At 44.3% G+C, this 144,179-nt stretch overlaps 6 protein-coding genes across 12 annotated transcripts in view; 3 read left to right on the top strand and 3 right to left on the bottom strand.

Annotated features, from left to right (window-relative positions):
- LOC119389382 (coiled-coil domain-containing protein 50) overlaps positions 1-21,110 on the top strand; it is a 67,554-nt gene extending 46,444 nt beyond the window's left edge. Inside the window, exons 6-12 of one of the 2 annotated variants that reach the window (XM_037656613.2) lie at positions 2,145-2,177; positions 2,644-2,813; positions 5,895-5,930; positions 7,494-7,649; positions 8,845-8,918; positions 10,666-10,913; positions 17,057-21,110. In XM_037656613.2, the coding sequence (XP_037512541.1) occupies positions 2,145-2,177; positions 2,644-2,813; positions 5,895-5,930; positions 7,494-7,649; positions 8,845-8,918; positions 10,666-10,913; positions 17,057-17,223 (884 nt within the window). In that variant the 3' untranslated portion in view covers positions 17,224-21,110. The remainder of the gene's footprint in view (positions 1-2,144; positions 2,178-2,643; positions 2,814-5,894; positions 5,931-7,493; positions 7,650-8,844; positions 8,919-10,665; positions 10,914-17,056) is intronic. The other variant, XM_037656614.2, reaches the window with a different exon arrangement.
- A 516-nt stretch (positions 21,111-21,626) lies between these two features.
- Positions 21,627-27,322, bottom strand: LOC119389386 (uncharacterized protein C1orf50 homolog). The gene is made up of 4 exons (XM_037656617.2): positions 27,225-27,322; positions 25,373-25,491; positions 23,778-23,996; positions 21,627-22,427 (listed from the first exon to the last, which is right to left on the bottom strand). The coding sequence occupies exons 1-4, from the start codon at positions 27,247-27,249 to the stop codon at positions 22,242-22,244; spliced, it is 549 nt and encodes a 182-aa protein (XP_037512545.1). The 5' UTR covers positions 27,250-27,322; the 3' UTR covers positions 21,627-22,241.
- LOC119389385 (RNA-binding protein 48) lies at positions 26,184-27,230 on the bottom strand. Its single transcript, XM_037656616.2, has one exon. It carries the CDS (start codon positions 27,146-27,148, stop codon positions 26,324-26,326), a length of 825 nt encoding a protein of 274 aa, XP_037512544.1. The 5' UTR covers positions 27,149-27,230; the 3' UTR covers positions 26,184-26,323.
- A 13,669-nt stretch (positions 27,323-40,991) lies between the features above and the next one.
- Positions 40,992-65,887, top strand: LOC119389378 (uncharacterized). Its single transcript, XM_037656603.2, has 4 exons — positions 40,992-41,472; positions 42,612-46,725; positions 62,412-62,533; positions 64,043-65,887. The coding sequence occupies exons 2-4, from the start codon at positions 42,637-42,639 to the stop codon at positions 65,190-65,192; spliced, it is 5,361 nt and encodes a 1,786-aa protein (XP_037512531.2). The 5' UTR covers positions 40,992-41,472; positions 42,612-42,636; the 3' UTR covers positions 65,193-65,887.
- Positions 65,888-72,275: 6,388 nt separating this feature from the next.
- LOC119389379 (Golgi integral membrane protein 4) lies at positions 72,276-126,452 on the top strand. 4 transcript variants are annotated; one of them, XM_037656604.2, is made up of 14 exons: positions 72,276-72,490; positions 73,003-73,198; positions 74,437-74,511; positions 75,921-75,958; positions 78,400-78,453; positions 84,091-84,229; positions 88,005-88,066; positions 92,622-92,834; positions 104,293-104,361; positions 112,681-113,310; positions 113,625-113,684; positions 116,297-116,624; positions 121,230-121,336; positions 125,778-126,452. In XM_037656604.2, exons 2-14 carry the CDS (start codon positions 73,018-73,020, stop codon positions 125,853-125,855), a joined length of 2,034 nt encoding a protein of 677 aa, XP_037512532.1. In that variant the 5' UTR covers positions 72,276-72,490; positions 73,003-73,017; the 3' UTR covers positions 125,856-126,452. The 4 variants fall into 4 exon arrangements, with proteins under 4 accessions (XP_037512532.1, XP_037512537.1, XP_037512536.1 ...); XM_037656609.2 differs by lacking the exon at positions 104,293-104,361; XM_037656608.2 differs by lacking the exon at positions 113,625-113,684.
- A 6,225-nt stretch (positions 126,453-132,677) lies between these two features.
- The window catches only part of LOC119389376 (receptor-transporting protein 3), a 68,898-nt gene continuing 57,396 nt past the window's right edge, over positions 132,678-144,179 (bottom strand). For all 3 annotated transcript variants that reach the window (XM_037656600.2, XM_037656601.2, XM_037656602.2), the window contains one exon: positions 132,678-136,543. In XM_037656600.2, coding sequence (XP_037512528.1) covers positions 136,388-136,543 — 156 coding nt within the window. In that variant the 3' untranslated portion in view covers positions 132,678-136,387. The remainder of the gene's footprint in view (positions 136,544-144,179) is intronic.

Here is a 144,179-nt window from a genome sequence, read left to right as displayed (position 1 = left end):
TGTGCAAGTTAGGGGCTTAATACGATATTTCAACCATATACTGGCTGCAGAAGCACTGGCCTGATGCCAAGATGTTAGCAGGATGATTTCCTGTTCAAGAGCTTTGTTTCTGTTCAGTGACATCTGCATGTTTTATATGTACCATTAATTTTGGAGCATATTGGAGTCATGAAATTTGCTGCTTTTACTGCCAATGCATTCACCTTTAACACATCAGACTTCACACATGGCCTTGCTATCTGACACACTTTTGTAACACTACAAGGGCAGTTTGTTATAGTTACTGGTGAGAGATTTGGGGTGTAGTACCCGCTTTTACCTAGGGAAAGGTACTCTGGAATTGCTGGCAAACTGTGAACACATGTGCCAAGGCACAGCGCTAAAGATGGAGGCTGGCTGTGATGACCCTTACTATGTTTTTTAGGTGTTTTGTTTCAAGCTACAAAAGATCTTGTTTGAAAGCAGTATTATCCAGGAAACGAGACATGTGGGAACTTGGATACAAGAATTTTTAAGCTTTGAAGCTTTTGTTACTGAATATTAGTGCAGATCTGTGACATGAATGGGCTACAGTTGCTTCAACTTTTTATTGGGTATTTCAGCCATAACAATTAAAGGGCCCCTGCAGCACCTTTCTAAATTGTCATAGACTCCACTGTTTCATTAATGTCCTGCCGTAAAATTTTTTGAAAATTGTGAAGTATAAGCAGAATGGTCGCATGAGACTAGCGCTTTCTCTCGCACCTTTTGATACCTCGAGCACTGGAAGTTCCTCAGGGGAAGATGGCAAGTGCTCCATCAGTTAAACAGGTGTGCATCATGGCCTCCAGCATTCTTCCTTCTTTCTTTTTTTTTCTTTTTACGTATTGTCCACTCCTTCTGGTCGAGGCGTGTGCTGTGCTGGAACATGATGGCACACCATAGAAGCCGCAGTAGCTACACAACGTGGCACATGGATTCCAAGACCGTTCGCTGGTGTGCTGTTTCATGAAATCACGCAATCCCTGTCACGCCTGCTTACTGCTTAGTTGGTGATAACATTGTGGAGGAGAGAACAAGTGATTTTTCAAGCGATGTTTGTATTGACTGACCTGTGAAGCTGGTGATGTAGGTGTTCCGAAAAACCCTCCTCACCCACAGCTGATGTGCACCAAAGAAATAATAAATAAAACTGAATAAATTTTCTTTCCGGGGCTGGGATTTCAACCAGAGTCCCCCCAGTCTGAAAGCGAGTGCCCCAGCCACTAGGACACGCACCCATGCTTGCTCATTGTGAACTGAACTGCAGCATACGAATACGTTCTACCGGCAATGCGAAAATCTATTGGGAAGCTGTACACTTGATATGGGTGCTTCATCGAAATGTTTCGTGTTGGCGGACTATTTTTCAGAAAAAATTATGACTTCAAGAAAATTAAATTCCTAGCCCGCATTTCCATGATTGCATGATGGTCCTTTCATTGGGCTGTTCTAGAGGCTGACAAATGCTGGAAAAAATGTGAAAGACGCCATGCCAATTCAGCCCAAAAACAGCGTACTGGGGACGGCCACTACCTATAATAAAACAGAACACTTACATTCGGACGGAGCATTGCACAGGGTGAAAGAAAGAAGGGAACAAAAGCAGTATGTCAGGCATGCCCACACCAAGCTTTGCTTGCCCCCATTTCCCCGACAGGGGAAGGGCTCCTGAATTTTTTTTTTACTCATGCGAATACCACAAGACAAAGCGAATGCGCAGCTCATGCACTTCATGTCACGCTTGAGAGAAACGCCACTTTTGGTATATTTTCTGGGTTTGTACCGGGAGGAGTAAAGCAATGCTCGAGTAATCTTCCGAAGCTAAAATTTGGACTGAAATTTGGACTGAAGAGCGAGTTATTTCATATGCTCATAAAATAAGAAGTCAAATATTAAAAGCAACAGATAACTACTATTTCATTAAGCAACACTGATTGCTTACTTTACACTTCACTCTTTCAGTCTTGTTTCTCCATATTTGCATCCCTGTCCTTATGTTCTGGAACAATAATGAGGAGCATCACAAACTAGCTCAAGCATTGTTTAAACTAGTAGGCAACTGAGTAGGACACAGCAGGCGTTGTTTCGCTAAATCTGAATTGCATTTGGCTCATTGTCTACAGACATTTTCTCACTGAAGACACTTTTATGGGCATGTAAGTAGTTCTCGTTTTTCCTATTGGTTCTCTGTGCTTAGTTTCTTTCCTATGTTGCCCTTTTTTTTTTCTTGGAGGGCAGCTCTATGCGTTGTAGAGGCGCTTGATCTAAAGTCAAAAATCAAAACCAGAGACACTCCTGGTCATCATTTCTTTCTCAACGTACATGTGGTTTCAATTTTAGCATTGTCTGCTTTGACCTGCATAATGATAATTTTGCGCATGCAACACGAAGACACAGACAAAAAGTTCACGTGTTGCGTGCGCAAAAGTATCATTATGCAGCCAAACCAACTAGCCCGCCTTTTCGTTTTATTGCTGCTTTGGCCTACCCAGTCTCACATGTATTGCACAACAAGCACGTGACAAGGGGTCAACTTTTGTGAAACGTGAGCACAAGTTGAATTTTTCTTTTTGCTTTTCAATGCAGCCTTATTCTACCAGTGTTCTTGAATCATGTCTGCAGATGATGCACTACCTTCAGTGCTGAAGAGGCTTTCCATTGGCGAGGACCCTTCTGGTGCCTTTTTTGACGACAGTGATGGCAGGGATGAGGACTTCTCGGACTTCTGTCTGCAGCCACCCCCCGGACTCAGTGGGGAGGAGCTCAGAAAGTTCCAAGAGGAACAGGATGCGGTATGTGTAATAAATGAGGCTTCAGTGACATTTTCTTTGCCATGTTTATTACTTGCTCTTATAGCTGTTCGTGCATTATAGAAATGCAGGGGTAAAGTAAGAGCTTCGACGTCTAAGATCATTCATAGACTCAGAGTGGTTTCAAAAAACCATAGTTTGGTCATTCACAAACAGCCATTCTCCACTGCATCATGCGTATGCTTTCAACAACATAACAGTTCCCCGGGCACAGACGTACAAATACATTGGCGTTGTGTTCACGCACAACATGCAGTGGTCGCATCATATAGATTACATTACATCTAAAGCACTAAAAATTAGGTTATTTAAGATGTACTTCATCTACATCTCCAAAATACACCAAATTGCTAATGTACAATACGCTAGGGATGGGTGAATAATAAGTTTGACGTTCAAAGCGAATTCGAAGTGAATAGTGATTTGGCCGAATAATTTTGAATCGAATAGTTCAAATAGTATATATCACATATTATTAAGAAAAGTTGGAATTTTTGTCATGACCCAACTAACTTGCACAATATTTTTAAGAATTGGAACTAGGCGTGCGTTAATGTCACTTTTTTGGTTCGAAGCAACTTTGAATAGTAGCAAGCTTTGTATAGCAGTAGGGTGCAAATTACAACTGGTACAATACGTTATGTTTTAAAGGTTACTATGCTTAATGCATATAAGCCTGTATAACACGCTTTTAAACTTAAAAGATAATTAATTTAGGTTAAGGTAATATGTGCATTGAAGTGTGACTTCGCAGCAGTGCAGATTTCCCCTGAATGGCTGCTTTCACGGCATAGCGCCCCTACGCTGCAGCGAAACCACCTTTACAGGGGGATTATACGAGCTCAAATATACATATATTCGTTCATTTCGAATACTTCGGAATTTCGAATAATTTAATTCGTGTCGAAGCGAATTCGAGTAGCGTAATAATTGTTCGAATATTCGAAGCACCTGAATATTCGCCCATCCCTACTAAACGCTCATTGGCCCTATATTAGAGTGTGGTTCATGCGTATGGAATCCATACAAAGTGTGTGACATGAATAAAATTGAGTCTGTCCAAAGGAAGGCTGTTTGTTTCATTTTTCATTGCTATGACCGTGATTTTCTACCCTGATCTGCAATTACATCTTTAACGTTACATCCATTATGCACCAGACATGATATCGACTCTTCGAAACTTTTTCATTCATTTGTTCACTCGTCATGCCGGCTGTCTAATGACAACTACATCGTGTATGCTAGTGCTCTGCCAACTAGACATGGTCACAACTTTAACTTAATGCCACTTTTTGCGTGCACTAACATGTTCAAGTACAGTTTTTTTCTGAGAGTTATAGAATACTGGAACGATCTACCTGGTTCAGTTCGTGAAATGGATGTATCCGATTTTTAGAGGCACTAGTTGTGTTATTAGTGTTTCAATTCTTTCCTTTTGTATTTATGTACTCCCACTCCTGCAATAGCGCCCTGCATTGGGCTTCAGTATTTGAAAATAAATCTGCCTACTGAAGTAATGAACATTAACATACAGCAGCGAATGTAGATTTGTTAGCGTTTTAAAGCAATGAAATTGTTCCCTTGCACTCCACATTGTGGGAACATGTCGAATTTGCACTTGTGTCAGAGGGCCATAGTGCATTCTCAAAGGTAAGAACAAGTATGTTTCCAGGTGGCAGACTTGTATGTAATCGATCACATGTTACTGATTACTTGTAATCAGTTATACTATTTGGTACTCTTGTGACTGATGGGTTACTTTTTTTATTTGGTAATAGTAATGTTTTTTTTCGGTACCCTTATTCTCAACACAAGCTTGTAACAGGAGATGCCACTCCTAGCACTTGTATTTGGTGCAGACAATATTAACATGCCCGCAGCCATAAAACGCAGTATCCGTATGGATCCGCATGTTTCGACAGACAGACCTGAGCACTCTGTGTTTGTTTTCTTATCTTACCAGCAGGTCATGTGGCTTGTATTGTTGGCATCCCATTTTGCTTTATTGTTTTCATTTTATAGCTCCGAACCTTTGTTCTAAGATTGTACAATTTGTTCTACAGTTGCCCCAAATGTTCTATTATTTCACCATCCATGCCCAGCCGTTTGCTACATCATTGAAAGTTTGTTGTGTCATAGAAGGATGTGGCACAATGACTACGTGCATGCAACTCCTAATGCCACCCAAGTGTGCCTGCACATTTTATGACACTCTGCTAAGTGGCGTTATATACATCCAGCTCTCCAAATTTGTCTTTTTCTGACGTTTTATGAGCGCCTCATGCATATATTTGAAGTTTATTCGTTCACTTTAAAGGCTTGCACAAGTAGTGCAATTGTTAAGGTTCTGTTCTTGGTCACGAGGTCTCTGCTTTGATACGTGGCACTACCAAATTGCAGGATTTTTCTATGTGTGAGCCGTTCCGTTTCAGGCAAGACCACGTCATAAATTAATTTTCTGGTGAGAGCAGGGAAAGAAGTGCTTGACACAGAAAACTGGAAGGAAAGTAACGTAAAAGTAATCCATTACTATTATATAATGTATCAGTCACTTTTGTGAGACAGTAATTTGTAACTGAAGTCAATTACATTATGACTGAAGTAATTTAATCGGTAACTTTTTTTTTTCTGTAGCATGTACAAGTTTGCCAGGTAGGCAGATATTTGCTATGCTGCAAAGCTGTGAAGACTACAGCAAAGTTGCCTTGCGAGATCTGCCGCATCACCATGTTGCACATACATATTTTTAGCACACCATTCCAAAAAGCTCAGGCACTGTGCTAAACCTTACTACATATTGCTGTTAATGTTTCATTCTCGGGACAAAACCAGCAACTTTTTTTCAGCGGGTGTCATGCCAGCTATGGCCTTTCCTGGAAAAGCCACTTGCTCTATGTGGTTTTTCAATAACCTTCGTTGTTATAAATATGTTTGTGAGTTGTTTTTAGAGACAACTCTGGAAACGCATAAAAATGATGTTTTTCTTGAAGTTTGTTGAGAAAATTGTGTGGCTACACATGTGTCCACAGTAGCTCAATATTAGTTTTTTTCTTTGAATTGCAGGAGCTAGCACGGCTTCTTCAGGAACAGGAAACAAAAGTGAGCAATTTTTTCACTTATTTTTACTTCCATTCTCGCGAATAGAACAGTGCCGCGATAAGAATGGGTTGGCAATTGTGCATTGCCCAAGTTTTTGCAGGGAAGGCGAGTGTCCGACATTAACATTTTAAGATTTTTGCTTTTGGTATTTCGATTTGGTACAATGCCTTGCACTTGTCAATAACATCATGTAGGTGAAAATATGGTTATGTGTATGGTTTGTACAATGTATACATATTTTTACAGATGCATTATTCACCAGTGGTAAGTTTGCGTGGTAGGTTTGTTTGCTGCCATGCATGCCATGGTGGATACATCCTGCGATACCAGGTCTTACTTATGTTTTCAAGTAGTTTGTCATATACTGCTCTAAAACTTGCAGTGCATTGCTTACAAGAAGAGATGTACTTATTATGTTTTACTCGGTATTTCATTATAATAGAGGCTGGATACTGATTCTTCCTTGAGCCAAAGTGCTGAGTTTTCAAGATTAAATTTCACTTGGGAGGAACTTCAGAAGTACATTTGTATAATGTTGTGTGATGGCACAGTACTCGGCTGTTACATTTCAAATAAATTGCGACTGTGTACTTCTGGTGGCAGTGCAGTACACTGCATTTCATTGTAGCTCTTTCAACTGGCGCCACTGTTCTGTTGCTGAAAAGAAAAGTGCCTTTTTCATTCACAATTGCTGCACATTACTCACACTGCCGATGTGCTCTTAGCTACAACAAAAACTAGCACTATTGTTGCAAGCAGTTCGACATTTTCGGAATATGTGGGCTGCTTCTTGTATTCGAAAGAGCCGCCACACAAGGGTCAAGTTAAATGCCCCAATACCACATGTGCTGAAAGACTGGTGGCTTGTGGGCACAGAGCAAGAAACTTTCATGAAGTGAGGTCACAAGCCCACATAGCAACCACCGTGCTGGTGGCCGAGAAAGAAATTGCCACCGTTTCATTTGTCGAGGCAACTGGTCACGTGTGTTGTTCCCATGTGCCATGGCCATGGAGCAAAAAGCACTTTACCGCAAGGTGGCACCACTTCATGTGCCCCCGTCAGTGCACACTATTTTTTCTGACATTATTTGGTCACCCTGTGCTGATAAAGAGTTTCACCTGAATGCTCCATGCTCGTGGGCAACAATGTGACAGGACGTGACAGGAGGTGGCGAGCAGACTACGACAAGGTTTGAAGAAGCTGAGCACAGGTTACAGTTTCTGTTTCATGTCGGGAATTCAGCTGATGGGCACAAGTTCACCCAAAATAAATTAGTTTTTATGGAAACGTTTGCTGCATTTGTTGGTTACAATATGCAGCTGAACAGGGGCACTGGAGCTGCCCTTGTGCACCAATATACATTCGAACTTAAAAAGAAACACACACATTTGCTTTCGTCTTTAACACCGCATTTCCTCAGTGCCTATCATCTTTTATTTCACGTGCTGATGTGTGCTGCCGACAAGGCTCCTGTTTGTCGGGTTCCTCTGCTGCACCCTAAGGCAGGGGTGCTTCTCGGCCCATGCCACGTGTGAGTATTGTCTTGGTCACTCTTTGTCCAGAGGCGGGGCGCCAGTGCCAACGATCGCCAGATTGCTATGGAGGCCCAAGACAGAGAGCTGGCCAAGATGCTGCAGGACCAGGAAAAGGCACGACTGCGTAGGGCACGCGAAAGGGCCCGCCAAAAGGCCTTGCTCCAACAGCAGCAACAGCACATGGTGCGTATACAGTGCAGGCGTGCAACAGATAGTCTTTCTTGCATAATTGCAGATTCCACTAACAGAGGGCAATGGTGCGGATCAGACACACAAAATGAGTTTGAAATGTTCTCTTTTATAGCTTATCTACACATAGAGTATAGTCCGGCAGGATTATATAGAATTCAGTTTTAATCACCGGAGACTGCACAAGGTGACCAAGCTGATGTGCATGCCGAACTGACTTTATCTTATGAAGTGAAATTCAGGCAGGTTAGCTCCTTGACCATGCAGGACTTGTGCAGTGGCCTAGCGAGTGACATTCAACAATACAGCCTTTAATTCATGTGCCTTTAGCACTGCAAGCTCCTGCTGTCAAGTATTAATAATGATGTGTAAAGTATCCCTTGGGTAATACAAGAATGAAAAGTATTACATCGACTGAGGAGAAGAAGAAGAAGAGAATGGATTTTGCCTTCGAGTCGTCATAGGCAAATGCATAACGGTACCCTGTGAGTTTTTTGCCTCACAAATTGATTGTCACAAAAGTGTTTTGAATCTGTCAAGTTTAAACAGAGGTACAGGTATTCATCGCATGCGTTGAGTGCTTTTCCTCTTCTTTTGTCCTGACAAGCGCACTGGAAGCCACACAGGCCGAGCGACGTCAGCATTCGTCGTGACGTTAAGCATATTCTTGCGATCATGAAATCAGCCAATGGCAGTGTCCTTCCTTATGATGACCTAGTGGTACCCGCCGATGACGTAATTTGCTTAGAAAAGAGCGAGCGATTGCTAGCTATCTTTAAAGCATGACTGTAAATTTTGTGCTGCATGCAATGCTATAATTTTGGCTCACATGTTCACAGCAGTCTCAACTACTGATCGGCAGTGTTTTCTGACCATGTTTGAAAAGTGTTGCAGGGTCCATTTAAACGCCAAAACCCCGTGCGTGAAAAGCATGCAAACCTGGTGTTGCTCTGCTGCTTTATGTTGCAGTTATTTGTAGCATGAAACAAAAAATTAAGTGAGCTCACTGCGGGCACTCCTGCGAAATGCATTTACTAAAGTACTATTTCACCAGATTACCCTGGTTTTCACGTTCACATTAACTTCTAGAACTCACCGGTTATATTCAAATATTTAAGTCCTGAATACCCTGTAGCTCTATGTGAGGGCACTTTATGTATATCCCATATTAAATGTGGTTACCTTACAGAATCCTCCTGAAGAACCAAACTCTAGTGGCCATCATGAACCTTCAGGTGATTTGAGTGGAGAGCCCCTCGAAAAGTGAGTCCCACATCAGTCACAGTCTGTGCATCTCTCCACTGATATGACCTGTGATAGTATTTTGTTATAAATTTGCATGGGTCACACGTGCCTGTTTCTTAAAATCGAAAGTGAGATTAGAAAGAAGTGTGACGTTCTCAGAGTTTCGTAACGCTATATGCTTCTTGATTGGCATGCATTAATCCACACTGGTTGAGGCATGCACACTGGTCGCTGTGCCTTAAAAGGACAGACAACCACTCAGAGAATAAATTTAGATAACCCCACTAATGGAAAGCTTTTATATTGTATTGTCTAAAACGCACCCTGTTTTTCTCGTTAAACGCAGATTTATACTTTTATTTCTTCACTCAAAATTACTTTTGGTGCCTCGCGCGGCAGAAAAGTGAAGATGCACTTGTTGATGATCACGTGACGTTCTACTGGTGTACGCTATTAATTGTCTCTATATTAGAGTTGAAATGCAACACTCTTTTTATTAGAATCTTTTCTGAGTTAAAAGATGCAGATATGCCTTTGTTTGTTCTGAGCAGAACAGTGGCGCTGCCTTTACTTGACGTATGATCCGGTGCTCATGAGTGGCAGCATAAACGTTGTTAGCTGAGGGCCTAGCGGCACCTCCCGATGAGTTGGAGAAGTATGAGGATTGCCTTGTGGCCTCAGTGATTAGCTCCGGCAATGCATTGCCGGAGCTAATTGCGGAGGCTGTGAGCGCCTGGCTCACGAGGCAGTAAAAGGTCCTCACGTGACGATGAGCGCTCGGAAGACTTATTTTACTTGCTTTTTATATTCATAAATGGTTGAAAATATCAATATGAAGGTGATTAACCACAGTTCCACTCACTTCTGTGAAAGTAAAACCTTGAGCGTAATGCGACGAAGGCTGTCGGCATCGCTATCGCTTCACAGTGTTGCTGGAGGACGCCTATGTATGTTTCAGAGGCTTTTCATTTCGAAAAATACTGCTTATAAAATAACCATGTGCTTTTGGGATCAACCGCTGCAGCTACAAACACTACGAAGGGTGAGCTTTCTGTTGCGCTGTAAAAATCTGGGTCGAGAAAAATCGGTTGTCGGTCCCTTTAACACACAGTGACCGACATTTTTGTTCAAGAACTTAACAGAATTTCATACTTTGTGCTTATTCGCTTTCAGTAAAGTTTTGCTTCTAGGTTGCACTTTGTGGTCTGCATCATCCAGGGAAACACTTGAAAGCGTTATTTGCTTGTCTGATTTGGACATCTATAGCCGGGTACAACTTCAGAAGGCAGCGGCATTTCCTCCTGAAAAGGCAGATGCTGCACCAATGGGCGCGCTCTCTAGACTGCCGTCATGAGCTCGACGGCCGGTGACTGCCATCCGCCTCACAAACGGCACTATTTCTTTAGTCATGGAGGTACTCGGCGATCGTGCTTCGGTCATCTGGACGGGGTCTCACCTGCCTTCTTAAGTTGTATCCGTCTATGGTTGCCTGCACTCCGTAAAGCAGGTTGCTTCTGTGATAACTAGGTGCTCTTAGGGTGATGCTTTCCGCTCACTTCATTCAATCTTAACATTGGGTGGTGCTTACGGTGGTGCTTTCTGCATCAGTTCATCCAATTTTAACAGTAGGTACCAAGCAGGATTACAGACAGATTGAGGACTTGAGCTAGTCAGTGCATACTTGTAATGGGAACAGTGCACAAAGACAAGGGACGGAGAAGATAGTGCTATTATGTACTCTCACCACTCGGTTTTCTGCATGCAGTACCTCGGCAGCCAAGGCCGATGGAGAGCCGGTGGGTGCCGCGGCCTTCCTGGTCGGTCCAAGTGGGGTGAAGAACATTGCCACCGAAATTGACCCCACGTTCAGCCGTCGAAAGCCGTCTCTGGAGCGTCAGGGCAGTGGACGACGCAGCAGCTCACGTTCTCCTCACGACACGCTGGACCCTCTTGGGGCTACAGCCGACGCCATTACACCTCCCGGAACCGTCGCAAGTGCCACAAGCACCATAGGTGGGCCAATGTTTTGAACTTGGAGTAGCCACTTGACAGTTGTATTGCTCAGTCACGGGAGGAGATTACATAAGGTGACATTAGGTTTGGAATTTGCAAGACCAGCTAGGTGAAGCACAAGATACACACATTACGCAGTTATTTTCCTTGCTCTTCATCTTAGTGCTCACCGTACGAGACCTGAAGTATGCTACACCAACCAGCCTGAGTTTGTCTTATTGAAAAGCATTAGGTTCGATTCAGTGTAATCCGCTTGTACTTACATTGTAGCAATACCAGCTCAGGTTTGTGCTTCTCTGTTAGAACGTTATTGTTATTGTTATTCCTCATATATATCCTAAAGATTTCGCGAACTGTCTCACTTCCACAGAATGCCTTCCATGTAGGCTTGTGCGAATACTAGTAAATTTTAGGTCCGAAGCGAATTCGAAGCGAATAGTGATTTGGTCGAAGCGAATTCGAATAGTTTATGTCACATATTATAAAGAAAAATGAGCATATCTGTCATGACCCAACTAGCCAGTGCAATATTTTTAAAGTTGACACAAGGCATATGCATATGCCATTCTTTTTGGTTCAAAGGGAAGTGGAAGCAACTTTGAGTAGTAGTAGGATTTGAATTTCGGTAGAATGCAAGTGATAACCTGTAAAATATGTTACGTTTTAAAATTTACTATACTTAGAGCATATAAGCCTGTATGTGTAACAAGCTTCTAAACTTAAAAAATGATGAATTGATGTGAGGGTAATACAGTAAAGCCTCGTTAATTCGCACTCTGTTATTTTGAAATCCCGCATAATTTTTCTGCGGATATTTCTGCAGGATTTCTTCGGCCCCGTATTTTGCAATGTAAATTTGAGTGGATAATTTGAAGCTGCGGTCAGTACCAGCTCGGTTAATTCAAAAAGTTTGGGTGCCATGTGCCAATTCCCCGATCCCGATTTAGCCGCAAATCTGCAGAAACGATGGCCCTTAGGAGCCACAAGGCAATGCAGTGTAGCGATACTAATGAGTGACAAGTGAAGCATCCCAGCCTCGCTGCTGCCAGCGCAAGAAAAAAACAAAACAAAAGGCGGTCTCGTGGTCAGCCGAAATGTGCGCCTGCAGAAAAGAAGACGTGCTTCACTGCAACACAGCGGTGACACGCGGGCAGCATGACGCATGCTTCTCTCAACGTCAGCGCGTCATGATTTACCCATTCTTTCTGGGAAAATAGAGAAATTAGTAAAGGTCGGGTCTGACGAAATTCGCGATGTATGCGAACCTCCGATTGGCGGTTGTTCCGGCAATTCGCGCACTTGCACTGCTGGCAAAGTACTTGCCTACAACACCTACTTCGAAAACTCAGTTTGAAAACTTCAATGATCATCTTTTCCACCCAGAACACATCGCGAATTCCGTCACACTAGTCATTATGAAATTCTTTATTTTGCCAGAAAGAATGGGCCAATGGTCGCATCAAGACGCGCTGACGCTACGAGGAGCAGGTGACATGCTGCTTGCGTGTCACTACTGTATTGCAGTGAAGCACGTTTTTTCCGCAGGCGCGCATTTCAGTTGACCACGAGACTGTTTTTTTTTCTCTTTTTTTTTCTTGCGCTGGCAGCAGCGAGGCCCACCGTTTCCCCGGTTTAGCGGCAAACTAGCAGTCACAGCAAACGACCACCTCTGATTACTTTCAGTAATTAAAAGTTCTTTGCATCCCGCTTTTTGTATGTTTGGTTCATTCAAAAACCCGCATAATTAGATTTTTCACAGTCCCAGTGACTTTGAATTTACGAGGTTTTACTGTATGTTCATTTAACCTTGAAGCGGGGCTTCGCGGCAGTGCGGATTTCTCGTGGAAAGGTGTATTCACGGTATAGCACACCTCCACTACAGTAAAACCACCTTTACAGGGGGTTACATGTGGTTTATATATATGTCTATTCGTTCATTTCGAATACTTCGAAATTTCCTAGAATTTAAATTCGTTTCGAAGCGAATTCGAATACTGTAATATTCGTTCGAATATTCGAAATGCTCAAATATTCGCACAAGCCTACTTCTGTATGCGAATGATGCCACTGTTTAAAGGGTACCAGGCCACGTAGCAAATTTTAGTTAGACGCTGGAAGTTGTTGCGTGGCGAATAAAGAGCAGTAAGCCGCAAGAATTTTTCAAACCAGTTCATTACGAGCTGAGAAAAACAATAATTTGTTGCGGCGCGAAACCATGATGCGAGGAGGCGAGTTTCAAACCCTTGCCACTCGCCCCGTGTAGCCTTCGCAAGCCAAATCCCTTCCCTGCCCTCTTCACTTGACACATTCGCGTGAACACGTCATGCGCATGCATGGTCACGTGCGCATGACGTGCCCGAGCCAGCCCGAGCATTCGAGCGGCGTTGCATGGCCGCTACCATTTTTTTTTTTATGAAACGGCCGTGAGCGTTTTGTTGGCGTTCTCTGTGGTGTACTGCCTGTTTCTGCGGTACGGGCATGAAAGCTGCAACATTTGTACGGGCACGAGAGTGGCGGTATCATGAGCCAGTGCCGCATTAACGTTTACTTGGACGCGGTAGAATAAATTAGCATAACGAGTGCTCGAACGCGCCAGAACATTACTTTCGTTTCCAGGGCTGGCGTCTGCTCGATGCGCTAACTGCGGGGACACGAACGCATGGGAAAGGGAGGCACATTAGCCTCGCATCTCGCTGCAATTCCCCCCAAAAAATGAAAAAGACGCACACATTCCCTTTGTGTGTCGCATTATTTCTCTCAAGTTTTATTAATCTATTCAAGCAATAAATTACACAGACTACACATGTTGTGTCAAATAATTATCGCAGTGTCACGTGCTACTGTTGGCGATGGCAGAGCACAGTCGTCTACGTAGAGGAGTGACATCACAGCACTATCATCTACGTAGGGCCATTTTCTCATGTACGTGATCCCCTCATTCTCTAAAGCGCGCTCCCGCGAGAGGAAGGGCAGGCAGCGTTCACCTTGAAATTTGACCCATTTCCGCGGCGCGTAGGGTTGCAAATTTCGGCAGACGTGATCGTGAACGCCCAGTGTATGCATTGCGCTCGTTAGCTCAAAATTGTCAAACCTGGTGGGGGGCCCTTTAAGATTGTGGAAATCGAGCGCGCCCTCCCCTTTGGCGCCTCGTTCCCCAGCTAGCGCGTGTGTCGGCCCCGCGCGGCTCGAGCGCCGGGGACCGCCGTTAATCGGCAGTATGGCAACCATGGCGGCAGCGCCAGGCCTCTTTGTCTGGTGCGAGCCATGCGTCGGCTTCCCGGCGTGCGGGCACACGTCCGGGCATGCCTCGACATGCTCACATGCTCACGCCACCAAGCTAGCTTACGTCACTGTGCAACGCCTGTCCTCATTGGCCGCCAGTGACAACCCCCTTCCCCCTTGAGCTCGCTTCTGTCTGGCGCGGGCTTGCCTGCGTCAGATGCTCTCAGGCGTACTACAGCAGCGCGTCAACCTCTCGTGCCAAAACAGTGGCTGGTTTGCCGTACCGTGCACTGCCATTGTAAATGGAGGCTGGGTGAGGCAAACAGTGGACATGTTAACATGTGATGAAACATGGCAGCACACATGAAATGGTCTATGCACTCCAACATGGCTATATTCGATGGACTGCTTTGACAATATGCGACATATTTCTGTTGTCCAATGTTCTGCCCATACTTTCTTGCGCTCACATTTCAGAGTACGGCTTCAACTGCATTATTCCACTACTGCTTTTACCCAGAGAAGCAACAACATTTAGAATGAGTGAAAGCCCTACTTTCATTTAGCTGCTTTATTTGGTTGCCAGGAGAAAAGCGATGATTGTAGTAGCTTGGAGGGGCTCATCTGCTAGAATCATTTCCAGTGTGGAGTACTCATTGCTGCTGTCATAATGGGCCTCTTGCTTTTCACTCACCCTGGGCTTCACATGAACTTAAGGGCTGATTAAAGGAAATGCCCTGGTGATCAGTGCCCAACTTATTATGTTCCTGAAAAGTTTAAATGGTAGTTGATGGAGATGAAGGCAACACATCTTATAGTATTTCTTCTAAGGCTTGTAGTAGTTGTACCAACACAAGTGGCAAAGAAGAAATTCTATGGTAGTGCTCTTGAGATAGCAGTGCTGCGGTATAAATTGGAACACACATGAGTACTACACGATATATTCTAGTTGAGGAGCAAGTGCAGTGGAGCAGGCCATGTAGTTTGCAGTAGCCAGTGGTCTGCTACAAGCAGTAACATAATGAGCGCTAAATAGGGGTGTGCGAATATTCGAAATTTCGAATATTTTTCGAATAGTGTTTGCTATTCGATTCGATTCGCACTGAAATTTTACTATTCGAACTATTCGAACTTCCCAAAAACAAATGCAGTCATCGTCCGGTTGAAAGTGACCCCTTCAGATTTTCAATATGCTTCCCCTCATTACATTCTCGTATTGCGGCAAAGCTGCCTTTCAAGCTCCGTTACGGTCGAACTTAGCCAAGAGACAAAGTCCGGTTGGAAGTGGTCCCTAGATTTTCAATATGCTTCACCTCATTACACCCCCGTATTGCGGCAAAGCTGCCTTTCAAGCTCCGTTACGGTCGAACTTGGGCAAGAGACAGTCAACGTCTGATTGGAAGTGGTGCCTAGATTTTCAATATGCTTCACCTCATCACACCCCCGTATTGCGGCAAAGCTGCCTTTCACGCTCCGCTACGATTGCAAATGTATTAACTCAAGAAAACGCTGGTTCCAATATGGAGATTAAAGATGTGGCAGAGTTGGGGGCTCATTTAATGCTGTTTTAGACCTGAAATTTGGGCAGGAAGTCCGAAAAATCGGACGCAGAAGCTTTTTAGCATCCAAAATTTCAGATGTTCTTATATATCGACGTCTACGAGGCAGATTTGGAACTCCGGACTTGAAGGGAGCACACCCTTGTCCGCCACATCAGTTGGCCTTCCACAGCAGTTGAAAGAGGAGGAGAGGCTGAGGAAATGGCATCTCTGCCTATCACGTGTAAAGTGTTGTCGGCAGCACTTTGGTTGCACCAAATCATGTACATAAATACAATTCGGCCTCTACATTGCCTCACTCTTGATAAGAAAGACAACTATGAAATATGACCCCACCAGCGCTTCATCAACCTAGCGAAAAGAAACACTTTCATGTTGCTATCTCACAAGAACATACTTAGGGATTCTCTGCAACTTTTTCTGTAATTTGACTTCGAATTATTCGAAAAATGTTTGAGAAATATTCGAAAATTATTCGAAATTATTCGATTCGATTCGCACTCAATCTTTATTATTCGAATTCGCTTCGCACCCAAAGCTTTTCTATTCGCACAGCTCTAGCGCTAAGAAAAGGAAGCGATGAAGTATTGGCATAAGGAAATTTACTGCCATAAGGCGAGTTTACCTGGAAGGAATTGTTTCAGTTCTGTGGTGAACTTTTAAGTATACCATGATTAATTATAAGGACTGTGGGGGGTTGGGAAAGAACAGGGTCAGCTGTATTTACTCAAACAGTTCGCACAATACAAGGGGCAGTCAAAAAGTTCTCGGAATGGTGGTTCAGTGTGCTAATGTTACAATATCTTCAAAGTAGGATCTTTGCATGCAAACGAACTTGCTTCTGCCATTGTTGCAAGCAGCGGTAGAAGGCTTCTTTTGGAATCTGTCGCATTTGCTTTGATTTCCTTCATGTTTGCAACACGTGTCCCCATCAGGTCCGTTTTCAGTGTAGAGAACAGCCAAAAGTCACTTGGAGCGAGATCCGGAGAGTGTGATGGTTGAGAGATGGTCAGAATGTTATTCTCAGCAAGGAATTGCCACAAAAGTGATGCGTGGCCTGGCGAATTAAAGCGAATGCAACGGCCAAGCTCTTACAAATTCTGAAACCAGCCTTCTGCTGCTTCCAACAATGGCAGAAGCGATGGAGCAGGTGTGTGTGCATGCAAGGGCCCTACTTCGAAGACGATTAGGCAAGCATTGCCATAGGTCATAACATTAGCACGCTGAACCAGCATTTGGGAACTTTTTCACTGCCCCTCGCATTTGTGCCTGTGGTAGCTTTCACTTGTGACAAAGAGTCACGCATGCTGCCTGTTGATTAGATGAAAGTGACAGTGCAAGGTGTACGTTTTTATTTTGAAGGTGGATCAACGTCCAGTCCAGCGCTAGCAAATGCCTGTTATGTTGACCTGGATGATGGTGAAGGGGCCGTGCCTCCATACATGCCAATCCAGGGCCAGCGGAGGTCAAGTTCTTTCGAGAAGGGCAAGAAGGGCAAGAAAGCGAGGGACGCTTGCAAAACACAGTAGCTGCTCAACGAGATCCTCGCTGCACACTAGTTGACTCAGAAAGTTGACCCGTCCTGCGATTCCTGCCAGGTCTGCTGTCTAAGGGGAACCAGTGATGAATGCATCATCTTCTGGGGACTTCTGTACCGTGCAAGTGTGCTTTTGTAAAATTGCTTCTCATTGATGAGCTAAATTTATCATTACACTTGAGCAAAAGCAAAAACTTGAGGTAGTCTCTGCAGAGGTAGGGATACTGCTGCCACCATATGGATTGTGACACAACCACTGGCAAGATTTCATGCTCCTGTGTATGAGAAATTGAACGGCACAGATAACTCTTGTTGCCTCATTCCTTTCCCTGTGACATCTACTATTGTATTTAATTTAATCGCACCTTCAGGCTGTAGGCCGGTCACAGTGCAAGGAAGTTGAGAAGTCTTTTCAGTGCCTATTGCTGTTTTATGATTTTTAAAAGCGGGCACTTTTATAAAGGACAAAAGTTCTCTGCTGTCATAAAGTTTAGCTAGCTGTCATTTTTTTTTGTTTTGAACATTTGACTCATATTTGGCTTTTTCTACTTGCGTGTATGAATTACAAAGAACAAGTCTTTCTGTCCCCCCCCCCCTCCCCCCTTTTCTTTTTTACAATCTTAAGTTTTAGCTAGCAGAAAAGAAGTAACACTGGAGCCACTGATGTGATTCAATATTACAAACTCGAGTATTTTTTTTTTTCAGTGTAAGTAGGAGCACTGTACTGATGTTTTTCATGGCAGCTGCAAAACTTGAACTCATCAGTAGTATTGCATGCATATCTTCTCAATCCATCATATCCAAATATAGACAGTATCATGGCACGTTTGACAAAGCTCAGAGGCAGCTCCTTTTACTGTTGTGCCTGGGCTGGGAGTGAGCAGTACAAAGGGTATCAGCTGGTTGAACAGTGCTCCTTTAGCATTTTTTTTATGAGCGCTTCTTGGGGAGTGGTGAGATACCGCTCATCAGTCTAGGCCCAACTCAAGCATACACATAACCCATGTTTCTAAACTGAGCTAGTTTAGTACAGTTTACTGCTAGTCCCACAGTTACAGAAAAAAAGAGAATTACAGATATATACATATATATAGATATATACATGCCTCTAGTAACTGTTATGTAGTCCCAACATATAGAGAAATCGAAGATGCCAGTGGGTGCTCTTGGAGAGAGTGGCCCTCCCAAGGCTAGAGTGGTGCAAAGCAAAATGCACTGATCATCAAGACACAAGTTGTATTACCCTCCATAAATGCTACAGCACTTCAGAACAGAGTCAAGTATTTTGTTCAAACCTCAACGAGACAGCTGAAAAAGAAGGCACGTTGTTACGGTGAGCATGTGCACTATGAAAAGTGTTGTCATTTGACTTTCTCGCGCAACGGTGACTGTCGTCATTGACAGGTGCACTTGTCTCCTTTGTAATGTTACGACTAGTGCTTTCCTGGTGGCTTCCAGAGATGAAAAATTCGTGAACACAGGGAGCCTCCATCTTCCCCTGAACTTCTGCCTTTTCCTGGTGGCTACATTTACATGTGTACAGTGCAGCTTGCATTCCAAGCACATACCTCAAGAAGTAGCAGCAAGTTATTTGGTAGTGTTACTCTCAACAAGTTTATGGTACATTCAACTGGTAGCTTTAGAGCACTCTTGCAGTGTAGCTTGCACTTAGCTGGTCGAAAGCTCAGCACACATCCACCTGATTTATTCTGAACACCATGCTTCAGATAAGAGAACCGAAGCTGCTGAAGGGTACACATGTGGGTGGTTGGTTCATGATTATGAGCAGAAGACAGCGCTAAAAGATGGGACAAAAGAAAGAGCGCTCCCATTCTTTCAGGCAGCATATATATTGCGCACTTTTGCCAGTGGAAAAGTATATGTGTGGTGGAGTAGATATGCTGCTGCGTGAACGAATGACTACTTGGTTCTTTCTTTTTTTCCCGTCTCTTAGCACTGTTTTTTGTTTGGCGTGGGCAGCCTTTGTTCAGCAACAATGTCACTCTGCATTGCTGCAGACCAAGTGAGAGGGTGGTAGGAACCAATCAGACGTACTGTTGATATTCCGCACACTGGCCAGGGCATGTTGTGTAGTGCCACGTAGTCCAAGGGACACTCCAGTAGCACTGATCTCAGTCGCTAGACAGAGCATTTTATAAGACTCACTGCTATTATACTGTCATGCTAAAGATACTCCTAGTGTTTTCAGCCATTTCTGCTGCATCTTGCACCCATGTTACGTGCAACCTTTCTTGGTACAACCAGTATGCTGGGTATGCCCCTTTGCTGGAAACCTTGCGGCTGTCCTTTGGAACCTTTAGTGTAAAATACAGCTAATGTGTCACTGTGTCCATGCAAACTGTGTTCACTTGTGTGCACAAGAAAGAGTTTAAGACAATCAGACTGCAATAAGTCTACTCTGCTGGTGTGGCACATCATTTAAACGAAACATAACTGATACTTGCAATGCTTGTAGATACCCCTGCTGCTAAAAGGTTGTTGGTTACCAGTTGCATGTGAAACTGGCACAAGGAAAATGCTACCTTTCTTAAGCTTTAGTGACATTAATAATGCTGTGGACTAAACCGTTGTTACATTTTTAGGACAGAATTTTTCTTGCTTTGCTATGTTGCAATTGCATATACAGGGTGTTTTCAGCTAAAAAGCACCAAGTATTAAAAATATTAAACATAGGTGCTACGCATCTCCAATTAATGCAGTATTGTTCTGAGCCATATAGAGCACGTCAGAATATTTTTTCTAATCCACGAAGCTCAGTAATTAACAAAAATTGCTTAATGAACTTTTTAAATAATAACTCTAGAAAGAACTGTGGTATTTTTTAAAATTAGCGCGCTTTAAAGAAAGCCCGGAAAAAAATTAAGCAGGGGAGTTATCTCAACAAAGATAGAAAAACTCGATGTTCCTGAACAAGCGCTACAACTTTTGTATTGAAACCTTTTCTCTAGAGTTACTATTTAAAAAGTTCATTAAGCAACCTTTCTTAATTGCCGAGCTTGGCGGATTCAAAAAAAATATTCTGACATGCTCTATATGGCTCAGAACAATACTGCACTAATTGTAGACGTGTAACGCCTATGCTTAATTTTTTATTACTTGGTGCTTTTTAGCTGAAACACCCTGTATATTAAAGAACCTCACACAGATGTTTTGTTATAGTTTTGTGCATTGAATTATTCATTGTTGATCAAGTATTTGCTTCTGTACAGATAAGTTGTGAATAGTGCCTCTAAGAGAAAACTCATCAAGAGACAAGTGATTTACGTTTCTCTTCATGCATTTTGCATCACTACGCCGTTCACAGTATGTAGCAGCTAGACCCTTAAAAAGTCCCTGCAAATGAAGTTGTGTAATCTCACTAAAAAAAACCATTGAACATATATAATGCGACTCAATTATCACAGCTGTGCGATTTTCTAGCATTGAGATGCCACATCATTGCAGTGCATAATTTTCTTTTTTGGGCTACATTTTGTCTACATTTCTTTCTTTCTTCTATATTTAAAGTCATCAAAAGTATGTGATTTATTGCTTGAGTAAATATATATATACTTATTCTGCCCAGAACATTTTGTGTTGTCAGGTTGAACATTTGTGGCCTGTTTTACTGCCATACGACTCTTTTTTATATTTGTGTTCTTTTTGCAAAGAGACAAGTGTCACAATATCCCTTGAAAGATCTGTATTTTGTTCTTGAATTCTCATGACAGCTTGCAGGAGTGACTGACTTTAAGCAGCTTTGTTAAAGCTGTTGATTCCTTTATTTTTCTTCCTGAAAACATCTGCTGGGCTTTCTGAAAGAAGGGCCCAATGTGAAGACTGCCCAAAATAAATTGTATTTCTGAACCAAAACAAGAAGTGTCCTTTGTTTGTTTTATAACATACTTGCAACACTGAAGTGGCACCTAAGCATTGTTAAAACTGAAAGTGCAAAAGACACAGTCACGTAGATGAACGCTACAGCTGCAACGTCATCGTCCACAGTGTAGCCAAACCCAGGCACATTGCTGCCACCCACCACCAGGTTGTGTATCCTGTGCCCTCAGCCATGGCTGCAGGTGTTTCAGGACATTGTATATGTTTGCGAGTCAGGCCCAGTAACATTACCACATTCCACTCTTAAAGGCGAAGCATAAGTGTTCTCAAAGTTTTTGTTCTTTTCCTTTTTGTTTTATAAATGCAGTATTAAGAAGCATCTGCATATTAACATCCTGTAATCTTTTGTCATCACAATAAAACTGTTTCTGATCCACTTTTGTGATCTAGGCAACATTGCTAAAGCAATGAATTTCATCATGTGAATTATATAATACACAAAAGGAACATGGACACACTCCCAGGTAAGTGGATTTAAACAATTTTCGCGTAGTGAACTTGAGTGAATGACTTACATAAATTTTTTTTATTGCAGACTAGTGTAGCAAGCTATTACAGTATCATAGCATTGCATAAGACAAGGCATGTTGTTGTTCATCTTTGGGTTTCCATTATGGAGTAGCTGGTGCACGATGGTTTACCATTGGCATGTTAGGAGTGAACCTTTTCACACTGCAGATGGCAGGAAGAAATGTTCTCCTTATGGCACAGCACAAAGGTTGGGAGATACTTTGCAGAGGTAACACAAACTGTGTATATTTGAACTGTGTATATCTGTTTTAGCAATGCATTCTCTACCTATGAGGAAGTTGTATCTCGTTGAAGCTCATGTCTGTAAGCTTCCACTGGCGTAATTAAAGCCGTCTGCAACATCTTATTTGAACCATTGTTGTCAACCAATAGCAACTCAAAGTACAATGTGCACATGTTGCTTTGTCATTCAGGTGCTTACATACCACCTCAGCAGTTGGTTGTAAATAATGAATGCACTGAACAGCACCAAAATTGTTTTGTCTTAGCAAGCCTCAAGAACTAATTTTTTTAGTGAACTGCAAGTTTCACATTAAGTATGACACGCAGAATCATTGTCCGGACAGGGTCCTGTGACTTGTGCTACTTTTGCACAAATGCATCTGCGATAGCCATGGGCTCTTGCTTCCAGCACGAAAACTGGGCAATGCGGCTGATGGCGTCCAGTTGCCGGTTTTTCTTCTCGATGGCTTCGGTGGGTGTCCAAGTGAGATCCGACTCCAATCTGTAACCCCCTAGGAACTCGTGTGGACACTGGGGACCCCACTCCTGGCATAAACGGACAGAATAGACAAAGATTGCTCCTTGGTCTGAGTGGCGGCAATATAAAATCGTGGATTATTAAAGCAAATCTTAGCATTTCAGCCAACATGTTGTTTCCAATGCTGATTGCTCACTTACCTAAATTGTATGCTTCTCAAAGTTATTGTAGTCTCACCTAGCACATTTGGAGCAGCTAAGGTTCAGAGCAAGGCTTAAAACTTGAAGAATTTGCCTTTTTAACAGCCCAGCTGCTTTTAAATGTGTTATAGATGATGAGACTGGGTCTTTTTTTTCTCAGCAATTGTGTGCATTGCTTTTTTTGTTTTGTTTTTTAACTTAGCTTTATGTGCATTTGTTCCTATGACAATGACAACAAGAAAGAGTTTATGTTAAATGAGTGGCACACTGGACAAGTGAAAAATCTGATTAATTCTTGTCGAAGCTTGTCACCAGAAATGTAGAGAGGCTTTCTTCCTTAGTCCTCCCTGTCTATTCAATGGACAAATGAAGAAACCAAATAAATGTGTGCACTTATTAAGCATTAGTAAGCTCATCGTGTAATATTGTAAGTGCCTAACTCGCTGTAGAAATTATTGCAAACTAATTAAAATGACCATTGAAGCCATTACCACTGTAGCTTTTATTTCTCTGTAGCAGCCGTGCACTTTCCAGCCTACAATCCTATCGACACATGTGCTGATGAGTTTTATATTTCTGAAAGAGTTAAATGCTGGCTACACAGTCATACCAGTTGTAGCTCAGTTGCTAATGACACTCGGAAGTTATAAAAGAGGCCTAGGAGTTTTAACATCCCATATCATGAAAACACAAGTGATGAATGATGGCAAACATTAGTGTACCCTGCACTTTGAACAGGTTTCAGTGAAAGGCTTTTAACATTTCAGAGCAGCACAGTGGCTGGGAGGCACCACAATGGACTCCTCCAGTCTAGTTTAGACCATTCCACAATGCACACTGAAAGTTTGGTAGACAAGTGTTTCTGTCATCACCATGAAATACTTTCATGGTGATGACACTAAGAACCAAATTCGAAGCTTCTAAAATTGATGCAGAAGGACTGGTCGATGGGCAAGTTAGTAATCCATGACTACGAAGAACTGCGCGAAAAAACTGAGACAAGACACACGCACAAATGCAGACTAACACGCTTATGCGTGTGTCTTACTTGTCCAAGTTTTTTCATGCAGTTCTTCGTAGTCATAAAACTGATTCACTGGCACTCGCGTTAACCTATCAAACACACAGACATATAAAATTGCAATGGCTGCTTTCTTGCAGGTTTAAATTCGTTACGATGCAAGATGGTGCGCCCTGCACTCATTCCAGTGGTCTTACCTCTGGTTTGATCATGCTGAAGTACTCTTGACCATTTGGCCTTTTGTAGAGGTAGTACACTGATCCAGGTACTTTCTTAAAGTTACACGCAGCATGGTGAAGCCTGGTGTTAAGCTGAGCCTCCTCGAGGATACGGTGGGCCTGCTTTTGGAGAAATTGTACTTGCTCGGCTATCACAGTGAGCTTGTTGGAGACATTAGCCTTGATGAAGTCATCTGCCTGCCAGATAAATAGAAATGATGATTACAATAATTTTATAAGTTCTAAAAGATGTCATATCAAGATGCCAAAGCTATACAAGATAGAACCTTACAAAGCACATAAAATTCAAATAAGTGAACAAACGTCATGTATAAGCACTTGATCAAGATACATTTAATTTTCTGCAACTTTTGAGACTTGCACCAATAAGTTGATGGTCCAAGACCGCTTTTTTAGGACATATGTGATGCACTGACTTCCAGTTCACGACGACATGAACAGCGCGTGAAACACACAAGGATGAGTAACCGACGAGGACTAGCGCTGTCGAGGACAGTGCTAGTCGTCGTCGGTTACTCGTCCTTGTGTATTTCACGCGCTGTTCACGTCGTCGTGGAATACCAACTAGCCCAGTCACACACCTTGTTCCAGTTCACATCCTCCTCCGTTTGTGGTCAGCAACCGTACATGAAAATGAGCTACATTGGGCTGCAGTTTCCAACTGACAGCTTGCATGTAAGAACACCTCAACCATTCACAGTATCTACAGAGCTGCTGAGCGAGAGGTAAGCAGGTCACATTAATGTGCATGTTTTCAACATGCCTGTAGCTTACCAGTAAAATCTCATACATGTGTAGCTGATAGTAGCACTTGGGAGCACAAGCACCAACTATATCGTATTTGAAATTTTATGAATATGCTTCTTCTGCATATTGGACAACGATGCACACTACAGAGAAGACAGCCTGACACTTTTTATAATGAAGCAATTTTATGCCCTGTTTTTTTTTTATTTCCAAAGAATATTTATGTGCACATGCAAGAAAATTTTATGTGTGCAACTCTTAGTGAAATGCAGCATAAGTAAAACAATGACAGTGACAAAACAAAGCACAAGCCCAAGCATTACCAATATAACTCCAATGTTGTCTCGATCAATTTTTGACCTGTGATCAAGTTTAAGCAACGTAAGGGCTGCATTATGCAAAACTGAAGGGACATTTACTATAACACATAATGATGGGAATCAATATAGCTGAAGTCACTAAAAGTCATTTTAGTTATGAAGACTACCAAGCATGATTTTCCCCATAGATGTAAAAGATTTATTAGGCTCAAGAAAGTTGGAAAGAACATTAAGAAATTAGCTACCTCTCCTGCCATTAAACAGAAAGGAAAGAATAAAAATATATATGCTAAGATATACAGCATGTGCAATATGTGAGTGCAAAATGAAGCGAAGACTACGACAGAAATAAACAACAAACAATACAGACATGTTTAACCTGTCTACGTATTTTTACAGCTATGCTTGTCTTGATTTCACACTCTTCCTTATGATGACAAAACAAGGCACACAGATTCAATTAGTTTGCCGATTGTTACAACTTACTGTTTCAATTTGACGAGCCAGTTCGATGAGATCAGTACGAGGCATCTTTCTAGGAGGCATGCCAGGATGTTGACATACTTGCTGTTCCAGTGTATCTACACTGCATTCCATTGCTGTTCCTAGAAAAACCAGTGGCAATTCATCAAGGATGATGACGATCACAGGCTACCCTAGCTTAACTTGGCATGGTCATCTGGTACATTTTATGCAAGCTCTGTCAGAAGAACTGCTTGTATGGCATTCAACTGCCAATATTGCACATGGCTTTTTTTGAATAACTGGATGATGGCGATATAGGCAGCAGCTCATAAGTGCGACACTGTACCCAATATTGCATATTTTTTGTGCCAAATACAGTGCTACTTGGTGGAAAGCTATGGTTGGTAAGAGTTGCTGAAATAATATATTCGTTTATGTATATATCAATATATACCTAAAGATAGCATGCAATCAACACTGTGCATAAACATCCATCATCCTATCATTGGCTGTAACTGAACCAGCTTACATTCATACTGAGCAATTACAAGTAAACTAACACCCATCAGTTGAAGATGTTGTGCAGTTAAAATAGACTATGGTTAGAGGTTGCTGAAAAAGGAGTGTTGCTTGAGCCAACATTTGGACAAGGGGTGCCCAGATGAAGCCAAGTTCCCTTGTCAAAGTGCTGACAAGGGAACAAAAACGTTTAATTCACAAAAGTTCCCTTGTCATCACTCCTTTCCAATCAAGCTATCATCAAGCCTCCATCTTCCCCTGAACTTCCGTCTTGTTAAAATTAAAATAACAAGTGAACCGATTGAATGCAAACTGACATTTTGAAAACAATATTTATATCAGAAAATAACTTCACAACAATGAATTCCAGCTTCGTAGCTTGACATAAAGAGCGTCGCAAATTGTCTTCTACGGGCACTAAGCTGTCGCAAAGTACACAGGTGTAGGAAACAGTCACGGCTTTCGTTTTCTTAGGAGTACGTCCGTGTTCGGAACCGCCACTCCTTTAACCTTGTCTCGAATCAACGAGATGGTTCTCTCGTAAGCGTCTGTGACGAGCTGAGAACTTGAGCAACTCGGCTCGTTCTTGGGTGCCGAAGACCTTTCGCTGCTGGTGGCGTTCTGGCGCGGGGCGTCATTGAAGCTCAGTGGTTGATCGTTGTACAACGGATTCACGCATAAAGGCGATGACGAGACAGGCACGGTGCTTGACTGAGTCCACGAGTACTCTTGGCCGGCCCAAATATAAGAGGTCGGTGCGGAAGCGCGCTTTTCGGGAGGAAAGCCCACGGATTCACTGCGTCTTTTGCGACCTCGAGATGTAATCGGCCTGAAATGTTGCCCAGTTTTGAATGCGACGTACTTGCAACGGTCGATTATTTTGTGGCGAGTCTCGTCAAGCGTCTCGAACTCGGGCGCGTAGCAGACGTGCAACACAGTGCCGAAGAAAGATCTCTCGTCGAGTTTCTTCTTGGCTATCCTGGCCGACTGTACGCGGGCGAACTTCACCAGGTAGGTCTCGGTGAATTCTTCAGTGTCGTAGCCATCGACGGCATGAAAGTCATCGATGTCGCCATACTCCAGGCAAGCGTCCTTCAGGTCCTCGCCGGCACCAACAGCACTGACGTTGCTTATCAGCAGATAGCAGGACTCTTGGTTGATTGTGAACACTTTCACGGCAGTGGCTTTCCTACCTTGACGGTAAGCAGGCCTCGAACCACAAACATCTCTTCGAGCATGATGAGGACGCGGCCTTACGTCGCTTATGTGGCTTGTCATGTTCACTTATAACGACTTACAAAGCCGCGCGATCAATTGACATCAATACTATAAAACAAACAGAATTATACCGAACCTGTGACATCCATGCATTCGTCCATATTTGTGTGTGTTCGTTGTACTTTTGTGGATTGGATCGGCCACAGGCTCAGGTTGGCATGGATGTTCTTTGGCTTGGCTTTGTTCTAGCTTTGTTCACTTTTGTTTGTTTTTTGGTGTCGATGTCACTGAAGGTTCTGATAAGCAGCAAGCAGAGAGAGGAGAGATATGTGTTGCATATCTATCGTATTCTGTAGCAGTCTTTGGTATATTTTAACTATTGCTAATCAATTCATATTCAGACTCTTGTAAATAAGGCCTCTTCCAAATAAGACTCATCTAAATATAGCCATTTAAAAAAAGCGAGGCCGCCCATGCACACAATGGTGTTGCTTGACAGGGAAACAGATATCCTGAGGAGCTTGAATAACTTGTAGCAGCGGTAGTCATACACTCGTGGTATCGTCAGGAGCGGCCATCGACTCGACGGCATACATCACTGAGCAACGACAAAAGCCACGTGACGTATCGCGTCCCCGAACTTCAACGCCACTATGTAATAAAGATAACCGACTTACGGACGTTAAATTGTTTTGGTAACATGAATTTACCCATGAAGTTGACTTTACGAGTACGAATCACCATTCACTTCGTCGGCACGACGTGTGTGCATGCAGTTTCGTTTGCGAAATGTCAGTACTGGCAGAGGTTGGGCTTCGCCTTGCAACTTTAATGCGATGTGTGAAGCACTCTTACGGAAGCAGTTGTTTAATTTGTTTGTTTGCATTGGTGTTACAAAGGCAGGGTAAAAATACACGCAATTTGGTATGCGACTTCAGCCAAAGGTATGACGCAACAGCAAAGAACGTTTTTGACGTGAATGCACTTACCAAATATGTAGATGCTTAGACTTTTGGCACCCTGGCCAGGGGGATTGGCCAAGAATCGGCCGATAAAAATAAAATATAAAATGAAACTATAGAAAAAAATGATTTTCCTTTTGTCTAATAAGAATATATTTCATTAGAATTATTATTTAGGAATAAATAAAAATAAAGTAGGGGCGAATGTTAGCTTATTGAAAACAATAAATAGTTTAGGAATACATATACACGGTGCTTCACTTAAAGAAAAGTGGTGAACCGTAAATGAATGAAACCGACATATATTTTGCCGTCATGTGGCGCTCATTAGTTTTTTTTTTTTTTTAAATTGCGCGTATGTAGTTATTAACTAAGATCAATTATGCAAAATGTTTATTATCCACTTTAAGGCCAAGTGCGTTCCGTTCGGTTGTAGAGGACATTCCGAAGAGACCGATCCCATTTTTTTTAGCAATTAACGTACACGCTGCTTGGTGTTTTTTTTTTTTCGGCGTTTAAAGAAAGCCTGCGAAATATGAAAGAAAACCACGTGCGCTTTCAACCACGCTTCGAGCGAAACAACCAGTAACGTAACCAGAATTTTTTTTTTTCGGGTGGGGTGAGGTGGGGGTGCGTTTAAACCATACTTCTTGCGTGCGTTTGTATGTGTGCGTGTATTTATTTTATTTATTTACAGGTACTGCAATCACCATTCAGTTATTTTAGCAGGGTGATACATAAGGTTAATCTATATAGAACAAGTGGCGCACGTACATGGACATATAACATATACAGGTTATTCAATGTGTAGCGCAGATACTGTTACGACCGAGTATTCGGCTCCATCCCACCGCTGCCACCAGTTGTTACGAGCGGCGACGTTGGCCGACGCGGACTCGTGGGGTAGCGTGGAGCTGATCGGCGACGGTCGTACCGCAGGCCCAGGGACGTCCGGAACAGCAGGAAGCCGAGGCAGAGAGACCGACGTAGAGGAAACTTAACAGAGGTTTATTTACAACATCATAGAGGACAGGATCGTCAGAACGACATCTAGTCCGATCGATCCGTCCCGAGCAGACGCTCTGCTGCTCCTTAAATACGCTTCAATACAAAGACAGGGAAACTCCTTATGCGGCAAATGTCCAATCACAAACGTGCATGCCTTTGAAGCTGCACAACTATAGCTCCTTATGCGGCAAATGTCCACGTGCATGCCTCTGGAGTTGCATAACTATAGCTCCTTATGCGGCAAATGTCCAATCACAAACGTGCATGCCTTTGGAGGGTCCGTCTCTTCGGCACATAGGTCACCGCCCCCAGGATGGCACTCCAGAGACCACTGTCCTCTCACTCTTCACGTCCGACCAGTCGGAAGGGGGGGGGGAGACAATGCCACCTCGGGGAACTGGTAATCCTTTTACGAACAAAGGCACCAGCCTAGCCAAAAGCGCACTCGATGCAAATACGCGTCCCACGGAGGGTGTCCCGCGGTGTAGCAGCCAGCTCCCCACCGAAGCGCTCAGTTCAGGGAAAGACAGCAGGTGTAGGTGTCTAATCCGTTCTCCGAACTGGGGGGGGGGAGTCCAAGAAGCAGGAAAACTCGTTTGGAGACAGCTGGCCCAGGACCCTCGCATTTGCTTTGTAACAATACAAACTTCCACGGGCAAGAAAGATACATGGGTCATTCCACACCAACTGTCCCAGCCTTGGCGCTTAACCATCTGCGATTTGAATGAAAAAAAAAAATCGAGGTCTATCTATCCAAAGCAAGAACTCTTCCGTCAAAATATTATTGGCAAAAACAATTTGCAGCACCGCAAACCGCACGTGAAGTTTTTCGGAAAGCTCGAAGCTATGGCTCATAAAACGCGTTTTCAAAAAATCTCTTCTTCCTAAATTAGGCTAAGACGAAATTTTCCCTACCGAACGATCGTATGCTATTCACTTAAAATAAGTTTCACGAACGTTTACGCTTTCGTGGGTTTTTTTTTTTTTATGCGGCCTTAAATATAGACAATATGGCCCATATTGGGGATTTTTTCTTAGAAAGGCGACATTAAGTGAAATGTAATGTTTTGTATGATAACTGATCGTCAGGAAGTTGTACTGTAGCCAAAAATAGTTTGAGACGTATATGACGTGAAATGGTGTGTAGAGCTGGCGACAAATTTGCAAAAAAAGTTCATTTTCGCACATGTTTAGTCGTAAATTTGCGCAAAGATTTAAAAGTGGGAAGAGCACTACAATTAAGAAAAATGTCTGTTGCTGTAAGATGAAATACATGTTTTACTTTTGCACGAATTCACGGTCACTGGTCAAACATCATCACTTACATACGATTCACTTATAAATATACGGTTCATAAGTGCAGCTTATCCGCTGTGTTAAAGCAACTAATCGACTCCTTTTACGTTTGACACCGTTTTCATTCATGTGATGCACTAGAGAGCCGATTCGACGCACCACTTGCTGCAGTATTATTGAAGAACGCTAAAAAGTTTGATTAGAGGAATGAGGATAGTTTTCCTCGACACAGTGACGACTGCTGATCGATATACCTGAACGGCCAGCAAATGCGGTTCGATACTACAAGTCTTGGCTCGGGACACGTGCTTGGCGTGCTGCTCGCAAGACATATCATGGCGCACACACCACATGTCATCATGCATATGGAAGGGCATTTGCATTGCCTACATCTGTAATCATGGAATGGGTCAGTGTGGCACACAACCAACTGCCACAACCTCCGAGGTGCATACGCTGATGTCTGTCATACACAGCATTCATTTAATCGCACCTGAAGGGTCTCAGAGGGATATTAGGTGATGGATGGGCAGAAAGAAAGAAAGGACGCGGTTCGCATTTATCATAATAAGTAATATCTCTCTTAAATGTGGTCTCTCTCTTTTTTCCTTTTTTTTTTTTTGAACATGACGATGTGGGCGGGAAAGTCGTTCCACTCTTGTGCGGGAAAAAAGAAAAGGAGTCCTGGAAGGTATTTCTAAGAGTACGCTCTGGATATACGGTGTGACGACATCGGAGGCCGCGCGAGGGAGAGAGGGCGTTAAAGGAGGTACGTGACGAATCGAAGAGTTCCCCAAAGGGAACAAAGAGCGACTGCAGCGGTAGTCGAGCGTCCGCCGGCAACGCAAAAGACGCTGGGTTCGAGTGCCGCCGGTAACCCACCGGTGCTTTTTTTTTTTCTGCTTCTCTTGATGCCGTTACGCGTTCGCATAAATTGTCATCACCATGAATCTACATTTCTAGCGCGTGCAACGCAATAACTCAGCCGGCGCGCGTTCTCTTCCTCGTCTTCTTCTGATTCGCTCCCCGAACATGTGCGCCCGGCGAGCGCTCTCCCGCTGCGCGGATTCGTCCGGCGTGGGATGCAATAACTCGGATGGGCGAGAGAACGAGTACAGAGAGAGAAAAAGAAATAGAAAAAGACAAAAATTCTTGGCGAAGCGGGATTCGAACCCGCGTACCCACAATCTGAAGGCCAGCATCGTAACCACTCGGCTATCCAGGCACGCTAGCATAGCAGAACATAGCTAAGCAAGGGAGGTGGGGAAGGGGAGCGAGGGATAAAGTAAAGCATAGCAGAAAGAAAGAGAGAGAGGAAGAGAAAATCAAAGAAAGAGAGATGAAGACATAGACAGTCTCTCGCGGAGGAATGAGCAACATGAGAGAGGAGGATCCCGAAAGGGCGCGCAGCGACAACATTCCGCTCAAGTAATAAGTGGCTACTTACTATACGCAAATGGAGGGAAGAGAGGAAACGTTCAATGAAGAAAGACGGCTAACTGCCTAGCCGTAGCAGCTGAATGGCGGCTTTCAGCGAATGAGGCAGGGGGACTACTTACATATGCTCACAGAAGAACATAATATGTCTCATACTTCGCTTGTGAAGTGGTTTTCTCGAAATAGTATTGTCACCCGGCCCCGCGCACCGGCACTGTTATGTCACTGAGCAGGGATGTCAGCATTGCTTCTAAAACGTAGTTAAATTACAGTATTAATTACTTTTCTAGGATACTTTAAAACGTAATTAAATTACATTACAAATTACAGCTCGCCGAAAGTAATCACTTTACATTACCGTTACTTTTGAAAGTATTGAAGTTACTTTGAAATTTCTTTGACAAAAGTTATTCAAGCAAGGTTATTCTATTCTTCGAGTTCCGATGCTACGCGGCCTCTCTGCGGGCCTGCATCGGTCCCACTCTTGAGGTATGGCACTCAGATTAACTTGTTATTTTTCTTTCGTTTTCTGATAAATTTTTTTTATGCCATAAGGGATCGGACATGCTGTATTTCACTCCAAAGTAATTGGGAAAGTAATGAATAATTTTCTTGAAATGGCTCACTGGAAGTAATTCATTACATTATACTCATTACAGAAAGAAGTAATTAGATTACTGTCAGTTCATCAATGTCAAGTCTACAGTCGGCTGGGGAAGCCGGACTGCTGGAGGACGAGCAACCCCTCGAGCGCGGAAGGAACTGCATGTTGTTGCGACTCAGGTAACGTATCCCACCGCTGCCACCACTGTTAGGACTGGGGTTGCGTGGCCGGTGCGAACACGAGTGGGTATCAAGCCCGGAGCAGTCATTAGAACAAGTTGACGGAAGAAAATACTTCATGTACAGTATTTACATCGTTCCGATCTCAGTGGACAGGTGCCGGCGCTCTCAAGCGCACCGGATTAAATAACATGGTTGGGGTCCACCCCCCTCGTTCTCCTCCCCACGCGGTGGCCAGGATTCCACCAATCCTGCAGCACTGGCAGGAACATAATGAGGAGCGTGCCCGTGCCTGGGATTAGGCACCCGGGATTAGGCCCTTTCTCGGGAAATGGCCTGCTGGCAGTAGACGCAGCCCGTCCGGTTCTGGACAGAAAAGGACCAGCTAGGCAGGTGACATATGCACGATGTCGGAGGATCCACACCGCAGGTGCGCGGAGCGCCATTGTTTGTCCCCTCCATCCCCCTCAGGAATGCTGCTCGCAGTCGCTGGGCAGCGCGGAAAAACGACGACTGGTGTCAGTTGTCGGGGCCGGCAGAGCCAACACCACCGCAGGGCCACCTAGACTAGCTAAGGCCTGTTCATATCCTCCTCTCCTAGCGCCTACGTCACCACACTACGACGGAGCTGCTTTGTCGGCGCTTGCAGGAAACGGGGGTAAAGCATGAACGAATGGATTCGCAACGCACGAACGAGCGCGCAATTAACAATGGGCATTTCTGAAAACGCGTCCTCCCGCCCGTCGTAGTGTGCTGACGTCACCGAGGAGTGAAGAGGCCTTAGCTAGTCTGCTGGGCGAAGACTCCGTTTCCCAGTATCCTTCGTTGTTCGAAGGTCGGCGACATTGTGGCCTCCGTGCTGAGGCACAACCATGTCGACCGACAGTTCGTGCGCGCGTGGCGGACTGTCCGCAAACGTGTCAAATTACACACCATTACTCCAAGGTACTCTGTATTATGCATGGCTTGCAGGTGACGTCACAGACAGGTTCTCTGCGCTTGTTCAAAAACATGGCGGCCACCGTGACTTTTTTATCTCATTGGAGTCATTAGCGGAGGACACCCAGTCGTTCCCTCCACGTGAGTTCTTTTGTGCTCTCCCCGCTTTGTTCTGTTCGCCAGCTGCGACAAGGGGGAACACAAAGGATTGGAGGGGGCACCGGAACTAATCTGATGTCGCCGTTTCATGCTCCGCGCGTTCGAGCAAGAGTTCACCCTGCGTCTCAACCAGTTTGTTCCCAAATATGGCGGCCACGGTGACGTCAATGCAAATTATGTATACTTGAAGGAAGGAAAACGAGGTAATATTGTGTTTTGCGCAAGTTTTAGTAATTAATCGTAATTAGCGCGTAAGTAGATATATTTTATGCTGCAATCAGTCATGTTTCATTTTTTGCATAAAAAGAACGAAATATTGATCTCAACTTACATTTTTTTATTGAAACGATGAAATAGGAGGGGTTGGTGCCATTATGGTGGCACCGGCTACTCCTTCTTGCTTAGCAGACAAAATATGTAGTAAGAAAAATAATAAGGGCACAAAATGCAATGCAGTAGAACACACGATGTGAAAATACGCACAGCCGAACATCACATGGCACTTCAGATACGTCTAATAGGTTCATATGTACACAAGTGTCGTATCGCAAGTTCAAATAGGAAAAGTCAGTTCACATGTAGACGTTCAAACTCAAATATGCGGTATTGCTTGACATACGCTGGAAAACACAGACACAAATGATTACACATACAATCAAACGCACTATCACAACATTACACATTTCCTTTAGTATGAAGGGGACGTCATGGGCGTCCGGAGGGGGGTGCAAGGGGAGGGGGGGCGGCTGCCCCCCCCCCTGGAATTTCAGATAATATCTTTCTATGTAGTAGCAATAAGCTGCACACGTTTGTTAGCACACAAAAGGTCCACATATCCGTGTGAAACGGCCTTCAGGATTGCCAGCCAACTTTGCACGTTATTACATATTATTGACTAACCTTGCCGGTCAAGTCACGGTAGTGAACCCCCCCCCCCCATGGATGCACCCCCCTGGAAAAATTTCTGCGGACGCCCTTGGGGGACGTCGACATCGTGTACAGTAGGTCAATATTTCCATGAAATATTAGATTCTTCAAGCAACTTCTTGAAGGCGACAAGCGCTCTTTTCTGAAGACTTGCCGTTGGCCATGGACCTAGTATTTTCTTCACTGTTAAAGGCCTTCTTTCGAAAAGTAGTAGACTTGCTCGTAATACTTTTCGTTGTGACTCATATTTTTTGCACTCGATGAGTAGATGATGTACATCTACGTCAGGGTGGCCGCAGGAACATCCTGTACTAGACGCACGTTTTATCCTATCTAGGAAGTGTCGCGTAAATGCTGTGCCAATTTTTTGTTGCATCCATTTCGAGCAAACAAAAATTATTATTTTATAGTGCTTTCCGGTATGGGCGGTACGTTAAATAGCTCGTCGAACGAGGTAGTGTCTTCAGCAAAGTGATCCTCTGCAGAAATGCGCAGCACCAGGCCCGTAGCCAGAAGGCAGGCTAGCCCCCCCCCCCCCCCCCAGGCAGCTTGGGCGATATATATATATATATATATATATATATATATATATATATATATATATATATATATATATATATATATATATATATATATATATATATATATATATATATATATATATAGCCTCAAATAGCTCAAATAGCCAAGGCCTTCACCAAGTGCCCCCTCCCCGAAAAATAAAAAACAATTCTGGCTACGGGCCTGCGCAGTGCTAGTTGTCCACTCAGAAAGCGTGTACAAATGTGCACATCGCGCTTCAATCCGGTTGAAGTAACAGGCGATGCGTACGCGGTGAGTACTTGAGCAGTGTACACACCGCCGCTGAAGTGCACAGTTCAGGCGTGTGCGTACCTGCATGCGTGCCGGATTATTACCACCAAGTGTCACAGTTGCTCTGCTATTCTCAAACCACTTCTACTAATAATTGGGAAACGAAGGGCAAGAGCGGGTGTTGAATGGGAGCAATAGTTCGTTGTGCTAGTCGGTGGCCGAGGTCGTTTGCTTAGAAAAATTCCTGAAAAACCTCGTGCAGCCTCATTGGGAAGAAAAAAGGAGAACGGGAAAACTAATTAATTATACCATGTTCGGTTTCTCGCATCCCCTGCATACTCGGACCATGTAGGGCGTAGATACTGTTCGATATTAATTTCCGCAGGGTGTTAATGTACGAATTTATTTAGAGACACCTGACTATTACCGTCTGCTCTCTGTTTAATTATGGATGCTCTGCAGGGTATTCCTCATTTTAAATCGGTAATATCGCAATATTTCCGAGCATTATCAATGCAAGAGCGTTACTTGGCTGGTTGTACAAAAGCGCGCACTAGCTGGCGTACGCAAAATTTATGTCCAGAAAACATGTGACTTCTCCCACCGGAACTGGCGCCCAGCTATCGCAGCAACCACTTTCAGCAAGAGTCCGGGAATCCTGCCGCTGAAGTGGAAGACCCGAATCGAGGGGGAGTAGGAAAGCGCATGGGAACAAGACCGAAGGTGTAGATGGGAATAGCGCACTACGTAAGAGCGCCGACCTCTGCAACACGTGGTCGACGACGTAACGCCTACAAAGGGATGCGCCTTGTCTGCCAACTGATAAGTTGGCCTTCGGCACAACTTTTCAGCACCTCTCCGTAAAAAAAAACCTAGCAGAAGAAATGCTTTCGTGCTCTCATCTCATAAGGATATGCTTAGGGATCCTCTGCAACTTTTTTTGGATGTCCTTCTTCGCCTTTGTGGAGCCTGCCGTGTGTGTGAAGCCTGCCTGGTGTGTTCTAGGGCCGTTTGCCAGTAACTCGTGACGCAGACGATGTTTGCTTATTTAATGCAACGCAGAGGGGGTGGGCCTGCTACTTTGCTCAGGGACATGATAAAAGAAGACGATCGGGGAATATAATTTATTGCGCGCTAGAGCGAATGAAGCGGTCAGAAAACATGCAGTATTCTGCGCCACATGCCTTTTTTTTTTGTTGCTGTGTAGTTACTTCGTCTCGTGTATTATTTATTTATTTATTTATTTATTTATTTATTTATTTATTTATTTATTTATTTATTTATTTATTATAATACTTCGGTCTACGTTAGGCCATAGTAGAGTGGTGCATATACACATAAGAAATATTTCGTATTCTGCCCATTAACACTAGTTTCAAGTTTTGTTTGGTTTATATCACTTTGTTAAGTGTTAAATGACGATTTCTTTTAATCCACCCCCCCCCCTCCCGAGTGGGTGTGTGCCACAAGTTCCAAGAATATACCAACGTGACGCGCCGCCCAGCCGTGGCGCAGCAAAATTCTTTACTCGTGAGAAAAGTACGCGCTCAGTGGACAAGAAACATACCGTCGCGACTGTTTTCGTTGACGTCACCGTGGTCGCCACATTAGGGTGCCAGCTGGTGGAGCTGCTGCGTGAACTCTTACTCGAAAGCGCGGAGCAAGAAACGGTGACATCAGAACAGTGCCGGTGCCCCCTCGTGTTCCTTTGTGTTCCCCCTTGACCCGGCTGGTGAACAGAAGAAAGCGGGGAGAGCACAAAAGAACGCGGAGACCGAATGTGTGTCCTCCCTTGCACTGAGAGAGTTTTAGTGCTGGGGACCCCAAGCCACCTGCGTACGCACGCTTTTGCGTTCCTTTGTACTCCCAGCCGCATCCACGGAGAATACAAAAGAGCGCAAGCGCCCGCGCGCCCCCAAGCCCGCGGGAACCCAGCAATAAAAATAAGATAAAAAGTCACGGTGGCCGCCATGTTGAGGTACCCAGCGCGGAGAACCTGTCTGTGACGTCACGTGAAAACTATGTGTACTTCGATACACTAGGAAATATGTTGCTTTCGCGGAACAGTGATCTTAGAAACTGAAAATCATCAAGGACTGTAGATGCTCGCCTATACTTGACGGCGGCAAGGGAACAGGGCGAGCAATTCCTTTCACGATTCCTCAGTGAGGGGTTCGGATCACATTCGATTGGTCGAGTACGATGTGATATATAATGCAACAAGATCCAACACGTTCTTTTTTTCCTTAGCGAAGTTATGCATGTGCCCGCAATAACACCCGTGTTGTATCGCGGCTGGGGAAGTGCGAGAGTGGCGTTGTAGCTTGGGTGGGGAAAGTTCTGGTGTGGCTAGGGTGGCAAGTGCCCCCTTCGCACCCCCATGCCGACGCCCATGCGTTCATATGGTACACGACAAAAAAGTACCTCCCTCCCGACAAAGTTCCTTTGCGAAAAAGCAGATCCCCCATGCACTTTTCGAAGGGAAATGTTAATTCTCGCATGCAGCGGGCACAACTCATCGATGCACCTTTTTAACGAAGGCTCCTGAGCATTGGAACAGACTCTTACGAAGGCTCCTGCATTGGAACAGACGGCATTGCAACAGACTGTTAATGCACAACGAAACGAATGAAAAACTGTTAACCGAAATAGACCAAGGTGAACCTTCACCCATTCACGAGCAGGTAGCCTCATGCACAGGTGCCTCTTGAAAAGGTGTGTTGTGCCACGAAGCTTAGTCGAACACGGTAGTGACACATATGGTATGCAGTGTCTTCTCTTTCCGCGGACGTCCCATCAGTCGAATAATTGCGATTAAATCATTATGTTAAAAAATTGAGAGCCATAATTCCTCTGCACAAAGCACTGCGGCCAAAAAGAAATCAACTCCAGCGCTTGTCAAATGGGTCCCGCAATGCTGCGGTTGACCGCCGAGGGGGGGCCGAGCCAGGGGGGAGGGCCCACCTGGCCCGCCCCTCCCCTGACTTTAAGTCCTGGGCCTTCACGTGACTGAGGGACGGACGGACAGTTTTCTCGTTGAGCTGGCGTGAAATGCTTACGCAATTAGAAGCCCGAATAACGCTTGCATGCATAGGCGTGCGCTAGGGGGGGCAGGGGGGGGGCCGCCTCCCCTAATACCCGAAGAGGGGGGACGGAAAATCTGCCCCGTACATTGACCCTTCTAGAGGGGGGGGGGCGCAAAATCTGCCCCATACATTGATTTAGTAGGGGGGAGGGGGGCGCTGCGATTAACCTTTGCCCTCCCTGATGGGGAACCCTGCGCACGCCTATGCTTGCATGCGAGAAGTTTCTCTCGTGACAAGGATATATGAATCCACATGCAATCACCCGATTTTTAACTGAGCCGTGTGCATAGCCTCATTCCACGCAGGTGCTTATGTGGCTAGTATGCAGCTAGCCCACTGTAAAACACACACACACATATATGTGGCGGTTTTTTTTTTTTTTCTAAAAGAGCCAAATGCACTTTAACTGAAACGGAGAAAAACGCACTTTTTTGCTACTGCAAATATGGTCGGGCCTGCTCCAACAGTTTTTTGCCAGTGTGTTCCTGTCCCCTAAATAAGTCAAATCTATATTGTGTCTAAAATCTATATAGCGCACTATCGTCAGTATTCAGGAGTAAACTTTGTATTTGGCTCTTATAGATTGGAACATATCATTTGGGCTTAAATTAGCTCGTAAAAGAAGCCTAAAACGATTCGAGTGTACGATGCAGCAATATTTTGCGATAAAATTAACAGCCTTCTTGTGCTTCCGTCGGTGCTGTCCTTCGTCGCATGCGCGTAATGGCGATGACTAGACTTGAAGAGCGAGTGGTGCTTTGTGGCAAAAGGCGCCCTATGCATGACTGGCGGCATCGTTTTCTTGTTCTTGGCATCTATTTTGAGGCCTTGAAAAGTGCTCCAGCGCTTCTTCTTCTTCTGAGCTCGTTTTATGCCATGCCGTTTCGAATCACTTCTTCTTCTTCGGTGCCCAATATCTTCATTTCATATATCTTTTATTTCAAATATACCGCCTTGGAGCGCAAGAACGATACTGTAGCGCTAAACTCGAAAATAAACACTAAGAAGCAAAAAGAAGCAGTAAATTCGGCCTCTTACTCTTTATATTCGAGTCTTGCCTTACAACATCATGTCCTTCAGTAAGTGCCAACTCGCCCTAAAAAAACTAATTGTGGAACGTGAACACGATAGCAAAACAACGAGGACATAAATGGAACACATTGGATGAGACCACGTTGGTTGTTTTGGTCACGAATGTTGACGCAGCACTCGTTTAACGAATGTGGCTCAGTTTGATTGAAACAAATGCAGCATTTGGCTCATTTTTTATTAGAAACTGCCATTTTGAGTTCACGTTACAATCAGGAATTGCCCCATTTTAATTCCAACTGTTTTAGAAGTTAAAGATACTAGGCGCGCTTTACGCTCCCGTAAAATTTAGCACAGTTTCGGTTTCTGCATTTGGCTCTTTTTGAAAAAAAAAAAAAAAAACGCCACATATATACGCGCATATATCGATGTTCTTGCGGCAAAAAAAAAAAAAAAAACGCCATCGGGTCATGTGGTTACGTTTGATGTGGTGTTTCATTTCGAAACGTGAACGGCAGAAAGAGGGTTTGGGAAGAGGTCTGTCGAGTGAATGAAGATAACACGTACATGCCCTTTGTTAGAGGCTTATCGCCATATTGCAAGACCGTTGGAAACGACGAAATACAATGGTGTGCGCAGGACTTGCGTGTATGTACACATAGCGATGCTTTATAATTATTTTTTTCCCCGTCAGAATGTAGGCATGCGCTACCGATAAATGCGGACAGTATTTTCTTGTTTTCCTTATCACTGGGACTACCTGTAAATAATTTCGCTTCATTTCCGCTTTGCCAGGCAGCATTTTACTGGGAGTGTGACACAAACACACACATAAAAGGGGGGCGATGGTAAAGGCCCGTAGCTCAAACCTCCCCTCCCGCATATATTTACTGTATATATATATATATATATATATATATATAGGCACGAGCGCGAATGCGCTCTCTCCCAACGTTATCTATAAACGTTGCTCTCTTCTTTGCCCCCAGCCCCCCTCCACACCCACCCCAAATAAAATTCAGGCTACTCCACTGGTGTTGGTAGTGCACACGCGCATTTTCACACAATTATTACAAGTATACGCAGTAGTAAAATAATGGTCCTGCAAGAGCCCCTTTAATTTCGGCTTTGCCGACGTTGCGCATATAGAATCGATCACGTGTTTCTTTTTCTGCTTGGACAAAGACGAGATTGAAAGATTTCGTACGGCCTCGTATCATACACCCCGCCAAAAAGCAAGGGGGGGGGGGGTCCTTCCTTTATAATGAACTCGCAAAACTGACCTCTGAATATGATCGGCGCGTGCCCGCGTGAGTGCACCTGTTTTCGCCTCGCGGAGCAACGCTCACACACAGTTTGCTGGAAGCGCGCAATAACGGGCGGCGATGAGCGGTCGCTGATTCGCACGGGCTGCAGACACCTTAGCTGTCACAGCTGTTTGTGAAATGCGCACACGGCGGCAGCGTATGCGCACTGATACACACAGCGGCTACACGAGACGCGATTCCAGGCGCGAAAGGCAACGCCGCCGCCACGGAATCTAGGCTGCGCATCGGCTTTTATTCGCGACCGAAATGATTTCCTTTTAGCCCGGTTTCAGGCGGTGGCTAACGCGCGCACCGCGAAGTTGCACGGAGGAGATGGCCGCGCAGTGGAGCAAGCTCCGCAGCGGGCGCAGCAGCTCCCCCACCCCGAGCGCCACCAATGGACCTGGTCCGGCATGTGGACGGCGCCATCTCATTGGATGACGAGAGTTCTCCCGTCGTATGTGCTGGAACGCTGCGAGCCGAGGTCGGTCCCGCTTCGGAAACGGGCTGTTCTATGCAAAATCACCTCTTCCGAGATCGAAAACTATCGCCTGAGCATCGTGAGACCAACGGGGATGCGACGGGACGCTCGTGAAGCATGCTCGGAGGGATTTTCAGCGAGTCCCGCGACCGCTTTGGTGAGTGATCATTCGAAAGGTGGTGCCGTGAAGCCCAACTTACCGTCGCTGCTTTTCCTCTGCAACAAGTGGCACGTCTGTTTGTGGCCGGTGCGCCGCATGCCTTACCGACATCATTTTCGAGTTCGTGGAGAGCGACTTTTTCTGACTGCCAAATGAAGGAATACGTAGCTTTAGGCTGCGCGGAATCGCCATTCGAGAGCGGGCCTCGGTTCTAAAGGAAACAGTCCGTCTCACTATAATGGCCGATTTTGGAGCTCGAACGTGTCGGTGGATAAGCGCGTTCGCGCTGCTTAACGCGGTCGCTTATGTTGTGCTCTTAAACCGCACAGGTAGCTTCTCTAGTTGAATAGTTACCGTTAAAACTTACGCAACTACAGCTAGTCCAAGCATACAAGCTTCTGTACACTCGCGACTACTCGCGACAGCCTTTGGTGATGCCTACGTGACTTATCGTAAGTAGGGTAATTTAAGGGCCGTGTAGCACATTCGCGCGCCGCAGAAAGTCGAGGATTTCACGTCTAGCCCGTTGCATGTGGTGGGAGTAGGTGAGAAACAACGCGCGGCGTATGTTTCGTGGCGTCTCGTGCTGGTCTAGCAACCATTTTGCGAACTGCTGATGTTTTGTCGGCGATTCAATTGCTGATAAAGGAGAAGGCGTCTGCAAAGCTTAGCGCAGTCCTCGTGTGCTGCTCCGCCGTGGCGTCGTCGGTGAAAGAAGCTTTGCTTATCCGTCCGTGCACGTGGCGTGAATATTGAATGCCCCGTGCTTTTTCTCCGATGGTCGACGCAGCTTTCGGCGTTGCTCTTGGGGTTTCCTGCTCCGCGCGGCCATGTTATCATATGTGTTGTTTTGATGCAAGTCATTATCAGCGGAATTCCTTAGTCGTGCTTGTCCGCGCCCGGCATTGCAGATTCTTCGCTTTATTAGTGCGCGATGTGTTCTACAAAGCACCCATATTTTTTCAAGTAGTGTCAATACGATCGAGACGTCGCGGACGATGGCATGGAAACCTGTCTAAACCACCCTGTTTACGTGGCGAACTCTAGTTTCGCGCATAAGAACGTATTTGGTGTTTCACGGCGGTAATGTCAATGTAAATCCGCTGTTAGTGATAATTGTTCTGTTTGCTTTGCAGGCCGTTTGATGAAGTACGCCGCCGAATGGAAGCCGTAAAAGCACGACTGGAGATGGACCACGAGGAGGAAGAAGATGTGGACGATCCACAGCAGGACAGCGGATCAGGACACAGCACTGAGAGCGAGGAAGTCACTGACCAGTCCTCCTCTGGCTCTCCCAGCAGCACAGGATCTCCCAAGCATGAGAATGAAATGGGTCAAATCTCCCAGGACAACTCAAATACGGATGACAACACGGACGTAGAAGAGCCACAGAGCGAGATCCGTGATGGTGAGTTCCAGTTCCAAGTCCAGAGCTTCCATATTGTGACTGTGAATGCCCGTCAAGGGAAGAAGCAGTTCAAGTGTGACGTCTGCACAGGAACCTACCAGCATGCTTTCAGCCTCAAGAGACACTTTCTCAGAACGCACGTTAACTACAAGTACCTGTCAGAAGCAGACATCACAAACTGTAATATCAATCTTAATCTTGTGCGTCAGCTTCGGGAAGAAAGTGAATCCTTGGCTTCAGGTGAATCCAAGTTCTTAGGGTTGTATCGTTGCCACCTGTGTTCCACTCTTTTTGATTTACGAGATGAACTTAAAGCACACGTGAGCAGCCATGTTGATGATAATGGCCAGAAGGCTTTCAGTTGTAGCCAGTGTGAAATGACATTCTCTCACCGTCAGAACCTTGTTCGCCACCAGTCCGTCCATTCAGGGGAGAAGCAGTTCTTCTGCAAGCATTGTGACAAGAGCTTCCCGTCGCTAGCAAACCGACGGCGCCACGAAAAGATTCACGAGGGCTCGGACTTGCCCTTTCCTTGTTCATTTTGTGCAGCTTCATTTGCCCATGATGTGCACCTTCGGAAGCATCTCAGGAATCACCACCCCGAATGCTACTACCCATGTGAGTTGTGTTCCAAGTTTTTTCTGGAGGAAGGGCAATTAAAGAAGCACAGGGCCACACATCGAGCTCCCGTTGAGGGAACGCCATCAAAAGGATGCAAACCACCCGATGCGCATGTCTTTGGGCGAAAGCGTGTGAAAGGCTTTGAGCCTGAAAACAAGTACCTCTGCAGCATCTGTAAGCGTAGGTTCACAACATTTATAAGTTTACGCCAACATAAAAAATCTGCCCATGCAGCAGTGCAGCAAGAAAAAAAGACGCGTTCTCTGCAGCCACGAAAGGAGCCAATATCTGTCCGATCTCGTTCAGCGAAACCAGCTACAAAGGAAATGTCTGAGGAACAATTCTACATGACAATTGCTCATCGCATCTCTGAAAACCTGCTCTACCACCTGGATGGCACGTCTACACAGCTCAACATAAAGCAGGACCCCTGTGCCTTTCCTGAGGAGAAGAGTGAGAGGGCAAATGTTCAGTACAGCATTCATAACTTCCCTGCTGCTTTTGATATCACTCAAATGATGCAGATTTACTCAAACCGAGCTCCATCCAGCAACCAAGGAATGTCCAATGATGGCTCAGACAACAGTGAAGAAACAGAGTGCATCTTTCTTGGAGGATCACAGCAGGACCACATCTGGCCTCACAAGAGCAATGGTGTTGCTAATTTTAGGTCGCAGAATGCCGGTGAGAATGTGATAGGACACAACATCCCGGTGACCTTTATATGCTCAGTATGTGCAGCAAAATTTAGTTCGAGGAAGGCCATTGATGAACATAAGATCAACAATCACCCAAATGTTGTTTGCACTCATGTGGAAATAGAAGGAGAAAAAGAAGTGCCCCCGGAATTGTGCTGGACTTTCACAAGTCCTGTTGGGTTCCTTCAGAGCAACTCGGCTGCAATGAGAGCTGATTCAGTACCAGCACCGGTCAACCTGGTGTGCACCAAGTGCAGCTCAAGCTTCACCTCTCGCATTGACCTCCACCAGCACATTTTGGACTGTGGTACCAACTCGGGTTTTCAGAAGCAGCTAACCAGAGGTCACAGTGTGCATAGCCGCCTTGGATGCTCTGCAAGGCAGCTTAGCGTGACTAGCAGAGAAGGCCATGTGAAAGGAAAAAAGAGGCCACACTTGTCTGAGAGTCCCTTAGCCGAGGCTAAGCGTGCTAAGGCAAGGGTCTCTTCACCTCAGAACGATGAGCAAGCCCTAGATTTGAAAATGCATTCTGAAAGCACTTGTGCCGAACAAGTCACCGAGGAGGCAGTTATGGAAGAGCAGGAAGAGGCAGTCGAGCAAGTTGAAATTTCAGAGCACGCAGAAAACACAAATGACCATGTTTCTGTTTCACAAGACACAGGAGACAAATGTGACGCAACTGCACTTGGCACGACTGTTGAAGACACTGATGAAAAAATGGAAGAATTGGACATCGGTGTTGTGCATTTGGACGCAGCTCTTGTGCAGAGCCCTGATAATAAGCAACAATCTAGTCCCGAAGAATTAGTTTGCAATTTAACCAGCAACCACACACACGAGGCTCTGCTAGCTGCAGAAAAGATAGATGACATGCCTCCTAGTGTACCTGAAACGTCTCTTAAAGACGTCTTGCCACAGCCTCAAGAAGACTCATGCGAAGAGGTTAAAGCTGAAAGTGATCAGTTTGAATTTGCAGAGATTGAGCAGGCACCATCACCCATATTTGGCGAGGGCAGAAGAGTCCTGAGAAGCAAGACTGCAGCAGCCAGCAATGCCACTGGTGGTGCTTCGTCTGCTGTGGTCAACTCTCACACATGCAGCACCTGCAAGCGAAGCTTCACATATCTGGCCAGCTTAAAGAAGCACCTCAGAGATATTTGTCCCAACAAGAAAGTGGCTGGGCAAAAGGTTGTAAAACGGAGGAAAGCTGGGAAGTTCTCCAAAAAGGAAGGTTCATCAAGTGAGACTCAAATATGCGCGGAGCCTGTGCAGGACAGCGCAGAAGTTAAGAAGGAAAATTCTGAAACTGCCAGTTCCTGCTTGTCAAGTTCTGTTACCTTCCCTGAAGAAGCAGATACAAGTGGCCTTGAACTTCTTGCCAACGCTTCCAGTATGGCAGCGCCCAACTGCTCCGGTGGGGCATCTTGGTCTCCCAGCAGCTGTCCTGTAAATCAGCCAACAAGCACTGTGCAGACGAAAGAAGTTGAAAGTAAAGCGCTGGCTGCACCGGCCCGCAGGCTTAGAGGAAAAGAGCGTGCGGATGATGAAGACGTTGACCGTAAGCCAGACATCCGACCCCACTCGCAGGAGCATACGTGCCCTTACTGTCTTCACTCGTTTGCCTACCTTTCTAACTACCGAAAGCACCTCCGCGAAGTGTGTCTCCTAAAGAAGAAAGCCAAGCAGAATGGAGATGGCAGTGAGCCTTCCCTGTTTAGCACCAAGACATCAGATGAGTCTCGTTCTCTTGTGGACAGAGCTGATGGCCCTTCCACAGTTACTATGTCTTTCAAGGGGCGCATTGAAAATTCAGTCATCAACCTGCTTAGGAATCAATCGAAGCAGGTCGAACTCATTGGGGCTCAGGCAGCTGCAGTCAAGGATCAACCTGGTGGAGCCAATCATCCCTCGCCTAACTTTATGACCTTCTCATGCCCAGTGTGCCACAAGATCTTCCTCTCCTACGTCAAGATGCTACAACACCGCCTTTCACACAAGCTCCAAACAGATGAGTCATTGGTAAAGGAAGAGAAGACTGATGTTCCCGAAGCAGCGGATGCTCATGATGCGGAAACGTCGTCTGCTGCTGATGACGCAGGGCAGGTTTCGGATGGCGTTCGACGAGCAGATTGCACTCACTCTCCCGCCGTGAAAACAGACGAGGATCAGCGCTTTGATGAGATTCTTATGCGTGTGCGGGGCAGTGACGCCGTTGTAAATGATGCCCTTCAGGAGGAACTCAAGAGGGAAGAGCACAACTATGCGGTTTCTCTTGCTGAGCTGGACAGTCTTCCCGACGAAGACGATGGTGAGGATGTGGCTGAAGCAGAGGCAACCAAGGAGTCTCCCGTTGAAGTGGCACCTTCAGAAGCCAGTGCTGAAACAACCAGGGCAGCAAAGAAAACTGGTGCTGGCAAGAAGAGTCCAGTAAGTGACAGCAGGGCACCTGCCAAAGACAAGGTGCGGCGGGGAATGCGAAGACACTCTGGCAGGGCATCAAAGACAGCGTGCCGGGACAAGCAATAATGCGTGGAAGGGAACCAAGCCATGCTCAAGGTTCTTTTCTTCTTTTTACCACAAATTCGTGACTGCATCTGATGCAGCTTTTCATCACATGTTGGACCTTCCTCAAAGTTTGACACAAGATCTGTCTTTTTTTCAGAGTGAGAAAGCTTGTGCTCAAGAAAACTTTTCAGAAGTTGACACATGTGGCCATTGTCTGCCTTATGTGCTAAATAATGTTAAGGCTGCTCAACTGTGGTGTGTCACATGTAGCTCAGAAGATTTATAGAGCAGTTGTGTATTAGTTTGTGCTGTTACCTTTACAAGCTAAAAAGGATTTAATGTCGAGAAATGCTTGTAAATAGGAACATCTTTATTTATGTTGAATGTATAAGTGTCCTTCTTGTGCTACGCACGTCGTGCGTTTATTTAATTGTGAGACAGAGTGTTTATAAGCTTTCTGTGTGAGCGGCAGTTGACATGCTTATTGACTTCATAGTGTAATCATGTGCCTTATTGTTGTCTATCAGATATTGTTGATTAATTGCAAAGTGTAAGTGTAACGACTTGGATAACAGGTGTTGAGTGGTCTTGCACATGTGCCTTGCTATTAACTGATCATCTGGTGTATCTAAGCAGAATTCTCATATTTTTCTGAGACCAAGTGTACACTTTTGTACTAATTGTACTCCCAAATGTGCCTTGGAAAAGTCAGCCGATATTTTATTGTAATTATGAAAAGTAAAAAAAAAAGTGGTATTAGAAATGAATGTTTTATACAATGCCACAATTATTTATGTTGTTTGGCAAATTAAGGGAAAATATTTTGCAATGTATAATAAATGACATTTTCCTGTCCGAATACCCATTGTCTATGGTCTTTCTTTGACCTATATTTTTTATCTCCTGTTGAGGTGGCTTTTCTGCATGCTTTAGGTGCTGTGAGAGAAAGCTGCCCCAAAGAAAGCAGGCAAATACAAATGCATGTGGGACTGCAAATGAGCTCGGGGGGGCTTAATTTCCTTGGGTTGCTAGAGTTCAACAATAGCTTCAGTAAGAATTTAGCTCAAATTTATTGATTGTATGGCTAATTGGTCAATATTCCATGGCCCCTAATTCCTGTGGCAAATGTTTTTGACAACAACGCAACCTTTCTGCACAATACCGGTCTGCAGTAGTTGGCCTGCAACATCCTGTGCATCATCCAGGCTTAAAAATGGTGCAGACTCAGAGCCTCCTACAAAATTTGACCAAGTTGCATACATGCTGGGGGGAAAAAAAGGGGGAGGGGGTAAAGGTTGGAGGCAATCTTGGCGATTTCCAAACGCTTTTTTACTGGTGCCATGCAGGTTTAACCTCGAGTAATTTTAACATCATCTGTACTACACTGATTTTGCTGATAAAGGTGGCAAATGTCAGTGGAACGGATCTTGTTCCACTAGACATGGTAGATGGTTGGTTTGTAAAGTGTGTTCTTCATGTGAAGTGCGTGCATGTTTATGCCTATATCTTTTATTGGTGCAATGCAATTATGTACAAGGTATACACAAACCTTTTGTGCATGCAGATGCCCTTGCAGATTGTGTGCTATATTAAGAGCACTCAATTGTGCTTTCTTGTCTTCATTAGGTTGTGTCTAACAAAGAAACGAGCCTCTTAAACCTTTTGTTCAATGATGCTCATTTTATACATTCACTCCCTTGCTGCCCTGTGCAGAGTACCAGGACAGAGATTTCTGCCTTTATTCTGTACATGTTTCTTGTCTGCAGACTTTAGGAGACTCGACTGTGGCTCAATAAATAAGGCATTCTGCTTAGCTCAAAGATGTGGCACACAGCTAAGCCATTCAGACTTGTTTTTGTTATTGGAGTAGTTCTGTTGCTGACACATTAGGAGCTCTTATGCAACCATAGGGTTAGGGTTGCCACCTGTCCAGTTTTAGACCAGCCCGGCTGGTTTTTTAGATAGCAGGCCGGTTGCCAGTGTGCACCGGCCGCCATTGGCCGGTGTTTTTTTTCCTTCATAATATCGCAATTATTTATTTTTTGGGAGGCATTTTATAAGCATCAATTCAACAACTACGACGGCAAATATTTATCGTCAATCACCAAAACTCTTAAAGGGACACTAAAGAGCAAAATGATTTTTCTCATATTAGTAAACTACTCTTTCACGATACCAAAAGCATCATGCCGCTTAGTAAAAGCAGAAGACGCTTAGTAAGCGAGAAAACGCGCAAAAACAAAATGCGGGTGCCGACGCCACCTTGAAGTTTCCGCACCATTCGCTGTGACGTCACATGTTTTGACGGCGCCTACTAGGGACTAAGTAGTTCCTAATCGGTAAAAATGAAGTGCGTTGTCCTCTGAAGGGGCCATAGACTTAACATACCAATTTTGGGGTAATTTTGTTGGGCCAATGGCGCCAAAATACGATAAATACACTTTGAAATCCGTGACGTCAAGCGGGGGGATTTCGGCGCGAAACTTAAAAATGAAACTTCGAACTTAATTTTCTCCTTTAATTAATAAACCTATGATGGTGAATTAATGACACTAGAGTTCTCAAAGCATGATTTATCGATCTAAACCGATTCATTGTTTCTCTTTAGTGTCCCCTCAAGCTATTAGTCGACTACTTTTCTGGGATCCCTTCAAGTGTAGCGATCATTGGAATAGAGCATATTGTTATGAAGGAATGGATTTGCGCCTGTATGGTACATGAATATCCGACATTTTTGTGGCATATGCACTCTATACATTTGAACATTTGTTGGTGTCTATAGTGCCACTGGCCTGTTGGATTCAAACGCAAAGAAGAGCTTTTTATGGACGAAGTATTGTGGTTCCTTTTCAGTGGAGCACACTCAGAGCAATAAGCAAAGCATCATTCTAATCATTCTGATTTTTATGCCAGCAATTTATTTATTAGTATTAGTATACCCTCAAGACCCAGAAGGTGTTACAGAGGGGGTGGGTACAATATGAACATGGCAAAAGTAATAAGTGAAGGAAATACAACAAATAACAATAGTTTAAAAAAAAGAGAGAGAAAAAGAGAACAAGAAAAAGAACACGAAAAACAATAGTGTGCAGTTACAGCATAATGTGTTTCGACACTGCGGACTTGAACAGCCCTTGGTCCTTAGTGGCAGCAATGGAGGGGGGAAGGTGGTTCCAGCCCCTGCTTGTCTTCGGAAGAAAAGATTGCAAAAAGTGGTTGGTGTGGCAGAAAGGAATGGCTACTTTATTCGGGTGGTCAACACCGCATGAGATGTAAGCAGGTCCTGAAATTAATTCCTCTCTAAGTACTTGATTATGAAAGAAAATATTATGAAAGAGTGACAGATGGAAAATTGTTCTTCTAGTGACCAGATCTGGGAGTTGAAGAGTAGATTTCATTAAGGTCGCACTGGCAGTACGAGCATAGACTAGTTGGTTAGCTCAGTGTGCTGTTTTTGTTTGTGCGATAGGTTTATTTGGCTCAAGGAAAACAATGTTACATTAAATGGCACTGCATGCTGAAGACTTGACATAGCGTCTATTGTTAAAAAACAATTTAATCTCCTGTTAAAACCATTTCCGCCCCCCCATCGAAGGGCCGGTTCTTTTTTTTCGGGAAAAGGTGGCAACCCTACATGGCATCCTTCCAATTTTCCCAGGTTTTGCTCTTTCTGCACTCGCTTATGCTTGAACCTGACCTCGGCTGGCCTTCTGGTTTCAGTGCGGTGCAGCTTGAACAGTGAAAAAGGCAGACAAGGATAGTGGGTGAGGGTTGGTGCCTTGTCAACCCTAACGTACGTGACGAGGAAACTTTCACTAATGACCCATGAGTGTGGCATCACAGAAATTTAATCGAGCTCTAGCACGCCTCTTCAGAGTGAACAGTGGCTCTGCAGAAAAACTGAATCACCCGTAGCTGCATGCCAAGCCACTTTAAGAGACCCTTAAAGGGACACTAAAAGTGAAACATTAAATTGGTTTAGACAGGCAAGTTATTCTTTCAGGATGCTATTGTCATTAATTATGCCATCACAGGTTAATTATTAGAGGGGGAAATGAAGGTCAACATTTCATGTTTGAGTTTTGCACAGAAACTTCACGTAAATGTTGGTATGATGTCAGGAATTTCAAGCTCATTTTGCATATTTTGGCCGCATTGGTTCAATGAAATTTTCTTAAACTTGCTGTGTGAAGACTTCATGTATCTTAGAACACAATGTAAATAATTTTTAGCAACAAACAATTACGTAGGCCTTAGCAGATGCAGTCAAAATCTGTGATGTCATGGTGTGAGCTGCTGTGGGAATTTCGAGGTGGTGTCACCACCTGTATTTTCTTTTTGTGCATTTTCCCACTTACCCAGCGTCTTCTCGTGGTAAGAATGGTTTCGTGAAGTTGTAATTTACTAATATGACAAAAATAGCCTTTCTCTTTAGCATCCCTTTCAGTAGCATTTAATGTCGTAAGCTTTATAAGATGCTGATGGCCAGAATATTGTGCATCTGGGGTTTGCATTACATGAAGATGTGGTGCAGAAGGGTAGGATTCCATACTGTTATGCAAGTCTCAGGTGTTGAGTAACAGACAAGAGTGGAAATCCAAAAGCGTCAGAATTGCACCCCAAGGTAGAGACAGTGTAATGACCAGAGGTCAAACAAAGGATGTCTGTGGTGTCAACGTTACACCAAAGGGACTTCTCTTCATCATGAAAGCAGGTGCTTTTCTTGGCAGCGTTTACACATGTCCCTCATGTGTCCCTCTACCAAATTAAGGACGACAAATGTTCGTGTGGAAGTTAGCACCACCAACCTGGTCAGCAGAAAACTGACTACAAGGAAAGATGGGCCTCAGAGAGTTGAAGAGCCAGCAATAAAAAAAAATTCAGCACATCGTATGCGTTGTGGGAATTGGTTTCATGCGAAGCAGTCAGCGAGTAGTTGTCTATGCAGCATTTTCTGGCTTTGAGCCAAGCGTTGCGAGGTGGATCGACGTGTTTTTGTAAGTGTAGTAGCTGTGCGCACATCGTGGGCTTACCAGGTACGTGAACAACACTGGCGTTTAAGGGGTAACTTATCGTGCGACGTAACGTCAGCCCTCACGTTAGAGTGCATACATCAGTATTATTGAACCTAAGTGCACTTAATGGTGCAATCATGTGAATATCGTATGAAACTTTCGTTAATATATTCCTCCAGGGTCGACAATGCTTCAATATAGCTTGCTGAATCATAGGTATACAAATGTAAAGGTAGAAACATACGTAGATAGAAACGCTCAAAGTGCCAAAGGTTCGATAAGAAATACTTCGCGTGTAAAAGGGGCAACATTAAATAGGGGAAAGGGTGCAAAGGGTAAATGAAGGCATGGAACGCATACATTACACGTTGAAAATAAGATAGGAAAGGAAAAACAAGAGTGATAAGCCAAAGTACAGTAGCAAAGAGATGTGCACTAGACAGTAGCAGTTGTCTTGGGGTGTGAATGAATAAATTGCAGAAAATTTAGTAAGAAATGGCTTATGGGGAGAATCAGACATTAAGGTGGCGGTTCCACTACCACCATCTTGCCAATAGTTCGAAAAACGACAACAGACGACGCCACTCATCCACGTTTGCAGAAAGCGAGAAAATTGCGCGCGCAATGTATGGTCAGCGTCGCCTCGCGCGTGTTTTATATGTTATATGTCGCGCTAGGTGACGGAAATCGGCCGACAAAAAGCAAGGAGCACAAACGCGGACGGCGTCTTTCACCTACAATAGGGGCCAACTGTTGGCGTCGTTTCAACGACATGACGATAAGTGCCCCAGTTTGTAAGGACAAACGCTCGCTTCCTATTGCAGCCCTTGAGAAAGGACAGCGCAGCGTCTAAATCAGGGGCGGCGCCAGGATTTTTTACTAGGGGGCACCCACGACAAGTGGGTTCCTTCAGGGGGGGCGGAGAGGCTGGGAACATATGCATTGTATTTTGGCTATGCTTGCTCTTGGGGGGCAAAGGGGGGCAGGCGGAAATTTTGGGGGGGCTGGAGCCCCCCCAAACCCCCCACTGGCGCCGCCCCTGGTCTAAATGCAATCGCTTGAGAACAAAAGAAAAAAAAAAACACGCACGCACACTGGTGCGTACAACAGCGTGCACTCATACACGCACACACACACGCTCTCACCCACACGCACGCGCTACGCTCTCACTAACGCACTCACTCACATAATATAATGTGCCTCAGTGAAATAGTATTGAACAAAACATCAATCAAACGCTTCGCAGCGTTTCATTGGAATTGGCCGGCCGATACTAAAACAATCATTTTGGTTCATTTTAACGACCGTGCCAGGGACTTTTATAGCATCGCGCGAGCACATGTCCTTTGTGTGTGTGTGTGTGTGTGTGTGTGTGGAGGGGGGGGGGGGGGCGTGCTTTTGCTTATTACAATTGGAGGAGGAAAAAATGGACAGACAGATTTCAGCAAATTATAATTCGAGAGTTATCTGCGAAATTTCATCCTCTCAAACTGCAATAAACGGTTACTAAATAAAGTACATCTGATGATCAATTGAACACATGACTACCACTAATTACCGGAGTTAGAACCTCTTAGAACACATGCTTCTGCCAGCGAGACGTCTGACAATGAATGCGTTTGCGTGAGGAAGAAGACAATGATTTTTTCATGTGACAAATGATTTTTTTTCTCTTGGGAACAGCAATAAACCAAGATGGTTTGTGCGTTGGAGGGCAGACACCCCGTTATTTTCGTCCCTTTGTTCTCATTTGTAACCTTTCGCGACGCTGTGCAGGCGCGTTCGTGGTCGTCTCGCACGAGCGTTTACAACGATGAAAGCCAGGCGCAAGACGCGCGTAGTCACACATACTGCTGACGGTCGGATAAGTTAGTTCGCATTTTCCGTGTTAGGGGCGCTCAACGCGGCCTAAAATTTTATTTCAGAATGTAGTACAAGATTGTTAAAAGCTTAGTTACCGTCTCATTTTGCATACAGCTAGTAGGGACCAGTTTTGTGTTACTTCTAGAGTTAATACAAGAGCTTGATTGTTTGAGGACAAGTATTGAGATTGCATTGACGCTCGAAAAGCAGCAGCCCATTGGCATCGATTGCGCTTCGGTCGGTTATTTCATTCAAATTGTACCACGGTCGTTTTCTTTGATCGGCGTTACGCAGCTCCTTTTTAAATCAGTTTTGATATCGCAATGCGAGTTTGTGCGCCAAATTTTACATGCCGCTGCCACAAAGCGAACGTGTCTAAAGCCTGTGAATCACGTCAGCTGCGGCGCTTCACCGGCTGCCAGCGTGAAAATTCAATGCCAGCAAGGAGCTCGGAGACTACCTATGAAAACGGAATAACCATGCACCATGTGGGTGTGCGCACCGGTGAGTGAAGATGCACTGCTTTGTATTTGAACATAGCTTTTTTTTGCATGCGCTACAGTTTTTGTCATTTCAAAAGGTTTTACGACTCGTCCAGCTGATCGGATGCACCGCTTGTGGATTCCAATGACATTTTCTAAGATTATTTACTTCGTCCTCACTTTTCAAAAAATATCTTTACTGCTAAACTTTGTAACACAGATCACAGCATGAGTTTTACCTATTTCTGCACAAATTAGTCTTCTGAGGTAAATGCTCATAAGTCCAATGCATGGTAGAGCCAAGTGAACTTATAGTATGTATATGCATTTATATATTTTCGTAAGTCTACAATCATACATATTACATTTGCACATACCATCTAATTGAGGCTTGGTCAGACACGGTCCACTGAAGGTCACCATCAAAACAAATTCACAAACAAAGCAATGTTATGTGCACACTATTTTTCTCATGCAGTGCTCTTATATACATTCTTCTCAGACGTGAATCGCAAATCCACTCACGTTTCTACCATAGTAATCATTATTTTTTCCTCTTCCAACCCAACCACAGCCTCCAAGAAACTGCTCATATCAGCACACGCTCGGATGCTTTATCTCTGAACCTACCTCAAGTCAGCAGAGGATGTTCCACTACTGAAAGTAAATTAGTGGTCCCAGATCCTCACAAGGTATGGTTGTGGACACTTTACTTATTGAACCAATTTTTTTTCATCATTTCTTTCTTGCTTTTTCTCATGACTCATTTTTTTTTCTTCTCAGAAAACTGGACAAAAGAGAGATCATTGGTTTCCAAGCTACCCACACCAAGTCGTAAGAAGCTCAAGAGTCGCCTATCCACCACCAAAGTTTACCAGGCGGACAAATGCAAGCCTTATACTGAAAAGCAGTGATAGTGTACGGTATGTTGAAGCAGTACAAAATTGGGTCCACAAATTATTGCTTCTTGCTTCATGAATTACTCAGTTTAGAGGAAATGTGCTGGCTTCAAATTTCTTGGATAGTGCATGTGATGGGGTGCACATACTGTACTTTAATCTACGTGTGAAACTGCATAAAGTATCACATGTAACTTGGTAGCAAGTGGGCCAGTAGTAGTGCATATTTAGCAGCACTTGTTTTTCCCAGTGAATATAGTTTGCTGCAATTGTGGAGGCTGTTGCAAAGCAATGGCAGGGAAAGCTACAGTAGTGCTGAAACAAAGAGTTATGTGTACCGATTGCTTGTAGGGGGGGACATTGTGAAGATTCTAAAATATAAAACTGTGTGCAAACATTCGTGGCTTCATTAAACAAGGCATTTCGTGTAGTGGTCACCTGGAGAATAGTTTCCGGGTCGCTACTCTGGAATAAATAATGACGTTTGATGATGGGAGTAGGAGAATGGAAGCATGTGCATAAGGACATTTTGGGCAGTGCTCTATGAAACAGGCTGTTGAATTTGTAAAGCATTTGAAAATTTAGTCTTTAGTTTTATTCAATGAACTTCGCCAATACATTAATGGGATGATATGTAAACAGACATCCAGAAAAGAGGGTACAGCACCGTTGCATTTGTGCAAGCAATTTGTTTTGTATGTGAAGTGGAACCACAGACAAGTAGCAAATAATATTTGTTCTAGATAACAGACCTCAGACATGACACGGAGTTTTTAAAAGTATGTTTATTTTTAACATGAGTGCACTCAATAGATACAATCAGAGTTCAATAGAGTTGGCCAGTGTTTGTGCATGTTAAAGATTTGAATGTGTAATAACTGCTATTTCCTTGATATTGGCGTGAGCTGTATATCCAAAAAAGACTAGTTTTGTGTTCATGCTTGTGATGCGCTGCAGGTAGACATGGACCAGAAAAAACGAGAACAACACAGGGTGATGCGCAACACCTTGTGCTGTTCTCGTTTTTTCTGGTCCGTGTCTACCTGCAGCGCATCACAAGCATGAAGACATGCTATCTAGCCCCTATTGCCGCCTTATTAGTTTTGTGTGACACCCGTGTTAATATTGAGGCAGACAGTTAGGAGATAGTGAAGAATGAAAATGTAAATTCAGCTTCTGCAATCGTCCACCGTTTAAGCAGTGTCTTTCACGACTATGCACCATTGGCACCAGAAAAAGTGGACTAATTTATTTATTTTTCAGTGCGAAACATAGCAATTAAACAAAGAAGCTAATTATACACATTTTACAGAAATGATTACTCACTGCCAATTTTTCCAACATTGCTACTATTACTTCCAGCACTTCCTAGCTGTCTAGTATAATACTGTTCCAAATGTATCTATTGTGCGCGCACACATGTGCAGTCTATTGTCGGTGCTGTCCACTGGTACATCATTCTTTTTTATTTATAAATGAGTGCTTTCAGGAACACGCTCAGGCATCCGCTATCACATACGTCAGTTGATAAACAGTGGGCGAGCAAGGGTAGCTCACTTCTCGAAACTTGTCTTCCGTGACAACCTTCACAGGAACGTGCACTTGCTGAAATGTTGGATTCAGGCTAAGGCTTTCCTTATTCGCCAACAGTTACTCAACTGAAGTGTTTGTCACTGCAACCTCTTTTGAAACATGAACCAAGTTTCCTTTTCAACGTGATACCGTAAATGGTGTTTTCCCAGAATACACGAGCTTAGCTGAACTGAAAGTTGAGCTAAATGGTCGGAATTCATCGTAAAAAGATCGGCGCGCAGGCACGAACCCAAGGATATTGAGCACAATAACGAGAACACGTTATGTACAGGAATAGCTAGCACAACAGTGTGGTTTCATTTTTTTTTTTTTCAGCGCCGAGTGGCTCTCGCCAATGTGTTGTCAAAATAGTACGTCGGGCTGAGGCTAATTTTACTGGCACTGCATCTTTTGCGAGCTTTGATGCTGTTTGTTTATTACAGCTCAATCGTCAAACGCGCATGTGTAAGTGAGAAAGAGGACGGGCAGCACTGTACGCAAGTACTGTGCAATTAAGCTGATGGATATTTCTGTTTCTTGTATGTATTGTTCAACTCTGTAACTGACAGTGCTGCTTGTTTACATGTATCCTGCTACATTCACGATTGCCAATAAACAATGTAAGCTTACTTGCTTGGTGTGTTTTTTGCCAGTTGAGGCCTTTCGGTCACCTGGCGACGTAACGGAAATATTTGTAGTAACGAAAGGCTGCCGCGCGCGCGAATACAACCCCCGGACAGGAGTGAATAAACGCCTAGAACCAGCGGGCGCGCACCGCGACCACCCGCACCCGCCAGCAATGCGGCAGCCATGATGCCCCAACGCAATGATGATGATAGTTTTCGCAGCGCCATCTCTTGGTCGGATACTTTAGTTCACAACGCCACCGCTACCCTTATTTCCGTTGCACTGTCAAAGGTACAGTTTCCCTTCTGTAAATGGTAGTATAAGTGTTCTGTGGTATAGGTACATCGGCCAGCGTAGGCGTGCACACGAGGGGGCTGGGCGCCCCCCCCCCCCCTTTGGGAGGGAGAGAATACAACATTTATTGGTAGAAATAAGTCGCTATTGGGGGTGGGCCTCCTAGTCCGGAAGACCATTGGCTGTTGCCGCTGCCCGGGCACGACGGTCGACCAGGGCTTGTTGCTGCACTGGGTCAGAGCTGGACAGGGTCGCCTTGGGGGCTTACATGACCGGTCATGTAGGCTTTTACAGAATCCAGTTTTTATTTATGCTTGTTCTATAAAAGCATGAATACACTTATTTGTTGTGGAAAGCTGTGGTTTTCCTTTATTTTGACTTACAGGCACCATCGACAAGTTTTCCGTTTAGGTTGCCGCAAAAGTTTTTCAACAAAATGTTCGTCAGTAGCATATGTATCGGCACTATTTTGTTCATGTGGCCACTCTCACGTGCGTCTAAGTCAGGTTATTCTTCGTTGACCAGACATTGCACTGTCCGCCTTGTACTTTGCTACGAACTAGTTGTTATCCGATCATTAGTAGTAGTTCTGGCTACGCAGCAAGCCGCTTTACGACAAAGTAGCAGTGCGCAACAGCGTTATCCACTAGGTAGAGTAGTCCTCCTCAGTCGAACTGTTTCCTGACACCGTAGCGCTCATTAGTGGCAAAGACAGTGATCGTCTTATGCGAAGTGAGTGCGTCTTTTCACAAAGCACAATATAACTTTTCCAGGGTCCCGTACATTGAATATTCTGCCACGTTGACTAGAACGTTCTGCATCTTCAACAAAGTCTCGCTTCTGTCGCATCGTTGCAACTAGGATGTAATACCTGATTGGGTACAACTTACCACTACTGGTCAGTGGAAGTTGTCGGCACAGTGCTCGACAGGCATACTTTGAAAATTCCGGCAATGACAAGCTTTCATACGTTCACCATCGTGTCCCCTTTGAAGCGGCGCTACATACGTATCATTCACACGGCATGTCAGCGTCCTTCCTTTCACAATTTCGAACCTCACAGGCACTAAAACACTCAAAGGAATGCGCAAAACACGAGCAGCTGAACCACAAAGAGATGCACATTACTAAAGACGTGCCGGGGAACACTGGTTCTAAGAACGCGTGACGAACGCGCAATCTTCCTGCATACCGAAACCATTTGCCGCTTGATGAGACCGCCCCACCTGCTGACGTGGGGCGAGTGGAAAGGGTTTATCACTAATCCCTCCTCCTTTTACGGTTGGTGTTTGTTACGCGCGGTGACTAGACTTAGCTAGTGAAGCAAACTATGAGGCCTGGAGATATAATTCATGCCTGTTTTCTTCGTTTTATTATGTTTAATTGCGCCACTTTTGGCGAACGCTTGAACTCGCATAAAGTAACTTGATGTTTCATTTCATAGATGGAGCTACCACCAAAAAACGCCTGTGAGACTTATGATTAATTGAAAATATTTTGTTTGAAGCACTGAGTGATCAAGTTAGTGAGCACAAGTAGATAAAAGACACAATATGCATCTACTAATGTGCAATACTCGTTGGCAATTAGCGTCTAAAGAAAACAAAAAGCGAGTTTCTACGGGACTGGTCAGCAGGAAAATTACGTAAATTCACTGCTGTCTTGCGGTTTCCCTAATAAAGATAAAGGAATTTTTCTCTTCATAGAATCATAGAAAGGGCCTTGCTTATTCATTATGTAGAAGTTCACAGTAGCAGCTTCTATAGTTTTGTCGCTTCATCGGTAATGCGTGACCAAGTACAGCCATAAACTGCCGCATTGACACAATAATAATTCCATCAAATTTTCGTCAGAACACAAAGCAACTTCGCATGGAAAATAAGTGTAATGTAGTCTACGTAGCCACTAAATATTATTGTTCTGCTTTGAAAAGTAAAAAGATATTCTCACAAAAACCTTTTAATATTTTGCCCATTTTCATTAGAGCGTAATAAATTACTAATTATTTATGGCTAATATCTCTTCATAGAAACCTTAAATAGCACTTCTTCTGAAGGCACGGTAAATTTGGTCTTGTTTATGTTGAACAGTTTCGCCGTACTGGCAGTACAACGGAGGCTTGTACAACGAAAATGCCTTTTGTTGCTCATACTATTTTCATTGCTATTAGGTAACGCTTCCGTACAGGCATTAACACCAGGTGTCATTAGAAAGCGGAGATCATAAGCTTTCTGATTATTACAATTAATATTTATTTGTCAAGCGCAGCGAGCACAGTGCGTCCGCAAATAATGCGGTAAAATGCGGAGGGGGGTTCGCCGGAGTGGGACCGCCACCTTAAAGAAAAAAGGGGGTGCAAAGGGTATTTTTAGTTATGTTCTGATGAGATGTACAATTGCAAAAGTTAACTGCTGCTGTGTACACTCTTGCCATCAGTGTAATATGCAGATTTAGGAACACAGGTTTGCCAGCTGGCCTGAGCACTGGCCAATCTGGTCTTTCCACCTATCACTTCTCCTCAGGAGCCCTGTTTGAAATGTTCACACTTATTGATTGTGATGTGCGGACCTTGTGCATGAGATTGACTTTCCACATCTTACGTCTCCGGGAGGGTGGATTTAGTTTTAAATATCAAAGTGAACTAATATTCAACTCTGAGGGGTTGCCTGCCAAGAATGACTATGAAGCAGACCATATATAGTGGGGACTCCAGATTGATTTTGGTTCCTGAATATTTTTTTAATGTGCACCTAAATCTAAGTACATGGGTGTTTTTCCATTCTTCTCTCATCAAAATGCTCTTGCCATGGTCAGGATAAAAGCTGCGACCTTGGCCTCAGCCACGCATCACCACAGCCACAGGGTGGCAAGTATTGAAGTTGTGGCCCGAAATTCACTTCGATTTCCTTGTAAAGTTTGTTGGCTGTGTCTATGCAATGCCCATTCAATCCAACATTCACAGTCTGACCTGTTTTGCCGACACATTGAGTGTGGCTAATGAACCTATACAGGTAGTGCGTGCCAACCGGATTTCGTTTCATGAGCATAATTCCTTACAGTGGTTCTGATATTTAATTGTGACAGCATTCTCTAGACCTTGCGCCAAGGGTGAGTGCAGGCTGTCATGTTGATGGTATACCAAGGGCTCACTTGCTGATTCAATTCTTCTTTTTTTATTCTGCTACTTGAAGAACCTTCCCCTTATTTCATCTTCCCTCATATTGCTCCATCAACTGTGTGCGTTACTTCCCCATTGAAGAATTTTGGACTATACATGAAAAAGCTGTTGCCTGACAAGCCCACTGACAAGCCCACTAGCCAAAACACTGGCTTTGAAACTTCCACTGATTGGCCACTGTTGGTGAGACAGAGTGAAAGTGACTTACGATAGTATTGCTTAAAGAGTTATCTTTGGGTACTTTTGCTGTTCATAATTGTGACAGGGCCTCTAAAACTGGTTTGTAAATTGTGTGAGTGACACATTTCTTCCCATTTCTACTGACAGACAAACCCATTCCCTCTTTGCAGCCAACGCAGTCTACTGTTGATGCCGACATAATAAGTAACTATGTATCCAGTGGCTGCAGGTTACGTCAATAGTGAATTGTAGCGTACTTGATGCATTTCAGAAAGATGCACTGCTGTTATGCAGAGAGCAATATTGTTAGGAAGTCAATGTTGAAATTAAGTGACAAGCAAGATGAGGAAGCATGGCCTATACTTGCTAAATAAATGACCAGCACAATGATGACTTTGTATTTATGACTATCGATGAGAATTGGCTGGTCCAGGCCGGTTGGGGGTCAATAAGCTGATTGGCTGATGAAGCCATAGTGGTAAACTGTAAATATATCTGTATACCAAACAGTGGCTGTGCTGGTGGACGTTTACGCAAAGTTTGAGTTACTTTATTACTCTGAAATATGTATTCGAAAAGCTTGCGTATGCAGCATGCTCAAACAAAGGATGAGAACACAGGGCAAGTGCTGACTTCACTGCATTTTTGTCCACTGCTTATTCTTTGTAAATGCTATATAGAATAATGCCACAAGCTTTGTAGCGCAGGTGTGTAGATTCAGCATCCTGCTGTATCCTTTTCAGAAATGGACCAAAATTTGCTAGCATATTTAGCAGAACAATTTTTGTCAGGCACAAGAAAGATGCAAGGAACTTGTGGTATTACAATCTCTGCCATCATAAGAGAGGCCAGGGGCACTTAAGGGTGTATGCTTCCAAAATCAATTTTGTTTTGAGTGTAACTTGTAACTCAAGCCTAGGCATTGGCTGTGTATTGTGCCATAGTTACTAGTGAGTGACAAACATGTTTGTTTGGCAAAGTTTATTTCATTAACCTGCGCAGGCAGTGCTGGAAGACAGTACATGAGAAGAGAACATAGAGACACTGAGCTGACAAGCACAGCATGCATTTATTATGCAGTGCTTTTCTCTGCCTCTGACACAGACAGGTCAGCGTAAATGAAAAAAGAGGTGACAAAAGAGAAATCTCTTTCCTTGACAATCCTTCCCAGCATAATGTGTTCTCTTCTCATGTCTTGGCTTGCAGGCCAGCGTGCGGTGACAATGAACCAACAAGTCCATCAGTCTATTGTTGCAAGATTTAATTGCATTTAATTCGTGAAGTATGAAGGGAGGACTTTCCGCTAGTGGCTTTTCGGTGTGTCCAGCACGATAGTGTCGCATCCATCTGGTTTCACTCGCCGCTACGCTCACCCACCTCGATCCGGCTAGCGACTCGGACCGCTGGAGGCCTTTGCCACTGAAACCGGACTACTCCATTGCGTTTAACCACTTTTCTCCTAGAAACTTTACATGATCATTGTTCCCCTCCTCTCGTGACATTAACGACTTTCATTCCTATCTCGCGATCCTTTCGAATTCCTTGACTTGCACAGCCGTAAAGGTGCTGTCTTATCTTGGGAACTTTTGGACAGGAGCACAGGGCATCAGGTTCGAGCCTGATGAGCACTGGCCAGGTCCAAATCAAACTTCTAGTCCTAGACGATGAACCACAGCGCGACTTCCCAAACAGGGACAAAAGGAAGGTTCGTCGTGGGTTCGTCATACTTCCTCTCAGTAGCGTAGCCAGGGGAGGGGGGGGTGCACACCGGTCCCCCCCCCCCGACCCCCCCCCCCCCCCGAAATTAATTTTTTTCCCCCATGGGACACAGAGCACAAAATGACAATCGACCCCACTTATCTGCCCATACCCAATGTCGGATCAAGGAGGTGACCCCCACCCCGAAAAAAATTTCTGCCTACGCCACTGCTTCCTCTTGTGCATTGCCAACTCGCCCAAATTTTCACGCTGTCTAAACTTCTAGATTGCGGTACGCAGCAGATGCAATATTTTTTTTATTTCTTTCATCTTGCACAAATGATGCGCGAAAACAAGAAACCGCCTGCGGTCACTCCCGCATTCTTTTAAAAAATTCCGCCGATGGGTGTGATCGCGATCGAAAGTTCGTGCATACCAACGCACGTGAAACTATATATATATTTTTTTCCATGCATAGAGAGGGTCTCGGTAGCTCCCACCTCGACGATCAGCTATGGGCCATCCAGCAAGCCCGCGAGGCGGCGAAGAGGCAAGACCTCGACGTCCCCACGTGGGAGGCCTAGGCCAACGAACCTAAATTGCTGGTTCATAATAAAGTTTATTCCTCCTCCTCCATGCATAGAACCAAGTTACTCTATTCCAAGTCATAGAGTTAATATACTGTTCCAAGTTTGCTTAAACCAACCTCTCGCTTTCTGTTTATTTTCGCTAAGCACAAGTAGCGCAAGTACGGTCACAAGCAGAGAACATACTCATGCAGCACAAGGGCACAAGTGGCACAAGGCACAAGCGCTCTCTTTAACAAGCCGCAGTTGTTCACCGCAGTCGCGTACGCGTTTGTGCAGGAGGCATTGGCATGATGAAATGCTACGGTGCGCTTAGCTCGCGTGACGAAGGGTGCTTTAAATATCAATAATTAGTTAAAAGCAAATTAGTTGATAGATTCGGCGCAAAAATATTTTTGCACTAGACCGAACGATTACCAATCGGCCTTGCGATTACCACGGAGGGACGGAGGTTCATCCATGGCGTGCCGGTTGTTGCTTCACTGCACAGACCGTTGTCACTCCCCGTGCGTGTTCTCTGTTCGAAAGTGATTGCGCTTTGAGGACAACGATCTTCGCACCCCTGCTGCCAGTTCTTTGACGTCGTTTCACATTCAGAAGTTGCAAACACGACTGCATCGGCCCCGCGTTCTGAACTGTGGTCTGCTGCGTTGCTACTTTGACCAACCATCGAGTGGCGAGAACAAACACGTAAACGCTTTTTAGTAAATATAACTCGGTGCCAATCGTTGGCACGAGTAAATGTGCTGTAGGGCTGCTGGGTGACCCATGTTGATGGTGGTGTCTTAACGTAATTTTTCAACGTAATTTGATAACATCAGCAACACAAGAAAGTGGCTGGACTGCGAGCGATCTAAAGCTCCATACTGGTGTTTAGGGAGAAGTTTCTTGAAGCGCGAGTTCTGACGGTCCTTTGAGGAATGACACAGGTGTGAAACAGAAACAGAACCACGCGCGGAGAGTTCTTGCTTAACGAAACGCGTACGAGTGGGCCTTTAACAAACACTTCCAGCATGGAACAAGCACCTCCTAGTGGAACGGCTAGCGGTAGTACTTCAGATCAGGCAGTGAACAGCCTTGAGCCGAACGAACTCGAAAGTGAGAATCCAGCTGCAGCACCACGTGACCCATCCGAAGGACAAAAAGCACCTCAAGTCCCTGCGCGCAGTGGTCGCCATAACCACGAGATCAAACGCAACGCACAGGAGCACACCTGTCCGTACTGCCTTCACCCGTTTGTGCACCTCTCCAACTACCGAAAGCACATCCGCGAAGCATGCCTCTTGAAGAAGAAGAAGAACAAGCGAATCGGAGACTGCAACGAAGCCGTGATTAGTACGAGGACACCTGGTGCAGATGATTCTCGTTCTGTTGAGAGAGCAGATTGCTCTTCCGCAACGAATGTGTCCCTTAAAGAACCGGTTGAGAATTCAGTCATCAACATGCTTAGAAACCAGTCGAAACAAGTTGAACTGATTGGGGCCCAGGCTGCTGCAGTCAAAGATCAACCCAGTGGGGCCACCAACCAATCTCCACCGAATTTCATGACTTTCTCGTGCACAGTGTGCCACAAGATTTTCCTCTCCTACGTTAAGATGCTACAACACCGCCTTTCACACAAGCTTCAGACAGACGAGCCACCGGAGAAGACGGATGTGCCCGATGCAGCAGTTGACGTAGAGGTGTCTTCAGCAGTCACAGCCAGACACAGTATTGATCGTGCGCCTGCAGTACAGACAGAGGAGAAGTGCCTCAACAATGTTCTTATGGGTACGCAAGACCGCGAAGGTGTCGAGAGCTCAGTTCAGGAGGAACTTGGGAGCGAAGATCCAAACTGCATCATAACTCTAGCTGAGCTAGACAGTCTTCCTGATGATGACGACGATGATGATGAAGGCGATTCTTCCAGCCTTCTTGAAAAGGAGTCTTCGCAGATCAGCCCTCAAAATAAAACAAAGGCAGCTCGTGTAATAAGGAAGCGTAGTGCAGTCAAGAGGAGGCCAAGAAACGAGCGCACTTCATCCAAGGACACAGCGCAACGCAAAATTTCTGGCAGAGCATTGAAAACCACTTCCCGGTGCCAGCATTAATGATGCTGAAGGAAGGTGGTTCTGTTTTTGGCTATGTGTATTTTTAAACTTGATAACTCGTGGATGTGTTTGGTGTGGCCATATGTTGATTGCTACGTGCCCAAGCAGTACGTCCCCAACTGCAATGTAATATCTGTTAGTTGTTGAGGGATACTTTTTGGACCCTTACTTGCTGGACTAGTGCTATGATGCTGCTGAACCAGTGGTGTATGTATTGCTGTGAAATGGATGGGGCATTTGTACAAATCACAGTTTGTGTTAGATTCTTCCTCACAAAATGGGAAATGTTTTTCTGTCGGGAAATGTTAGTGAGTGAAAACAATTTCACTTGGGTTTCTTTGTGTTCCCCATTTCAATACTGTTTCCTGCTTAAAGGGACACTAAAGTGTATAATTTAGTCAGTAGTGCAAAGATGGCGAAGCAAGACGGGACACAGTGCCTGTCTCGCTTTCGCCATCCATGTGATTCTTTGCGCTACTGCCTGAATTATATACGCCCCACTGGCCCATCTGTCTGTCCTTTTGAACTAAAGTGAAGCACTAAATCACTTTATACTAAAAGGTTATTTCTTGAGAAACTCTATTCTTGTTAATTTTGCGATCATAGGTACATTATTAGAAGATTGAATGAATTTCAAAGCTTCACTTTTGAATTTTGCACCAAAACGTGAATGTCTTTGGGTTGTCGAAACGAAAGGAGAGGAATGGATCGAGGGGCTTGTTTCTGTGTCGCACACATTGCATCGCAGCCTGAGCAAAGATCTGGCATCGGAATATTTTTCCTTGAACTGGACTGGTCTTTTTCATTATGGTTGCCTGATTTTCTTCCTTTTTTTCTTGCTGACTTTATGGCAATAATATTGGCTTTACGCAAGTTGAGTATTTCAATTAGTTTTACAGCTTCTTCGGAGTACAAGCACCTTTCATTTCCCTGGTGCAGCGATTTATCTAATTCAAGGATGATGGAAGTTGCCATCAGGAAATTTTGTTGCCGTGTTGGCTCCTTCAATTTTTACTTACATAGATCAGGTTTAGTGAGTTCCCCTCTGTGCCTCTCATGTAATCAGGAAGAAACGATTGGTCATTTCTTTCTATCCTGTCGCCAGTTCACTACATTGAGGAAACGAATACTATAGTCAGATACAACTTCAGAAGTCCGCGGCATTTCCTCCTCAGAGACCGGCGCACACAACTGCCTGCACTAATGGTTACGCACTCCAGTCTCACGTCACAAGCCGGACGGTCCCGCCTTCGGAGAACACTGCCGAGCGCATGAGTGGGACCCTTTAGTTGCGGAGGCAATCGGCTGCTGCACTTTGGGGGTCGGGGCTTCTCCAGACTGCTTGGAATTATCAAAATCAGTTATTTTTTATTTTGGGGCTACTACTCTGGGATACAGCGACAGGCGTGTTTTCTTCACTTTTGAAGAACTTATCATTGTGACTAAAAGAATATCTTGCTAAATTCTGACGGCTTTAAATATTTCATTACTGATAATTGGCACCTCAAAGCTATAGGTTAATTAACTGTAGCATCTAGGAATTTTGCACTTAAGGAAATATTAGAAACATTCACCCACTACTCGGCCAGTCCCCTGCATTGGTTATGTGCCATGCCCAGAGGACCAGAACAACAACCTAATGAAGCCAGCAGGTGGGGACCAAGCCCACAAACTTTGAATTCAAAGCCTGTGGGTTCAGCCACCATCAGTGGCTAGTAGTCTTTAAATCCACTTTAATTCCTTCCCATTTGTGCTGTAATTACCACATTGCACTTAAAGACTACAAAGGGCCCCTATGATGTCATTGGCTGTGACGTTGGTAATGCCTTGGCTTCATTAGGTTTTGATATTAAGGATTTTAAATACTGTCTTTTTGTCATATTTTGGCAAGGATGGTGTAATAAAATTTCTTGAAACTTGCTAAATTAAGTCTCTGGCTTCCTTGGAACACAACGTAATTAATTTTATCAATATAGTATCATGTCGGCCGTAGCAGATGCCATCAAAATCTGTGACATCACGAGTTGGTGTGGAAACTGCAAGACAGTGTTGGCCCCGGTGTATTCTTCTTGCACGTTTTCTCACTCAACAAGCGTCTTCCAGCAACAAGAGTGTTGTGAAGAAGTAATGTGCGGAAAATCATTCTTCTCTTCAATGAAGAAATAGGTGTCGCATTTCAGAGTTGCTTAATTTGTCAAATGAAGCAAATGCACAAGCTGCATTTCCAGTGCACTTTGAATACACTGTGAGTGTTGCACTGAGAGTTGCACAAACAACAGGAGACTTGCATTAAATAAATACTGACATATTTTGAAGTTGCAGAAACTGCCACAGGGTCCTTGCAGACAAAAAGATGGCCAACAAATATTTTATTCTGATGCTAAAGTTGGTCTCCAAATCCTGTGCCAGGCATCATTTGCACTATGACATCATGATGCAGCAATATTTGCTGACATCACATGGCTATTATGACGTAACTCGTAAAGAAATAAACGAGGGTGCTGTGTTCCTACCATCCGGCGGTGGTGTTGCAATATCGGGCAAGGTTGACCTGCCATGCTGTGATGCGCTTCTGCGATGCCATCACAGTATGGTATCATGTCATGCCATACTGTGATGCGAAGTAATTTAGGGTGCTTTGACGGCGGTGGGTCTTCCCATCATTCTTTCTATGGTTTAGACAGTTTGACTTTTCATTAAACATAAATTACCAGGTGAGCATAATGTTGCAGGATCGACATCACGCTTTTCGTTGCTTCTGTAGTCGTTGGCCATCACCGCCTCAAAATGCCTTGTGGGATTCTGCTTTGTCCCTGAAGCACTACACCCCACTTCTTCCAGTGTATCTACTGCTTATTACTGTTATGTTCATTGCCCTTTTCATGGCTTCATCTCTGGAGATGTACATATTCCTTCTTCACGTCACCATAGCAATATCTTTGTGAGGAAGGTGTGCTGTGCTTTACAAACATCTAAGGTATACTAAGTTTAGGCCTTGCCTGGTTTTGGATGTTTGCAAGTTTTGCAAATCTTGTGGGTGTACTGACTGTAAAATCTTGTGCATGGAAGCAGTTTCCTCGTACTTGTGAAGTTAACATATACTTCATATATAATGCACAAGTCATATTGTTTTGCTGCACCTCGGGTCCATGTAGAAGAGCTTTCAATGAATTTTTTCGTGCATTATTTTTGGTATACAGATGCCGAGCTCATGATGATGAAAAAAGACCTTCTCACCCATTGCTTATGTTTTAGGTAGAGTACATTGAAAATAAACTTGGTACTATGAGTTTGCCGTGGAAGTTTCAAGTGGTCTGACTGAACAAGGATATTTCACACACACTACTTATACGGTGTCAAGAAACTGTGCCAATATCCCGGCACTTTGCTCATAGTAAACATTGAAGACTGGATGGTGCCAAAATGGCTTCTTTGACTCTAGCATTTACTTGCATCAGGTAGGGGTTGGTAATTTGGAAGAGATGGAAACGGACAGCTGGTTGAGGAAAGGTGGTAGTTGCATTCGTGTGCATTGTACGATGATTGAGGCACCAATAACATTCTTTTCTTGAAATTTTTTAGGTGTTCTACAGGAACACTAGGGAGGCTCGCACAATGCCAGGGAGATTGTCCTTTTTTCTGGTTTACATGGTGTAACGACGTAGATGTTCTTGCTGCAATCTGTATAGTCTACGTTTGCTCTTTGCTTTGTGTGCTGAAATCAGCACTTGGCGTGGAGTGGAGTAGCTGTTATCAATGTCTGCTTAGAGTATTTTAGCTTACAAGCACAAAGTGTTCTTTTAACAGACACAGTGCGGGTCATGTGATGCTGCATAAAAAGGTGTGCAGGTATTCCCGCTTTGAAGCAGGCTTGACAACACCTCACCTCCTTTGGCAATCCACCACAAAATAAAAATAGCTCACTTGAACAAACTGTATTTTCAGTGAAACATGGATTTCAACTGGCATATTTTACTGAAATTGCAATGCTATACACATTTGAGCTACAGTACGTGTTAAGTGTCATCTAGCACAGTCAGTGTCTTCAGGGCTCTTTGTCATCACTTCAACTGAGATGATGATGTTTTGTGTGGCAAAATAAAAAATGTTGCGAGACCAAATTTGCACTAGACGGTTGATGCTCGAATGAATAAATAAGCAGAGTAATAAGCATATTGCGTAATGAAACTTGTACAAAGGCATCATATTTTTCATGAAAGCATATATTTTGAACTCGTTGGTATGGCATAATTCACTGTACAGTACGGAAAGGACAGGATGACCAGCTGGAGACAGGACTGCATGCAGTGTTCAATTGCAAGTCTTATTTGGCAAAGCATGTGAAAGGCAATTATTGTTGCAAATCAACTGTCACAGCAGTGAACCGTTCTACTGAAGTGAAGTGGTTCCATGGATGGTAATTGTAATTCCTCCCTGAAAGTGCATTCAAAGGGGTATGACCTAAGCCTCCGAGTCTTTTTGTCTTGATGGTTTACTGTGTGAAATGATTTCTGTCTTCTCTCAGAAAAGTCCATTGCTTAACATAAGTAGGCACTCCATACAACGTGTGTGTGCTTGACATCGTAGTCTCGTGTGTCATAATCTTTATAATTAGGGCAATGGCCAGTCAGCCCAAAAAGATTTCACCATCTCCCACTAAAAAAAACCATGTGGGGATGCGAAGGAGCGCATGGGTTGACTTAAAGTTCTGTTCATCACGGGCACCTTGCCCGATGTTAACGCGTCCTTGCATGGGGAGCACACCATGAATTCACTGTAGTTGCTGTTGCTGTTACTCGTCCCGAACTCTTGTTGGAGCACACCACGCGGGTTCATCGCGCGTCTGCAGAATCTCGTTCGCCGACGCCATCACATGATTGCTGAGATAGTGTAAGGGGGAGAGGCCACATTGCCTTACCCAGCCCCTTAAACAGGCCTGAACGTGCTAGCACGTGCCAGCACACGTGGTTTTGTCTGCATTACGCCAAGTTAGGACAGCATACGGCAGCCCGCGTCCCTAAAGTGCTCTGCACGTATCATCAGCAAGGCGGTCGAAGAACAAGACGAAGAAGATTTCTCCTTGGCGAGAGCGCATGCTCAATATGTTACAGATGGCTATGGTAGGCTTTAGAAAGTGGACGGTCGCCAATGGAACTACGCACAAAGCCCAGCGCAAAAGCTGCTTCGCATCTAATATGGCACTTATCACACATAAGAGGTATGAATCTGTATGTGCTGTTTTTCACACCCACAAAGCGTTCATGTTCCTTAGAATTTTCTGGAGTTTCACGTCAGCACTATGTGTCATGTATTGTGGCTGTGTACACTGCATAGAATTTAGTCTTTTTTTTGGCACTTCAAAAAAACCAGCAGTTCAGTCTATGTGCGAACGATATTCAGAGGAAGCTTGAGTAGCTCTCAGATGAGAAGCTCTGCAGATCATTCGACTAAAACTTGCTTTCTGTATACTACAAACTTGACTGAAACTGACGAGGCAGTCTGGCTGTGGCGCTGCGTTGCTAATCACAACTGGGTTCAATTCCTGGATGTCAGATTTCAGTGGGGACAAAATGCAAAAACGCAAGTTTACGTCTATATAGGTAAAAGAACCCCAAGTGGTAAAAATTCATCTAGAGTCCTCATGTCGTGTAATCATAATTTGCCTTTGGCACACAAAGCCCTAGACTTTCTTGTTTTAATTGAGAAGTGCAAGTACCTGGACCGCTGCATATATTTGCCTTCTGTGTCCCTGTGTGTTCGGCAACAAACTCTCATGAATACAGATAACGTATTGTTAGATCATGCACACGAAATTGTTTGTCGTACCTTTTTTCTTTCTCCAAACAATATATACTTGAAATTCACTTCTATCAAAGAATTAATGAAAGGTGGCAGCCGACAGAAACTCATGTTGTGGCCTTGGTCAGAGACTTTAAATTTTCTGCTGCGTTTAATTGCATTGAATATGCTGATTTTTCTTTGAGATTTCTAAATGTATATTTTTTTTTCTTGACAGATATATGTGGTGATGTTGGTCAACTTGTACACCTCTCTTGAACTTGTGTATGCATCTTCAAGTGATATTCTGCTCTGCATTAGTCTTCCGTCTAAGTATGCACTGTAATGATTTGGCACCGCTGAACAAAATAAAAATAATGTTTACCGAACTGTCAGGTTGACTCCAATAGAAGGATTCATGACACGTACAACGAGTGGTGCATTACTTTTGTTGCTTATTCAAGTTTAATTGGTTACAGAAAATTGTTGATGGCATATAAGAGACCTTCTGTCGATGCGTTGCCATTAACTTATGCTATTGCATTCCTTCTAGTATAGTATCGTGGAGTTGTATCTTTACACCCATCATATCGTCCATTAATTGTACGCAAATTGGAAGTCGCGCCATACATAGAAAAAAAAAAAGTTATAAGCACCTTGCCATTGGGGTTGTTTTTAGAATTGAGGGAGAGTGTTTGTTGATGCGGGGTTTGTTGTCCTGTCCGAGTTAGGTCATGCTGTTATGTTTCGCTTGTTAAGATGGCTTCTCTGTGTGCTTCGTGTGCACCGAGGAGAAACATGCAAATCTAACGAGCATCGGGCTTATCGCAGATAAGCTAAACTTCCGTGGAAGTGCGAAAACACAGTAAGGAGAAAAGGACGCGTGGATTCTTATTTAAGCACATCATTAATTAGCTGTACGCATCACATGCGAAACTCAAGAGGAATTATCGCACGTTCCAGTACACGAACATCAGTAATTATAGTGCCTCCGTACTGCACACCTGCGTCCGTTTCAAAGTTGGCCGCGTGGTTGACAACCGCGTTTCCGCACTTTTATCATAGGCACCAGTGATCGCGTCGACAGAGTGATGTATGTTACCGATGAAAACTGCGACAGAAGCACGCGCGTTGAGCGCCTGACATATGGAGATCTCGCGCCTGCTTCTAGGCCGGGGAGACGTTTTGTGCGTTACTCGGAGGTACAGCACGCCACAGCACGCAGCCAGTGTGTCGACTGGTTTGACTGCTACAGCAGCTGGTTTACTAGTACGTTGCAGCAGCCGCAGAGCCCATTCTGAAACGAAACGCACGGGGCGATCTCCCGGCATGCATCAGTGGTCGACGTCGTCCACGTCGCAAATGTTTACGTTGATTCGTGTTGTGTCAGCTGTAAAAAGAGTCGCATCGGTGTACCACACTCGATGATTTCCAGGAACCTGCGAATGCTGTCCGTCGTTTCGCCGCTAGTTTTAAATGATGCAGTCTTCCTTGGAGTGCAAGCGGCCCCTCTTGAAATGGTATTTCAGCCGCTCCGTGGTTGTGCTGTCATGCCTAAACACACGCCTACCGAAAGCGGTCAGCATGTATCGTTGATTGCCGAGGAAGGCGCTGAACATTTGCCGAGAAGGACATAACTTTGTCTGTCTATTTAGACACCATAGAGTGCTGGTTTGTAAAACAAATTTGCTTCGTGCGTGACAAGTTTCGTGGTATTTTTGTTTTTTAATACCTTGCTTTAACTCGCACTTGCTGCCCTACATTCATGCCTGGCATGGACTCTTTTGTACCCGTGAAGTAGTTTCTAATGGCCCGCTGTTAAAGAGAACGGAAGCGATTGGCTCTTTATGTCGGAAAAAGCCGCGGTTATGCACGCGAGCACGCGCTCATGTGGTTGAAAAAAAGAAGAAAAAGTTGCCTGGTCGTTTTAGAACGCTTCGACGGGGATGAATCCGTTGCCGACAACACGCTGTGTAACGTAGTTGCTCAGTTTCACTTATTTCTTTCCCCTATTTCTGCGCTCCACTTGCAGTGAAGTTCGGGCAACATGAACACGGCCGTCATCATGAGGAATTCGAAAGTCCGTACATTTTTGTACGTTCTTTTAGGCTGCTGTATGTTGTTCACGGTGTTCCTCTTGTCTTCCACGCACACCAAGTTAAAAGATTCGCAGGAATCAAACGACAAGTGCCAGCAGCAGAGGGACTCGCTGTCTGCCCAGCTACAAGGTGGATATGCATGGTTTTCACTTTGAGTGTTTTCACTTTTACTGGGCGTGTTTGTGTGCGCTTTCTTTATTCACCGCGCACATACGAGCGTGTTTGTTGTGTTCGCGCCTACGCTGAGCGACGTGTGATGTCAAAAACATTTTACCTGTTTAGCTGCAATTGCTTACTGCTAGTTTATTGCTTGCACATCGTACAGTCCATCGGGCTTTCCCATCCGATGCTTGTTGCAAGGATAACTAGAGTCGTTTTGCTTTCCCAGTCGGCTGAACGTGCTGTGATCCAAGCAGTAACCACTCAATCAGGCGGACATTTTTTGATGCTGCAATTGCACTACTTTCACCGACTTCATTGTATGCACTTAACAAGATCATTTCAGTGTTGTGATCGCTCCTGCGGTAGCACAGTTGCATTTCCATTGGGGCTGTAGTACTGTAGCTTGGGTGGCCTATCTGTTGTATTCATTTATTGCTTTCGGTTGTAGAGCATTGCAACTAGACTGGATTTCTAGTTGTATAACTTGGAACAAGAACGAAAAATCAGGGCCGTGTCTGGACCTGTTGAAGATTTGTGATTGGTTCACGCTGATGAACTTTAAAGTGCATTTTGGAAACAAATTATATGCATTTCTACATGTACAGTCGCCCATTTTTTTAACCTGAACGCGCGAGCATCGACCGCCAAGTTGATAAGCGCCGTACAATGGAGTGGAGTGGCGAAATGAACGAGAATACGCGCATGCGCGCAATGAGCAGTCTTGGACAGCTGCCTCCTGAGGAAAAGCGTAGCAGACGGCAGCTGCCCACGACTGTTCATAGCGAGCATGCGCGTATTCTCGTTCATTTCGCCGCTGCGCTCCGTTGTACGGCGCTTATCAACTCGGTGGTCGACGCTCGCGCGTTCAGGTTAAAAAAATGGGCGACTGTACTTTGCCCAAAAAGTTGCTTATGTGCGTATGTCCACACGCATACCTGGAACACTTGAGCACAGTGCTTTGGAGCTAATAGCAATACACAAGTAGCTGCTAGGTTCAGAATACTGTGCTGAACACATGTCCAGAAGAGTGCTGTTACTCATAAGCATTGCCTTTTAAATTGAGCAGCAGGGTAAGAATATCCTTTTTGTCATCTGGTAGCTCACCACTCTGGCAAGCATGTGGCTTCTGGGAGATTTTCACTGTGTTAGGGATTTTATTTTGAATTTGTGGTTCCTGACGTCATCTGCTTCTCTTCTTTTTGCAGTTGTTTACGAGCACAAAAGTCGCTTGGAAAAAACGCTACAACTGGAAACAACAGATAGAAAAAAAGCTGAAGATGGTAATATTTTTTTTGCTATAGTTGCCTTATGCATTTTAAAATGTTTTATGCTTCCAGATAACTTGCACTTGTTAAGCTGTATTCACAGGACGGATGAAATCGCGATTCGAGCCTGCGGATTGCGTACTACGTCACCATACGTTAGCCTTTCCCGCTTCGGTCCGCGCGGAACGATTCGTGAAACGACGGAGGCCCAAATCACAGTTGGGATCCTCGGGGAGCAGTGGCGAAATCCTCGCTTGTAGCGTGAATTCTCCCCTGTCGTGTGAATGCTGGCTGCGGAGAGATCCGAATCACGTCACATGTCACGTGACTGATTCGTCTGCGATCACGTCCGTCGTGGGAATACAGCTTTATAAGTATGTGTCTTAAGTAAACATATAAGCTGCAAAGACTTATCTGACCTTATGTACAGGTGAAATTTATGTTAAAGGAGTACTGACACGAGTATTTTCACTTGTCATTTTTTTGCATCAAATGACAGGTCAAGCCCTCAAGAGCCTAGAAAAGGTAGTGCTAAGCGCAAGTGTGCCCTGAAAAAGTAATTACAGTATGTTTTTAAAAGCTAGTTTCAGTTCCCACTGTACCCCGACGTCACAACACGGTATGAGCTTCTCGTCACCTGCTCGCACAATACATAGTGACGTTTCCACGGCCGCTCCGCACCGTGGCTCCGTTGATGACGCACAAGCGGCCATTTTGGAAGTTTTGGTACCTAACGTCATCACTAGCCAGACTGCTGCATGATGTCACCAGAATTTCTACTGTAGCCTGATGTCAAGCTAGTGTCGATGTCAGTAGGTGCGCCATGGAAAAATTGACTTTAATATCAAAATAAAATATCTTATCAGCGTTTGCTGAGCTTCACACTTGCTCAGAGCTGTCTCTGTATACAGGAGATTTGTATGGCAGAGTAAACTCGCCTTTGAAAAAAGGTGTCAGGACCCCTTTGACCATGAAAATTTTTTTTTTTCTGTTGTAGAAGAGATATGTGTATAGACTCACTGTTGTTGAACTACCTCATATTCTGTACAGCATCGGAACTTAAGGTACCTTAACACATTGAGTTTATTGTTTTTGTGTGATCTTGACCTGTGACTGCTTCAGTGTGCACTGTATAATTGCAAAAGACATAAACCCGTGTTTTTGCAGTAATCTTAGCTAGTAACCGTAACCATGTGTTTGACGGAACCCTGTCTGGCAAGGAAAGAACCTGTTGAAAAGAAAAACAGGCACTCGCCAGGAATTAAAATATGAAATGGCTAAAAACACAGTTTTAGAACCCGTACAGGTTCCTTGGTCACAATAAAATCAAACGCAGTGGCTCTTGTTTAAATATCTGTCATGTCTGTCTGTTGTCATGTCTGTCTGTTTAAATATCTGTCTGTTGATTATTTTACTTTCTACAGCTGTAAAGACCCTCAGAGACCAGGCTGAACGCGATCGGGTAAGGTACTTTCATTGCCTAAGGCATTGCATTTTGGTTGTAAAACCTACATAGCTGGCGTCGGGAGTTCCCGACGCCAGCTATGTATGCAGCATTCCAGAGCAGACATGCTGCAATACTTCAAATAACACAAATTTGCGCATGTCGGTACTTCCTTTCAGCCTTTTAACACAGGACACAACTCAAGGACAGTGTATAATCACACTATACTTGTTGTGTCCTGGGCTAAAAGGCTGGAATGAGGATTTGTTCATGTGTTAGGACTTGAGATATTGAGTTTCGAATTCGAATCGACTCGTACCTAATTGAATAATTTGACTTTTGAATAGCTAGTATTTGAAGTTTCGAATAATTCTACAGGACAAATATCTAAAATGCAACAACGGCCAATGGTGCAATTTGGTTAGGGAGGGGTGGCTAAAACTAGCACCAATGTCGTTACAGCAGGCCTTTCGTTAAAATTTTTACCGACATCCTGGTTCAAAAGCATGCGCATCTTTATTTGAAAGGAGATTGTCATTTCCGCACGTCATAGCTCCAGCAAAGGAGGCCAGAGAACAGACTGGGAGACTGCGGAACTGCTAGGGTAAAAAAATAACCAGCACGCTGAGCTCAGACCTTATAGTCAAGTGGTTCAAAGGTACTTCAATGAGCCCCTGATCCCAAGAAAGGATGATCCTTTGATACTGGAAAGAGCACGGAGCTGCACTATATCCAGGTATCGCCAAAATTGCTTTGCGATACCTTCCCATCCCTGCTACTGAGGTGCCCAGTGAGCGCATGTTTTCAACTGCAGGAAACACCGTAACATCATGGCGAGAGAGCCTGAAGCCAGGTCATGTGGAACAGCTTGTGTTTCTGCATGACAATGTATAGTCTTTCAGTAACAGTCGCTCACCACATTATGTGCTCGATGACATGAGCAGATTTCATTTCTTTGTTCTTTCTTTCAATTATCAATGAAATCTTTTGTATTCGATATTCGATGCTATATTCGATATTTTTGGCCACTATTCGGCATTATTTGATTTGAATTCGATTCGAGATGAAATTTCACTATTCACACGCCCCTACTGAAAATGAAAATCCTTGCAGCAGCTTGACTACTGCTACTTCAGCTAGCTTGCCCACCTTGCAGAAAGGAAAAGTTAATACTCGCAGACATTCTTTAGATATTTGTTCTCACATAATTGGCATTAACACATTAGCTTTATTTTTACATAACAGAAATTTAGTGTCGAGTAAGCACTTCAAATGGAATGGAATGATGTATTTCTTTCTGCTAATTAACCAACGTGAAAACATCACAACACACAAGCTAAAAGTGTGGCATCTCCTCTCTGAGCTTGCATAGGTAATCTCCTGGTGTGGCTGACAAGTGCTAGTGCAGGTGACCCATTCTTTATTTGTAATTAGCCCATTACACGTATGTACCATTTAGAAGTTGTACCTGTGGTCATAGGTCGGCAAATTCACTCATGAGTTGACTCACTGAGTATCACTCAGACTCAGATCGAGCCGTGAGTCTGAGTCTGAGTGAGTCCGTGTGACGAATATTTTGGTGTGTTTGAGTCCGAGGGAGTACGGTTGAGAAAAGTTTTGATGAATCTGAGTCCGAGTGAGCCCTAAGCACAAAATATATTTCTTGAATGAGTCTGAATGAGCTCCAAATAGTTTTGCTAACCTACTGTGATAACTACTCAGCTTCAGCATTACTATCAGTCTTATGACGGCTCACGTTGATACTCACTTTTACTCACAGATACTTCAACGCACTAGCGTTCATACGCCAGCTCAATATTTATTGATCAGAGGCATGCCCTGCCCCCTCCCCCCTTCCCTCCCTCCTTTCCCACAACATTTTTCAAAAGAAGTTATTAATTAAGCTATCTCGTGTGAGTCATATTTTTCAATAAAAATGTGCTTACTGGATTGTGATCACTGATAACTCGTATGTGAAGGCACGAGATCAACATGCGTATCATAGAGCACCGATTATGCGAGATATTGGCGTTTAAGTGCGTTGACATCCTGATCGAAAAAATTAATTATAAGCTGACAGACTCATGAGTCGACTCACTCAGACTCGGATCGAGCCGTGGGTCTGAGTCTGAGTGAGTCCGACTGAGTAATATTTAGGTGAGTTTGAGACCGAGTGAGCCCGGTTGAGAAAAATTTTAGTGAGTCCGAGTGAGTCTGATTGAGGAAAATTTTGTGAGTCTGAGTCCGAGTGAGCCCTAAGGGCAAAATATATTGCATGAGTGAGTTAGAGTGAGCTCCACATTTTTTGCCGACCTATGCCTGTGGTATGGGAGATGCCATAGCTGAGGACACTAGGTAATATTTGGTAATCTGCAGCTATTGTGAATTGTCATGCTAACTTGCAATATTCATAATTACAGAGCATTCATGCACTTAATATTGAGCTTTTATTTCCACAGGCTGATGCTCGAGAAAAGATCAAGAGCTTGGATAAGGAGCTGGCTGATATAAAGGCAAGTGTGTGCATCTTATCGAAGCTGATTTCCTTGTGATGCATTCCGAGAATACTTTAAAGATGTATCAGGGATAGAAGTTGCGAGATTATCTATTGGTTATTGTAAACATGGGTAGGGTATTTTTAAGGGAATAACTTTGAAGGGATACCATACATAATTTTTGCCGTCGAGATAAATGGCCCACTTGAAAGATTGGGTGCTGAAAGTTGTTGAAACAACCTTCATGTCAGCCAGAGACTAGCAGAAAATAATGAATTTAATGCATTTTTTGCAAATTGGCACATCTAGCGGCCGCAGCGCGAACTAGAGAGGAAGTGACGCGAAACCCGCCGGATACTGACTCTGCAACCGTGCTCGCTGCAAAATCGCTTACCAATCGACATCGCAAGCCGCCACCCGCTGCTGCGCGTCTCTTTCAAAACGTGTTCTCACGGAGGAAGGTCTGGAAGGTGTTCTCAGTGCGTGTTCTCAACCAGCAGCCGATGACGCCATTGCTGCGCTCTCGGCTGTCTATTTTTCTGAAGTGGAGTTGCACCCACGTCTACGAATTTGCCGTTTGTGTTGTGTGCTGCTACGTAATGTGAACGGTGAAGCACCTGGCACAACGCAGAATTCCTCAACGCTGTTTTGCACCAGGGTATCCGAAAAGCAGCGCCGAGAGAAACAAGCCCTGTCATACCCTTCTGACAGAGCCGAAGCTTCGAAGGATATGGATTCGCACTGTGCGCCCATTGCAGCCAACATGGGTGCCTTCAAAGCGTGACTTTTTGTGCTCCGAACACTTGGAGGATAGTGACTATGAGTCGCTGTATAAATTGCTGGTCCCGGCTGCCGACCCACGTTAGGCTATGGCGGCTCGTCGTCCTCGCTGTCGCTTGACGAAGCAGAAGGGTCACACGCATATGGTTGTATTTGGCGCATCTGTTTTGGAGGCCTGTCGAATCACCACTCGCGTAACCACTGTCACTCGCACCTTGCATCTTAGCGCGCTCGCGACACGCTCGGTTGTTGTAGTGGTTTTTGAAGAAGTGCTATGTTGTCTCCCATGTGTGGAAAAGTCCCGGGACAAGGCTCAGCGCCACACCAGCCACCCTCGGTTCTTGAGAGGAGAGGTAGAGAAAGGGAAGTGGCAGGGCAGGAGAGAGCATGCCGGTTGCCACCCTCTTGCTGGAGCATTCGACGTCACGGCCATCGACAAGCGCACTGACGTGCAGCCGCCGCACTCTCACAATCCACTAAAAATACGGCCAACTGCTCGAAATTACGTGAAATAAACTCTGTGTATAGGAACAGTCGTGTCGTCCGAGTCGAATGTAAGCGTTTTCGTAGCTTTTTCAAATTTTTGTTCAGTATTCCTTTAATTAAAAGTATTAGAGAAAGTTTCGTTTTGAACATTGAATACAATGTGAAACATTTCCCAATTGTTAATTCTAGCTGATTCCAGTTTCAATGCTAGAAAACTGTTACATTTGCATGAAATTTACATAAGCCTGTGGGGAAACAATTTGCGTACTTTTTAATGTGGCAGGGATTTACTCCATACTACAAAATGGTTAAAGAGAAACAAAGCTTCTAAAGAAAGCTACTGTGCCATTGAGAATGTGTTTCTTCAGCACGTGGAACAGCTCTATTGTGACAAAATAACTGAAGCTGATGACATGTGCAATCAAAAACCTGCTCACGTGTATCAATCTGCTATGCAGAATAGGCCCACTAAACCATATGATGGGTGCTTGGTCAGATTGGAATTCTTTACATGTAGCTTGAACAAAACAACAAGAGCACAGAAGAAATGACGTAACACGAGTGCCAACTCACGACTGAAGGTATTATTCACACAAAAAACATATGTAGTATATAGAAAGAAATTGCGCATTCGTACACCAGAACACCAGGCCCTCCATTAGCCATGGCGCGAAAACCACAAGAAACATGGCATAAGATAGATTTTCCCTGCTGTGCAAAGCAAGTGACGCCACGGTGATGCACCTATTGCCATAATTGGAGATTTGATAGGCTTTGGAAATGAGGCAGGTTTTTTCATTTGTGGTTTTTGTGCCATGGTTAACGGAGGGTCAGGTGTGCTGATGTATGCATGCGCAATTTTTTCTATACACTTAATGTGGTTTTTGCACAAATAGTACCTTCAACTAGCTCAGCTCTCTGTTATTCTAAGCTTCAATCGTGAGCACTTGTGTGATGTTTCTTCTGTGTCCTTGGTTTTGTTTGTGCTGAATGTAAAAATGTACCGACTTGCCCAGTCAGCTACCGTACTTCATATTGGTATTGACAATTCTGGCAAATCCCACTTTTGTGTGCAGGCTATCTCTGCATTAATGATGGACTGCCTGCCAGGCCAAAGGGCCCTCCCTAGACATACATGCTTTTTAACACTTCCAATGAGAAACGTTACGGTGTAGCATTCTCTTGTTAGTATCTTAAGGATTTGTTAAATCGGTTCAGCCGGAATTTTCGTGTTACGTGTAACACAAACCCACAGCTCCATCAATACCACACCACTTGAATCGGCTTATGTGTAGACCCATCTTAATTACCACTATGTGTACACTGGTTGGCAGCTATTGTCCGTGGAAGTGAAGTAAATCGACGAATGGTACCCTTTGCGCAACAGATGTGCTGAAAAATGCTTTGCAGGATACGGTGATTTCTACAAGCCCAATAAGTAACGTCCTAGAATGCTATGCATGTAGATGACAGTTTCTCGGTAGTGAATTTCTGCCCGACTCTTTGTAGCTGTAGGTCAGTCTTTGCCGTAGAATGCAAAGGAGGTCTGATCACTCTAACACGTCACTCGTGCTTCGGTGAGACTATGCTGAGGGCTTTGAAAATGTGACTGAGTGGTGTGAGAACTTGTGCTGTGGCAATAAAAAGTGTGGCTTCAATTTTCTCCCTCAGAATGCTACTTCAAAAAATTCCAGTCACAATGACACGCAAAATGCAGTAAGTCTGAGCAGACTTTGTCTGCAGTGTGGTGTTTGAGTGAGTGGTGTACTGGGTGTTTGTGCGCTTCTAGCGGTGTATTGTGAATCTGGTGATGCGTGCATATTTGTCCTACTATGAAGCTTCCTTGTTCAGTTTAGCTTCAGTGTGTCAAGCTTGGATTTAGCCACATACCGAATCAATTCATATGATTTTGATGCTGCTACGAGGATATTCAAAATTGATGTTATTGTACTGGTAGGATTGGCATTTTATTCTGGTATTTACATGTAGGACTGAAACTTCAAGGCTGTGGGTAATGAAATTGAATGTGAAGGTGTAATATTAAGAGAAAGACACTGTGGACCTCAGAGCAGGATCATGCAACTGATGTTTTATTGCTGTTAAAAATCTAAATTGGGCAAATCATACAAAGGATAAAACGAATAGTCAGTCATCTAGGGATCATACTGGGAGGTACCAAGCAGAAGGTGAAGCAATCAAGAACCGCAGAAGGTGTGACTAGGAGATGGAGTCCACTGATGCAAGACACTGCAGACTGCTGCCTTGCAGTGGTCATGATGTAATGTGTAATAAAATTTGGCTTTTTGGAGCAAGAGAGGCAGTAATGTCATTCCGTGCCAAATATCCCAGCCATTTTGGCGACCATCTGTAATGTATTAAAAAAAAAACGTGCTTATTTACTGCATTTCAAACAGAGATTTGCTAGAACATTTCGGACAGAAAGAAATGTGTGGTCACCTGGGAGCCTTCCAAATTTTTGCAAAGAATCTCCTGAATTTTGTTCATCAGAAAATTTATTTGAAATTTCTTGTGCCAACAACAAATTTGGTTTATAGTCAAACCTCGATATAACGAACCTCAGTTTAATGAAATTCTTCATGTAATGAAATTTTTTCATGTAATGAACTCTAGGCCCCATTGAAAACCACGTATCTTCTTTTTTTGTGTGTGTGTGATTTAATGAGGTAATAATATACTGCACTTCTGATTTAATGAAGTGCTGGCGCATCACACGCTCGTACCAGGAGGCTCCTTGCAAGGCAGAGGAAAATGAAAACTTTAGGCAGAACAAACAGTGCGCCATTTGCAAGCGCCGTTTAATGCATGAATTTTGGCAGTGGAACCCTGTATTGAAATTAGAGATATACCAAGCCAAATGTGGCTTGTTTAGGATTTCTGGGGTAGTGATGTGCTCATCTTTTCTCCAACCCGCTAAATTCTCAGTTTATCAAATGATGAGGTAGATGGAAATCTTTTTCGGCCTAAGCTAAACTAAGAGTCAACAGCGCGAACAGGGCCTGCCCTGTTGCTTGTGCTTCTGTTTCCTCGTTTACTTTGCGGTGGTAAAGTTTTCTTCAATTATGACTCAATACCAGCTAGCTCAAAGCAGGATTCTGCTTGAACAGATTGGTGGAACTCATTCCCCTATCATTAAATTAATGTGTACTGAGGAGATTAATCTGTACTGAGGTTTGGTAATTTTTATAGCTGCAGATTCATTTGTTGACTCTTGCGGGCAAAGCCTCGAAACATTGCTGTGTCCATGTACTGCAATGCATGAAACCTGCAACCACGATCTTCACTTTGTTGCCACACTTGCCACATCAACCAGTTGTAGTATTTACTGTGATCTACTGCTGATGATGGTAAAAGGATGAGGCTCTACAAGAGTCCACAAGCTTTATCACTGATGGCAACATTACAGACCACAAACACACAATATGCAAAAAACTATCCTAGCAGGTTTCTCTAAACTCCTTGAAACCACCTCAAAGATGGTGGTTCTCATGTGGCCAGTGTGCAGGGCAAAGTACATAGAGTTTCCTTCAATTACTTAGAGGAAACCCTGGCGCTGCAATCGTTCAGCCACCGTGGGAATGATGGGTAGCACAAGGATTTGCCTAATCTGCATGCTTACGTCTTGGAACACTCTTGTGGCCTTGTTTACTGCTGTGTTTTGGTGTTCGTTTCGGATAAAAGAATGGACTGTTGTCAACTCCGGGACCAGATATGAATTGGTGAGCCTAAAAAGGCTAAAGTGGTGAAGTGGGACTCTTTTGCTAAACTTTGTCTTGCGACAAAGTGGATGCAGGCGACGCGGAGTCAAATGGAGCCGAAAGAACAAAGTTTAGACAAATCCGTGTACTACCCATCATTCCCATGCTAGCTGAAGCGCCATGCGTTGCAGCTCCCATAGACACTAGCACCAGAGTTCCCTCTAGTGTATTTATAGGAAACTCTATGGCAAAGTATACCTGTGCATTTTTTGCTCATTGCAAGCGCTCTCACTAGCTTTGTTTAGGGGGCATGTAGTGTCCTTCTTTGCTGCTTAACCTAACCTATTTGTGTGCTTTGCATGTACTTAGTTGAATGTAATGACATTGTCTAGCTACATGTTCAGAACCTTGTATTTTTTGGTGATGGTATGATGCCAATGTGTGTAATGATGGGCCTTGTGTTAAGAGGCAAGAGTTGAAAATGCAAACCATGTCTTGAAATGTCGTAGGCAAACTTTTATGGCTGATGCACTGTCAATACTGGTTGATGTCTCAGGCTTCTTCACAGAACTGTGCTGTGCAAGAATTAAGTGATGTGATTGAATCACATTGTGAAAATTGCTATGGAGCTGGATCCTGAACTGTTTTTTGCTTTTTCAATAATTATTTCAAGGCTTCCCAAGCAGAGGAGTTCAAGAATCTCAAGAGCAGCTTTGACACCCTTCATCAGGAGAAGGAGAAAGTCGACAACGAGTTGGCCAACCATGTTGCTCTGCTTCAACAGGAGAGGGACTCCAAGGCAAAGTTAGCGAGTGAGTTGCAGCCCTTCATACTCCGTTATTCATGACAACTTCTCACACAATGCCAATGCCATGTAATCATCGAATGACCTCACTATCAGAATTTATTGCTTTGTAAGTCTATTGCCACAAAAGTATTTTTGACTCTTTCAAGTGTGAACGAGTAAGGGATTGGACGCATGCTTAAAAGGGGTAGTGGCACAAAATGTCGCGGCCGAGCTAGCCTGCCGGATCGATTCCCGTGAACATGCGTATATCATCTGCACAATATCAACAGCGAATATAGCTTGTGAGGTATTTTAAATGAATTTTGAAGCTTGCGTGAGCGATCAGCACCCTCGCACTATTGACACCCTCAAAGGTGACCCTCGGTGACCCCCCTACTTCCCTCATGCGACCACGGTGCACGAAGTTGTGATGACGTCATCGCCGCCATTTTTTTTTCGCCGCATTCGCTCCAGCAGCCTACTTCTCGGTGGCTGCTCGCGAAACGCACAGAAGTGCGTCACAGTTCTTTGTGTACGTGATCGAGTGCTTCACCTGCTAGGTGGTGATAGTTGCACCCGGAGGCTTGTCATTTTTGAAACCAAAACTGACACTGGTCGGTAATGAGGAGCCTGTAATTAATTATCTGTCGTACACTGCCGCAAACGATGTGCGGTGTTATGACTAACAGGCCCCCAGCAACACATTGCAGCAAAAAAACACATGGGCCAAAATTTTTGTGTCTGTACCCCTTTAAGCACTTTTTCTCTTGTTTTGTACTGAGAAGCACGCTGGAAGCAACATAGCAGAGGATGATCAAGGGTCAAGAAGCTATGTCAGTAAGCGCTACAGTCGAACATGGATATATCGACCTCGAAAGGGATCTCAAATTAGTTCGATATATGAAAAATTCGATATAAAAAAAATACAGGCCCCGAGACCTTACCAGTGGCGGACGATCACCTATGTAAGAATGGCAGACTGGGCTTGTTGGTTTAACATATTTGAAGTTTAAGGCGCTAATAAGACATGGACGAAGATAAGGAACACACGAAGATAGGGGCGCTCCGTGTGTGTGTTCCTTATCTTCGTCCGTGTCTTATTCGCGCCTTAAACTTCAAATACGATCACCTACAATCGGCGCATTCAAGAATGACAACTAATTCCACACACACGACGCAACAAAATGTTTTATTTGCGCGAAAAAAAATCGCTTATCTTGGCCTGCTTCTTCATCGTTGAAATGAAGTTGAAGACGCTGGCCTTGATCTTATCGAGGGTGTCCAGGTGGGACAGCCCGGTTCACTCCATGTCGCCACAAAAACGGCGAATCGAGCCGAACGCTGCGGCCACTTCAGCGGCAGAGTACGCGCTTGTAGCCGCCGCCTTGTCCGGACGATCTTCGTCGTCACTTGAGCTGTCGGCCTGGGCATCCTGGGTCCCTGCGACCGCAGCTGCAATGTCCTCATCAGCGAGGCTCGCAACAGCCTGAACATTGCAGTCTGCTTTCTCAAAATCGTCTGCAGACACTTCGGGTGGAACAGCAGCTGGGATGAGGGACGACAACTCGTGAAATGCATCGTCTATGTGCTTGTCGTCGCCGTCTTCACCGGTTTCCGCAAATTCCACCGTCACGAAGCCTGCCTTCCGGAAGCAGTTGGCCACCGTGTCCGTCTTCCCTTCTCGCCAGGTGCCCATCACCATTTGAATGGCACCAAGCAGGTCAACCTTTCAGCTCAGTGCCCATGCGGATGTTGACCAGCAGCCTATTAAGGAGTCACCTCCTGTAGCCCACCTCGAAGGACTTGATGATGCCCTGGTCGAGCGGTTGCAGCTTCGCTGTCGTGTTGGCCAGCAGAAACTTCAGCTCGATGTTTTTGAGCTCGCAGAGGAGCACGCATGCAAAAGAGGAATGCGGTGGTATGCGACAACTCACGGAAGTGAGCTCCGCCAACAAAGCGCTCACGATCAGTCGTGATGGTGGCCATGGCTACCCGGGCGCCCGGGCTACCTGCGAGGGCAGCAGCGATGTACGAAAGGCGTGAGCTGTGGTTGGCTGAGCAAATGCGAAAGGGGCGGCCTGTGGTTGGCTGATCAAAACTCACAAAGCTGCAACAAAAAAAAAAGAAAGAAAAGTTGGAAGGAAGAGGCCGTCGGTTTCTTTGTTCCTGCTCTCCGAGCCGACGGTAACGCAGAGAAAGTATGAGAAAGAGAGAGAGAAAAAAAAAGAAAAAAAAGCCCTTTCACAAGTTGGAGAACGCACCAAACAGGAGTACAGTCCGAGCCCTCTTGCCCTCACGTTTTTCGAGCATTTCGGGTGTCGGCTGAGGCGCGGTGCCGCGAAGGTCGCGGCGCTCAGCAAGTGCCGAAGCGCGCCTTCCAGCTCGCGCGGCGTTCGATATATCCGATGGCGGGTAAAAGTACCGTTTGATATAGACGTGCGGATTTCTATACTTTTACAAAGGATTTTCAAGGGGATTTCGAGTTTGATATAGCCGAAAATTCGATATATATGGGTTCGACATATCCGTGTTCGACTGTATTATCTTGAGCATGTTCTCGTGATCATCAAATCAGTCAGTGACTGTGTCCTTCCGTCCTTTGACTTAGTCGGGCCTTTTGGTTATGTAATTTACCGAGAGAAAGAGCGAGCGATTTCTAGCTGTGTTCGAAATGTAATTGTAAATTTGCTGCCACGTGCAGTGCTATAATATTTTGCTCACATGTTCACAGAAGCCTCAACTACCAATGGACAGTGTTTTGTGACCATGTCAGAAGGGAGTGTTGCAGGGCCCCCTCTAAGGAACACAGTGGAGCATGAGGCCATTTTGGTTGTCCTTCTGTCTGCCATACAGTCTTCCTGTATTTGTTTTGTTTCTCCACAATATCCTTGGCTTGACACATGCACAAACTGAAAGCCACAACATTTTATTTTTTCTTTCATTCTCTCTCTTTCCTTTTTTTTATTAGTGTAGCGAGTGCTTTCACAACACGTGGTTGCAGGCAAATGAATGTGTGAGGTTTCTCTGATGCAGCTGGCAGGCAGGAGCAAGGCACTGTCCCCAACCATGCAATACCTCCAGACAGTTAAGCCTGAGGAAAAATTGGAACACTACGTTCCTTTTTTTTTCTGTGGCCATCGAGAGGGCACCTGTGAATGAAGAGCAGTGAAATGTTATTTGAGCTGTAATGTAATTACTGTAGGAATGAGTTCTTTAATAAATACTCTGTTAAGATATGTATAGCTTGAACTTCACTACGACACATAAAAAAATGTAATGGCGGTCTTTCCGTCAATAATTAGGGAAACAAATATGATACCGTAGGCATGACAGAGTTGAGCTTCAGCATAGGTGTACTGGTTAAGCTGTCGACATTGTAGTCTGTTCTCTGCAGTTCATGCAGTGTTTACTTATAATAAATATGGCTATGCGTAGTAAAGGTCTTGGAGAGCTCGCGACACTCCTCAGCAGTTGAAATTTTGTGTCTGGCCATATGTTCTTCCTCAAAATTTGTGTAGGTGTTTAAGAAAAAGTCCATCACCTGAAGAGAAAGAGTTGAAACAAAGTATTCTTTGCCATCTTTCACAGTGGGTAATGAATGTTCAGTTCTGTGCGATTGCAATAAATGTTGCAGTAGTAATGAAAAATGCTGATACAATTGAGCACAAGGTTTTTATAAAGACACTTACTTGTGGTACTAGCTGGACTTATGGCTAGCATGCAGGTTGCGTGAAAGGAAGTCTTTATATTATGTTCCAATGTGGATGAAGCTTGTAGTAACATGCTTGTCTTAATTATAGGGCAATTGGAAGAGGCACTGCAGGCCAGGAAGACTGAAGGACAGTTGGATCTGATGCTTCAGGTAAGCAGCACGCGGGTTGTTTTAAAGTTGTTCACTGGGCGTGAGAGGTTCACCCTTTACTGTTCTTTAATTGCAGATAAAAGTTTTATTTGTATTTATTTCAGAAATAACCCTAAGGGCCCCCAGAGGGGTATTGCCTAGAGAGATAAGTCTGCAAACACTGTGACATAACTATGACAACGAATGGTAAACATAATAAACAAAATGTGATTAGAAAATCAGAAAATAATATTACACGAACAAAGTAGTGTATAACTGAAAAGAAAAACATGTTACAGTGCATGTATAATAGGGCTCTAGCACATAATAGTAACAAGATTGTTACGCACTAGTTAATACAAATTCTGTATAATGTCAAGAATGACAGATGCAATTCAGTCATAATTAATCATCTGTCAACAACAAAAGCAAAAAGAGAAAAAGTGGTACATGTGCACTAAAAACATCCACAAATAAAGTTGCCAAAAGAAAAACTGAAAGGTTAAGTTTGTCAATGTGCTCAGTAAGCAGCAGCTCCTGGAACTTGCTTTTGTTGAAGTAGTGATGTGCAATGGAAGGTTGTTCTGAATGATTGTAGAGCATGGTAAAAATAGATGGGAGCAGCATGGTCCTCCTGGGAGTTCCTTTAGAATTTTGTGCTTGGCTTGGTGTTGCAATAAGCACAAGTCTTATGAAGATAGCTAAATGTCGTTTGGCTATTGCATACGTCTCGCGTGCCAGGTCTAACTAGGATATCTGCAGGCTGAATATCTCTGTGCACTGGCTCGCACAAAAAACGCCAGGCCAGCGCGGAACACGCAGCATAGTCACAGTGAAAGCTGGAGGAGTGGCTTCTCTAGAGCCTGTGGTTAGCTCTCTTGGGGCTTGGAAGGGAAAACGGAGCTAGTTGGTATAGATGCACACTTGGGACTGTGCAGCGCTCACAAGAAACAACGATGGACGAAAGTGCACACGACATGCGCTGACTCTCAGCTGAATTTTAGTTCAGATGAGAAAAAAGAAAAAAGTCAACTAGGAAAGTCATCAAACCATGTGACAGGTGCTGCAAACGAAAAAAAAAAAAAAAAAAAAGGGTAACAAACAGAAAAGCTTTTTTTTGGTTTGTAGCACCTGTTACATGGTCTGATGACTTTGCTAGTTTACTTTTTTTAAATGTGTTTCTGAATAAAAATTGTCTTGGGGCGACTACTGCAAGTACAGTTGAAAGGTACCCACTTCGCCATAAATTATCATAATTTTGTGAAGTAAGGAAGTGCCCACTATGCCATAGTTCATCATTCTGCAGAGAAGTGAGGTACCCGCTACGCATCTGTAAGGCACTTTGTGTATATAGTTGATGCATGTGGCTGCTGCTTATGATATGCACATCACCGACAACTGCTACTTACAATATGCGCATCATTGTACCGTAGCATGCACTTCATTGCAATATAACTGACATCTCTACTCCAACTTGTTTGTGTCCTTCTCTGCCTGGTCTTTCGTCTTTCACGCTGTTTCCCTCCAATATCTCTACTCCAACATGAGTTCCAACGTTATGTCAGACCATGAGCTACCCTTTACACACCAGTGTAGTTGTCATGCTTGGCGAGCTAACAATATGCGCTTAACTACCAAATTTAGACATCGATACACTTCGTAACGCGTGGCTACAAGCGAAAAATAGGCTCACTGACTTCTTCACACGAAACCAATTCCCACAGTGCGTGGGATCTGCGTGGGAATCTGCCATTCATTTTGCTTCATTTGCCTTTTACAGCGAAAGCTGTTATGAGATCATTTCACCGGCCATTTTTGGCGCCGTAGTTGTCCGCCGCCGCCGCCGGTGCCCGTAACCACTATCGCTCGAAATAAGAAAAAAAAAAAAAAAACGAAATAAGAAAAAAGTTACAGGATGGAACGAGGTTCAAACTTGGGCCCTCTGCGTGGGAGCCCAGTATTCAACCTCTGAGCCATGCCGGTGCTTGAAACTGCCTTGCAAAAAGACCCTATACAGTCATGTCGGGAAGGAACCACATTACCATATGTAATGTAGCGTGGTAGAAGAGTAAAATAACAACCAAGTGTCACACAATGCAAATTCTGTAACCAGGCGTCACACAATGCGAATTGCACAACGAGTGAGTTGTTGAATTCTTCCAACCCATTACAAAGAGCTCTGCCATAATTCTTCATCTTCATTAGCCACAGCATCAACAAAGTGCGCATAATGCCTCACAGGTGTTTAGCAGATACTACGGTTCTGCGCAGAATGACAAAAAATTGCGTAGTGGCTGCTTCCTTCCTTCACAAAAATTATGATTTATAGTGTAGTGGGTTCCGCGCAAGTGCCTTTCTATTGGTTGCCAAGGAAGCCCATAAGGCTCCCATGATCCATTTCCTCAGGGTAAAGTTAATTCCCTTTCTCTATCTCTTTCTCACGTTAGCGTATGTTATAAAGTGTGGTGGGAGAATGAAATAACGACCGGGCGTCACACAATGCGAAGTACGTAACTAGTTGGTCATTTAAAGCTTCCAACCCATTACAAAAGACTCAGTCATAATTCTTCATCGTCATCAGTCGTCCCATCAAGAAACTGCACATAATGCCTTAAAAATGGTACCTCGCTTCTCCGCAGAACGACGAGTAATGTCGTGGTGGGTGCTTCCAACTTCACAAAAATTATCGTTTGTGGCCAAGGAGGTTAAAAAAAATTGTTTGTGGCGTAGTGGGTACGTTGCTAGTGTAGTTGTATTAGTAGCCACAAGAGAGTTTATAACGGGCTCTAAAAATGCCGCTCTTCGAGCTTTCGCGGTGACTGTGCTGCGCTTTCCGCGCAGGCCTGGCATTTTTTGACTTTAACTTATTCCATTGTAAATTGTAAAAATCCTTTGTGTCTACAAAGGCTTCTATAAACAAACACCTTAAGGGTGTGTGTTTAGCCCTCTGTGACGCAGTATCCATATTTTGATACTTTTGCCGTTTCTGTGCACTATTGACAAGGAAAGGACCATGAAGACTGAGCTTATGGTAAATTAAACGTTCTTCTTTCCTAAAGTTCTTTCATATAACCTTTGGTTGTAATATTTTGCTATACACGATCGGTTGGACATGGGGTTCTTCGACAAGAATTTTGAAATTTGTATTTCCTCTTTACCATTTCAGGGGTGCTCGTCATGAGCAGATAACTATTGCATGTAACTAGTTCATTTTATGAAGAAATATGGCATGACTGACTGTACAAAAATGAGATAATTAATTACATAGTAGTGGCAGTGGCTATAAAATACACCACAATTCCTTATAACGCTTCCACTTGCCTTAAATTGAGTCTCCAGAACCTTGCCATTACTTTATGCACTTATCATGCATTTGTAGAGAGTCGATCATGATGCGTGTTTGAAGGGGTAAAGATGGTGAGGTGTGTGGATATACAAGGTCCATTATGAAAGTAATGCGCATGGTTTTATTGTGACGCATCTATCCATGGCAGCACTGTAAAACCGGTCGGGCAATGTGGTGGGGAGTCTGCCCTTCCAACGCAGCTGGTCGCCAATTTACTCCGAGCAGTGTGAGCGGAAAGAAGTGCCTCCGCGTGAAACATGAAACATGGGATAGTGACCGAGGATCTGCAAATGCGCAAAGTCTGTGTGAAGCTGGTGCCGAAAGTGTTGACGGAAGATCAGAAAGAACTTCGAGTTTTGCGCTATCAAGAATTGCTGGATTTGATTCAAAATGAGCCGGACTTTCTTAACTCTGTTGTAACCGGAGACAAATCCCGGAGGTGAATCCTGGATGTTCGAGTATGACCCAGAATCGAAGAAGCAGCGCAACAAGTGGCAGACAAAATCATCCCCCGCCTCAAGAAAGCACGAATGAGCAAGTCTCGCATCAAAAGGATGCTCATTTCTTGTCTTCGTCTTTTTTGTGCTACTATTATACCATTATGGATGCTCATTGTCTTCTTTGACGCCCGAGGAATAGTCCATTTTGAGCTTGTACCCCAGGGAAAAACTGTCAACTCAGCCTTTTGCCTGGAGGGGCTCAAGAGATTGAAACACCGGGTTGCGTGTGTGTGGGCTGCCATCAGACACAGTCAAGCTCCACCATGACAATGCCCCCAGCCACACGTCCTTCATCGTTATCAACTTCCTGGCCCAGAGCAACACCCCGGTGATCCCCCATCCCCCTTACAGTCCTGGCTTGGCTCCGTGTAACTTGTTTTGTTTCCCCGACTGAAGAGAGAGCTGAAAAGAAAGCATTGGGAGACCATGGAAAACACGCAAAAGCATGTTACTACATTCCTGAGAGACATTCCCATCGACTGCCAGGGCGCCTTCCAGGCTGGGCAGACACATTTCCGCAAGTGTATTGATGCAGGGGGAGAGTGCTTTGAAGAATTTTAACCATTTGTGCCGGTCCAATCAAGAAATCTATTTTTCCCAGAAAATGCCCATTACTTTTATAATGGACCCTGTATACTCTTGTTCCTCTCTTAATGCTTCTGTGCCATCTTGCTTGTAGCTATATCACAAGCTAGCTCAGATGTACAAGAACACAGTGCTGCTTTTTCAGAGACAACTTGAAACCTGCCGCACTGAGACTGCTCAACTGTATGCAAGGCTGCAACAGCAGAATGTGGCTCAGTCTCAGCATGTGGTGGCGAGTGGAGGCCAAAAGCCAGTTGCCAATGCTCCTGATTTCTCTGCTGGTAATGGACCCGCACATGCTGCTGCTCCTGCACCCTCACTTGCACAAGGCGGCAGTGAACAAAAAGCCAATGCAAAGGTGAACTCTCATAACTCTGCTGCCACTTGAAGCGTACAATTCTGTGTGAATATTAATGCTTGCTTGCGCCATTGTGAGTGGTTCTAGAGTGTGGACATACAAGTGAGCAAAACTCGATGAGAATCCAAGGAAAATAGGCAGTCACCTACGCAGTCACATCTAATTATAACAAAGTTGTGTCCAACACGTAATATTTTTGTTATATCAGATCTTTGTTATAAACATGTGCATTACATTCCAACATCAGCAAGAAACCTTTTATACGCTTTATATCCAGCCAGTTGTTTTGCTCTGTGTTTGTGACATAAATGTTTGACTGTGCTTGTTCTGCATAGAACACACGTAGCAAACATCATAATCTAGATATTTAAGATATACCACACGATTCCTTTACCACTTCTAGTGCCTTGCTACCTAGTGCTTTGCAATAGGTGTCGAGGCACTGGAAGTGGTAAAGGAACACGTTCACTTGGGACAGGTAGTGACAGCGGAGCCGAACCATGAGACAGAAGTAACTAGAAGAATAAGGATGGGGTGGAGCACATTTGGCAGGCGTTCTCAAATCATGAATGGTAGTTTAGCCCTATCCCTCAAGGGGAAGGTGTATAACAGCTGCATCTTACCGGTACTTACCTAGTTCAACTTAAATTGAGGGTGACACAGCGAGCAACGGAAAGGAAAATGATAGGCGTAACCTTAAGGGACAACAAGAGAGCAGAGTGGGCTAGGGAACAGAGGGGTGTTAAGGACATTTTAGTTGAAATCAAGGAGAAAAGAGCATGGGCAGGGCATGTAGCGCGTAGGCAAGATAACCGCTGGTCATTAAGGTTAAGAGACTGGATTCCAAGAGCAGGCGAACTCACAAGGGGGATACAGAAAGTTAGGTGGGCAGATGAAATTGGGAAATTTGCGGGTATAACGTGGCCGCAGCAAGCACAGGACCGGGTTGATTGGCAGAATATGGGAGAGGCCTTTGAGAATGCTACAGATGCAGAGTGCTGCATGTTTTGGTGCCAAGGCACAAAAGAACAGTCCATACACACTTAGCAATGTCAGTGGTGTTGTCTGGTGTTGCATCAGTTTGAGCTAGCCAAGAAGGGGAAGTACCTCGAATTGGACGTGCCAGGTCTTGGTACTGGTGTTACTACCGTATTGGGGTTCTTAAAGCTTGGCGTCACACTGAGGGTTGCTGTGGCCTGTACTGTCAGTGCGTCTTGAAAATGGGTTGCAGGCCAACACCACGAGGGCATCACGCAAAGGCCAAGTGACTCATGCCATTGTCCAAACCTTTATAATGAGAGTAGCTTGTTTATGATGTATTTGTGGATGGGAAGAGGTTGAAGGAGATGAGTGGGGGATTTATTTGTGTATTTATGAAAGAGTTGCAGCAAACACATTCACAGCAAAATGCCAACTTGACATCGACTCGCCCGTGAATGTTCAGCATACCATAACTTTTTTTTCAAATGAGTTTAGAACATCCATTCTTGTTTATTGCATACAGTTCTCATTCCAAACCATTGTGATATGCTGATTTACTTTGTAACTCTGTCAGTTTAGGAAAAATCTTGCTCCAAAAGAGGCGCACAAGGTGCTGATATTTTAAAAGCTACATATTATACAGTCGAACCCGTTTATAACGAACTCGAAAGTGTCGCGAAAAGTGGTCGTTATATCAGTAGTTCGTTGTGTATGGATTCGCCCTTAAAAACTTGCGCTTTGCGGCCAAGCCGTTTTTTTTTTCCTTTGTGCACTTTTATTAAAGTGCTAACAACCCCTTTGGTGACAAGCTAAGCTTTTTCGCGTCGTGAAGCGACGCCCGCTGCGTGCTCACGAGTGAATTAACCGCCTTTGCAATGAGCTGACACCGTTTCACCGAAGCGCGGTACCGCGACGTGGAGCCGATCGTCCCTGGCTAGTTGCGTGCAGCGCGTCGCCTACTCGGGTCGCGGAGTCACTGCCGGGCCGCTTGCTGTATGCCGTATGCGCGCGTTTGTGCGTTCTTCGTGCTTGCTTCACTCCGGATCGTGCAGGGATGGTGCGACTAGCTTCTTCGGTCAACGCGGCGAAAACAAGCATTTTCCAAGCAACGCGCACTACAGTCGAACCCGGGTATATCGAACTCGCCAAAAAACGTTTATTAGTTCGATATATGGCATAATTCGATATAGGCCTGCTATAGGATTTGATGACACAAAGGCACATACCTATAAGAAAAGTACTCCCTACTCTGGAATAAAATAGTCCTGGATTTTCTTCTGTTTCAACGACTTCGCTGCCTGCGACAGCACGTACGCCTCCACGTTGTCCAACGAGTCGGAGCAGCCTTCCATATTCACGCAATAGCGCCGGACCAACGCAAGTGCACTAATCACTTCGGAGGATGTAGGCAACGGGTCATCGTCAATTTCCTTATTGCTGTCGCTTTGGCTCGTGGTCGGCACGACGTCTGCAACGTAGTCCTCATCTTGTAGCTGGCCCATGATGGCGACATCATCGTCCGCACTGACGAACTCGTCGAATGTCGATCCATACGTGGCGGCGACGTCAGACTTCTCACCGCGCTCGACTCGATTTATGATTTCGAGTTTCACGGCGAACGGCAAAGTCTGCCTCTTTGCAGAGGCCATGACGACAGCGCGCCAAGAAAGTTCACAGAGCGCTAACAGGCAACACCACCAGCACGGACCACGCTGAATGAGGACTCGAGGAAAAGAGGCAGCAGCAGGCACGCAAGCATAAAGAAAAAATGGCGCCTCGGCGCCTCGGAGAAAGCACGACGGCCTCTGATTGGCTGTAAGCGCTGCAAGCAGGCCAGGATCATTTTTTGCAGGGGGGTGTTCGCCTGTGCACAGCCGGGTCTAAACCACTTTTTCTAGGGTGGCGCCGGCAGTTTTCCCCGCCACCGCGAGGGAAAGCCAACTTGCTGGGACACTTTTGAGGCACATGGAGTTTGATATATCGGTTGTCGTTGCTATTTTCGTTCGATGTAACAGTAACTTTTGCTATAAATTCTCAATGTAAATATACCGTGTTTAGAAATTGTTCGATATACGGGATAATTTGATATAAACGGGTTCGATATAGTCGGGCTCGACTGTACGTCTCCGCGATGCTCTCGCGGCCCTGCACGACGATGCGCGGCGCACTTCAGTTGTCACCTAGTCAAACACGCAGTATACGCTCGCTGTCAGTGCATTGACGTTTCTCGGTGCCCGCGCCGCTCAACAACAGCAAGCTACTTTCGTTTCTACAAAGCGACGCGCACTTTAAAGCGGTCTCGCACGACGCGGCGGCGGCAAACTTGCGAACGGCAGCATGGCTAAGCATGGCGCGCTCGTACCGCCGTCAATCCGCAGTGTACGGTGTACGCCACACGCGCAGCCGAGCAGATATCTACAGATGACTGTGATAAGGTTGTCAGTTATAAGGCACAACAGCACGTTCTTCGACGGCCGCCACCTTGCCTTCGCTCATTTCTGATGCTTATCCGCGAAGGCATCGCCGCAATCGCGCGGGAGTCATAATCACTGATCGACTGGTCTCTACCGTTACCGAAAAGACGGACGACTTTTTGCGGCACATTGTGGCGTCGACGAGTTTAGGGACGCAGTGAACCTTTTTGCGATGGAAAGTTATCGCGGTTATCACTTCTTGCATTTATGCCTTCTTGCGTTCCAAGGCAAATTTTGGTTCATCGCAGGCGGTCGTAGCTACAGAGAACGGCGTCAGGAAAGGTCACCGTGCGAAAGCTGACCGCAAGGCTTCATGCTGCCTACTATTTTTTTTTTCCTCACTGCCATTCTACCACTGAAGAAACGCCTGGAAAGTGAGCGACCTCGCTCGCAGCGTCCGAAATCTGCGTGCGGTGCTCGCCGATCTGGGTATCTTAGTCGCAAGTAAACGGGAGCGGAGCACGCGCGAGTGCGCGCCCCTGTCACGCTTTAGAAGGCACGCTCTAACTTTTTTTTGCTTCGTATGCGCTATATTTTTACCGCGACCGCGTCTCAAGTGTTCGTTGTAAAAGTAGGAGGCTTTGAAAAATGTTCGTTATATCTGGACGCAGCTTCAATGGTTAGCATAGGAAAATCGTAAGTGCACCCAAATATGGTCGTTATAACCGATAGATCGTTATATGTGGGATCGTTATAAGTGGGTTCAACTGTACTAGAAAAATAAGTGCATATTTCAAACCAGCATACAAGTGTACACTCAGCAAATCTCATCAAAATCAGTCGAGAATTTTAACAAAATTATAAGGAGCTGTACACTCAGCAAGTTCCATCAACTCGGCAAGTTTCATCAAAATCAGTCGAGAATTTTAACAAAATTATAAGGAGCAGTGTCTCCCCTTAAATGTTCACGGGCTCAGACATTCTCTCTCCTTATTGTGATACTCATATTTTTGCAGCAGTGGTGATGACTGAAGCCTGTGAATTATTTCACTGGCACTTAAATGTGGCATTCACTGTCATTTTGAGTGATTGGAATAGCAGAATTTGAGGGCTTAGCATAAACTGAGGTGTGGGGGGGGGGGTGCAGGGCCTATTGTTGTCACCGTACATGTGAATTCTGAACAAAGTGTATGGTGTACCACCCCACCCTTCTTACCCCCTTTGGCTCCCTCAGCTGCCCACGCAGTCAGAGCGAATGGTTGGAGGTTCCAACCTTCGTCAACAGGTGGCACCACCTCTGCTGAGACCTCAGCAGATGAGTGCTCCACAGTGGGGCTCTCAATTGCACAGGCCGCACATTCCACGTAGTGGGGCAGTAGCCAGGTTTGAGCCACACAACGCCATCTCCCACTTTGATCCCCGGAGTGGGGACCACCTAGTGCGAGCTTTTCTGGAAGCAGGCCAGCATCATCCACTGCAACAGCAGCAAGACCAGCAACATCATCCGGAAGAGTACCAGCTGGCGGCACCAAATCTGCAGCAGCGTGATGGCAACCATGCAGCGTTACAACATGTGCTTGCCGCTGCTGATGGTTGGCGACGGGAACACTGATGGCGGTGTATTGAAATGATATGAGAAGGAAAATCAGGATAGCACTCGATTTCGTATGGCACAAACTACTTTCTGTGACAGTGTAGGGAGAGTTATTGGGGTGGAGTTTTGCACGGTGCTTGTACTGTATATTTTCTTCCCGTGTGTCTTGCGTTGTTTCACGCTGATGAATAAGTATGCATCCTTTCTAACTCGCCCACCTTACTGCTTTTGCACATGTGTTACCTTTGAGTCCATTTTGTATTGATTTCTACCAAGGTGTAGCAACTTGCTATTTGGAACACTTTTAGATTTACCAAAACGTGAAAGAGCTAAACAAGAGAAATTGTTTTATTTACATGTTTTGTTTTAATATGAGTAGCTCTATCAAATAACTTGTCCATATTTTTCTTCTCAGACTGAAGCATATACGTGAACTAAACAGTGGGACTATTCTTTTTGAGCAATGTCATGTATGCACTACAGTGTACCTCCATAGCTTTCCCGTTGATGTCACGAAAAGTTGTCCACGAGTATAATAGACTTCAAACAAGGATTTGGGTGAAGAAAACAAGGTGCATACGTTCACTGGGCAAGAGGTGTCCTGCACTTTTGGCATTGACCGTCTCTTCCATGAAATTGCTCGGTTGAGGGTCACAGCCATCACAGCTCAAAATGAATGTTTAGCTCAAAATGAAGTTTGCATGCGTCTGCTGCTGCCAGTGCCTTGAATTATGCATGGGCTTGTGTTATAGATTCATTGACTGCGACAATGTTTGCACCAGGTTAGCCAGCATTTGCCACCTTAGATAACGCCGAGCTTGACATTCAACGTAATCTCTCAAAGAGCACTACAGGCATTAGCTTTCCAGAACTTCCAGCAAGGTAGGTGTGCGACACACAAGTACGGAACACAGCAGCACATGCAATAACATGTTGAAATGCTATGGTTAGCTTTTGCAACATAGTATGCATTGGAATTTGTAATGCCTTGGAAACATGTGTAGGCCAGACAAGCAGAAGCAAAGCAAGAAGTGATATTTCATGGTGGCTGCTGCCCTGTTGGTTCCTTATGGCTTTTTTTTTTCCTCCCTTTCTTGAGTACTGCAAGCTTGAGCCACTTCCGGCGTGTCCTCTGTGCAAGTTGTCCAAACCCTACCGTGTTCTGGATGCTCTAGATAAGGTGAAACAGCTTGGAGCAAAAGGAATGTTGGTGCTGTGTGAAAGAAGCAATCATACTTCACCCATTCCCATAGACTTTCTCTTTGCTGTTCATTTATATGTACTTGCTGCTTTGTATGAAGGGCGATATTTATGTAAAACGGATGGATGCTAATGCTGGCTGCCTGCAGAATTTGCTGCTTTTGTCATGACCATTATGCCTCACCCTTTTTTCCCCCCTGTGATTGTAGATAGGTGCAGATGGCCGAGCCCGAGTGGTGCATTTCTAATGGCACGCTTTGTGGCTGCAAAATGTTGGTGCACCATAGAAATACTTGTTGCTGGGTTCATCGTAATGAGGGAAAAAACTAGACGCCTAGTACACCGTATAATTTCGGTGTACTAGGCGTCTAGTTTTTTCCCTCATTGTTGGTGCGCCAGCTGCATCCCACACTTCTGACACACAATGGTTTGCATTCCAAGCATGTGCTGAAAAACTGGCAGTGTTACTACTTTTCTCATTAGTGTAGTATCTCTACTTTCCAGCATTGCAGTCCCAGCTAAGTTACAATTTAATATGTTTCTGTTTTTCGGGAAAGAAACTTTAAAACAGTTTTTATTGCGATAGCAATTATACGGGCACTCTCAGCTGATTTCTGCCGTCGCTGTCATGCCCCAGATATGTATATGTATGTATGTATGTATATATATATATATAAAAAGGCACAAAGAAAAATAAGGCAGAAAAAAAAAAATTCTGAAGCACCCGGCCGGGGATTAAACTCTGTGCAGCCCATTTGTGCATATGGCCTGTTCAGTGCTCGCAGCAGCCAATGCTTAAATGGAGTCGGTATGAGATGGTTGTAGCACCGTGGCAGCAGAGGTAGCCCATTAAATGCAAGTTCTTGTTGGACAGCTGCTTACTTCGTTTGGCAATGTGTACTGGAAATAAATGGAAACCAATTGCTGCCTGAGATGAAAATTTTAATTTATCCACCTTGAAGCATAATTTGGTATTTTGGGTGAATACAGGTAACCATGAACAAGAAAATAGCATGAATTGGTAGCAACTGTAATGTTTGAAGTAAGATTACAGCAGAAAATGTGTGCGATGTTCTTGTGCAGCAAGCTATGGTCTAGGACAGGGGTTCTCAAGCATGTTGGTCCCAGGGAACCCTGCTAAGCTCCATTAAGTGCCAAGGAACCTTCCCCCCCCACCCCCCCACCCATTTTCATGCAAGCATTTTTCATTCGGTCCTTCACGCTACATTCACGTGCAATGAATTCAAAAGCAAGGGTATATAAAAATTTATTCACTGACATGCAACTGAACTCACTTTCCTTGCCCCAACAAATCAATGCAAGGCAAAATCACGCATGTCGGCTGCTGGATTCAACTGATTCCTGTGCTTATTTTTCAGATAGGCTAGTGTCGAGAATGCCTGCTCACACGCATATGTTGTTGCAAATGGCAGCAGTATGTCCACTGCCTTATCAAACAGATGTAGGAATAAAGGAGCAGCCTCCATCCAGAAGGCCACAACACTTTAGCAGCCAAATTTCTCTTTAAGGGCAGTGTTAGCCCGGAGTTCTAGAAATAGCTTAACCGCGCGGCCTGTTTTCGGAGTCGGGCTGGCTACAAGGTGCTGGCGGGATTTATTGCGCAGCTTGCGCATTTCTGTTATGCACTGAGATGTGCTTATTGACACTTGGGCGTGGGTCATGGAGGTTCCTTAGATTGATCGCACCTCGGGTTCGCCATCTAAGTGACTTGGTGAGTGCGGAACCAGGGAAAATTTATATCAGTGGCTCACGGAACCCCTAGGTTCCACAGAACCCACTTTGAGGAACCATGCTCTAGGACACTCAGGTTATTTCATTTAAATTTGTTGTAATACTCTTCATTGTAGCAGCACCTACAGTGAATATAAACAGTAAGAATCTCACTGTGTTGTGACTTTTTGGAACTTCTTTGCGAGGGTAATTTTATTATGATAGTGTACACTGGAAAGCCAGTCACCCATACCTCAGAGAGAATTTTCGATATGATTGATATAGCTTTGTGTTGGGCGTATCTATACTTTATGCTAGGAGGCATAGAAAAGGTGCTTGTAACTGCTTGAAAAGTAAAGTATACTACGAAAAGCCACATAGAGGAGACTGGAAACATTGCCTTGCAGTAAATGGTGCATTGCTGTCTGTTCGCACGTATACTTTCAATGTTTGACTTTTTCTAGCAGCCTCAGCTCATCTTCTATCAACATGCTGATGTATGGCTACGTATACGACTTATCAAACATACCTGAGTTTGGTTTTCGATCTTCTGAGTGATATTTTTGTCACTTATTATTTTGCTAGTATGTAGTTACTATTTGTGTTTCAGAAGCAGACCAGTCCTAAATGTAAATTCTTGTATTGAGTCACCCTAGAATAACTAAGGTTGTAAAGTAAAATTCTTGACATTACCTGACATGTATAAATCCAGGTGATTTTAAAAAGTCAGTACAGACAGCATTATAGGTTGGCATAACCAGGCAAGTCGGCTCATTTGCGTGCATCGAATTTTTAGCTCTGTTTCCTCTTCCCTTTGAAGGTTGAAAAATGTGCGTTCTTACCTCACACTCTTTATTTTAAGTGTGTACTTTTATGATGTATTGATTTTAGATTACGATATTTCATGGGTGATGTGATTTTCGGTATTCTCATGCTAGTGAATTTGAAGATTATTCCCAGTCTTTTCTCAGTCTTTCTTTTTTTGTTGTTTATATGTACACATGCAACGAAAGTATGCTAGTTTGTATATTACACATTTCTAATCTTCGTCATGATGTTTCAATCAACATTACAGTGCGGTTATAGCAATGTCAGCTGCTGCTGATGGGGTGTGTAGCATTAACACCAGGATTGGTGAGAAATATGCGCTGTGTTAGTTGCAAACTGTTTGAACTACTATGTTATCATGAGGAAGCCTTAAAGGCAGGATTGTGTTTAGTGGCTGTTATTGCATTGAGAATTTGACGTACCAATGATTTACGATTTACACTGACAGCTGTGTTGATGGGTAAGCTCTGAAGATTGTTGCAAAGTTGAATGCAAGTTTCTTGAGAGGTAAAGCAAGCCTTAAAGGGTTACTGACACAAAAATTTTGGCCTCGCGTTTTTTTGCTGCAATGTGTTGCTGGGGGCCTGTTAGTCATAACACCGCACATCTTTTGGAGCAGCGCGCAACAGATAATTTACGGGCTCCTCATTACCGACCAGTGTCAGTTTCGGTGTCAAAAACGACAAGCCTACGGCTGCAACTCTCGCCACCTAGTGGGTGCTGCGCTCAATCACGTCAGCACACAGAACTGTGGCACACTTTCGCACGGTTCGCGAGCAGCCGCCGAGAAGTAGGGTGCTGGAGTGAACCCAGCAAAAAAAAATGGCGGCTATGACGTCGTCATAACTTGTTGCAGTGTGGTCACGTGAGGGAAGCAGGGGGTCGAGGGTGTCAATAGTGCAATGGCGTCGATAGCTCACGTAAACTTCAAAATTCATTTAAAATACGTGCCAAGCTATATTCGCTGTTGATATTTTGCAGATGTTATAAGCATGTTCACGGGAATTGATCCCGCAGGCTATCTCTGCCACAAAATTTTGTGTCAGTACCCCTTTAACACTTTTTCTACTGCTCACAAATATAGTCCTTACTGGAATTTGTATCATTCTACCTGATAATGGGCATAGGTTGTCACGAGGAAATATGCCTCGCAGTATAAATTGATGGGTATATCCATCAGCCTTCTTATGGTTGCAATTTTTACGCAAGATGTTTGTTAATGCTAGTGGCATGGTGCGTAGTTTTTCTCTTTATCATGGGATGCTTGGATTCTTACCTTGGAAAGATGACTGCTGGCATGCCATATTTCTGGGAAATCTTCGGGAAATTTTTGATACTTTTTATTCTTCCAGTGGGAAGAAGCACATGACAACCTATGTACTGGTGTGGCTAAAGTTTTATGGTCAATCTTTGTTTGCGAGATTCTCGGCTTTATATGCATGAATTAGTGTTGTGATCTGCCACCTAATTGCGCACACTCTCTGTCACCATTTCCAAGATTGTCTGTTACTCTTACGGCATTTATTTCTTGCTAGGGCTTTCTTCTGGTTGTGTGTTATGTTATAGTTACACTTAAAGCACTGTAGTCTATTTTTACACTGCATTCGATCTCGAGAAAGGGTTAAAATGACAGGGGATCTCTGCTGTTTTTGCACACTGCCTTCTTAACGAACTGATTTACTTTTATTGAAAATGGAGTCTTTGTATGAGAGTGATCTTTTGAGAAGCTGTTCAGCTTCTTGTATGAAGCACAGTGTTATACACTCGTCAGCTATAGAATCCAGAAGATAGATATGTATATATATACTATTTAGAAGCATATTTAAACTTATAAAATGGGATATTTTCCTGAGGATTCATTGTACTTGATACTGTGTTCTTGGTACAGTGGGAAGCCTTTCATACCTAGGCTAAAGCAAGTGGCATGCCCATACATAGTTACTTTGTATGTAATGATTAATTCAACAGAAGACGAGGTGTAGACTTCAATCATCTATTATTTTCCCACATTATTTTTCGTACTGGCATCTGCCATCGTGTCATACCTTGGAAATGTGTTATTTTCACAGTGCCTTCAGTGCGTGGAATGCAGAGGTGGTGGTTGCTAGTAAAGGTCATCGATTACTCAGGCTAATAGTCCTGTCAAAATTAGAATGGCTTGCATTTGGGCTAGTTGGTGATTTTGCACGTTGAGTGGTTGCAGCAGTGTCTTTGTGTCAAAATTGGTGTGGCACATGTTGTGAGACTTTTTTTATTGGCAGTCTTATTTTCTATGGTTTGTGAGTGAATCATGCAGTTTTTTTAAATGTGTCTGTTGTATACTTGTTGCTCAAAATAAGTAAAAAGAATAAAGATATTTTTTCTTACAGTTTCTTTTCTCAATTGCTACCTTTTATTATGTCATCACGGCATATTTCTATTTTCACAGTATCACGCACTTTTATAGCTTCACGGCCTGCCCAGGTGTGGTGTGGCTTTATGTGATGATTGACTCCGGTGCCCTTGCATGCGGAGCTCAAATTTTCCGGGGTGTGTGTGTGTGTCCTGTTTACTGTGCTCTCCTTTGCAAGCTTTCTTCATGTGCTTCTCTTGTCACTACTAACCCAGAAGTCTTTCTGTTATTGCTGGAGCTTTCTTTTTCACACTTGGTGAAGCAGTGAAGTGGTAACAAAGCAGTAATGGATTTCCTACATTTATTGGTGTTGTTCAGGAGGACAAAGGAGCTGGAAAATTGGGTCCCCCATATCAGGTTGCTGGGGCAGAAAGTTGGCCGCCAAAGGTAAACAACACTCTTTAAAAAAATGTGCGTTTGGCTTGGCTGACTTTCATACGTACGTTCTGAACGTAACTTCTAGCTTTATTTTTTTCCATTTTTGCCGTTTATGCGAGGAAGGGGTGGCGTCAGGATATTTTCATTGGGGGAGGGGGGTTGCATCCAGGACAAGTGAATCTCTTCGGGGGAAGGTGGGGGGGGGGGTCGAGGAAAATCCCCCCCCTCCTTCATGCCCCCCACTGTCACTGCCCCTGATGTGAGGTCTAACTGAGCAGCACATAAATTTTGCGTAGCTACATTCTCACCTTTTGTGCAGATGCTTTCTCATATTGACCGTAGCTGTCACTATCGTAGTTTAGTTGCCACTGAATACGCACACACTGAATGTGATTTTCTAGAGAGCTCAGTTTTTTTTCCATTTATAGTTAGGTGTAGTTAATGCTAGCACGTGGCATGGCCTGTTTGATTGGGTCACATCTGGTTTCACTACAGTTTTTCTGGTGGTATTACTATGATATTTTAGGTTGCAGTCACAATTGCTGCTAATGTCCATTGGTGTGGCTTGCATTTTACTAACATCCCTTTGTTTTTTGATGCTGTAAAGACTTCAAAAACTTTGCAATATGCATGTTTATATGGGTGTTCCATGGCACTCTGTGCATGCCTCTTGGCCTTCCCTTTCGCCTTTGGTTCTGGTGGTTTTTTTCTTTCACCTACAATGGCCCTTGAAAGGTGACCTAAGGAAGACAACATTATTTTACATGACCTTAAGATACCTATAATGCCTTGGGACAATATTCTGGGGCACAATACGATTCTGCATGAGCATCTCTAGGCCTGTAAATAAGGTGGTGTTACTGTCGTAGTTCTCAGGGTTTAAAAGGGCACTGCAGTAGCTCTTGAACATAATCAGGAAACTCTGCTGATTTGTAGTCAAGCTCCTGCGAACATGAGTAAGGTATCGCACCTTATGCATTGTGGGAACTTGCAATTTTGTGTCCAAAACTGTCAAGAATCACTCGCTGTCTTCTCGGCAAGTCGTCGGCAACTATGCAGCAAACGAGAGCGACCATGCATGACAGGTATTGGCTGGTCTCGTGAACAGTGCACTTGCGGACAATCTCTCTGGGCACGTGCAGCATCAGCGCATTTCCATACCCTTAAGAGCGCAGCGGTGGAACTTCTGCTCGCCATCATGTGCAGGAAAGTCCCGTGACCTGAGCAGAAACATATGTGCCATTGGTAGAGTGGGACATTGCCGTCAACTCTGGTTCTTGCAGTAGGGACGCTGGAAAAATAGTGAGAACAATGAAAAGTAACCCCAGGGACATGGGCCAACCACTAACGCAGTGAAATAGGGATACTTGTGCAACACCAGGCAGAACCTTTCCCTCTCAGTCAAATTTTGGCTGTAATATGATGTCATATGGGACATTGTGGCTGAGGTCATGCGGCTCTCCTGCATGTGACAGCGACTGGAAGTGCTGCTGTTGCACTCTTAGGGTACGGAAACACACTGTATCGCGTTAGGTACCAGTGCGCCACCACATGTCAACATCATGCACGCCCAAAACCAGAAGTAGCAGCCAATGCGGTCAAAGAAAAAAAGAATAGAAAATGCGCAAGGCTATGATGTGCAGCAATCTAACTCTTGGGTGGTGCATTTTGCCATTTCCTCTTGTGTAGCATCCAGAGTGCTCATGTAGGTTTTGTGATAACTCTGCCTAAACTTGAAAAAAGAAAAAGAAAATTGTGTCGCCATATTCACAAGGCAACAGAGTCCACCAGTAGGGTCATTCTTTGATAACTTTGAAAGATGTCTCTAAGCCCCTTTAGTGGTGCATTGTCCGTGCTTTAAAACGTAGTAGTAATTGGCTCATTGCTGCCGTATGCGTGAGCATTGGCGGCAGTTATCTGCCCGCGTAAAATAGTGCAGTCCTAGTGATAAATTCAGTGGTGTCTATGAACGCTGCTGGTAAAAGTGCACACCATACTCATAAACAAGAGTGACTATTGTGGCACAAAAATACTGTTGACTATTTAGTGCATATTTCTCGTAATGAATCTCTTTGAGCCACGTCTTTTCATTACATTGTGTGAAGTTGTTCTTAAATGGGGGGGTCATGCCTGCTAAGCGAAGCTTGCTTAGTTACGAAACTTGAGTGATTCAGGTAAGTTATGGCCTCGATCGGACAGATGTCGCTGGTGTGATGTGATGCTACATCAGCTAGCTGTGGGTGAACATTACAGTGATGAACTGGAAGAATACATCTCGAGCTAGTTGTTCATCATAAAGCAGAAAAACAAACAAAACGTGCACACTTTACGAAGACAGACAGAAGGAACATGAGGCACAGGCGCTGTACCTCATGTTCCTTTATTCCATAGCATTCTGTCCCATAGCATTACCTCAGCTCCCAACAGGCTGCACTGTGATGTGGTCAAATGGAAATGAGAGTGTTGCATAAGGCTTGGACAGCTTGTAAGATAGGTGGAGTGCGTGCAAAGACCACATTGTCCAGACATGACAGAACTTCCGGGGAAGGAGGCTTGAAGAGATGAAAAATCCTTGAACGAGGGGTGTTGCTGGAGCCAATGTTTCGACATGTGTACTTGTCTTCATCAAGGCAGCCACTGCCTTGATGTTGCTGTCTTCAGTTGCTGCCTTGGAAAAGTTTGATGAAATGCCTTCAGTTGTTGCCTGATGAAGACAGGTCCACTTGTTGAAACATTGGCTCCAGTGACAACCCCGGGGGGTTCAACATTTTTCCATGGTCCACGCATGAAATGCACGAATGCAAGCTGTATTTAATGAGCATGAAAACTTAAATGGAAGGGTTTCTCATTTATTGTTGTTTAGCAGTCTGTGCTCAACAATGCAGTGAAAGGTATGAAACAGTGCAGAAAGGCACATGAACAAAAGTGAGAAATATAACAACACATATTGCACTGTTTTGTACCTTACAATAAATCCCAGTAAACTGACCCAATTTGCCGTCTTGCTGCTAATGCAGTGTTTCTCATTCTGGGGCTCATGACCAGCAGTAGCAGCCAACCTTGCAGCTTGGCAGCTAAAGCATTGCACTGCTAGGCTTCGGGATGCGAGTTTGATGCCTGGTCATGGTATCTGCATGTCGATGGTGGTGAAATGCAAAGCCGCCCATGTTCTTAGGTACAGGCGTACATTAAGGAACCTTGGGCAGTTAAATTTATATTGCTGCAGCTTGCTTTGTATTGCCACACGCGCTCCTTTCTTTCTATGTTTTGTTTCCAGCCCATTGCACGTGTAGTTACTGCATTGTGCAAACCGCACCAGAATGTCTGGGAACTTTCCAGATTATTTTAGGATCTTCTGTTAGGCTGGAGTGCGCAAATGTGAACAGCTGAGTTTATTCTTGAACTAAAGCGGCCACCAGCGATAAGGCTCGAATATTCTATGCTGCAGGTATAAATGCCGACGCGCCTTGCCACGGATGAGTTTATCGATGGCCGACACTCTGTTCGCCGCTATCAGGGTACAGTGTGCATTGCTGTAGTTTGACTTTTCGTTTCCTGGCCACAAGTTCGGCCAAATAAAAAGTTTCATCTTGGATGCGCCGACGGCTGCTTCCGTCAACGTCACAACCCCGGGACAGTATCATGGTTTTGGCACTTAAAGCCCCAGAATTTTAAATGAATATTCTCAAACAAATAGCAGTTGCAAAGAGACTTGCATGCCCCCACTTTCCCTTCATTTTACATCTTGCTATTAGCAAGACCACGTCAAACCAGTGTGAGGGCAGCCTTCACGGGCAGGAAGGGAACTTGTAAACACATGCTTACAAGAAGAACTGCGTAGATAATTGCCTTATTAGCTCTTTCTTTAATGCGAAAGATTGGTTCTTGTTTTCTTTAATTCTTGAAAAAAGTGTTTTTACCACGACAAACACGACACATTGCAGCACAGCAAATAGCAGGCAGCCTCAAATGATGTTTGCAAAAACTATGTATGCTGTAAAGCAAAAAAAATAACATTATTGTGGCAAGTGGAAAAAGAAAACGTGGCATGTAGAAAAGCACGGACATAAAAAAAACATTTAAAATAGCCTGAGAATAATTTCAGAAAATATAAATGCTCGGTACACTGCAATTCTTTAAATATAAAAAAGAAGCAGATACATAAAAGAAACTATAGACCAGGAACTGGCCTCACAGCTCTTGCCATGTGATGAACCGTTTTCTTGGTTTTATGAAAAACAAGGCCACAACGTTTATTTTTTGCTTGGCTTTGTGAACGATGCTGCATTTCTTTTGGAGGAGGACTTGTCGAAAGATACTCACTATCATCAAGGTTAACCAGCTGTAAAGCGTGCTCTAACCAGTAGGAAAGTTGGTAAATGTAGCCGGTCCTGCAACATTCTAGTGTCAAATGTAGTCCTTATAAACCTCATGTAGCGCTCATTTAACACGGGACACAGGGATAACTTGCACACAGGACAGGTGCTACTCACAGCTAAGTTTCATTATGAAATGCTTCCCTACATACACACAGTCGTGTAGGTACATGCAGGTGCACTGTCCATAACATGCACACAGCTATAGCCAAACATGACAGATTATAAAGATTGCAGATTTATTAGGGATGGGTGAATAGTAAGTTTGAGGTTTGAAACGAATTCGAAGTGAATAGTGATTTGGTCGAATAATTTCGAATTGAATAGTTTAAATAGTATATATCGCATATTATTAAGGAAAATGAGCATTTTTGTCATGACCCAAATAACTTGCACAATATTTTTAAGAATTGGAACTACACATGTGTGAATGTCACATTTTTGGTTCGAAGTGAAGTGGAATTAACTTTAAATAGTAGCAAGATTTGTATAGCAGTAGGGTGCAAGTTATAACTGGTACAATACATTACATTTTAAAAATTACGATACTTAGCACGTATAAGCCCATATGACTTGCTTTTAAGCTTCAAAAATAATTAAATGTGGCTTCGTGGCAGTGCGGATTTTCCCTGGATGAGTGGTTTCACGGCATAGCACCCTTACACAGCAGTGAAACCACCTTTACAGGGGAGGCTTATATGCACTCAATTATGCATATATTTGTTCATTTCGAATAATGTAAATTCGTGTCGAAGCGAATTCAAATACTGTCATATTCGTTTGAATATTCGAAGCACTCGAATATTTGCCCATCCCTAAGATATATAACCGTCTTTCCAAAAACTGTCCTTGCTGCGCAGTACAACAGATGTGTCTTTGATACAGCTGCTCTCATTTATGATGTGATGTGCTTCCTTGAGTTATCTGGCAAGCGCATTCACACTTCTGCCCAGAATTGAAATACTAATCGGCGTCAGCTCATCGGCACAGGTCCTACAATGCATAGGTAAAGGAAAAGAATAATTACTATTAACAGATTGGTCGTGTCTCCTGCTTTATCGTAGCCACAATGACCAGTTTGTCTGATTTAAACCTTTCCACAAGTTAGGGGGTATTTCAGCAGTTCTACTTATGCTCAACTTGCGCGTCTTTTGGCCTGTCCTGACCAAGTGAATTATGCGGCCTGAAGGTAATGAGTATAGCTTTCAAGTTGTGCACAACAATCTCTAAACTATCATGCGAGAATGAGGAGCCTCATCGGTGATGAGCAGCATATTTCCAAATGGGACTCTCTTCACAGCACAGTGGCATGTGCTGCTGCCATAGGAGTGATTTTCCCCCATGCTGACAACAAGTATCACCCCTTGCTCAGCTTTTACAGGAAAAGAAAAACTTAAACTCCTAGAAAATGGTTAAATAATGCCAGGTCCATAAATTAGATGTGTGATAGACCCTCGGAAATGTTCTTATGAGGAATAAACTCACCGGCACTAAGAACCAAAGATGACCTGTGAACAGCCAGCATTGTTCTTGAGTAACTATCACTGCTCAGCATTGTCAGACAGTTGTGTGGGCAACATAATTTCATACTTGACGAGCTGGCTGTCCTCGTGCTACAAAAATGAAGTGTTATTTTATTGTAATTAAGGGCAGCACGCTTTCTTTTTTTCAAATGCAGCGTAGGGTGTGGCACCTTTATCCAATAAAACACATTATTTTGCGAATAAATCTCTCAAAAATCAGCATTTTGCTGCAGCAATAAAATGTAAACTGATTCTAAATAGCTCAGTGACTGGAATAACCATTCAATGGTAAAGAATGTGTTAACATCAATAGTCACTGCACAGACATAAAAGCTGTAGCTATTAACCTTGCTCGGTGCTCTTGGGCACATAAATGTTATAATTTCATAAAGCTTTGTTGAATGAGCACTGTAGGGTAGCCGTAGATCGGTAATTGTTACTGTAAAATATGTTTGAAGACAAGACTAAAATGGTAATGATTGAAAATGTAAACTGCGAAAGAATTAATGTAGGGCTAAATATGATTGCAGTGAAGACGAAGGTAATGCTGAATATCCTAGCAAGAGAGAGCTCACGATTGGCAACCAAGCTATGGAGTTGGTGCTAGGGTATGTATACCTAGATCAATTACTTACTGGGGAGTGTACTCGTGTAAAAGAAATCCATCAAAGGATAAGGATCGGCTGCAGCGCATGTGGCAGGCATCCCCATATCATGGCAGGCAATCAGAGACTGTCCCTGAAGTGAAAAGTGTACAATTGCATATTGCCAGTTATAACACATGGAGCCAGTTATAACATAATGTGCACAGAGCCGGTAGTTCCGCGTTGCGGGAGTGAACGAAAGTGGTTCGCTTGCTCCGTGCAACAGCCAAACTATGAGCGGAGCAGTGTCAAGTTGTTAGCAGTGCTTCACATTGTCACATATGAATTGCTGTGTCAAACTGTGCCAATAGCTATGAGAACTACCCACCTGGAACAAAGTTTTTCAGTTTTTTGCCGTGACCATGCTTCAGAAACTAGTGGGAACGCTGGATTCACAGCGTACGCGGCGTAAAGCAAGTGATCCCGGGCATGTTTCATGCTGTAGCTAGTTCGTGTGAATTTACGCTCCACGCTAGTTAACTCATATTTTTACAGTGCTGACGGAAACGAGTGGCAGATGGCAAAGTGATCTCGAGTCTCCAGCCTACATTTTGTTGGCGGAAAGCCATCGACAGATCCTGCAATTATCCCTCTTGCGCTGCTGTTTTTTCCGCAGTACCGCAGTTCTTCGAGTGGCATAGTTTGCAGACTGAACAGTTCGTAAATGGGAATAGTAAGGAAGAAGCCCTGGGTGCGTGGCAAAATGCCTCGGGGACCATGAAAATTAAAAAATTTATTCCCCTTGTAATGCCTTTTTCTCTTAACAGCACTGTGTGTGCAAGCGAAGCCGCACCACACCATTCTATTGCGCTACGTGACAGCTAAGATATCACATGCAAAGCTGGCACATGACAGTTACTCAAGCACTCATGCAGCCCGAGCAACGTCTACAAACGGAATTGAACTACAACACTGAAAACTTTGTGGAACTGCTACGGCATTGCTGAATGCAACACGTGCTGTTCAGCGATCGTACGTTTTGCGGCCATCACAGTGGGTTGTCTAACAGATGTCAGACACAAATGCCATTGTTTACTCAACAATAAGCAGTCAACATGATAATAAAAATGCATACAAACATCGATGGTGATGGCCAATGCTTCCAGGTTTATGCTGGCCTCCCGCACGAATCGCCCTTTCAAAACACTGTTTCACGTCTGTGCTTTCTGTCACATCGAAAACATGATTGACTCCGTATAATTTATATCCTTTCTCTTCGTTTGAGGCCATAAAGGAATCCTGCACTGCTAACTTTCTGAAAGCCTACCCGTTTTATCAAATATGTTGTCATCGTGCACACGCACTGGCATACAACACGGACATAGCAAACGGAGAGGCAATTTGTAGCACGCGAGTGGAAACTGAAGTGGTTGTGAATGGCCACTAGTGGCGCTGGCGGTGCACTGACGCAGTGGACTGTTGCACCACCTGTAGGTGCTGCACATTTTTCATACCTCCAAGGGTTCTGTTGTCACTGTCGTTGCAATTCAAGAGGTGGCTCGAGGTTGAATTTCCCCCATTGACCCTAGAAATGTTTTGTATTGACTCCTAAACTGAAGGAATGCACACAATATACTATTATTATTTGGCATTTTATTTGATGCTGGATTCCTCCAGCTGAAGCAAAGAAATCGAATATTATGCAAGGTGTCTGCTTCCCTCCCACACCTAGATAAAGTTTCAACTTCCCCTAGACGGAAATTCTGGCTTTGCTAATGCATTGTGGACATAGCTCCCATAATAATGCAGCTGTGCTGACTCCCTCTTTGCTTTCTTTATCTAAAGGTTGTCGGTGTGGAGCCCAGTGACAGTTTGAGACCCATCGCCAACAATGCTAGGAATCCAGTGCCTGCAGCACAAGCCTTGGCACCTCCCAATGACTCGGCCCTTCAGCAGCCTGCCAAAGCGAGCCCAACAGTCTCTCATGCTGAAGGCGGGTTGTCTTCCACGCCTGGAAAGGCTGCTCCTGATGCCATGCTGTCACCTCTTCAGCAGGAAGGCAAGGCCAACCATGGAAGCAGTGAACTGTCTGCATTGCCAAAAAACCAAGGCCACCAGCGAGTTGGCCAGAAACCTCCGGTTGTGTCACAGCCAGGAGTACGCCAAGATGCTTTGCAGCCTCAAGCGGAGCCTTCGCAGAGGCCGTCTGGACAGCCTCTAGCACGGCCTGTTGCACAGCCTGCAGTCCAGGAAGAGCAGAACTCGCTGCATAAGCCTCTGCAGCAGCCGGCACAACTTGGAGTGAACCCAGAACCACTGTCCCAGTTAAAGGGTCAGCTTGCACAATTGAACGTGGGCCAGCCTGCTGCCTTGGAGCAAGGTTTCAAGCCTGCTGAACAACCTCCTGTTGTGAACCAGGCGCCTCCAGTCTTGCCAGCTCCCAACATTGCAAAACCACAGCCAGCAGCTGCCGGGGTATGAATTTTGCTTATACATTTATTAATTATTCACTTGTGCATGTTCACAGCCTTCTAATTCCTCAATTAGAGCTTCAACTGGATTCCTAACAAGTTCTTGTCGTTGACCTCAAGGATTTTTGTGTTGCGCTGATTGGTTACTGCATTAACGTGCATTGCTTACAAGTTCAGCCAGGTAAACTCTAGAGGCAGTTAATCTCTTTTTAATCTTCATCGATTGGCAGTGTAATGTGTACTGTATGCTGTGGACTTTCTCTCTAGTAGGCTATATCATCATGATCATCAGCATAATTATTATTATTTTGCCTTCAGGTGGGTGCCAAGAAACAGGGTATTGCACTGCCTGGTCTGTCTGATGGCTTAGGGGGGCTTGTAAGTACCTACTTGCTCAAAGTTTGGTGTACACATTTCTGAATAGCAGCATATGAATCTGAAAGGACCATATTGGTAATGCACAGTGCTTTGGGCAGTTATCCTTGTTCTGTGTCACTTGTGTTGGCTCATGCATTTGTGTCTTGTTTCTCGGCATAACATTAGAAAATAGCACATGGTCAGACTACTTTTAGCTTCCATCTTGGCATAAGAAATTAAATTGACACGGTAGTTCGTTGTTAAAAGAACAAACACTTGAGCATCTGGTACCTGCTGAGCAACAATGTTCCTCGGCAGCTGCAATAAGTTTTGCACAAAGGCTGTGAGCACCGTGGGTAATGCTTTTTTATTGACTGCTGCTCATTGGTGATGCTGTTTGGATCATGTCAAAGCAAGCCACTCGCATGTTTCTTAATTTCGCTGGAGATTTATGTATATAGCTAAATCATCATGTTGACTGTTTTCAACAGCCTCTGTGTTGTTGACTGCAGCGAGGGTCAATTGGTACGCTGCATGTGGTATGTGTGTGTGTGTGTATGTATGTATGTATGTATGTATGTATGTATGTATGTATGTATGTATGTATGTACGTATGTGGTATGTGTGTGTGTGTTATGCATGTATGTGTATGTATGTGTATATGTGTGTGTTTATGTATGTAACATAAGATTCCAAGCAAGTGCCCGCTCCAATTTTACTGCTAATTTTAAATTTTCATGCCATTCCAGAAAAACGCCCCCCCCCCTCCCTTCCCTCTTCCCCCCTTCCCTCTTCCCCCCTTCCCCTTCCCCCTCACCCCTCTCTCTCCACACCCTCACACGCATCACATCTATACTCCATCTCACCACTACCGTTCAGCACTACCAAGGCTATGGGGTATGAGCAAGCCACCCACTTGCGCAGCAAAAGATAGTTCCAGATATAATCGTCTTACAGTTGGCAGGATTGAGACATTTGTGCTTGTTTGGCACATGTTACGTCTTATCAATGCATTATATGTTTATCCTTCTTCGCATTGATGTCGTGTGCCTTTAATTGCTGTATATCAGTAACCGCCGGTAACTGCGGTTACAAATCAACATAGAAGCACCCATGCAGACGCACCCGCCCGCTTCGACCTGAACTTGCGCTTGCTGTATGCCCACTGGGCTGGAAGCAGCAAATAAATGGTGAAATGAGCCATCGCGTTGTGCCATCTCGTGCTGAGGACAAAGCATGAGGCACATTTTGCTGTTATTTGTGAGATCAGCTGTTTGTTTAGCCATGCCTGCTAAGCCTAAAGCGCCGAGAATTTGATAACGGTTCATGAAATTAGCGCAATATAGTCGCGAATAAATTGCTGTCAAAGCATCAGCACATTCATCTGAAGCAAATACAAGCGTCAGTTCGTAACTTACGGGTCACACAGCGCATGATGACGACTTGATAAATTCGGAGCGAAGGGCACCAGCTGCGGTGGGTGCAGCCATTTTTTTTTTCAGCAATGCTGTCTGTTCGCTTTACTCGCACTGCGTGTGCGATCAGACGCCAGGGAGACGCTGAGCAGACGATACAACACGGATAAATACACGTGGAGGGGCTAATTGCCCTTCCTATTGGCTAAGGGGCCCTGTAGCCTTCACAGTGCTGAAAGGAACTTCTGAGATGGAGTATAGGTAACACCACATTCCTGCTTGAATCCAATCCAGCTGAGAAGCATAATTTCTAAGTGCCTGCTCTTGAAAATTGTCGTCAAAATTTGATTTTTTTTCTTTCCCTCATGATGATTGCACTCTGAACTTGGCGCATGGCACCCTGACCATTTTACGGTTCCTACAAGCAAAAGCATGGCTTTCGAGGTCTGTATTTGCAATTCGGACATGGTACCTAGAACATTTTTTGGCTCATGTAGTTCGCAGAAGTAAGGCCTTCCAGATCTGTATTTGTTGTCCAGAGCTGTTGCGTTGGTGTGGGCTTGCCATCAAAGACGTCTCCTTGCCATGCTTCCCACGGTCCCATTGTGTTGCCTTTGTGCTTATTGTGTTTGTGAGGCGTCACCGTAATGCGCTGTTCCACAAACAAAAGCCAGAAGGCTTCTGAAGAAGTCCATGTGACCTCCGTTTTCTTTTTTTTGGTGGGAAGCTTTGCCACTGCCATCTCGAATTTGACGCATTTCCGGGAAAGTGCCCCCCTCCATTTTGCCGGTAATGTTGAACTGCTGAGAGGGGGCTTGCTGGGAATTTTATGTGCCCGCGCGCGTGTGTGTGCGCGCGTGTGTACGTGCATATGTGTGTGTGTGTGTGTGTGTGCGTGTAAATACATGTGGCACCATGTAGATAAGCATTTAGTGAACTACTGCAGGATTTTAAATAACAGTGGTAGAATAACAGGCCAATATTCCATAGAATAGACTCGTCATCATCAGGGTAACAAGTGACAACCAACAGAAGCAGTTGTTACTCTGGCGACAAGTCCACATCTCAAAACATTGGTTCCACTAACATCTGAAATTAAACCATTGTCGACCACTTCGAGCCTTATATTCTGTGTCGCTTTGTGTTTCACTTGATGAGATATTATTATCATGGAGTCCTTACTTATCCTGGTTGTGTGATACCATACATCTCTGACAGCCGGACAGTGTGGCTGGCCTGGAAAAGATACCAGCAGGCGATGGGCCTGTGCCAGCCAATGCTGCAAATTCTCGTGGAGGTGCAGGAGCTGCAGCTGCGGCTTTCAAGAAAGCCGTGGATGCTATGGGCCTCGAGGAAGGGAACGAATTGGAAGTTGGCGCAGAGAAGGTGCTGTCAAACAAAGTACCAAACAATGGTGATGATTTGCTGATCGGTGGCCATGCTGGAAAGGCACCACGAGCCAAGCTGGCCCGCCCGAACAAGCAGCAGCAACCGGTTGCGGGAGGAATCGGAGGTGGTGAAGACGATTTGGACTATGCCAATGCCGGTAAGTCTATCCTCTAAACACCTGCAAAAATTTTCCACTGACATTGTGAGAAATGCTCACGTCTTGACTGGCTGCTGTAGAGCATAAACAAATGCAAGGCTTCATTTCAAGCAATCCAAAGCAAAGGGGGAGCCGACGGGTGCAAACACGACTCGCTGTAGAGGCTGTATGAATGGGAATAAGGGTCTCAGACAGGCTGGTCACAGTTTCGATAGGGGGACCTATCTTTGTCAAAGGCGTCTTGTTATCTTTGGCATGCTAGCTTTAAAGGGGGTTAGTCATTAATGTTGCATCATGTGATGTCACTGTCAGTATTTGCCATCTGGGAAAGAAGAACCTGAAAAGGAAATTCCTGTTCATGTAGACTCTGTAGCACTTTCCTCTTGGGCAGTTTGTTCTAGAGCGATGGACACATCTTAAATGGTTTGAGGTTTTGCTTATTTCTTTAAAAAAATAAAGAAGGAAACAAGCGTAGGTGTGTAGGTCATGTAGACTGTGGCAAGATGCTAAAAGAAAGTGAGAAATACAAAAGGGGACAGAACTTTTTGTGGAAGAGAAACGAAAGAAAAAGGTGCTCAAGCAATAAGTGAGGTTTGGCACCCCAGGCATGCGTGCTCCTGGTCTGTTTTTCCCAGGAATATCTGTTATGTTGTGCAATGTGGCACCCACCAGAGTGTGAGGTTGCCATGTCGCTACAGTGTAATCAATTGAGGTCTCATTTAAAGCATTACATCTCTATGGCAGGCTTTCACCCATCACGATAGCCGAGTACAAGCTTGATTTCGCCCATGGTGGCCTCATCTTGATGACAGTGGAAGGCAAAAACGCCATGATGCAGTGGAATCTTGCTGGTACATTTTTTGCGGGAATCGAAAAATAAAACATACTGCTATACAAATATCGTATAAACTAAAGAGGCTAAAAAAAAGGAGGAAAATATGCATACTCCGTCAGCAACTCACTTTTATTGAGCAACATTGAAATAGCTGGTCAATTTGTGTTGCACTTTCTTCTTTTCAACATGTAGGAGTAAATTCTTCTGAAAAGTAAAAAAGAAGCTGCAGTTTGCTCACTCAGCCTTGCATTCGCAATGAAGCTACGAAGTGCGTCCAGGTGTTTGGGTGTGTCACTTGTTGTCGATTACTGGTCGCCATGGCTCTCTCTGGCTTCTAATGTGTCGTCGTCGTTTGACTAGTATACCAAAGAATAAGCATTGAATTTCTAGATAAAGCTGTCAAGATCCACTTTTGCAGTTGTGTTGTCCAATTTTGGGCAATATTGTGATCGGATTACATGCAATAAAATGCATTATGTCCAAGGGACGTTGGCCGGAAATAAAAAGAAAAACGTATTAGGCCAAAAAAACTTATTATGCACAATCATGTCAACGGGATTCCACTGTATGGTGTGCATTCAAGAACTCCAAATGGTCGAAGTTAATTTGAAGTCCTCCACCGTGGCTTTGTGCATAACGCACGACGCAGTTCCAGTTCTGCTCTGTTACAATGCACAGTTTGTTACAGGCGGTTCCCATTACCTCTGTTTATCACTGCACCCATGAAATGTTTACAGCCTTCATTTCCTCATTTTACATTTCATCAGGGAGATCAGAATTGACTCCAGGCTAAAACTTCCTTTTGAATTTGCTGTTTTGTTCATTTATTGGGAAATCGTTCTGTTGCTGCACTATACTGTTGCATGCACGCACTGCGAAACCAGGGCGTCGACGAACCATCTATAAAAAATACTGGAAGAAATCTACAGCAGCTCCACAGCCACCATAGTCCTCCATAAAAAAAGCAACAAAATTCCAATAAAGAAGGGTATAAGGCAGGGAGAGACGATCTCCCTAATGCTATTCACCACGTGCTTACAGGAGGTTTTCAGGCCCTTAGATTGGGAAGAGTTAGGGATACAAGTTATTAGAGAGTACCTTAGTAACCTGCGATTCACTGATGACATTGCATTGATGAATAACTCAGGGAACAAATTGCAACTCATGACTGAATTGGACAAGGAAAGCAGAATGGTAGGTCTGAAAATTCAAATGTGGAAAACTAAAGTAATGTACAACAGTCTCAGAAGAGAACAGCACTTTGTGATAGGGTACCGAGGCACGGGAATTGGTAAAGGAACACGTTTACTTAGGACTGGTAGTGACAGCGGAGCTGAACCACGAGAGAGAAGTAACTAGAAGAATAAGGATGCGGGTGGAGCACATGTGGCAGGCATTCTCAAATCGTGAATGGTAGTTTAGCCCTATCCCTCAAGGGGAAGGTGTATAACAGCTGCATCTTATCGGTACTTACCTACGGAGCAGAAACCTGGAGGCTTACAAAGAGGGTTAACTAAAATTGAGGACTACGCTGCAAGCAATGGAAAGAAAAATGGTAGGTGTAACCTTAAGAGACAGGAAGAGAGCAGAATGGGTCAGGGAACAAACGGGAGTTAAGGATATTATAGTTGAAATCAAGAAGAAGAAATGGATATGGGCCGGGCACGTAGCACGTCGGCAGGATAACCGGTGGTCGTTAAGGGTAACTGACTGGATTCCAAGAGATGGTAAACGCGTGAGGGGGAGACAGAAAATTAGGTGGGTAGATGAGATTAAGAAGTTTGTAGGTATAACGTGGCAGCAGAAAGCACAGGACCGGGTTGATTGGAGGAACACAAGAGAGGCCTTTGCCCTGCAGTGGGCGTAGACAGGCTGCTGATGATGATGATGACGGTTGCATGGACAAAAACGGAAAAACCAGGCACAGAAAAAGGGAAAACAGACACATATGTGCACAGACTGTGTCTGGTCTTTCCGTTTTTTATCCGTGTAACCTTATAGTGGAGCAAAAGAACTATGCCATACCAACTAGCCCCATTGAAGCTTTATTATTGGGCAATGTTAAATTTCTACCTGTCTTGAGGTGCTGGTCAGAGCAAACACATTTTGCATGTGTATTGAATAGCCGCTGCAGGTCAGAAAAAAAAAACAAGAGCCGCCAGTTCCATGCTGTGAGAACCGTTGGACTGCGAAACTGTAAGTGTGCGAGTGTATGTGAGTGCAGACTAAGACACTTTAGTCTCATTTCGAGCATTATCATTATTTCGTTTTATTTCTTTATTCACTCCCCCCCTCTGGTCATCTGACCTGCGTTATACTGGACAGACATGCAGATGGTGCAGGCACGACACAGAGCAGTTCTGCTGTTAAATTGAATATAGCATTACGCAACATAATCGGTGAGGCACCGAAAGGGCTGCGTTTGCCCCCACCCCACCATGGGGTCAACATATCCCCCACTGCCTCAGCATCCTAATGTCCTTTGCACGAGAGTACAAAGTATACCTTCAAGGGTTCTGTTGACACTGTCATTGCAATTGCAGAGGTAGCTTGATGTCAACTTTTCCTGACTTGACTTCTAAACTAATGGAGCATGAACTGCATGCTATTATTATTTGGCATTTTATTTGTTGTTGGATTCCTCCAGCTGAAGCAAGGAAATGGCATATTATGCTCGGTTTCTGCTTCCTCCCCCTCCCCCGCATTCCAATGATCTTGTTAAACCCTACAGAAATCCTGGGTGCGCACTACTGAACATGACTGCTGTTATGCTATTACGCTCTCGTCTGACCATTTGTCACATTTAAGTTGATGCAGTGGTGCAGTACTCTTTGGAGGTCTGATTTCAATTTGGAGAAAGCTTCAGGTTGAGTGCACATTTCAAGCAACCTAGAATGACAGAAGGGGGGAAGGTAGCATTGTCTTAGTGGGCCTATTCGTTGTTCAAAGCCATAGCATAGAGCAGCCAAAACATCACAGAAAAATGGCACTTGCTTCCTTTGCTCTGAATCATGTGTGGTCCATCAGAGAGACAGAAGTCCATTGCAGGTTGCACAGCCATCGAAGTGCATTCTTGTAATGTATGTAATCTGAGACTGAAATAGTCAGTTCTATACATCAGTGCATAGGTTGGCAAACTCACTCATGAGCCGACTCACTCAGACTCACTCAGACTCGGATGGAACCGTGATACCGAGTCTTAGTGAGTCTGGGGGAGCAATATTTTGATGAGCTTGAGTCCGAGTGAGTCCAGTTGAAAAAAAACTTTAGTTAGTCTGAGTGAGTCCGGTTGAGGAAAAATTTGGTGAGTGAGTCCGAGTGAGCCCGAAGTGCAAAGTATATTTTCTGAGTGAGTTTGAGTGAGCTCCACATATTGTGTCGTCCTATGCATCAGTGTGGATTCCAGTTGGGGCGTGCTTACTGGCTCATGCATATTATAAAGCTGTCAGGAAGGACCATACGTATTTGTGATGTTGAACTTGGTGTGCACATTCAGTGCCGGTTTACCTATGTAAGAGAACCAGTTGCAGCTAATACAGGATTGCACTCCAACATTTTGTGATCTAGATGTGATGATGTAGCATAAAAGCAGCATTATTTGTTCTTGTACTGTTGTATGGGAGTTCCCATATCCTTGAAGGTATTCTATGTTTCTTTGGTGTTTTTTCATGCACTGGACTTTTACTGAGATCAGAGGTCAGGTACCACTGAATACAGAAATGAGCGAGGGCTGAGACTCTCTGACTGAGTTGCTTGCTTGGTCAAAACAGCTGTCAAGGATGATGATGCAGCAGAAGACCAAGAAGATGATGGTCCATTTGGTGCAGATTTGGGAAGAGGAAAGCCAATGCCAGATGCTGCCGATTTCGATGACCAGGTGATGAAGCTTGTGGCTTCCACTGGCACGGCAAAATGCTGGCATACACTTCCTTGCTTCTTGCTTTACTTATTGCATGGTCTTTGGGCCCATATTTTATTTCGCTCTAACCATTATGTTGTTTCCGTCATGCCACTGATCCTTACAACCTCTTCCACATGTGCTTGCAAGATCTGGCATACTGCTTGCATCTTTAGTTGAGCCCAATCTGTCTGTGTCTTATTTTTTCAATACCTTCAACTGCTGTATATTTCTTTTGAATGCTGCTTCCTTGTGTTGTGAGGCTTACCTTTGAACTATCAAGCTTGTACTGGGCTCCACTGACATAGTATTTGCAGACTCCTCCTGCTTATCTTCCAACTTCTTGTCTCTGTGCTGGTGGTTGACTCCTTTGGCATGCACATTTTGTGAAGCTCTGAAACCCCTCTCCTACGCAAGAGCGTTCAAGCGGTACAGTGTGTCATTTTGACTGGGGATGTGTAAATGTGTGAATCCAAAAGTATGAAAATTGAATACTAACTCTATTCAATTAATATTCGGTCAGGCACTTCACTGTTCGAAATCATCAAATATTCATTTCTGGCATTGTCATTGTGTGCCAGATAACTTGAAATAGTACAAACTTACATCACATCGTTATAGCAGGCTTTCACCAATATAAAGGACATGAAGGACAAGTGGCAACTGTCCTGGCCTTCCTGTTCATGTATTTCTTCTCATGCCGTAGCCCAAAAGCGCATATTTGTGAAAGTAACAGTTTCTTATTTACAAGCTTCTCAGTTGGTCAAACATCCAGTGACAAATGGCATTATGTGCAGCTGCAGAAAAGCCTCATTTTTAGAGGCCCTCTGATTGCCAAATTTTTGTTTGTAACATGCTTTTATGAGTAGGCCTTTATCTGATAATCATAAAGTTAAATTGTAATTGCTCTAACATAATATATAAGTAATGTTCGCATCACTAATTATGGTCAGTTTTGTTGTCACTTCAAAAAGAAATTAGCCTCCACCACAGTGGAGCAAAGTAAGACCACGTACACTCCAAACTTCAGAGATGTTGAGAGTGCACTTTTATAGTCGGGGCCAGGCATGCAAGAAGGAAGGAATGAAATGACATTGGTGCTGCTGTATCAGCTAGGGTGGGCCACACCAGGCATGGTTTTCTGCTGAAATTTGCTGCATTAGGACATCTGCGCTATAAAGACAAGTGACAAAATTGCCTGCCCAGCCCCTGCTTCAGGGTCAAGAGTGTTCCCCCTCAAAAAAAAAAAAAAAGATTCTTTGCTACGCCACTTAAAACCGTATTGGTGAAAGTAGCCATAGCCGCACGAAGAGCCACCCTACAACAGAGGGAGGGAGAAGAGGCACATAAACCTCCGTTGTCTGCCAGTCTAGGTGGCGTTGCGTGCACCCAACAAACTCATTATTCTTCAATGTCAAAATATATTCAGGGCTACGTTTGCTGTGAACAATTTCTAAAATGTACGTATTTAAGTATGCAGGAGAATGGACCAACACAAACATTTCAAGTTAAAAATTTTGGTCTAAGTGGTCCTTTTACCAAAGGACTGTGCAAATATTATACTACATTAGGCTTGAAATTAGAGAATATTAGGGGTGTGCGAATATTCGAAATTTCGAATATTTTTTTAATAGTGTTTTCTATTCGATTCGATTCGCATTGGAATTTTATTATTCGAACTATTCGAACTTCCCAAAAACAAATACAGTCAACGTCCAACTGAAAATGCCCCCTTCAAATTTTTATTATGCTTCACCTCATTACATTCTCGTATTGCGGCAAAGCTGCCTTTCAAGCTCCGCTACGGTCGAACTTTGCCAAGACACAGTCAACGTCCGATTGAAAGTGACCCTAAACTTTCAATATGCTTCACCTCATCACAACCCAGTATTGCGGCAAAGCTGCCTTTCAAGCTCCGTTACAGTCGAACTTTGCCAAGACAGTCAACGTCCGATTAGAAGTGGTCCCTAGGTTTTCGATATGCTTCACCCCATTACACCCCGGTATTGCGGCAAAGCTGCCTTTCGAGCTCCGCTACGGTCGCGAATGTATTAACTCGAGAAAACGCTGGTTCCAACATGGAGATGAAAGATCTGGCAGAGGTGGGGGCTCAATTAATGCTGTTTTGGGCCTGAAATTTGGGCAGGCAGTCCGAAAAATCGGACGCCGAAGCTTTTTAGCACCCAAAATTTCAGATGTTCTTATATATCAACGTCTACGAGGCAGATTTGGAACTCCGGACTTGAAGGGAGCACACCCTTGTTCGCCACATCAGTTGGGCTTCCACAGAAGTTGAAAGAGGAGGAGAGGCTGAGGAAATGGCATCTTTGCCTATCACGTGTAAAGTGTTGTCGGCAACACTTTGGTTGCACCAAATCATTTACATAAATAGAATTCGGCCTCTACATTGCCTCATTCTTGATAAGTCAACTATGAAACACCACCCCGCCAGTGCTTCATCAACCTAGCGAAAAGAAAGACTTTCATGTTGCTATCTCATAAGAGTATGCTTAGGAATCCTCTCTAACTTTTCTTTCTACAATTTCGCTTCGAAGTATTAGAAAAATATTCGATTCGATTCACACTCACACTTCAATATTCGAATTCGCTTCACACCCAAAATTTTGCTATTCACACAGCTCTAGGGAATATCCTATGGTACATATTAGATTTTATATTCAGACTTTATTTTTCTCATTCAATTTGATTAGGAGATTTCTCTATTCGAACACCTTTTATGTTAAACCATTTAGTCTGAAGACAACCCTGAAGTATTTTAGAGTGAAAGCTCTACTACATACATGTCTCCCAAGGTTATTCATCGCATCGCAATGACCTTGAGCCACTGGAGTGCGAGCTGCCAGAGTGCAAGTGTGGCAGGCGTGACGTCTTGCATCGTGGTCCGCTGCGAGAGGCATTGCAGTGGCACTCACCGCTGCAGTACCACGTGACCAGGCAAAGTGTTAAACGGCCCCTAACCACCCAGAGATGGAAATTTAGTTTCATTGCATTGTAAATTGTATTACTGCATGGAAGTATGACATTGCATATGTTGGGGTAAATATTGCACTGGGTGATTTTTTAACCTTAAAGGGACCCTAAAGAGCAAAACGATTATTCTCATATTAGTAAGCTACTCTTTCACGATGCCAAAAACACCACGCTTGCTGCGAGAAGGCGCTTAGTAAACGAGAAAACGTGCAAAAACAAGATGTGGGTGGCGACGCCACCTAGAAGTTCCCGCACCATTCGCCATGACGTCACATGTTTTGACGGCGCCTACTAGGGACTACATGGTTCCTAATCGGTAAAAATGAAGTACATTGTCCTCTGAGGGGGCCATAGACTTAACATACCGAGTTTGGGGTAACTTTGTTGAGCCAATGGCACCAAAATACAATAAATACACTTTGAAATCCGTGACGTCACGCGGGGAGATTTCGAACTTGATTTTCTCCTCTAATAATAAACCTACGATGGCGAAATTAATGACATTAGAGTTGTCAGAGCATAATTTATCGATCTAAACCAATTCATTCTTTCTCTTTAGTGTCCCTTTAAGAGATAGGGCCTCGTGCTTTTTCCCTTACTAAACTAAAAAAATGTTTTCAGGATATGACAAAAGCCACGTAAGGATTTTATGCATTTTCATTCCAATATTGTAGTGTCGAACATAGAAACCATAAAGCACTTAATGAGAACTCGTTAATAGAATTTCATGTATGAGCCAGACAATGAAAGGGCATTGAACGGCATGGCAGCCTTAAGCAGAAACTGCTGTTCAGTTTCAGCATTTACGAAAGTTGTCTTCTCACTTGCTATTGTGGTTGGCAGTCACACTTTATGGAGATAGTAACACTCGACCAACTATGATGCTCATTTAACATTATGTGTTGGATTAATTGGTTCGTCATGACAACTACAAGCATTGCAGACATATGGGTCTCAGAACAGTGTCCAATTACTGGGCTAATTCTAGACTGATCACTGCTTATTTCTTTTTGTCACACGATACAACATAATGTGAGCATATCATAAAAGAATATGAACTTGTTTTAAATACCAAGAATATATGTCTTCACCGAATGAGTCTTTCTCCCAAATGCTTAGAAAGGCATTTGAAGTAGTTGGTAGAGGTTCATTGTGAACACAGGTAAGGCATGCAGACATGGACGTGAGCAAAGTGAGCCTGATGGCACATACACCAATCTGCACTCCCTCTCCCAATCCATTAGGGGAGGCCATAGCTCTCCTAGCACGCCCGTGTGCATGCCTACGGTGTTGCTATGTGAGGAAATAAAAGCTTGAGTTTATTATTATTTTTTGTTTGCCTGCACAACAGCCCCACTGCGTTTTTGTAACATCACGCTGTGTATCTTGTCTGGGGCAGAACAACAGTGTAAACTGTATGATTTTGCAGGGCGCTGAGGCTGACCAACTGCAACAGCAGCAACCCAACAATGTTTTCGACGATGGCATTGCAGCAAACCCCAAGTAGTGGCACCGCTCTCTTTTTTTTTTTTTTTTCTTGGTCTCCAGTGGGCCAAGGACACATTTGGAGCAGCATAATGATTTGACTTCATGTGTGGAATGAGCCAAACAGAACTAAGCAGTGTTTTGCAAGTTTGACCTTGTGGTGGTAACAGGGAAGTGTGCTCTTGTGATGTGACAGAGATTGGCTTCCCGACTGTTCGTCACGAAAGAAGAGAGCGACGATGATTTCCAGAAGCCACATTGTCTTCAGGAAACCGGTGCACACTGGAACGGACATTTTGATGCCACCCAGTTTAATTATAGGCATTTGTTTTTTGAGCCAGATTTATCAGCCCCACCAGTATGCTTCCATGCTAGAATGTGGTGGATTGCTGGTTGCATTTCATAGGTGCGGTTCCTTGCTTCTACACTTTAGTTTACTCCTTTTGTTTCTTTTGAGTGTTGACTGAGATTTTTGTGGGCAGATGAACAGGAGCTCCTTGGGAGCCGTTGTATGCAATAACTGTGTGCTTGTTCGTCTCTTGTTGTGCTTGTTTGTTCCTTGTTCTCTTGTTCCTACATCTGAGATTGCCATTAAAGGCTCTTTTCAGTCACATGCAAATTGTGTCACTTTTATCGAAGCTCCTGCTTGCATCATCTCTCCAACTTAAGTGGCCTCTAAATACCATTAATGTGAGGGCATTTTTATTATGTGACAGATGCATGTTTATGGGACTGAGCTCAATCAATACGTAACGTTTTTGTGTGAGCTCCTATATCCTGGTGGTAACCTATCCATTAACCTTGGAGATGTTCTCCGTGAAATCGTAAATTTCGACTGAGGGATTTAGAGAAACAGAAGTCTGGAAAACTGAGAACTCCTGTGTTTGCTTAGAGACTTGCATCAGTGTTTTAGGTCTATATGAGATATATTTTTGGTGTGACTAAACGAAGAATTTTACAGCGAAGCTTTATATAAATAGGCCATTCGTAACTCCGCACACAGTAACCCTGCCAACAGAAAACCCTTAGCAAGAATGTTCCACAGAAATTGGGCAAACCCCACTACTCACTACTGCTACAAATGAACAGGAAAAATGTCTACAAATAAATGGCAGCGAAGGTACTAGTCTAGCAGTGTTTTTTTTGCAGTCATGACTTGTAAGTTAGACATGCTGTTCTGGCCTATTGTGAGTGAACATGAAATGTGGCAGCATCAAGTTGACAGTAACCTGCTCATGCATCTTCGCTAGCTTCACTTTGAGGACACGTTTTCCATTAAGAACATGCTAGATGTGAAATTGAGACAACTTCCCTATTTGGTATGCGTGTTTCATAGATGTTGTTGACCTGTTTTATTCAGTACCACATGAACTCGTTCCTTGTGGCGGGGTTATCTTTCCAGAATGCTTGTAATATTTCGGTGTAAGATTTTATGTCGCTTTTGGAATTTTATCTTAATAGTACCCTAGTGTGTTTTAATGATCAGCTGTTCTTACAGGGCAAAGGAATTTGTATTGGCTCATGCATGGCACCAGTGTTGTGTATACAGGGTGTTTCAAGATGTGTCTGAAAATCATCAAAAGTAAGGAAAATGGAATATTTGCTCTCTACCTTCATAATTACTTTTTCTGTGGTGGGAGACACCTTAAGATGACTAGACACAGCAATTATGAGAGTAATTAAATAATGTACATTCACTTTTCAATTAGCAGAGACATGCAGTAGAGTCAAATGGGGGAATTGCTGTCCTTCCTGCGAACAGGCCATTGCCGCTTTAAGATTTTGAAAAATCGTCCTCTGGTAATTGTTGCGGAGCAATGAAATTCAACCACATTCACCGGCAAAACTGAAACCGAAGCTCTGATGAGTGCAACTAGCAGACAACCAGAATGACGTCGCTGTTCACGACAACGATTGCAGTGGTGTTAGTTCTTCTGCATTCGTTAATGCACGCACACCATACCATACATGCTCTAATCACAAGTGAAACCTGCACAACCACGAAGCGAAGTCGATCAAGGGTTGATACAATGACGCTCGCTCATTCTGGGCATCTCGGAGAAGTACTAAAGTTGCGCTCTTCTTAGTTTCAGTTTCGGTTTTGCTGGTGAAATTGGTCAGATTTACTTCCTCGCTAATAATTTCCAGTAGCTGCTTTTGTGAAATCTGAAAGCGGCAACAGGCTCCTCGCAGGAAAGGCTGTAATTTTCCCATTTGACTCGACCGCCTTATTCTACTATTAAAAAGTTAACTTAATTTCTTTAATTACTATTGTAATTGAGTCCTCTACTCATCTTAAGATGCCTGCCGCCAAAGCAAAAGCAATTATGATGGTAGCGTGAACGTATCTAATTTTCCTTATTTTTGAGGATTTTCGGATACATTTCTTGAAATGCCCTGTATTTTTCTATTGTCCATTGACTCAGACTTGAATGAAACTATGGACACGAAGAATTTTGAGATATATAAATATGTTGATGACTTTCTTGTGATTATGTACTCGTCTAACCCATGGGGCACCACATCACTAGAGGCCGGATTTTTAGGCGTTAAGAAAACTCGTTTTAGGCGCCAAAAATAGGCACGAAAAACAAGGTTTTTAGGCTTCCAAAATTGTAAATATAGGCACAATAAATTTTCACATAAATGCAAATAATTTCAAACGAAGACATGCGCGACCTCTATCTACGATAGGAAAACAAAAATGTCATTGCTTAAGATGGCACAATGGCACCAGCAGTTGAACATAGCCGCGCAATTGTGCTTTGTCCCGCACGGTTCATAGAATGCGGTCTCTTCCATGTTCTGCACGGTGATTCAAGTGTCCACTGTCGAATCAACACACTCCTGGGTGTATTTTGGCATTGCTGAGAAGGGCAGAGCAGGAGCAGATAGCCAGATCGCTAAAAGACCAGAAGGTAGGAATTCCTCCTATTGGCCGGGGTTGAATCGTGTAGAGCCAATTTTCCCTCTGTCAGTGAACCACTGGTGTAGCCAGGGGGCGGGGGGGGGAAACATTTAAGTTTTGCATGTGTATATATATACGCACACGTTCACACGTACGAACATACATGAAGTTTTGTTTAACTGCCCCCCCACCCCCTCCACCGCTCCGTCCGCAAAACAATTCTGGCTACGCTACTGCAGTGAACACCTTACAAGTAAATTGCATGAAAACAGAAGCCGTGTGCGCATGACATTTTTCTTTCTTTATTTGCTCTTCACTCCTTTCCGCTGACGGCTCTCCGCGGTCTCGCATTCGCCGATTTCTCGCGCCATATCAGCGTGGCAGCGATTGCTTGCCGGCATGTCTTACTTCACCGCTGCTAGTGGTTGTTTCCGGGAGATGGTTGAACTAGATGACTAGGTTGGACCCCATATAGTTCCGAACAGTCAGTGTTGCGCAGTAACATGAATAACGGTCTCAAACAGCACCCGGGAGCGAAACTTGAGGCTAAATAGCGTTCATATAAGCGCCAATTTTGAAAATAGGCATTTATAGGCATTTGTAAGCATTTAGGCACGAACGCCAAAAATAGGCATTTATAGGCACTATAAAAACCCTTCTTAACCTCTAATTCGTGCTCAGATATCAAAGTGGCACGATAGGAGCGCAAGGAACAAAATAGGCATTTGTCTAAAATCCGGTCTCTACACATCACCATGGAAAATGATTGGTCTGTGTTTAGAACACTTGGAACGAATCTGGTTTTTACTTTTGAGAAACTCAACAATAAGGAATTGCGATTCTTAGACATTTATTATAATCTTCAAAGACAATCTTGCGTGCTGGTTGTATTGACCTCTTGCCAAAAAAAGCTACAGTTAAAAAAACTCGATCTAACTAAACCCGATTTTACGAAGTTCCCGATTGAAGAAATTAATATTCCCCTGCTGGCTCTCATAGAGTTCAATAGTGTCGACTCGAATTAATGAAACTAACTTAGCACAAAACTTAGTTTAACGAAGTTATTCCTGAAATAAATTAGCAAAACTAGCGATGATTTCTAATTTCAACACGGACAAGTTTTTCTTTGAGCATGCACTGTAATGCTATCGCATTAAAACATGTAGCCACCTTAATCATTAGCCTAGTTTTATTTTGGCAAGGCTGCAAGCCATGCCCATGCACGAAACAACAGACTCAACAGTCTGTAGTGCTAATAAACTGGATGGTGCCAGGCGTGGCGGTGGTTTATTGTCCCTGCCAGTTCTCCCATAGGAGCATTTATGGTGGTTGCTTTCGTTATTTCATGGTTTATGCGACAGATAGCACTGACCGTCTCCTCGCAACTTTCTTGCTCGGGCTGCTTACACAATTATGAGGGGCGTTCAATAAATATTTCCCTTGACCCACTTCTATTTATTGCAGGATGCGGAAACTGCGCATGTGTTATGACATAAGTCACTATAGGTCACGTACCAATGTGTAACTCTGAACGGTCTTACTTTTACAGCTGCTGAAGTGGTGTGAGGTGGGATAATGAATGCAGTGACATACAGAGCAGTCATTACGTTTCTGTACTTGAAAGGCTGCACTCGAAGGGAGACGTTCGATGAGATAAAATAGGTTTATGGGGAGGATTCCCCATCATATGACGTAGCGAAGAATTGGCATCGGCAATTCAAATGCGCTCGGATTTCGGTGTAAACGGCTCCGATTCCAGGTTGACCCCACTTCGCTATCGATGAACACACCATTCAGCAAGTAGAGGCAGCCATTTTGGAAAATCGGCGCGTAACCATTTGAGACCTAGCCCAAAATGTGAAGATTAGTGTGGGGTCGTGGAAAAAATCATTCAGGACCATCTTCATATGTGTAAGGTATCCGCTCGCTGGGTTGCCCGGCTGCTCACACCTTTCCAAAGGCAGGAACGAATCGAATGCTCCCAGTGTCTTTTGACCATGTGCCATGGAAACCAGGAGGACTTTTTCAACAGAATGATTACACAGGATGAATGTTGGGTCCATCACTATAATCCGGAGACTAAAGTCCAGTCGACGCAATGGAAGCACTTGGATTCAGTGCCTCTAAACAAGGCACACACCCAGCCCTTGGCGGGCAAGGTCATGCTCAGTCTTTGGGGACCAGCACAGGGTAGTCTTCATGGATTTCCTAGCAAAGGGTGCCGTGATTACTGGGGCATACTGTGCTTCACTGCTGCGGAAATTGCGGGAGGCCATCAAAAGCAAGAGACGTCGCATGCTCACCAAAGGTGTCCGCCTTCTGCAAGACAGTGCCCCAGTTCGCAACTCACATGTTGCCCAGATGGAAGCACGCTGCGGCGGCTTTGAAATTCTACCGCATCCCCCTTATTATCCCAACCTCGCACCATCGGAGTTCCACCTCTTTCCAACAATGAAGTCATATTTGAAGGGCAAGCATTTTCCAGATGATGAGACTCTGATTCCTGAAGTCACAACATAGCTTTAGGAGCACCCTGTCGACTTCGACAAGCGAGGTGTTTACAGTTGCATAAAAAGATGGGAGAAGTGTTTGTCCCTGGGTGGCACCTATATAGACAAGTACTAATAAATCTGCAAAGTTTCGTTGCTCTCCGTCCACAGGAAGTAGGTCAGGGGAAATCTTTATTGAACGCCCCTCGTACTGCATTCATTATTCCCATCTTTGCATATCGGCAGCCTGTCATAGCTTCATGTGACCATGAAACTGGTCTGCATCGCAAAGACATGAGAGGCTGTATAGCTGAGCCGCTTTTGCTGACTTCTCACACTCGCAGGCATGGGTTAGCAGCAAATGCAATGCCACAGTAGCTTTTGAGCAAGCATAAATTCTCCGTGTCTTACCAACTGATATGCTTTACTTTGGTAAGTTGGAATAACAAATGTGTAGTAGGCGTGCAGTCAGCACAAAGGACTCACAAAACGCAATTACAATGAAACGTCATCAATCATTATGGGAAAACAGTGCTGATGGCAGGAGTGGTGTATGCAACAGAATTATAACGCTAATGAGACTGATGCCATTTTATCCTGTCCTAAATGTGCCTTGTAATTCTCAGCCAACTTCTAAATTTATTTGCCTGCTTGCATATAACATCTCTCTTTGCCATTTCTGTTGTGTATCTCCCTGCAGGAAGACTGTGATTGGACGAGTGCATGCTTAGTATGTTTTATTGTTCCACTTTGCTCTGTCACCTACCTTTTTGGGCAGAGTCGTATCGTGTTTGCACAGAGTGTGTATCGTGCTTTACTGGTTGGCATTTGTATTTCATCCCACTTGAAGGTTTACAGCGGTATAGTATGCCAGTGCTGCAACCAGTCTTTTAGCCATGCAAGACTTTTGCAAACATAGCACTTCCACACCATGGAAGACACCTAACTATATCTGCTGCTGCACAACAAATGTGTGTGAGCTTTTAGAAGAGTGCACTAGTGGTAATGTGGCATTACGTGATGACAGGTGATGCTTTGTCTTAAGGTGGGATTTTAATGTGTGCAAAAGCATTCACATGTAAACATTTTGCAGATGGTTCATCATGGTTATTGTTTGTTGTTTTTGGGTTTGAAGAGAAAAGACCATGGGTTTTTCAACTATCTCACGTTTGCACAGACATCACTTGTGCAGTGCTGCTGTCAGCCTCACAATCTCCATATGGGGCACACTTTCAAGATAACTCCCACAAGTGGCCAGCACCAGGACAGGGAACATCTCTGCTTGTTCAAATGACTTCTCAGCGACACCAGGATTTGATAGAGTACTTACCCGCATACGGGGTGAATGCTTTACTTCAGGCCACTGCTGTTGTACACATCAAATTTCACATTCACCGTAGTCTGAAATGTTCTAATATGCTGAGTGAAAGACATGATGTGACAGAGAGAATTCGTGACAGAATTAGTTTATTGCACAGAACATGTATGTTTTGAGCATGCACAAGTATGCTACTGTACACATTACTTGGAATTGAGGTTTTCAACAACTGGTATCAATAGAACAACAGGCAAGCAACATTGTTATGATAAAACAAGCAAAAAATGTGCATCACAGCTGATATAAACAAAGTCAGTAACGAAAGTAACAATTGAGATTGCTGGTGTACTTTGTGCAATTGCTATGTGCATTGCTAAGTACTTTACGTAAATGCGTAAGTACATTACTTAGGGTTATGTGTTAGCTCAACACTTTACCACAGTAATAAGGCATGTGTCATTGGAATTCACTGGTGTTTATGTTAAAAGGACCCTGAACCACCTTTTGTCGAAGTATCAAAAAAATGGAATGAGTTAAGTGCCTCCCAGTAATATATCGCCAAGATAATTTAAAGAAAGACGAGCGGAAATATTATGAGTGCTATGTTGAATTTTCCCATCGGCCCTCAATGTCTTTTTTTGCCTGGCTTCAGAACGGTGCAACGAGGACGACGAAAATATGAAAGATCACACGAACACAAGCGCCGTGTGATCTTTCGTCTTTTAGTCTTCCTTGTTGCGCCGTTCTGAAGCCATGCATCTGTATCAACTCGCCCAATTGTCAGTGCTACTCAACGTCTTTTTTTTGCGGTGCCCCACCCCCACAACGTTGCATTTTTTTCCTATTGGCTGAGCATGAGTAGGTGACAGTTGGTTGCTCTTGAAAGTGCGCATTTCTTATCAAAATTTAATACCAAAATTATGTACTTCTGCACCTTGTTTGCCTCACTGTGCCAAACAATATATACATGATCATGGGAAAGAGTGCACTCATCCAAACCTGCCACATGCCATCTGACGCCAGGGCATAGCCACTAGTGGCCGGTCATCCGCAGGGAGCAGGCATCTATTCCAAAAGAGGGTGGTCAGAGAGATTTCGCTTCGCTTGTGAGCTCCCCGCACAGCTGCAAAATTCAGCTGAGATGTTCCCAACTCCGTCACCTACCCGTGGAATGTGTACTTTCATCAAACCCGTGTGAGTGGTGGTTCAGAGGACCTTTTGTATTGCGACTGTGGAAAAGGAACATGCAGGCACTTGTTCACTGAGGAATGTACTTGTAACAACAGCAAAAAACTGCAATGGTGCTTACAAGCAACAATATCGGTGCTATTTCAAACATATTAGCAACATGAAAAAGGAAAAGAGAGGCATAAGCGTCGCCTTCGAGTGGGCAAAGGGTGACACTCCCAAACCACAAACCGTAGGCAGCTCCAATTACTGGCATTTTTTTCTGAACTTCTGAAATGGACCATGTGTAAAATGATCACGGCAAGTTCCCTTCCCCTGCTTGAAATATGGGAAAGCTGTGCCTCTGAAAGAAAGCATAGTGTGTACGTACATTCTTTGGGATCGAAGTCGCTTTTTGATAGCTACAAAATTAGTAAAAATATTTTGAAAATTAGCAGCAAGATAATTACGGCTTTGCTTGTTATTACCTTTCAGTAAACACTCTGCAGCACTGTTACATCCTTCACAAATATAGCTTGTGTGTTGAGCACTAGAGAAAGCGAACTAAGAAATGAAAATGAGAACGTTATTGTTCCTTTCCCAATTCACTGTCAATCCTGCAAGGGATCTTAAAAAAAAGTTACATCATCATAATAATAAAACGAACAGCTGACGTAAGCACTTGCAAGAATGCTATTTATGAGATTTTTATTCAATATTCTGTATAATTAGTACAGCTGCCCATGCTGCTTGAATTGAGATTATTACTGAAATTTGCTTGAACTTTGAGCTTCCTGAGAACTTTCTTGCAATGCTTTGCGGTCACCTCTCCTGGTTTGAGCTCAGGAATGTGTGCACATATTTCCTAATGAAATAGGTCAGATAGTTTGTTACAGCAAAGCTGAAGTAAATTGTGATAGGACTGTTGCAACATACTTTTAATAAAGTAGTTATGGTGAGCTTTGGATATTATAATAGACACAATTTGGCATTTCTTGTGTGTCACGTAAACATATCTAAAGTTCTGAGCTGGCTCTGAGCTACAAAAAAAAAAAGAGCTTTTTAATGATTGTGAATTTTGCCATGATTTGGGGCTTGGAGCTGTAAGAGCACTGCTACATGTCAAAGGTCAACGGCTACCAAAATTGCACTTTGAAGGTATAAATTTTGTTTAGGTAACGACGAAATTTAAAAAAAAAATGTTATTGGTAATGGCCTCCTCAACCATTGTGAGAGGAGGTACTACTGGGCCCTTGGCATGACTCGGAACTTAGTTTAAGGCCATCCGGACCTTACTTTATAAAAAGCACAGGTCTGGTCTCTAGGCTTTAAGCAGGCTTTCCCGCTATGCGTCGCATCTTCATTCTAAAAAGACAGGGCGTGCAAACACGGACACAAGAAAGAGGTCACGACACCACAAACGCCAACTGTCATGACTTCTTTCTTGTGTCCATGTTTGCATGCCCTGTCTTTTTAGAATGAATACTTACTAACCAGCTCAGCTCTGTTATTCTAATGCATCTCCCTTCTGTCATCATCACCAGCCATCATGCTTTTTTTCCTAACAGAGTAGCTTGCCGAAGCAGTCAGACTGACTTCTCTGTCTGTCTTCTTTTTAAAGCTTTTTTCTCTTAAGGGCGAAACAATGTGTGTGTGTTGTTTTCAGCAACGCCCTGCACAGGCAGGCATACACGTGTGCTGTCCTGAGAAACTGTGATTTTTGGCCAAATTTCATTTGCATTGAATGTTGAGTTGATCTTTGTTTTGCTTCGCATCGACTGTACCATCCTTCGTAGACACACGTCAAATACACACGCAGTTGTAAAGCGACCTGCTGGAAAGCATCTACAATGAACAGCAGACAGAACACACTTATTTAGCGAAACTGGTAGGCAGTATAACTTGCTTGCCATTTCCGTGGTTAAAGAAATAAAGCAAACTTGTCAGGCTCATCATTACATGTTTTCATGCTTTGCTACATCCATGTTGGCAGTTTTTGCTTTACAGTCTCTTCTGTAAAAAGCGAGCTGACCATACTTTCCTTAATGCCTATTCTGTTTGTTTTTTACAATGCTTTTCTAGCACACATTCTTTTACATTCACTATCGTAGAAACATCTTCCTCATTGGACTTTTATGTAACCATCATACAAGTCGGATGCAGGTGTGGCACATATTGCCTCGTATGGAAGACTTGATACTCGTGTGGTGTGCATTTTTTGACAAAATATTTGCAAAGGTTATTGCTACCAGATGCGTGCTCTTCAGCGAGCTTATGCAGTTCTCTTGTGAGCTGCAACTTGACGTGCATGCAACAGAGCGCTGCTTCTTGGCTGTGATCGAAAGGCCGGGCGTCTGTGATTCTACCTTCCAAAACATTTAGTCGTACTTGCGCTCTTGCAAAACCACCTTTTCAAAATCTGGCCACGGTCTGTGACTGTGACTGTGGCCGCTGAGGGCTGGCAGCATGCCCTACAATCATCATTCATTGCTTTCAAGGCTCTGAACACTCAAAAGGTTTGTGTATTGTGCTCGCCTCAGTTCACCCAACTGCAGTACAGGTGGCGCGACCATGTTTTCATTTCATGGTGTAATCAATCAGTGCTGCCGTTCATAGAATGGGGGTCCACTATTGAGTTTCGCGGCTGGTGTGGTTGAAGAGTTGGTGTGCGATCACCTCCGTTCGGAGCAGACACCGTCTTTGCAAGCCTGGCACAGGTCGGCATTGTGCGGGTTTCGTGGCTTCCCTGGCCGCCGGTTCTTGTGGATGGGCGGCTGCTGGAAGCCGTAGTAAACCTGGCCCACCCGGTTGTAGATGTTGACCAGCACCTGCAAGCCACGGGTTGGTGACACCACTGTGTTTGGTTCACGCAACAAAAAGGAAAGGAGGAAAATTTTGTGGCAGAAACAAGCGTACACCATTGTTAAGGTTAGCGGTGGTTTTATGCATATTGTGTGGCCCTACTGCCTATCCAAGCCGAGAACAAAAAAAGCTGCACAAGGCAGGCTGAATTGTTTTTTCCCACACATTTCTTTTTAAAACTGTATTAGAAAATAATATTGAGTGTTGTAAGGGCCCACACTCTCGTTTAAGCATGTCAAGCACTGTACCTTTGGTGCGATTTCCGGCCTCTTATACCGATGCCACACGGAGCTCTTCTGATCGCGATTATGCCCATTCCGGATCAAATTGCTCTACAGTGATTGGCTCCCTTCTGCAGCTTGCATAAAAAAGCCAGTCATGACCAAGAAATTCGACCCGGATCAGGCCCAATCGCGATCAAAAAGGACCGTTTGATGCTGGTGTTACATTAATTGTCCCTGACAGCCCCAGACTGCCAAAGACACATTTAGCGACATCTACAACAAAATTTCTAAAAAATGCTGTAGTTTTAATACTGATGTCTTCTTCAGTCCTCCCGATGCAGGCCCCCAACGTTTTAGGCGCAGTTTTGATAGAATAAGATGACAGAATGAGCTCGTGCAGACATCACTGTACATTACTTAATCATTCGCACTGTACGTACGAAAATTGCGTAATGTGAATGTATGGGTGTCGAACGAGCTTTAGTACTTGTTAAAGTTTTATTTAGGTAGCTTTATTTTGCAGTGCTGTACGGTAGCGGCTGCTAGAGTGTCTCCCCTGGATCCCCCGGCGGCTTAAACTCTTTAGAAGAGCGATGAATTGGGCTAGTTGGTGGTCGTTCATGGTTTCCTTGTTGTGCTGCAGATGACGAGACGAGGACGGTAGGTCGATACAGGGACACAGGACAGGAGGACACAGGACAGGTGTTGTGCACCACCTGTCCTGTGTCCCTGTATCGACCTACCTTCCTCGTCTCGTCATCTGCAGCACAACAAGGAAACCATGAAGGGCTTAAACTCCACAGGACTAGGGGTGTGCGAATATTCGAAATTTCGAATATTTTTCGAATAATGTTTGCTATTCGATTCGCACTGGAATTTATTATTCGAACTATTCGAACTTCCCAAAAATAAGTACGGTCAACGTCCGATTGAAAGTGACCCCTTCAGATTTTCAATATGCTTCACCTCATTACACTCTCATATTGCGGCAAAGCTGTCTTTCAAGCTCCGTTACAGTCGAACTTTGCCAAGACAACGTCAGATTAGAAGTGGTCCCTAGATTTTCAATATGCTTCACCTCATCACACCCCCGTATTGCGGCAAAGCTGCATTTTCAAGCTCCGTTACGGTCGAACTTTGTTAAGACACAGTCAACGTCCGATTGAAAGTAGTCCCTAGATTTTCAATATGCTTCACCTCATCACACCCCCGTAAAGCGGCAAAGCTGCCTTTCAAGCTTCGCTACGGTCGCAAATGTATTAACTCAAGAAAACGCTGGGTCCAACATGGAGATAAAGATGTGGCAGAGGTGGGGGCTCAATTAATGCTGTTTTGGACCTGAAATTTGGGCAGGGAGTTCGAAAAATCGGACACCGAAGCTTTTTAGCATCCAAAATTTCAGATGTTCTTATATATCGACGTCTAGGCAGATTTGGAAGTCCGGACTTGAAAGGAGCACACCCTTGTCCGCCACATCAGTTGGGCTTCCACAGAAGTTGAAAGAGGAGAGGCTGAGGAAATGGCATCACGTGTGTTGTCGGCAACACTTTGGTTGCACCAAATCATGTACATAAATGGAATTCGACCTCTACATTGCTTCATTCTTGATAAGACAACTATGAAACACCAGCCCGCCAGTGCTTCATCAACCGGCCTAGCGAAAAGAAACACTTTCATGTTGCTATCTCATAAGAATATGCTTAGGAATCCTCTCTAACTTTTTTTTCTGCAATTTCGCTTCGAAGTATTCGAAAAATATTCTAGAAATATTCGAGAAATATTTGAAAAATATTCGATTCGATTCGCACTTTGGTTGGTAACAACTTTATTGATGGTCCGGCAGAGCTTTCGCCGACTGGGCTTTAGGTCTCCCACGTGGGGACGTCGAGGCCTTGCCTCACCGCCGCCTCGCGGGCCTGCTGGACAGCCCAAAGTTGGTCGCCGAGGCTGGGGCTGCGCAAGGCAGCGGTCCACCGCGGCGGAAGGGTTCCGGAGTTAGCACCTAGCGGGTTTTTGTCACAGTCCCAGAGCATGTGATTTAATTTGGCGACCTCAGTGTGGCAGACCTTGCATATATTTGTCGGGTATGTATATGGGTAGAGTCTGTTACACTGTGCGGGGTTGGGGTACGTGAGCGTCTGCAGTTGTCTGAGGGCCGCCGCCTGCGTCCTGTTCAGCTTGTCGCTGGGCGGAGGAAAGGTTCGGCGGGCCAGGCAGAAGGCCTTGGTAATTTCATTATAGCTGGTCAAGCGGTCTTTGGTGTTGCCCCATAGACGACGATCGCCGGTGCGGTTTGTGAGCTCGCGCGCCTTGGCGTGTGCCGTCTCGTTTAGGTTGCGTTGAGTCGCACTCACACTTCAATATTCGTATTCGCTTCGCACCCAAAATTTTGCTATTCGCACAGCTCTACACAGGACATATGAATAAAGTTCTTGACTGACTGGCTGTTGTTGTAGATGATGACGAAAACATTTTTTAGTGGCAGTGTGGCACGGACGCAGAAATGGGGGAAGGTTACCCCAGTCCGAGGCTCTGAGGTGCGGGAGAAATGAGGAATGGGGGGATGGGACCGGAAATAGTCGGCAGCATATTCTCCTGTGATGTGAAAGGGCCTGGGGAGGGCGCCCCATCCTGTACAGGTACCAGTGCAAATTCCGAATCTAATTTTTCAAGCAAACCTGGTATTGGCTAGCCTGCGTCGGCGTTGTAGTAGTCACGTCGGAAAACCAGTTGCTGCCATAGCAGAGCACGTGCGCAAAATGTGCGATAAATAGTTGGTCGGGGATCCAGCTGCGCCGCCGGACGTAACCCTTACCACCGCTCGGGCTCGTTTGGTGAAAAGGTGTCATGCGCTCACACACACGGACGAGGAAGACGCAACGGGACAAGTCTTCCTCGTACGGGTGTGTTAGCACTATGACACCTTTTGATGCATTTAACCAACTTGCCCAAAAAGTCACGTCGTTTGGTGAATCGCACGGAGGATAAGTGAGGGAAAGGGGGTTCGTGCGCGCTCGGCAGGCCTTCTCTCGCCTCAGGTCAGTCTCCGAGTTGGGATAGCACGGCCGCGCGTCGTGCATTTTGCCGAGGAGCAGGCGGCGTTGCATTAAGAACAGCATGAACTCGCCCGGGAAAGTGCTCGTCGTCGACGTGCAGAACCCCTCGTGAGGTCTGCTCAAGCCGCGGTTATACGTCAACGAAGAGCTGCGGATTCCGAGTTGAGCGGAATACGGAAGCCCGCTGCGACGGCCAAGTTTCAACGCGACTTTCCGAACACGAGCTTCGGGGCCAGCTGCAGTGTGTGCGACCGGTTGTGGTTTTATCACAACGTGTTACACGTCAGTGCGATTCGTTCCAAGAACAACGACGCAGCGCGTTTGAAGTTTTAAAGCAACGTACATTACCCCACCGTGACCCCAACGGATTAAAAAAAAAATCTACCGTGCACCCACGTCAAGCTTCGCTTACCCCCATTTTCTCGGTAGGGGATGGCCTTGTAATTTTTTCATTTTGTTTTTCGTATCACTATATCGCACATTGCGTGCCGCGAGTGTTAAACTTTCGACGATGGCTTTGATCTGGCCTACGATGTGTACGTACAACCCATACCCTCCATCGCGTTGACAGTGAATGCTGCGTGAACATGCCTATTTTCTGTGGCGCATTATTGTTAACTGTGCAGCAGCTACATAGGTGTTCCACGTAACTTGTGAAAAAAATTTTTGTCCGACTATTCTGGTATTTTTCTTAATCACATAGGTTAATAATAATTAATCAGCTTCTCAAATATATTTTGTTTAGAGGAAGAATGTGAATGATAAAATTGCAGGCTATCACGTAAAGCATTCCGTTGTTCTATACGTGCTAAACGCCAAGCCTGAAACATAGCCCGCGAGAAACGAAAACGCGCGGCCCTGTTTAGTATTTGGGGGGCACTAGTTGCGCAAGACGCCTCCTTATTTATAGAAGTTAAAATGCTTAATTACTGCAAATATTTATTTTACGTCGTGTGTTTTCATTCATGCAACAGTTTAGTATTGCAAAAAAGGATCAAAGAAACAAACAGGCGTACTTTTTTTATTTCGTTCTTGTTTTTGCGTTTAGGCGGCGTAACACTGACAGTTCGTGAATCGAATTTTTCTTTGGTGCATCGGATACATCAATGGGGTGGGTGCAATTTTTGTTTTTCTTTTTCGCCTAATCCATCCGCTAACGACGCCAGCGGCTGCCATTTCCCGTTTCTTCGACGTGCAACGCCGCGCATTGCTTTTTCGCACGGCAAGAGAGCTTTACAGAAAGGAACCCTTCTGGTGTCGGCTGAAGTGACCTGTGAAAAGGTCGCGAAATGAAAACCTCAATTGTAAGTACGTGCACGACTAGCAGAAACGGTTTGTGGAGTCTGTTGGCAAGTATGGATTCGATGACGTGACCAGCTTTTGCACACTCTGTCGCTTCGTATTAGAGCCAAGCCGTTTACGAGTGTCGCTCAACAGTTTTCGTTCGGCAGCGTGCTTGATCCCTGAATTTGCTTCCAAATGTAATGATCTATGATTATGAATAAAAGTCACCTTGCGCGCATCTAATACGAACAGACAGTTTATACGGGAGCATCTTTAAACCAGTGATCCGCTACTTTTTTTTTTCCTTTGTCGCGTCGCATTTTATGGTCATTGAAACTCGGGTAGAAGTTGGAATGGCGGCGGTGAAAGTCAACGTCATGATGTTGTATTAGCGTCTTGCATTGGGCTGGTTGGTACATTTCTGAACTTAGACGACGTACCTTTCAATCTCCACAATATCCTTAGCCGATGCACCTCGATCAGGTACATAGATGATCATCGATAGGCGAGCATGTACCTTTCCAACATCTGACTAAGCATTGTTTAAAGTGATGTCTCTTATCCTGATGTGTATACTGATTGCCTTTTCCAGCGAAAGCTCTTAGGAGGTCACAACAACAGCCGATTTTTGTGGCGCAGTTGTTTGTCGCCGCCGCCGCTGGTGTCCCGCTATCGCGCAAAATGAGAAAACAATATCCAGGATCGGAGGGTATTTGAACCCGGGCCCTCAGCGTGGCAGTCCGGTAGTCCACCATAGAGCCACGCCAGTGCCTGAAACTCCTTCGCAAAAAGACCCTATACAGGTGTCATGTTAGGCAAGGAATAAGGTTAACATGCGTGATATAGCCTGGTAGAAGTTTAAAATAACAACCATGAGCGTCACACAATGCGATTTGCGCAGCGAGTGGGTCGTTTAAAGCTTCCAACCCATTAAAGGGCTCAGCCATAATTCTGCATCGTGATCAGCCACAGCATCACAAAGTGCACGTAATGCCTTACAGATGTGTAGCGGGCACCTCGCTTCTCCCCAGAATGACGAATAATGGCACAGTGGGTGCTTCCCTACTTCGCAGAAATTATGATGATTTATGGCGTACTGGGTACCTTGCAAGTGTACTTGAAGTAGTTGCCCCAAGAGGCTTTACAACGGCCTCTAGAAAGGCCGCTCTTCCAGCTTTCACTGTGACTGTGTTGCGTGCATAGGTCGGCAAAAAAATTGGAGCTCACTCAGACTCACTCAAGAAATATATTTTGCTCTGAGGGCTCACTCGGACTCAGACTCACCAAAATATTCCTCAACCGGACTCACTGGAACTCAAACTCACAAAAGTTTTTCTCTACCGGACTCACTCAGACTCAAACTAACCAATATACCAACCAGCCGGACTCACTCAGAGTCAAGACTCACGGCTTCACATGAGTCTGAGTGAGTCGACTCATGAGTCCGCTGGCGTAAAATCAGACGTTTCGATCATGTTGTCCATACCCTTTAACGCCAATATCTCTCATAATCGGTTCTCTACGATGCGCCTTTTGACCTTGTACTTTCAAATACGAGTTACCATCATGTATCATCATTATCATATGTCAATTCAGTAGGGACATTTTTATGAAATGCGCGATTCACACGATATATTTTTTATCAAGAACTTCCCAAGAAAGAGTTTGCGGGGGCAGGTCATGGCACCCCTCCTCCTAACTCACGCCTCTGATCGATAAATACTGAAGTGGCGCATGAATGCTAGTGTGCTGAGATATGTGTGAATAGACTTGAGTATAAATCTAAGCCGATATAAGGCTGATAGTAATGCTCAAGATGAGTAGATAGGACCGTATGTCGGCAACAAAAGGTGGAGCTAACTCGGACTCACTCAAGAAATGTATTTTGCGCTTGGGGCTCACTCGGACTCAGACTCACCAATATTTTCCTCAACTGGACTCACTCGGACTCAGACTCACTAAAATTTTCTTCAACCAGACTCACTGGGGCTCAAACTCACCAAAATATTACTCACCTGGACTCACTCAGACTCATACTCATAGCCCGATCTGAGTCTGAGTGAGTCGATTCATGAGTGAGTTTGCTGACCTATGGTTGCGTGTTCCGCGCAGGCCTGGCGTTTTTTAAGTGCAAAGCTGTTTAAGCTCACCGTAATTTGCGCGTCGTCAACAGAAAACCACCGAGTAGCGCATCACGTTGCCTAGCAACCGCGATGCCACAGCTTTGCGTGGCCTCGCACTTGCTGCGCGAGATAGCAGGTGCGGGACAGAAAACTATCATCATCGTGAACCAGCACGCGCTCTATTCGTCCTCTGCATCATCCACTGCTTTGCTCCCAGAACACGTGCGCCGATTTTCCGGCATGGGATGCAATAACTCTGATGGGCGAGACAACGAGTAGAGAGAGAGAGAGAAAGAAAGAAAGAGAGAGAAATTCTTGGGGAAAAAAAGTTTCTTCGCGAGGCGAGATTCGAGCCCGCGTGCCCACTATCCGAAGGCGAGCGTCTTAACCACTGCTCCATATCCAAGCTGCTGTGAGTTTATGAATGTGCAGAAGTGTACAGTATTTTAGATGTGCCTAGCCAGGACAGCTAAAATAGATTCACACTTTAGTCTCCGATTAGCCTGCTTCACTTTGCTTATCATATGGTAGCCTGCAGCGATCGCGGCGGCTTGTAACAAGGCAGTGGACTCGAGCACATTGAGAAGCCCAGCTTTCAAGTTTGCCCCGTTACTTGATCTACCTCCCCAGGGAGATGATCAGCGTCCCACGGTTTTCTGGACCAAGAAGGCTGCCCACCTACAAAGGATTGTGTCCGTTCCTAATAATGTTTATTTCTCTCTCTACCTCTCTGTCAGCAACGATGAGTTCGCGGAGAGTTGTACACGTGCAAAAACAGCTCAACATCGTTATACTACAACTGAAAGCATACCTGTTATACACAATTACACATGTGAATCCATCTCGCCCTCTGCTATAAGCAGCCGCTACCAATGGGATTGGCGGGCAGCATTCTTAAATTATGTTTAGGAAGAG

Source organism: Rhipicephalus sanguineus, chromosome 4 (assembly GCF_013339695.2).
Source record: "Rhipicephalus sanguineus isolate Rsan-2018 chromosome 4, BIME_Rsan_1.4, whole genome shotgun sequence".
Classification (NCBI taxonomy): Eukaryota; Metazoa; Arthropoda; class Arachnida; order Ixodida; family Ixodidae; genus Rhipicephalus; species Rhipicephalus sanguineus.
The sequence above is the reverse complement of the archived record's forward strand: the minus strand, read 5'-3'. Positions and strand labels throughout refer to the sequence as shown.

What these genes read in the sequence shown, in the direction of transcription:
- LOC119389385 (XM_037656616.2), bottom strand. Translation starts at nt 27,148, where the DNA reads ATGACAAGCCACATAAGCGACGTAAGGCCGCGTCCTCATCATGCTCGA.
- LOC119389386 (XM_037656617.2), bottom strand. Translation starts at nt 27,249, where the DNA reads ATGGACGAATGCATGGATGTCACAG. An exon ending in TGGCTCGTCAAATTGAAACA is followed by an intron (nt 23,997 to 25,372) that starts GTAAGTTGTAAC and finishes TTTATCTGGCAG; the next exon opens with GCAGATGACTTCATCAAGGC. An exon ending in TCAGCATGATCAAACCAGAG is followed by an intron (nt 22,428 to 23,777) that starts GTAAGACCACTG and finishes CGTTTATGCCAG; the next exon opens with GAGTGGGGTCCCCAGTGTCC.
- LOC119389378 (XM_037656603.2), top strand. Translation starts at nt 42,637, where the DNA reads ATGGAAGCCGTAAAAGCACGACTGGAGATGGACCACGAGGAGGAAGAA. An exon ending in CAGCGTGCCGGGACAAGCAA is followed by an intron (nt 46,726 to 62,411) that starts TAATGCGTGGAA and finishes ACTTTTGGACAG; the next exon opens with GAGCACAGGGCATCAGGTTC. An exon ending in AAAAGGAAGGTTCGTCGTGG is followed by an intron (nt 62,534 to 64,042) that starts GTTCGTCATACT and finishes GGTGTGAAACAG; the next exon opens with AAACAGAACCACGCGCGGAG.
- LOC119389379 (XM_037656604.2), top strand. Translation starts at nt 73,018, where the DNA reads ATGAACACGGCCGTCATCATGAGGAATTCGAAAGTCCGTACATTTTTG. An exon ending in ACCAGGCTGAACGCGATCGG is followed by an intron (nt 75,959 to 78,399) that starts GTAAGGTACTTT and finishes TTATTTCCACAG; the next exon opens with GCTGATGCTCGAGAAAAGAT. An exon ending in AACAAAAAGCCAATGCAAAG is followed by an intron (nt 92,835 to 104,292) that starts GTGAACTCTCAT and finishes GGTGTTGTTCAG; the next exon opens with GAGGACAAAGGAGCTGGAAA.